The sequence below is a fragment of the Uloborus diversus genome, chromosome 9 (genome assembly GCF_026930045.1).
Source record: "Uloborus diversus isolate 005 chromosome 9, Udiv.v.3.1, whole genome shotgun sequence".
Taxonomy (NCBI): Eukaryota; Metazoa; Arthropoda; class Arachnida; order Araneae; family Uloboridae; genus Uloborus; species Uloborus diversus.
In genome coordinates this window covers 28,050,919-28,195,097 of record NC_072739.1, presented here as the reverse complement: position 1 = coordinate 28,195,097, position 144,179 = coordinate 28,050,919, and the positions used below count along the sequence as shown (strand labels likewise).

Sequence of the window (144,179 nt, the reverse complement as noted above, 5' to 3'; positions counted from 1 at the left end):
ACAAATCGCCAGAACAATGAATTTCATTAACGGTTGCCTTAAAACAATAATTCTAGACTGAACTGCACAGCGCGTAACGCGCCAAGTGACCACGCTACCGGAACCCAGTCCTTTTGCGAGTGAAGCGGATTTTTTTTTTTTGGCAATAATAAATGTTTCGCTAAACAAACAAAAATGTATATGATCATATTAACAGTAGCTTTCAAATCTGTATACATTAAGAGCTGCGTTTCCCGGCTTTGCCCCGTCTACCTTTAGAATAAAAATTGTGTCGAGTGACATGTATTCAACAATCAGATTTAAATAAAAGAAAAACTACGCAAAATTACCCTTCCAAACATTGACGACAGATATTAAAATACTTTTAAGAAATTAAAATGCGAAAGATGGATTTTGAAAGCGTAACCATGGAAACATGAAATAAAATAAGTTTAAGATAATAAATGCAAACTGAGGAAATAAACAATGGGTTTAAATAGCGTATCCGTGGAAATAAAATAGCTGACAACCTGAATCAAAATGACATACTTCGAAATTGATTTTAAAACGCTTGTAATTTTTTTTTTCCTTTGGAGAAAAAAGGTTATTTTTTCGACCATCGGTCGAGATATTTCTGGAGTAAAAAATGTCGCTTATTTCAATGGTATCAAAAAGAAAACTGTGGGACAATTCCTTCACTTTTTATTGATAGATTTAATGAAGAAAGTAGTGCCTAAATTTCAGCTAAGCCTAAAAAAGTTCGAGCTATAAACGCAATTTACTCCCGTCGTAATGAAGTTAGAGCATCGAAACAAATTGCGTAGAACGCGGAAAATTCTACCCTTTTCAACGATATATAATATTAATATGCGAGAGTAATTTTTCACCCCTTTAATAGCCAATAATAGGCAATTTACGTGAAATTTGGGCCTAAATTGGAATAAAAAAAATAACTTTTTATCGGATTCTTTTCGAATTATAGCCTATGTTACTCAGTGAGAAGGCACTTTTCATACAGTGAAAGAATTTTTCAAATAGGTGCAGTGTGGTTCCGGAGATTACCTCGAACATATAAACACACAAAAATTTGTCCTCTCTCTTTATAATATTAGTATAGATTTCATTTAAATTCTTATAAAATTTAATTGAGTTAACTTAGCATGAGCTGTTCAGTTTTTTTGACCACTGTTTAATATTAAAGTAGGCACTTTTAATTTGAATTTAAATTGTTTCATTACTAATAATTTTATGAATATACAAAGAAGAAATTATATCCCCCCAGCTTTTAAGTTCTATCCTGGTGTACATGGAAGACCCAAAGTGATGAACATGTCTGAATTTAATCTATGTAACTTATATAGTAACCTTAATGATTTGCTCCTTTTCTTAATTTGTTTACATTCAAAATTTCTATTTTATCATTTTTTCCTTTGGATTTTTTCCCATCCAATTTATCTGCGTCTGAAATATTTTAGAAATAACATTTTCAGGTTTTTCTTAGCTTTAAACTTTTTATTACAATGATTGTATCATCTTTGAAGGACATCATATCGTAAACTACAGAAATAAATTAGTATATTTTGTCTTTTGTATTTATTAGTATATTTTGTCTTTTGTATTTATTAGTATATTTTGTCTTTTGTATTTATTAGTATATTTTGTCTTCAGAATGGGTTCTTGAGAAAGTGATTAATAAATTTGACTACTTAAGGAGTGGTCACTGTCTGGGGATAAAGTTGTGTTGTAGAAGGCTTTTATAGTATTTTTTTTTTGCCTGGGGGGAGGGGGGCTGACTTACAATTATATCAATATATCTTATTCGTATAATCATTTTATAATCTCATTTCCAATTCTTCATGAATTTCAGTGTACTAGCAAAACAAAACCTTTATGTTCTTCCTTCTCAAAATAAATTGCAAGTAAGTTTGCCAGAGTCACCTTAATTCTTTATCTGTTTGGTTAGTTGGTTGGTTTATTTGATTTTCATGGCGCAAGAGCCCTTGAGGGCTATACTACGTCAAACGATTTTTTATTATATACTATTTATGTTTCATTTAAGAATAAGTCAAAAAAGTAAAAGTAAGCATATTTTGAAGTAAAAAGAAGTGGAACCTTCGCTTGTTCACCTTGACTCAAATCGTCTAAATATTTGGCAAAGAATTACAAAATCGGTTCAGACCATCTGGAAGAAATGGAGCAAATCTTATTCAAAGTCTCCAGCAAAGCGGCAAATGGGCGACTGATAAAGAAAATATAAAAAGAGGAGACATGGTTTTAGTACGAGAAGACAATCTTCCACCCTGTAAATGAATGCTAGGACGTGTAGTAGAGATTTACCCTGGCTAAAATAATATAGTTAGGGTAGTAGACCTAAAAACCTGTAAGGGTATTTTTAAAAGATTAATTTCAAGATTAAGTGTTCTAACAATGGAAAGTTAAAAGGAAAGAGAGTTCCTTCCTATAAAATTGAATTATGTCATTTATCTGAAACTATGTGTAAAATGTTTGAAAATTTATTTAAAACTATTTTCCTTTTTGATATATTTCTCTGTTTGAAATGTTTACATTTTGCATATACTGTTAACTGCATTTAATATGTTTTAGGCAGTGAATTTTTATTTTATGAGAGTATAATTAAGGTAAACAAAAAAGGATGTTTGTTATTTTTATTGTTGTAAGTTCTCACGTGAACATCGCAAGGCCGGGCGGGATGTTTGCGCATGCGCGAGCTTGCCTGTCGGCCGTATACGAGTCAGTTGGAAACGAGACGCCTGAATGAGAAGGCATACCATACCAGACACGGGCATATAATGTTTCTTTCGTGAAGCCCACATTCCGTTATATTTCTTTAATGTATATAGTGTAAATGTCATTAAAAAGGCTAGTGATTTGTGAGAAAGTTATTTAGTCTTTCTTCCGAATGCCTAATACAGTCCACTACTTAAAATAGGCGACAAGAGGTCTTCCCCCTGATCCAAATATTCTTCTTAATAATCAACCAATAGCTGTAAAAGATCAAAGAAAATTCCTTAGCCTCACATTTGATAAAAAACTTAAATTTATATCGCATATACAAGAGCTGAGGAAAAAGTGTTTATTGAAATTAAATATCCTTAAAGTCTTAGCGAACTTCCAACGATTGATTTCAATAATCCCAACGCAATAGAACCAATTAAACCATGGTGTGTATTAATTGCTCCTACAATAAAAGACATCGATTGCTCCTACAATAAAAGACATCGATAAGACTCCTCGATACGAGACGAGACCTCGATAGACCTCCACAAAGAAACTACCTTCAATACAGTTGACCAACAAATTTTTCATGACATTAAAAGCAAATACTCGGAATATAAAGACATTTTTACTGACGAATCAAAAGCAAACGATCACGTCGGCTTTTCGTCAATACTTGATGGTCACGTTGCGGCAAAAAAATTAAACCCATCTTGCTCGGTATTTACTTCAGAAATAATACCCATATTTATATCTCTTCAATCAATAGCCCAATATAGCTACAAAAAATGGGTGATATACTCAAAAAGTTCGGTGGAAGCAATCATTTACTACAATAATAACAGCCACCCTATAGTCATTCAGTCATATCATATATACAAAACTCTTGTGCAAAATCATTTTCTTGTTCTTTTCTGTTGGATCCCTGGTCGTGTGGGAATTGTAGACAATGAAGCAGCCGATTCAGCTGCCAGAGCCGCAAGTATCCTGGTTGATGATACGGTCCCTTTTGATGGCATTAAAAACGCTATTTCTGAATGTCTTAACACGCAATTACAGCGGACCTGGAATCTTCAAACACAAAATAAATTGCATTCGATCCAGCCCTCAGCTAAAGGTTTCAAATCTTGTCAACTTACCAGGAGAAAACAAGTTTTATTAGCTCGACTTCGCATTGGTCATACAAGGTTCACTCATAAATAGCTTATATCGTGAACCAGTTCCAACATGCATTACTCATAATACAAATCAGACAGTGTTTTACATTATATGTAACTGCCTAAATTTTAATCAAATACGTTTAAAATACTTTAATAATTTTAACCCATCTTTGAAGGAGTTGCTGAGGGACCCACCCCATCGCAATTTGTACTCTTTCCTCTAGGAGATTAGATTCTCCTTTTTAATTTAGTGTTTGTCTCATCATTATGTGATTCCATCCTTTCCTGATTTTTCAAGACATTGTTTCATTCTCTTTGACTACTATTTATTTAAATGTTTTAATACTAATACTTAAAGTAATATTTTGTTTACTTCAAAACATGCTTACTTTTACTTTTTTGACTTCATTCTTAAATGAAAAATAAGTAGTATATATATAAAAAATCGTTTGGTGGGTAATCTTAAGGGCTCTCGCGCCATAAAAATTTAATAAACCAACCAAACAAAACCGCAAGCCCCCCCTCCCCACCAACAACACCACAATAAGGTATATGACGAGAAGGACAACGCTGACAAAGGCTGTTTGCTTTACAAACTCACTCCAAATCAAACCTTAAAACTTAAAGGAGAAAAATGTGTTGACAGAAAACATTCAAACATACGGATGACCATTTTTGTATGCGCCAACATGACTGTTCTAAAAGGCGAAAGTTAACATTTATCGGCAAATCGCGAAAACCAAGGTGTTTCAAGAATGTGAAGAAATTCCCAGTCGTTAACAAGTCAAACACGTTTAACAGTCGTCGTCGTTTGTCGTAAATGTCCTTTACCAGTCGTTTACGAGTCTTGGATGACTTCAGATTTGTTTCAGGAATACCTTCATCAGCGGGATAATGAACTGGCTCAAGGAAAAAGAATAATTGTTGCGCTAATAGACAACTTCTCAGCACATATTGAACCAAGGAACTTGCAATCAATTAAAGTAGTCTTTTTCTTTCCTAACACAACTTCAGTAATGCAGTCGATGGACCAGGGAGTAATCCATAGCCTAAAGTGACATTACCGAAAGCAGCTCATTTTGCGCATCTTGGAATGCTATGATAAAAACAAGGATTGTAACATTTCCCTTCTTGATGCCGTTGTTTTAGTTGATAAATCTTGGAGGGCGGTATTCGACTGTTAGAAATTACTTTTGTTATGCTAAACTTACGAAAACATAACAGGAGGAAGATGAGGACCGTGATGATGATGAAAACCTTCCCATTTCTAAGTGGCTGGAAAAGCACAGAGTGCAAGCTTTTTCAGAAAGTGAAATTGAACCCTACGAATGCTGCGATGACGATGTTGGCTAGGGAAAATAATAAAGATATTGCATCAATCAGAAGCGAAAACAACAACTAAACTGTGGATTCTTCTGAAGTTGGAAGCGGAAACAGAGGAAAATCCAGCACCTTCAATTTCGGATGCAAAAGCGGCAGTTTATCTTTTGATTTTATTTTTTTTTAATTTGGTAATGAAAACATTGATAAACATATCAGTAATCCAACGTTATTAAGCACAAAACTTGCAAATGATTGCAGACACGTGTTTCGGTGTTACAAGGAACACCTTTTTCAATGCAAAGAAGTGTGAGCTTTTGGATGAAAAGTCATCCGAGAAAAGCAACACGGTGGAACAGGAGGTAGTATAAATATCAAAAAATAGAAATTAAACAAAACAAAAAAGATAAAATGACACATGGAGACAAAATCTGTTCACATGGAGACAAAATCCTTCACTCTGTTTTTTCTGCATTTCTCCATTTGATACATTGCTTCCATACATAGTTTTTCCCGCTGGTAAATTTATTGCTAATTTATTCAGAGTGGTTTCATTTTTGGACTTTTTGCATTGTTTATGGGTTTTCTCTTAAAATTTATTTACTTAACGGTTTTTTCCTGATGGAATTATATAATAAATTTTGTCTCCATGTGTCATTTTATCTTTTTTGTTTCGTTTAATTTCTATTTTTTGATATTTATACTACCTCCTGTTCCACCGTGTTGCTTTTCTCGGATGACTTTTCATCCAAAAGCTCACACTTCTTTGCATTGAGAAAGGTGTTCCTTGTAACACCGAAACACGTGTCTGCAATCATTTGCAAGTTTTGTGCTTAATAACGTTGGATTACTGACATTTTAATTTTTCAGCACAAAGGTATTTATTCTTTATATATTACAGATTCTTTTGAAATAGTTGAAAATATATATATTGGAAAATGACAACTGGAGCATACTTTTTACGTGACAAAAGTTACAAAGCAATTAGGCTCTTATTTCTAGAGAAATCCTTAAAAAGATGAATTTTTGAAAGTGTCCCAATACTTTTAGTCATATAGTGCATTACAACACTATTTGTGTATATTTACTTGCATTTTGAATAATATCATTGGATTTTTTTTCTCTTTGAGACCAAAACTATACCATTTATTTTTTAGAATCACTTCCATAACAGTACAGCATTATATGCCATAAGGTGGCTTGCTCCCGGGGCGGCAAAGTATCATCTACTCCAGTAAGTCGGACGTCTTCGCGTATTCAATTCTATTAACTGAAATGTTTACACCGAGACAAAAACCATTACTAGGTAAGATTTAATTAAAATCCTTTGTATTTCTTAGATAAAGTTTTGTGTGAAACAAGGCTTTTTTTTTCTTAAATACAGGCATGACTGACGAAGAAGTGCATCGTCATGTTGCAAACGGCTACGGCATGACAAGACCAGAACTTTGTCCACCATAATTGTATCACATCATAAACATATGATGGGCGCGCAGTCCAGAGGAAAGACCCTCATTTAAAGACTTGGTACATTATTTTTCCGATTTTAAGACTTCCCCTGTCTAAATGGTGGAAAGCGACCACAATGTCAATATAGGATTTTTTTTTTTTTTTTTTCGATTTATATGGAAAAGTTTTTTGCTCTTTTCTGTGCTGATCTCCTGTGTTTTAATTACTTTTTTTAGTGTCTTAAAAATAAAATTATTTTTTGGTATCTCAAACTTTGGTTATGTCGAACATTTTTCTTGGTCTCAAGTACTTTAAGAGGTCAATAGTCGACCATTGACCTAAGATTTTTCCGTTAAAAAAAAAACAAAAAACAAAAAACCCTGATACATATAAAATAGTAACAATAAAATATTTCATCATAAATACATTTTGGCAACATTTTCGTCCTTGAATAATCGTAATACAAAAAGACAACAGGCTCAAGGCATAGCTTGGTTGATTCTAAATTGCGCCTATATTCAACAAAGACTAAGTGCCTTGTGGAAGGGAAACCTCAATTTGTATACCATACTACATGGGTCCTGGAGAATTACCTTCAAAGCTTCGGAGATGAAGTCAGACGGGTTGTCGAACACATCAATGAGACGGGTGACTTACCGATTACGGACAAACATGCCACGTTATGTTTCAAAGAGTGCGAATTAACCAGAAAGGGAAGACTGTATACAAAACAAACAGCAGCAGTAAGAATTTTTCAGACTACTTGTGAAAATGTGAAGGGCATCATGCCGTACATATCTTATCAATCCATGTCACTCAAAGGGTTTGGAACTTGATCATAAACTTAATTCTTTGGCTCGGTTGATCAACTATACCCGGAAAAATCACCGAATAATCCACATTAGTTTGGATTCCAAGAAATGGTGCCAAATGTTTCGGTATGAAGATACTGCCCCTCTCTTTAAATGCTTTGATGAGATATTCGGATTAAACTGTCAGTATGAATTCACACACCGTTTATATGAGACTATGCTAATCAGTTACGCCTTAAACTACAAACCATGCTACATGGACGGTTTTGATGAACCAGTAACTGGTAAGACTGGTCACAAATTTAATAAAGGGGGCTTTGAAGGACTCAGACAAAAGGGCTGGACTGTTTACACTATCTGCGCTATTCTTCTCCATGCTTGGCGGAACAATTACAACATAACTCTCTTAGGTCAAGGTGACAACCAGGTTGTGTGCCTAGAAGTGCCACTGTCAAGTAGGGAAAACATGACCAGATTTGTACTGGAGTACATGTCTTTGTCTGCATACATGGAAAGTATAGGTCTCCCGTTGAAACCACAGGAAACATATTATTCTAGTCAATTATTGGTCTACGGAAAGAGCTATTATTATGAGAGAGTGGAAGTAGCGAGTGCATTGGAAAGAGTAAGAGGTTTGATGTCTGAGGCAAATCATAGTATTCCTACACTAGGATTGGAAGTAGCAACTGTAAGCACATCAGGGGAAGGGTTAGCGAAGTGTTGTCATAGCCCAATACCTGGTCTTGTGTTGTCTTATACCAACACCTTATGGTACCTAAACAGGACAACTAACCTAGGACTTGACAACATTGAGAAGGCCGCTGCTACAATGCATTATGGCCGGGTGATGGGAGGTCTGCCTATATCAACAGGGATCAACTTCTTCTTCCGGGGTCACGAGGACAAGGTGTCTTATTATCTGAGCTTATACAGATACTTGTATGAGAATGAACCAGCTGTTTGGGCAGAACTCAAACTACTATTGACATTCTGCAAATTGCCAGATCCCAAGCCCCTGAACCTGATAGTAGACCCTCATGCTTTGAATATAGAGACCATATGTCCCCTGGTTGGGTCACTGCATGAGAAGCTGAAAGAGACGATTAGATTTGACACAATTAATCCTGACCTAAGTGGTTTGACCGAACTTCCCTTGATGCCGAAGAATTCTTAAATAATTTATTGTTAATGAATCCTCTCTACCCGAAAATGGCGTCTGAGGTATACAGAGTGTTCCCTTTTGGCATATGTAGACAGATGGTCGGCCGTTTTTACAGGACAAATACTATTGTAAGAATTTCCTCCTCCGAATCACTGCTGATGACTTAAGAGCTATCAGATCTTCAGAAGTGGATAGGTTCAATAAGAAAAGTACTGGGGACAAGAGGTGTCATGACTACTATATTGTACAAGTAGTTGAGTCACAACAATGCAGCTATCAGGCAGCTAAACTGATTAGACAATACAATGATTCAGAGATCTTAAAGGTGTTACAGTTCCATGTCCTAATGAGCAATCGGAACTTGTACCAGCCTGTTTTCCATTACCTAAGGAAGGAGGTATTATGCTAAGATTGAGCGATGACATTGAATTATTAACTTGTGAGTTTTGGAAAAAAAAAAACAGGTACTTTAAGGCCTTACTTAGGATCTGGAACAAAAGAGAAGGTAATGAAAAATTACCTCTCATGACTTCCGCAAAGAGTTGACAGAACAACTCAGGCGCAATCTAGAGTTACTAGCCTGGGCCAGTTACTACAGATCCCAAGGGTTGATCGAACAGTTAAAGGAACTGTTAACGATCCTCTTACAGTCTGTTAATGTATCCAAGGACATGTCTCGATTTAACCAGTAGTTGAACTCTACGAGACTGATATTTACTCAGGTTGTCTGGAACACAGACTGTCATCTTTATTCACCAGTCACGCGATACTGTATAATACATTATCAACTTTGTCTACTCATTTCCAATACAACACATCCTCACTGGATTAATTCTTCAGGGCTAATTCGTATACCAAGCTATATTTTTAAGTTTTTCTTCCATTGTTGCTTTGCACCACTCTGTGGGGGTTGTTCATCCGGCTCTAAATTTACTGAAATTCCGAAGCCTCGGTTGCACAGAAGAAATCAGACAAGTTGAAATCACATACCCTGTTTACAAACTTGTCAATCTGGTGAGTCTTCCCCAGACTTTTATGACTCGAGTAGATATATTTTAAGAGGTAGGGAACATGGAGAGGACTATGTCGGGCGAGAGGGCATTGAAATGTGTATCGCATGTGATGGGCACTGAATTTGCCAAAGCAACCCTGTCAAGCGGCATCAAACTAGGGCTATTAACCAATATAGAAATGTCTGTGACGACTCAAGGAGCTAATTCTGCTTATCTGCCAATTCCCTTTTTATTGAAGATAGACTTTGTCGAATTCATGGTAAGCTACGTCTGGACAGTAGGTCAAGTACTGAGTGACACGTTAGAAACAACAAGGAAACTAATTGTAGACAGAATACCACTGCCTCTACCTTTGTGTGAGGCTCTCATATCCAGTGACGAAGTGGGGAGGTTTTGTCGGACACTTAGGGTAATACTGACAAGTGATGCTGCTTCATCAAATAGTCGATTATTAGGGGCACAGATCAACAAGTGGATAAGAATCAGAGGCATCCACATCGCAAAGAATCATAAACCGCTGATACATGAAAGGACTCCTATTAGAGTTTTCGAGTCGTTACTGATGGAAAACTACCGATTGGCTTCTAGGCTGGTTAAAACAAAGGAGGAATACCAGACACTTGTTAGATCACTTCGAACCAAAGCACTAGAAGGGGGGATAATGTCAACGATCCGCTCCAGCCCGATCTGTAGACATGTACTAACTCCCGAACTGATCGGTGACAATATCGAATTAGCATATAGAATGTTAAGGGAGACAGACGAGTTGTTAGAATATTCATACATTGACCAACACAACTTGTTAACATTGTTCTCGGACCACCCACAGTGTGTAACAAGCAGTCCGGGCACAAGACATGTGGGGTCTATGTCTGATTTGATAGGATCTTTTCTTCCATCTACTGTAAGTTTGCTTGACGTAACAGTGGCCAGTGCAGTTAACCATTACATTGTTATCGGGAACAAGACATGTGGTCTTCTGCCCGAACCAGTTTCCAGAATGCCGCCAACCAAGGATCACAATCAGTCCGTCATAATGTGTTTTAACGATGTTCACGGTAGTGATTTGTCTGTACTTGGACACATATATAATACACCCGTGCTATGTCATCATGCTAGGTTGGCTGACATACGGTTCGATCAATCAATCCCATTTTTATGCGTGTGCCCCAGCTTCCATATTGTAGGAAAGGTGTCTCAAATCTAGGCTGGTTGGTACAGAGGCTATCTTCAATCATGAAGGAGATCTTTCATCAACTGCGTACTGGGACGCAATCACGGACACCCTCTCACCAAGTAGTTCAGGTTCTAGGTTGTACGAGAACATTGAGAGCGAGTTCGAGGCACTGACTGAGATGTCATCATTTTTTGAAAATTTATTCGTCACTCAAGGATTCAATCAGTTTAACAACGACAGGATGCTGTTCGTGGGCATATCACTACAGCTCGTAGCTGGGAATAAAGATGAGTTTGTGACGTGTCAACGAGAGTCAATATTAGACAAAGAAGTTCACTTTATATTGCCTTATTGCGAAACTTACCCCTATTCTAGGTTCATACTGTACGTTACCAACAAGAGGTACCTAAGCCCCCACTCGACTTGTTCAAGACATGGTTTGACAATTTGTACACAAGATTAGAAGTGGATAACAATTGCCCGAGCCGGTTGTTCTGTTATTATACATAGAGAAAAGATTCAAACAGATTTTAGACCATTACACACTGTGTCCACCCCCAGATTGCATCTCGTATCTTACAACCTTAGACTTGTATTTCGAAACTAAGTCCCATCAACGTGTGTAATCTGAGAATCGGAATCATTTATGATCATCTCCCAGAATGCAGCCATGAAGAATTGAGCAAAGTTAAACATCCCCTTGTCAAACTGCACACACTATCCCAGAACAGAGCGCTCCACTTGGGAGAGCTACTGAACCAAGCATTCTTGATGACCCTAGCAATCAAGTGGAAGACGATGACTGTTTTAGAAGTGATAACCAGAATCCAGCTAAGTGATGCCTTTTGTGTCGATTTCGGTACAGGAGTGAGGTTTAAATCAACATCGCGCTTCCATTCTTTCCCCAGAATTTTTTTGGACGGCATTTTGGTTTCTGTGGAGGACTAGCAAGATTTATAAATGTGATGCGTGTCCACGAGCCGTCCGCAGGAGGGTCGGAACAAGGGGTGTGAGAACTCCACTTTATACAGACATCTATAAGGTGGTCAACCTCCTGTTGGAGGATGAGAATTTGTAGTGCTGCTTCCATTGTTCGAGTGCTGATGATGTCCTGTGGGCTTCTTGGCCCGAACCTTTTGACTTAAAAAACCTCGAAGGCGAATCGTGGTCATGCAGGGTGGGAGGACTGCCAGGATTGCATTATTTTCTAGAAATCAAGTTTCGTTTTTTTTGCGGAGCGTAAAAAAAGAGAAACAGCGCGAACGCAGTTCCAGCTACCAAAAATTACGCACCCCAAGCAACCGCAATTTGCGGATGTAGCGCGAGTCAACCCTCCGAAGTGCAATGAAGGGCCTCTGCTCGGGGGAGCATCCTCGTTGATCAAGGCGTCCCCAGTGCCAGGGGAAGGGGTGCTTTTTGATGCAAAGGAAGCTCATAATACGTTTTAAATCTGTTTCTTTTTAATTGAGGATTTAAATCTTTGCGAATCAAATAAGATTGCGAAGCAATCTTCGGAGGTTGGTGAGCAGTAGCGAGCGGGAGCAGAACCCCTAGTTTAATTACTCTAGACCACAAGTGATAATTAATTCTTAAAAAATTGAAAAAAAAAAGGCAAATGATGAAATGGAAAAAATTCCTACAGTTTCAAGAATAGGACAACGTGCAGTCTCAGATAACAATAGGCTAGATCTAGGTTATAATGAGGTGGACCATAGTTGTACCCATTGAGAAGGAATACTAATGGAGGGAGCCATAGCAAATGTCTCAGTGAAATAAGCTTGAGACCCAATGTTTCCCAGGTCAGGTGACTTGTTTGGCTGGGAAGTTGTCGCGTTTCGGCACGCAATCGCTCTTTTGGCATTAAATATTTTTCAGACGACGCAACGGCGCTTATTATGAAGTCGGGGCTACAAATCAGAGGCTCCAACTCCTTTACTGCATAGTAATAAATAAATAAATATATAACGGATACAAATACAGGCCTATCAATATCATTCAAATTCCCTCTCCCCACTTCTTTCCGGATTTTAAAATGTAATGTAATTGCATTTTTCATGTATTTTGATGTTTATTCCCTAAAATGACGGGCATGTACAAATAGTTTAAAGTGCTCTGTTATAGACTGGAAATTTATGGATTCATATGTTTTGAAATGATTTCATACGCAGGCATACTAGTATTTAAATTGAAGCATAAAAATAGCAAATCTTTATTCTTGCGCATCTGCTGTTCACAGGAGCTTGGCGAGAAGATACTCGCCAACAAAGCAACTGTACACAAAATGCTTAAGAGCCGTTAAAATAATTACTAGTTAAGTAAAAAGTGTTTTTATGGAACTAAAATGTTATTTGCACTCAAGATATACAATGTTTTATAACTTTTATCGATAAAACAAGTACAAAAATTTAAAAATTATAGGCAACTGTGGAATATGTACTTGTTGATTGCATATAAATGTTATTATTTCTTTATTTAGAAGTAAAAAACATTCGTACATGCTAGGGAAAAGTTACTGGACCTGATGGTGTGGCTTTTTCCTCACAATTTACAATGCTAGAATACTGCACTATTACTATAAATCTAATTTTTCCCTTCTACAGTTAAAGGTTGTGATCATGCATGGCTTCTGCTAATGAAAACTTCTTCAGCTGTCAACTCGCGGTCAACTCGAAATTGCTCCCCAGGTCACATGATACTGTATCTACCATTGCTAAAGTCCTCAAATTTCTAAATCAAAGATGTACATGGAATTTTCATCAAAAAAGTGGCCCATACTTCGACCATTTTACGGTAACTAACGTTTTAAAGCACAAAAATTATTTAAATCTAGATTACTTTATAGGTTGAAAAGAAGGGCTTTTACAGAGGCTATTAACACCTTTTGCGACCAGATTTGTGAAGTCTGCACTAAACGTTATCAAAAACAGGTCAGCAAGTTGAATGTTAACGCTATTACAGCTTTATATTTACCAATTGAAATTATATATATATATATCTGCATGCAGCAGTTGCAAGGCTCATTTAAGTTCAAATGAAAATGTCCCATTATCCAAATCATATTGGAACAATCCACACCCAATTCCAGAAGTAATCTTTATCCCAAGTTGAGTTACGTTTAATTTAGTGCTTTATTCCATTTGTAAAAGTTTTCGAGGCCAAGTGGTATTGTTTGCACAAAATATTTTCGAAGTAACTGAAAAACTTCTATTACCAAGATTATCTAGCAAAGCTGGAATATTTGTCATTACTGAGCGGCTGGAAAACCTTAATGTCACGCGACCATTTTCAATAGCAACAAAAAGAAGTATATGACGCATTACGTTGGTTAGTTACAAACAATCCCCTTTACAAGACTGTCACTATCAATAATGAAATTGAATGCAATGATCAAGATATAAGGATAGAACTTGCATTACAGAATACTGGGAGCCGCTGACGAAGCATCACGCGATAGTAAAAACTACATTGCAATCAACGAAGCATCAAGAATTTTGCTTGTTTTTTTTCATCAAGACCAGGAAGACGCGTTCTCGTCTGGGTTTGCAGGCTCACAATGCTACGGCGCTAGCAAACAATATAACAGCTTGCATTCTGCTCCCCGAAAATTGGTCAACGAAGACACGGAAATTAAATATGATAGAAGGCGATGAAATGTACGAATGTATCAGACTTAAAAGGGAGCTCTTACGGGATTTTTAACTGATAATGGACTTTTACAGGTGCGAAACTTTAAAGATGTGACTTCATCATGTTCAGTAACAGATTTCATATAAATTTTAATGAAGAACCAAGCCTATTCGGTTGTATTAAAGATGCAGTGAATCCAACAAACTTTGGACTTACTCTTCAACAAGCTTTTGTAGAGCTTTTCACAAAGAATAAGGCAGGATTGATAGTAACAAAAGGAAAAAAAAAATAGGAGTAATGTATTACAACAATAAATATTACTTTACTGATTCTCATTCTTGGGGTCCTAATGGTGCGAAGGCAAATGATAGGGAAAGAGCTTGTATAACTAAATATGATGTTGATTAGAGTTCGTGCGGATTTGTAAGCGTACCACGAGTAGCAAAAATGTTCAGTTTACGCTTGATTACATCGATATTGAACATTAGGGAACTCACAATTGAAAAATTAACATTGAATAACTTTGAGTACGCAGAGTCCCGTTATATGCATTCGGTCATTGCTGATCAGTTTAAGCAAATGTACACTTTTGCACCACTAACCTTGAAGCCTTAAATGGATCTTATTTAAGAAACTTTTTGAAAGTAGACAAATGCTCTTTTAGGCTGTTATCCCAAACATCAGTATTTAATGAAAAGTTACAATTTTTAATGGTTTGGTTCAGTATTGAAATAACACCTTAAAACTTGCTATTTACATTTCAAATTTTTAAACTTAGTTTCTTATTTTAAACTACAATAATGTTAACAGTTAAGATTTAGGATAGAGTGAGACAAAGCGATTTTTAACCATTTACGGTAAATGGTTCAGATACCCATGAATCAGCTACAATTAACTGGGTGGATTCTGGGATATGAATATTTCTGCTTCTGTTTGCCATCAAATAATCGTTATTTTTCCGATTTCAGGTAAGCAATGCTTATTTTTTGACTCTTGCATGCAACGATTTATAACATTTTATTTCATGAATAAAAATCATTATGAATTTATTTTATGAAAGGAGTGTCTGCGATGAGGAGGTCCCGGGTTCGAATCCCGGCTCGGGCATGGATGTATTATCTCTCTCCTGTCCTTGTCCTTTCTTCGTGTGAATGTCCTGTTATGATGTGAATGGATGCCTACCCTATAAACGGGTTCTTATGGCATGTGTGTAATGTGGAAGTCGGACTTCACACCAAATTACGGTGCAGTTGGAAAAGTGAAGCAGCGCACCCCAGCTGGCCCACAAAAAAAAATCAACCATTTGATCAACCTACGTAGATAATTATCATTCAGAACTAGTGACTGCAATACTGATATACCGATACCGGTATTTGGAGCAATTTTGCAATTTCGAAATACCGGTATTGCTGAGGTAAAATACCGGTATTTTTGGTCCGGTATTTTTGGTATTAGCTGAAAATAATAGTTTCAATTAACGAATATCAATTCAATTCAGGGGTTCCAGAAAATGAAGATCAGGACCTGGAGGGAGAATTCGAAGACGCAGTAGCGAAGAAGCTGCGTAGTGCACAAGTTGGAAATTTATTACCCACAGTAACAGCCATAGACGAAGTAGATTTAGCTCTGGTTCACAACGAAACTATCATAGAAGGGGAAGGTTTTACCAAAGAACTGCAATTGATTAAAACGATCAATATTCAATTTAACTTATTAAATATCTAATAATTTTAAATGTACATTTCTTTTTCCACCGATTTTTGTGCTCTTCTGTGCACCAAGTTTTTATTTTTTACATTTCCTGATCACTCACTTTCCCTTTTGCTAAAGTTAATTTCGAGTGTAATTTTGAACGCATTTGTTTTATGTCTTATAAACAATTCATTCTACTTAATGATTTCTCATTTGATTATTTGTCACAACTATCCTTTTGGGAAAAAACTTTTTCTTGTTAGCAGAACAAATGGTAATTTGTTGTCACCAGCATTGGTTTGTTGTCCTGTCTCACTATTTGGCTTTATACTTGGCAATATAATATTTAGAAAACGAATAAGAGAAACTAACAAGATCAGATTTAGTCAAGCTTACTGCAAATTTCAAACCAAAGAGCTAATAAAAAGCAAACACAATCCTCTCCTGCTCAAGAGAAAATGATGTTAAGATTGGAATATTTAGTACATTTAATATCGTCTCTCGGAAAGACAGTACACCAAGCTATAAACTAAAAAATAATAACACGCACAATACAAAAGTGTTTATCAAAAAATAACACGCAAAAGACCGAATAACTTGAAGATGAAGGACCTCTAGACAATTAGAGGAGGTATAATATGCATTGTTAACAGTACCATCCACCTGCGTGAATTCAGAAGGAGTATATTTTCACTTGTAGCTTGTAGGAAAGTTGAGCACTAAAATGAGTTTCAGGCTTAGAGTTTATTCAATAGATGCACGTTTTTTTGCTATTATTGATCTTTTGCTATGAAATTTGTTACTTCATTTTAAATTTGTACACAATACGTTTGCATAAATAATACAATTTTCATACGAATTTAGGAAATATGGCAACGAAATGTTTGGAAGCATCTTTTGAAAAATTTCACATACTGGTGTTCCGGTATCACGTTTTAGAAACACCGAATACCGGTATTGCATTTCCTATTCAGAACATTTAGTGCAGGCATAAAACAAACTCCTTAAAATGTTGAAAAAGAAAAAAAGTCAGAGCGGGGTACAGTCGTAGTTGGGGCAGGATGAGACTGTCCCACTATGCCTCGCTCTAATACCAGACTCGAAAAGGGCGTTTTTTATTTTGTTTTACGATCTAAGAGTTTTAAACTAGCAGTTTATTTACTCTAAATCAATCTTTTATCAAAAATGCGTAACAGCCCACATTCGGCGAAAATAGGGACATTTTCTGACGATTTAATGAGTAATTTTTTTGACACCTCATATGAAATAGACATAATATGGAAATAAAACTGAAACAAAAGAGCCCTCGTACTTAGCAGTGAGTGTTCTCTTGGGTTTTTAGAGTTTTAGAGGTAATCCAAATGCAGAAGAGAGAAAAGGTTAAGTATTGAAGAAAGAGCATAAATAGGAAAAAAGAATCGTTGCAATAGAAAAAATGTTCAAACTATGTAGGCTAATATGACATAACTGAAGAGGAAGAAGATATTAAATGGGGATGGGGTACCTTATAATTTGAATAAGATCGTGTTGACATGTGCGAAAATCTACCTTCTGAATTAGAAGATAGATAGCAAGCTTCTTGATAGGTTCTTACAGAACTTGACATCAAACTAATATCTTTATGTTGGAAATGTTTTAAAGGCAGCTCTGATATCAGAAGAGACTTGTGCATTTGTTTTTTTTTTTTTTTTTTTTTTTCGCTATAGTAAAATCATTTTGAATGCTTTAAATCTCATTTACCCTCGCATTAATATGAGAATAACTCTAACATTGAAATATGGCAGCAATTTAAGAAATTTTGCAGTTATCACATAAGTTGCTTATTTTTGTTTACTTTCATGTCCAGTACTTTTTCTTTTTAGCAGTTTGGGAAATGAAAACATAGTCTACAAGATAAACCAACATTAGATTAGTCACAAAAAATAAATTGGAACATACAGAGGTTTAAGCACAAAATTATAATACAAGTGCATGCTACCTGTGGGTTATGTCCTAGAAAATAAGGCACAATTCTTCATTAGCTAAATCTTGAAACAAATTTCTGTACAAAGTTTTATTTTGACGCCAGATAAAAAATAGTCTGCAGACTTTCTCACGAATCGGTGATGCCCATTGCTGTTTCTGCTTTCTTTTCCTTTTCTTTTTTTAAAATTTTAATTTTTTTTTTTTTTCCACTTTGAATCAAGCTCCTATTAAAAAGAACTCCCCTGCTAGTTATATTTTTCACAATAAACCTAAATTATCCCAAAAGGAAGGTGGCTGTTTAAGGTCTCGACAATGAAAATTTATACTAACAATGTATATTTTTGTATAAATATTTTAAAAATGAATTTTAATTCATATGTAACATTCATGGGCACACTATGTTTAAATAAATTCCCATCAAGTAAGAAAAAGTAAGTATTTTATAACACATTTACAAAGAAATCTTCCAAACTAATATAGCTAGTTAAGTCTGTAAAACTTTTTGAAATTTACTATTTAAGTTTTTTTTCCCTTACTTTCTTTGTAATGGAGCTGCGTTAGAGGCACTAACTTTTGCAGACCAAGTGCGATCCCCCGATGAAGCAATAACTTTCATAAAGCACCACCATCGGCAGATGCCATTACCACCAGAATTTTGAAGGCAAGTTCCCCTACCAGATGGAAAAACATGCGCTCTCTTCGATGTGAAACCGCACAAGGAATTTAATTTTGCAAAGAGCACTTTAAACCAAACAAGTACTCAATTGATCTTTTACATGCAGAATAACCATACAACAAGAACGCTGTCAATTTTTTGCATCTTGAAAATCCAAACTGGAGCCAGAATGAAACTTGCGCATAAGAGTCCAGCGTCTAACCACTAGACTACTCTGCCCGCATATATAATATTTTAAATCAATTGTTTTATATATAAATTTAAATTAAAATAACAGCTAAAATACTTCCGTTATAATTTTTAAAGAAATATTAAAACATTTAATTATGGAAGGAAAAAATTCTCCTGTAATATTATCAGCCCAAGTGGGGCCGAATGGTGCATCAATATCAGACTACTCAAATATTGGAATTCTTTAATATACTACAGATGTTAAGACAATTTATAAGCAAAGTGTGGGTGAAAATGCCCCACACATGACCATGATGGAATGAGTCGGCACTCATTGACGAAAAAGTAACAAACATAAAATAAGCTTTGCAAATCCTCTACTGCTAATATTGTGCATGGAATTCCAATTGAAACGGACGAATTAGAATTTTTCACAATGTGCACTACTATATATTTTGGCTATTGATTCTGATGTTAGAAGTTTAGATTTCTTTTTGTAGGGTGTCTGACGTAAAAATTAAGCACGCCAGACACCAAGATTTTTAAAATTAATATCTTGTTCTGTCTAGATTTTTTCTGATTAAAAAAAAGGGGAGGGGGGAGCCAATAATTACATTTCTTTATACTGTAGTCATTAAAAATGTCTTCATTTATAGTTATTCTTGTAGAGGACAGGAAAAACTTCCGTCACTGTAAACAATGTAGTGAAGCCTTGCTAATGCGTTTATGAGTTATGAGAAGCAAAAAAAAAAAAGAACTTTATCTTTTAATTTCTAATTTCATGAATATTTTAATGCAACAAAAATACGAATAAGACATCAGGAGATAAAAAGGTCCCGACATATTTAGTGCTTTCACAATGTAAATAAATATACATATATGTTTTTATACTTCGGTCTTATGTTTTTAATCTAATAGTACAACCTTCACATAAATTGTTAAATGATTATCATAATAATATTCGACATCAACAAATTATTTGTCCGCTACACTTCTCCCATAAAATGTTTTTTTCAAAACCATAAAACATGAGATTAATTAATTATCAACTGGTCCAATTTGGTTAATATTTCCTTCTAGAAGCATCAAACATAAAAGGAAACATTTTCTTCATTTCAAACATCTCAAAACGCGGCAATTTTACAGCAGAACAAAATCCAATCGGCACATTGGGCACACAGCCAGAAGCCACAATATTTAGACTCCGCGACCCAAACTACTCCAGGGATCAGCAGTACAAAACAACATTCCTTTAGAAAGCAGCCCGCCAAAACAACCATCAAGTCCTCAAGGAGGCAAAATCAATCAGCCTCAAAAAAAAAAAAAAAAAAAACAGCGAGCCCGGAGCACAAGCCTAACACCCACTCAACATCCAAGGGATGACAGCTTCTGCGCACTTACATTGACTTGTTACATTCACTTTATTATTTCATCTCGTATATAATCTTGATATACTGATTTTCATCCCATACATGGATTTCCGAAGAAATCTCCCAAATTTTTTCAATTATTTCTGACAGCTTAGATCATACTAAGCTCGCAGCGCAAGAATTTGTAAGTTACCTTTTGGAATATCTGAAAGGCAAATACTCAAGCATTAAAAGTACACAAGATTTTTCAGATAGACCCAGCTCACAACTTATGCAGAGATACAAGAAATTCAATGTGCAATTAACTCGGAATTCCTATGCAATGTCCCATGGGGAAAGGGGTTGTAGATGGCAAAGCTGGACAATGAAACGAACTGTATGGCGTAATGCAAAAAGCTAGAAGTGAAATGAAAGAAAGGAGGGCTCAACCGAGCCAAGCTCTGAGACTGAAGGTCTATTGTACTAGGGGTGCCCCACTCCCAAGAGAAAGGTCACACCTCCCACCCCTAAATATTGCAAAGATCATCCAAAAGCAAGAACCTCCCCCGAAAGTGAAAAATACCCCTGAAAACATCCCCCTAAAAATTTTAATGATGCAGTCTGTGCCATGACCCCCCCCCCCCCCCAGTGGTAATCCCTGATTGTACTAGAAAAGCTGGAAAGGAGTTTATCAATACATGAGTGGCTTTTTCATTAATCAGATATTTTGAGAAAGTACTTATCAGCAGAAAAGATCACGTATGATTCAGCAACTTTGCACCAATATTGGGAGAAAATCATCCTAGTATTCATTTTGTGCACTGCATAAAAGCAATTTCATCGAATGAAATTGCTACACTTCCTTAAAAATACTTAAGTTGACAGCTATTCTATTTAAAGAAAAGTTATCAGACAGTGATGCATAGAATGAATTTAAAAATATGGAATTACACATTTTAAAGTACACGACTCCATTGTGGTTAATTATGACCCGTACATTACCCAGGATATATCACACATGAAGAGATTAAAGTCTCTGAGATGCAAAGAGCTGAAGGGCCCTTTAAATGGCTAAAAGATAAACGTAAAATCTTCTACACAAAAGAAAATATTTTAAACAAAATTTCCCCCCAATTGGAGAAAGATGGAAAATTAATATTTATGAAAATATTAGATATGTAACGGTGTAAATATCAAAATACCTCATTTGTTGACATAAACGTATTACTCGAGGTTTAAAGCAAAAATCAAAATAATTAAAATTGGTTTTTTACTTTTGTTTACGTGCGACACCATGCTAATTTTTTACCTTTTACGTCCGAAACCAAGTTTTCACGTCCAACTCCAATACCTTAGTCTATGCTTTGACATATTAGCTACAAAATTCAACAAAATATTTATGGGTTATTAATCTTTCATCAATGTTCTTTGGCCTAAACGTAGTTAAAATGTTGCAGAGTAAGCAATTAACCTGTAGCTTAGATTTTAGTTTTCCTAGCCTCATTTTACATCTACATTATACTCATAAACAGCACGAATAAGAAAACATCGCAAGAACATTGTTTTCCATGTTAGGAAGAACATCGAAAAAAAAAACAAAATATGCTATCATTCAGAACTAGTGACTGCAATACTGATATACCGATGCCGGTATTTGGAGCTATTTTGCAATTTCGAAATACCGGTATTGCTGAGGTAAAATACCGGTATTTTTGGTATTAGCTGAAAATAAAAGTTTCAATTAACGAATATCAATTCAATTCAGGGGTTCCAGAAAATGAAGATCAGGACCTGGAGGGAGAATTCGAAGACGCAGTAGCGAAGAAGCTGCGTAGTGCACAAGCTGGAAATTTATTACCCACAGTAACAGCCGTAGACCAAGTAGATTTAGCTCTGGTTCACAACGAAACTATCATAGAAGAGGAAGAAGAATCGGATATATCTGATGACGAAGAGGAAGGATTTACCAAAGCAGAACTGCAATTGATTAAAACGATCAATATTCAATTTAACTAATTAAATATCTAATAATTTTAAATGTACATTTCTTTTTCCATGTTACAAATCCAAAGCCAATCTAATGATGTAAAAATTTGGCTTCAAAAGCACAACTAATAGAATTAAATTAAACATAGTAGTGGAAAGATCACTAAATGATGAGATGAACCGATTTTTGTGCTCTTCTGTGCACCATGTTTTTATTTTTTACATTTCCCTGATCACTCACTTTCCCTTTTGCAAAAGTTAATTTCGAGTGTAATTTTGAACGCATTTGTTTTATGTCTTATAAACAATTCATTCTACTTAATCATTTCTCATTTGATTATTTGTCACAACTATCCTTTTGGGAAAATTTTTTTTCTTGTTAGCAGAACAAATGGTATTTTGTTGTCACCAGCATTGGTTTGTTGTCCTGTCTCACTATTTGGCTTTATACTTGGCAATATAATATTTCTGTGCTCAGATGGCAAAATGATATAAGTCACATTTCCTAAAAAATTGAGTTTTTCGCATCCAGGAGTCTTATTTGTTTACGTTTAGAAGGTGGCAAAATGGCATAAGTTTTTCTCTTTTAGTTTACGAGCAAACAACCATGGTAAATTGTAATAAGTCAAAGGCCACAGAATTGCATGCTGGCAAAATGTTGTTTACAATTTGCCGTCTCGAAGAGTCAGTTTGACTCTTTGAATCTGCAGATGGCAAGATGTTATATTTTGAGTTATGACATTTTGCCGTCTTCCACGTTTCAGGAGCAGTCCTATCGGAAAAGACGGCAAAACATTTTCATACTGATGACGTAAGGTCCACGTGTTTTTTCGCGCCATTCTTCTCCCCTGTTGATTTAACTCCGATTAGAGGCATATTGGTCACGTGATCGAGCTGTACAAACACATGTTTTTAGATCCAAATTAAACCTCTAGTCATTGCTATCAACAAGTTGTTTCTGATATTTTTTTAATTTGTTTCACTTTCAAATTATTTTGTATTTTGTGATGTGGTTGTGTGATAGATGCAAATCGAAGTTTCTACTTCGTTCGTTACTTTTATTGCATAAAAGCAAAGATTGTTTAAGAACTGAGGAAACTACAAATAAACTACCAACATCTATTAATAATTTGGCAATGCAAGATGATGTAGCTGTTCATGACGAGGTAAGTGGTCACTCACATTTGTATTTGGCATTTATTTTCGATAAGTAAATATCTTGAGGCTTTAACAATTTGACTGCAGCTGACGACATGTTGTCGGTTTCGGGAGTTGTTCCTAGCGGCGGGCCCCGACACATTGTCGTCAGGTTAAATGGGTGGGGATTGTCCCAGCCTTCCCCGTTTTTTGTTGTCTTTTTACGTTTATTTTACACAAAAGTTATTTTTAATGAATTTGTTTTTAATTAGTCGTTAATAATAATTGCTAATGACAAATATCTGTTTAAAAAGTAACTAAATGGATTTAAAAAAGTTTATTTTATTGGAAAAATATTATTTCAAACTGAACTGGAATATCTAATTCCAAATTGTTATAGCTTACGAAATATAAATTAAAAATCAATTATAAATTACTGATTATTAATTCAATCAATCAGTGATTGTGAACGATCATCATAAAAATAAATAAGGAATCATAAAAAAAATGTTTACACTAGTGAATTACATTATTAGACTAGGTCCGGGAAGTATGCTTCCCAGTGCGGTTGACGACAACGTGTCATTCAGCGTTTTTTTTTTTTTTTTTTGTGGAAAACAAATGAAAAGGTGATTCAATTTATATTATACAGTTGAAGTAATGTAAAACTAAACTAATTAGCAAAAAAAAAAGTTTCCGCTCGACTGAGAAATTTTGTTGAAAATTTCCGCAGTCAACGTGCTAAAGAAATCAAGCTTAATATTGTAAGTTTAAGTAATAGGTATTAAAATTATGATGAAATCGTAATATTTATTATTATTTTCTTCTTCATTCGAGCCGAGATGTACGGTTAAGATGGAGGTAATAGCACTGATTTTTCCTTTATGTTTCTAGGACCCGTTTCACGTGAGTGATGATGAAGATGCAGACCCCTCTTACGATCCTTTTGTTGATGTAAATGATAACAAAGGTAAATACGAATCAGATTCTACTGGTTCTGAGGGTGATGTTGGACTAGAACCAGAATTTTCTGGTAAAGCTGACAAAGATAATCATATTGAAGGTATAAAATAAGTATATGAAGTAGTTTACTTTCAATATCTTTTTTAAAAAATATTGATTAAAAAAAATAATAAAAACAAATCAATTAAAATTTTCCCAACAACTCTAATACCGTTTTTCCTCTTGTTTAGGGGACGAAAATTCTGATGATTATAATTACAACAACGATGATCTGAGGACATCCACGAACTCTCACTGCTTAGTACCAGCCAATGAAGCTGAAGGGCTACCTGAAGCCATACCAAGAAGAAAACGACAAAAAGGGGTGATAAGTAGAGAGGAAGAAATGAAAAAGAAGGAACAAGGCTTGTCATACAGGAATCGGAAAGGTACGCTAATACCCGCAAAATTTTTTTCTCCTAGAGCAGAGTGCTGCAAACTCAAGAAATGTAATGAGAAATGTCCACCTGAAGCCCAGAAAGAGCTCAATGCCCAGTTTAAATTAAAATCGAAGTTTGCTAAACATGAAATTCTTTGTGGTAGGATTTCAGTTTCAAAGAAAGCTGTCGAAAGGAAAAGAGGAGGGAATAAGAACAGACAGATTTCTGTATCCTATTCAGTTATATGGAGCTCCAAAAAAATCGAAGTATGTAAAGATTTTTTTTGTAATGTCCACGGGATCACACCACGTCAGGTCGACACTCTTAGAGTAAAACTCAAAAATAGTTCAACTGGCATGGTGGTCAGTGACCGCAGAGGTCAGCATACGCCTACAAATAAATTGACAGAGGAACGAGATGAAATAAGACGTTTTATCCATTCGTACCCAAGAAACGTTGGCCATTATTCCAGAAGAGAGACATCTGAAAAGATTTACCTTCCCAGTCACCTTACAATAAAAAAATGCACGAAGAATACAAAACATCGTGTTTACAGGTTAATAGTGATGCTAAGGTGGCTTGTTATAATGTCTTCAGAAGTGTTTTCAAAACCACTGGTTTAAAGTTTAAGCAACCATACATAGATACATGTAAGAAATGTGATGAATTCAAAGCTAAGAAAAAATTTTGTACCAATCTAGAGGAACGAGAACGTTTGTCCTTGCTTCATGATGAACATATTGCTCAGGCTGAAATGGGATATGAAAGTAAGAGGAAGGATAAGGAGTTAGCTACTAACAATCCAGGTGAAAGAGTATTAGTATTCGACTTGCAGCAAGTGCTTCCAACACCATATCTGTCTACCAACATTGCTTACTACAAAAGGTTATTATCTACCTACAATCTCACAGTGCGTGACTGCTCACATGTTCAAGAAACACACTGTTTCATGTGGCACGAGGCGATTGGAGGTCGTGGATCAGATCAAATTGCTTCCTGTGTGTTCAGAAAAATCACGATGTTGCACGACAATATATCTCATGTAACAACATACTCCGACACATGTGGTGGCCAAAATAGAAACATTCACATGGCCATAATGTTCAGTTTTGTAATCCTAAAGAAACCTTCAATCTCTGTGATTGATCAAAAATTTCTATTACCTGGCCACACAAGATTGGAGTGTGATAGTGACCATGCCAGGATTGAAAGGGCAAAGAAACAAGCAGAGCACGCAGCCATAATGACTCCAAGGGACTGGTACTCCTTCGTACGACTAGTATCCAGTAAATAGAGTAGACGAAAAGAAGGAAAAAGTTTTCATGTGACTCCCATGGCCAACTCGGATTTTCTCGCTTTCTCCAAACTTTTGGAAAAAGAGGGGGTTTTGGTAAAAAGAACTATTAATTTAAACGGGGAAAAGGTGGAGTGGATGAAGATAAAATGGTTGCGCTATGAATCAACTTTTGGGGTTATTAAATATAAATACACAATGGACGATGCATCGGAATTTCAGGTTGTAGATTTCAGGAGACAAAAAAGAGGAAGGCCACTGTCATTAGATTCAATCACCATCCCGCTCTCTTATGCTGGACCACTGCCAATTAACCCTTTGAAAAAGAACGACTTATTGTCAATTCTTTCACTGGTAGATGAAGACTGCCACGATTTTTATAAAAACCTGCGAACTAGTGATGATGCTGCAGAATTTGACGAGGTTGAAGACATTGTAACGGCAGAAAATGAAACCATGTAAAATTGCATTTATTGTTATCTTAATTTGATCAATAAAACATTAAATTTAATAAGTGTGGATTCTATAACCCTTCTATAACATTATACAATACCATGTAGATACTGGGAAAATTGAGAAAACAGGAGGTGGCAACAAGTGGTAAGTCAGGAAACCCCTGGGAAACAGCTGTTATTAATTAGGTTACAGCAATATTTTCTATGTGCACTGACTATAAGTATTACCCAACTATCTTGCATAAATATTGGTAATACGTTTACTTATGTAAAACATTTTCCTGATTTTTCATGACATCTTGAATTTAAAAATTGACGTCCCGTAAAATTTAAAAAAAGTGACTTATAACATTTTGTCATCTGAGCACAGATTTAGAAAACGAATAAGAGAAATTAACAAGATCAGATTTAGTCAAGCTTACTGCAAATTTCAAACCAAAGAGCTAATAAAAAGCAAACACAATCCTCTCCTGCTCAAGAGAAAATGATGTTAAGATTGGAATATTTAGTACATTTAGTTGGTTGGTTGGTTTGATTTTTATGGCGCAAGAGCCCTTGAGGGCTATACTGCGCCAAACGATATTTTATTATATGCTATTTATTTTTCTTTAAAGAATAAGGTAAATAAAAGCATATTTTGAAGAGGAAAGAATAAAACTTCAAGTGCTAGTGTTAAAAAGTGCAGCCGATAAAAACATTTAAACATTTTGAAGATAAAGACAAAATGGGCAAAACAATATCTTGAAAAACAAAGGAAGGACGAAATCACATAATGTCGAGACAACCACTAAATTAAAAAGGAGAATCCAATCTCCTGGAGGAAGGAGTATAAATTGCGATGGGGCGGCTCCCCCAGCAACTCCTTCAAAGATGGGTTAAAATTATTAAAATATTTATAACGATTAGATTAAAATTTGGGATTATAGATTAAAATTTGGGCAGTTGCATAAAATGTGCAACACTGTCTGATTTACATCACATGTAATGCATGTTGGAGCTGGTTCATGACATAAGAGATATCTATGAGTAAATCTGGTATGTCCAATGCGAAGTCGAGCTAATAAGACTTGTTCTCTCCTGGTGATATTTAATGATTTAAAACCTCTAGTGGAGGGCTGGATCGAATGCAATTTATTTTGGATTTCTGAATTCCACGTCCCCTGCCAATACGTGTTGAGGCTTACAACGACGGCGTTTTTGATGTCATCGAAAGGGGCACTATTATCGACCAGGATACTTGCAGCTCTGGCAGCTGAGTCGGCTGCCTCATTGCCTGCAATGCCTACATGACCAGGGATCCAACAAAAAAGAACACGAAAATTATTTTGCATAAGGTTTTTGTATAAAAGATATGACTGGATGACTATAGGATGGCTGTTATTATTGCAATGAGTGATGGCTTCCACTGAACTCTTTGAGTCAGTGAATATCACCCACTTTCTATGAACAGATTGGGCTATTGATTCTAGAGATGAAAATATAGCTTTTATTTCTGCAGTAAATACAGAGCAAGATGTGTTTAATTTTTCTGCCGTAACTTGATCATTAATAATTGTGGAAAAGCCGACGTGATCGTTTGCTTTTGATCCGTCAGTGAAAATGTGTTTATAACCAGAATACTTGCTTTTGATCTCATGAAACACTTGTTGATAAACTGTATTAGCGGTAGTTTGTTTTGGGAATTTTGAGAAATCATTGATTATAGAAGGTATGACTTCGCACCATGGTTCAATTAGTTTTGTTGTGTTAACGGTTTTGAAATCCGATAGCTGCAGGTCTGAGAGTACCCGACGCATTCGGATCCCAAATGTTGGGGTCATCGAAGGCCGGTGTAGAAATAAAGCAACATTAGATGGATTGAAAATGTGGAGATGTAGTGGGTGATTGGTGCAGGGTTTTATTTTGAAGTAAAAATTTAAAGAAAGTTTGAGGCGTCTATTGTTTAGAGATTGTTCGTGTGCAAGGATATGAAGACTGTTGATAGGCGAAGTTCGAAACGCTCCTGTGCAGATGCGCAGTGCCTGATTATGTATTGGATCCAAACTTTTCAGATAGGTTTTTGCAGCAGAGCCATAAATTTGACATCCATAATCAAGTTTTGAGCGTATCAGAGCCCTGTATATTCTTAACAGAGACTCTGTATCAGCACCCCAAGAAGTGTTCGCTAAGACTTTAAGGATATTTAATTTTAATGAACATTTCTTTTTTAACTCTTGTATATGCGGTATAAATTTTAGTTTATTATCAAGGGTGAGACCAAGGAATTTTCCTTGATCTTTTACAGCTATTGGTTGATTATTGAGGAGAAGATTCGGATCAGGGTGAAGCCCTCTTTTACGGCAGAAGTGGATACAGAATGTTTTTTGAGCAGAGAAAGTGAACCTATTTTCTTCTGCCCATTGGGTTACTTTATTGATTGCAATTTGAAGTTGTCTTTCAATGATACTCATGCTCGTTGATGAGAAAGAAATTTGAAAATCATCCACGAACATGGTACCTTTTACAGCGGGAGGCAATTGGTCAATTAAGCTATTGATTGCTATAATGAATAGAGTTACGCTTAGTACACTTCCCTGGGGTACTCCTTCTTCTTGAATGAAGGTATCCGACAGAACAGACTTGACGCGTACACGAAAAGAGCGATGTTTCAGAAAATTGGAGAGAAAGATGGGTAAATTACCTCGCAACCCATACTCATGAAGGGTTTTGAGGATCCCATACCTCCAGGTACGGTCGTATGCTTTTTCAATATCGAAAAATACGCTCACAAGATGTTTTCGTTTAACAAATGCTTCTCTTACTGATGTTTCGAGAAGCATTAGATTGTCGATTGTGCATCTGCAACGCCTAAACCCACTTTGATATGAGGATATGAGATGGTGTGACTCCAGAATGTGCATCAGTCTGGCGTTTACCATCCGTTCCATGACTTTACATAGGCAACTAGTGAGAGCTATAGGTCTATAGCTCTCAGGTTTATCAGATTGTTTGTTTGGTTTAAGTATAGGGATAACTATTGCTTGACTCCAGGATTTTGGGAATCTATGTTCAGAATAAATTCTGTTAAGAAGCTGCAGAATATTTTCTAATGAAGACCTGCTTAGATTTTTTAACATGCTATTGTGAATTTGATCTGGACCAGGTGATGAGTTTCTTGATTTTTGTAAGGCAGTATTTAGTTCATGAATGGTGAATTTTGTGTTGTATGAATTAAAAATGTTTGAATTAAAATCTAGAACTTTTTGTTCTTTGCGTGATTTGATGGTTAAAAATTTTGAGCAATAGTTATTTGCACTGGAGACTTCTGCCAGATAAGTCCCCATGCAGTCAGCCACCTCTTTGTAATCGGATAAAATACGACCATTATTCTCCAGAATGGGTGCACAAGATGTATTGTAGTTGCCAACGATTTTTTTTATTTTACCCCATATGGTCTTTGATGGGGTGGACGTCGTGATTGTGCTGACATAGGTCTGCCACGAGTCCCGCTGGCTCTTCTGTCGAATCCTTTGAGCTTCAGCACGAGCTCGTTTAAGTGCCACGAGATTTTGTGTGGTTGGATAACGACGAAACGTGCTCCATGCCTTTTCTTGTTTCTTATGGGCCTCCTGACAATCATGGTTCCACCAAGGCTTAGGAAACTTGATCCTGCCTTTAGTGGTTTTTGGTATAGCAGCGTTAGCTGCGTTTAAGATGATGTCGGTTACTCGCTTTACCGCTACATCGATATCAATATCAGTCACGTCTTCTGATTTAATTTCTGCCAACTGGGTAAATGCTGTCCAATCAGCTCGATCAATGCGAAGTCGAGCTTGGTGATGCTGCTGAAAGCTGCAGCGTCCAGTATAAGTTATTTTGATTGGAAAGTGGCCACTGGTGTAGAGACCACCCTGCACCTGGAAATCCCAAAGTGGCAGAAAGGAAGGTGAGGATATTACAAGATCGATGGCATGGTAGGTTTGTGTAGGAAGGTGGAAATAGGTATTTTCACCGTCGTTAAGAACACATAGATCATTGTCTTCAATCAAGTTTTCAATAATTAAACCTCTGCTGTTGGAGGCTGGGCTTCCCCAGAGAGGATTATGGCCATTAAAATCCCCCAAGAGGACAAATGGGGGAGGAAGTTGATCTACAAGTGTTTGCAATTCCACGCCTCTCAAATCGTAAGAAGGTGGAATATATATAGAACAGATTGTAAACAGCGAGTGAAGGTGAACGCGCGCAGCTACTGCTTGCAGGGATGTGTTGATATTGAGCTGGCTGGATGCATAATCATTAGCGATTAGCAATGCCACTCCTCCACAACGACGGTCACCTGACAAGCAGTCCTTGCGGTATATGTCAAAACCTTTCAACCTCGGTCTATCAGCAGGGGACAGAAATGTTTCTTGCAGACAAAATATGGCCGGTTGGTGGTATTCGACAAGATCTTTTATGTCAGTGACATTATGCGAGTAACTCTGACAATTCCAAGAGAGAATGCTCAGGGCCATGGAGAAAAAAGGAAGGACAAACGGCCACAAAGAGAGGGAGCAGCTCATGAGGGAGGATGGTCCGTCCACCCTTCATCGTCGGATGGCGGAAGATCTTCAAAGTCAACATCCTCGTCCACCTCCTGGGGAGGAGGTTGTTGGAGTGTTTCTATGTGTGATTTGGACAATTTTACTTTCTTGCTAGAAAGCAAAAAGTCCTCCTTTCTAAAGTTATAAAATTTTGGGGGCCTCTGTCTAGAGGCTACCCCGATTTTTGTGCGCGTTTGTAAAAGTTTCTTTTTTTCAATTAGTTTTTTCGAGTTCTGACTGGATGGTTTGTTTTGATTAACAATAACAGATACATTATCTGTTTTTTTTATTTGCTGTTGATTTTGATTAGTTTTCTGAAAAGAAGATTTGGGGCTATTATTTTGTTTATTTGATTTGGTTGTGTTTACAGTTATAGCATTAGGTGAGTTCGGTATTTTATTGCTGTTTACTTTGTTTACTGGAGGTTCAGTTTGTGTGCTTATGGAGTTGAATACTTTTTTTACAGCAGCAGAATATGAAAGTCCAGTTGTAGGTGTACGAGATTGGACAATTTTTCTCGCGTCTGGATATGATATTTTTTGAATGGTTTTGATGACCTGTACTTCTTTTTCGGTTAGCCATTTAGGGCACTTTCTAGAGTATGATGGGTGGTCTCCTTTGCAGTTGACGCATTTAAATTCCTTTGAGCATTCATTGCTGTCGTGGCCGGGCTCAGCACATCTGGCACAGGTTCCTGTACCACGGCATGACAGCTTGGAATGTCCAAAACGCTGGCAATTAAAACATCGTAGTGGATTTGGGATGTAAGGTCTAACTGGACAAGAGAGATAACCAGCTTTGACACGTGAAGGGAGGATAGGCGTATTAAAAGTCAGAATGATGTGCTTCGTATTCTGCATTTCGCCGTTGCGTTTGATAGTTATCCTCTTCACTCCACTTACGTGTTGATCTTGCATTTCCTCTAGAATTTCCTTCTCTGATGTAAATAGAAGGTCCGGCTCCGAAATGATTCCCCGAGAAAAGTTTAATGTTGAGTGTGCTGAAACTGTACAAAGGTATGGGCCTAGTTGTTTGATTGCAAGAATAGGATGAACTTGTTTAGGATGCTTTATTTCGACTAATAATTCGCCTGTACGTAATTTTTTAACCGATTGGAACTCACCGATGAGATTTATTAAAGCTTTATTAATTAAGAATGGGGAGACAGCAGTAAATGTTAGGTTTTCATTTCTTTTGATTATAAAAAATTTTGCAGAACTGAACGAGTCTTTCTGACGCTCCCCACAAGGGGGAGAAGTGTTCTTTGAGTTTTCATCCATAAACGAACCAGAGAACTAGGGGGAAAAGATTGGGTCTAGCCCCTGTGTAGCCCCCCACACAGAGGTAAGGCTGCGTACGACAGGGTTCGCCTGCTATCCCTGAAGTCTCCCGTTTGAGGCACCGACTACCCCCGGTACCACGCAGCCATCGGCACGGTTGACACGCCTTGGCTTAGGGGTTTTCGTCCGCATTTGGTAAGTGTGATGAGGGAAGGAAGGGAGAAAAATCCCCTCCCGCCGATATTCTGTTTGAGCAACTGGGGGTTCACGACTCCTCCCAAGAGCTCGCCCCGAACTCACCACACCGCAAGCCCCCCCACCACGACAAGGTAAACGGACACGGGGGGGGGTAGTAGTACATTTAGTATCGTCTCTCGAAAAGACAGTACACCACGCTATAAACTAAAAAATACGCACAATACAAAATTTTTTATCAAAAAATAACACGCAAAAGACCGAATAACTTGAAGATAAAGGACCTCTAGACAATTAGAGGACTTATAATACGCATTGTTAACAGTACCATCCACCTGCGTGAATTCAGAAGGAGTATATTTTCACTTGTAGGCCCAGTAGCAGAAACTTTCTATCCAGTCTGCGACACCATTTTGGACAGTTGAAAATAATCTGCAGCATTATTAACAGTTTTATTTTGAGTTTTCATAAAATACACAAGTAAAGGTCAAGCCTCAGAAATTTTCCAACTGGTCAGTGGTCGTTAGACCTGAAAAACGTAGTGGCCACCACTGTCGCCGAGTTTTAAAGTATAAAAAAAGGGGGGGGGGGGCAGTTTTTTCACAGCTTTCATAAAAACAAATAGAACTCTGCGCACTATGAAAAGCAATTATTCAATACATATTTATTTAAGTGTGGAAAATTTAAGTTAAAATAGGTTTCTTATTTTTTTTAAATGAATAAATAAATTAATGAGAAGTTGCAGGAAACTGCATTTTAAATGAATGTTTTAGTTTATAGCAAAGCTTCCATAGCAAATATAATTCCTCGGGTAATAATTCATTTTTTTAATGAAAATCATTTTAAAAGAAACATGATTTACTGTACATTTTATGTAATCTTCATTTGATGTTCATTGAGGTAAACATCAAATTCTGTTTTTGTAATCTTAGGCAAGTAATAGTCTCGTCTATTTCCATCTTGCGAATGACCAAATATGGCGTCTGCGCGAAAAAGGCGTGATTCTAATTAGATTTTTGAATTTGTTACATAAAAATAGAAATAAATTCAAAATACTTAGAAAACTACAATTTAGATGAAATAGTTTTTAGCACTTTAGCTTCTAAAGCAATGAAGGTAAGATATTATTCTAAGTAGAGACGTACCGAGTACTCGGTAACTACTCGGTACTCGGCCAATTTGTCGAGTACTCGGTACTCGGCCAAATTCTGATCAGATACTCGGCCAATACCGAGTAGTTGCAAAAAATTGAATATTGTCCAAGGCAGATACTAAAATTTATAGAAAAAAGAGCACGCATTATATTCTGCAATCATTTACACAATTAAAACTTATAAGTCAAATTTTAAATTTTGAGAATAATGAAGTTTAATGCTTCAATCGAATAAATCTTTATTTTAATGTCCCCAAAGTTGATAAAACTTATTTATGTAAAATTATGCAAAAAAAAAGTCTAGAAAATATGGAATTTTTATATTAAAAATGGATTTTTGTTACAAACAAAAATTAGTTATTAAAAATTATGAAAATACCTTTGCTTAAAAAATAAAACAACATTAAAAGCACAGTGCAGGAACACTGCAGACACGTGTTTTGGCATTACAAGGAATTCCTTTTTCAATGCACCACATGGGAGCTTGTGGATTTAAAGGCATCCGACAAAAGTCGGATTTTTTTGTCGAATGTCTTTACATTCTTTAGCTCACATGTTATGCACTGAAAAAGGCGTTCTTTGTGGGGGGGGGGGGGGGGCAGAAACACATGTCTGCAGTGTTCCTGCACATTTGTTGTATTAAAATTATTTATGTTTGGCGGACTAAAACTATAACTGATTGGCATAAATTTGTTTTAATTCCAACTTGATTAATCATACCTTTTATTTATTTATTTTTGATTTTAAAAATAATTTTTTTGTAAAATTGTTGACACAAATAAAATTGTTTATATAATGCGTAAATTGAATTTCAGCAGGAATTTAGTTTTAAAAACTATTATATGGACAAGGAGGTCTATACTACTATTCCAATAAGTTCATAATTCATCACATGTGTGTTGGTGGTTCTTCATAAAACATAATTGGTACTTGGTAACTCGGCCGAGTAGTGAAAGGCCGAGTACTCGGTAACTCGGTACTCGGCCGAGTAGTAAAAGGCCGAGTACTCGGTACTCGGCCAAAGTGCTACTCGGTACGTCTCTAATTCTAAGACAAAACTTTGCACTTTATAAGAGAAGAGTTAAAAATTATCCGAAAAAATGGCACATTTTGCATTATTTTCAACAGTTTGCATTGCAATAAACATCCAATTCCGTTTATGAAAACGTAGGCACTTAAAGTATCTTGCGTACCAACACCTTGGGGAATGACCAAACATGGCGACTACGCCGAAAATTAAGATATAAATTTTTGAATTTGTTGCGAAAAAATAATTCAAAAATAAAAATCCTCATGGGGTTACATTTTAGTTGAAAAGCTTTCAGCACTTTTGCGTCCAAAGCAATGAAGATAAGGTGAAATTTTAAATATAAAACTTCTCAAGAAAATTACTTTAAAAAATAAAAGAAAACGATTTGCAGCACATTTTAAGTTATTTTCATCAGTTTGCATAAAACATCCAATTCTGCTTTGTTTTTGAAAACTTAGCACTTAAGCATCTTATCTACTTCGATCTTGTGAATGACCAAATATGGCGACTATGTTTCTAGCTGAAATGCTGAAAGCATCCATCGCTTTTCCGGCCAAAAAACGATCTCTAAACGATCTTTGCAAAGATGTTTTTTTTTAATGTCTTTTATTTATTTTTCTTTCTTTTTGTTCTTTTATAAAATTGTCTGCAGGTCGCTGAAAAATCTGCGACGCACGTCTCGCAGTTTCTGCTACCGGGCTTGTAGGAAAGTTGAGCACTAAAATGAATTCCAGGTTTAGAGTTTATTCAATAGATGCACGTTTTTTTTGCTATTATTCATCTTTTGCTATGAAATTTGTTACTTCATTTTCAATTTGTACACAATACGTTTGCATAAATAATACAATTTTCATACGAATTTAGGAAATATGGCAACGAAACGAAATGTTTGGAAGCATCTTTTGAAAAACTTCACATACTGGCGTTCCGGTATCACGTTTTAAAAACACCGAATACCGGTATTGAATTTTTGGTCCGGTATTGCATTTCCTATTCAGAACATTTAGTGCAGGCATAAAACAAACTCCTTAAAATGTTGAAAAAGAAAAAAAGTCAGAGCGGGGTACAGTCGTAGTTGGGGCAGGATGAGACTGTCCCACTATGCCTCGCTCTAATACCAGACTCGAAAAGGGCGTTTTTTATTTTGTTTTACGATCTAAGAGTTTTAAACTAGCAGTTTATTTACTCTAAATCAATCTTTTGTCAAAAATGCGTAACAGCCCACATTCGGCGAAAATAGGGACATTTTCTGACGATTTAATGAGTAATTTTTTTGACATCTCATATGAAATAGACATAATATGGAAATAAAACTGAAACAAAAGAGCCCTCGTACTTAGCAGTGAGTGTTTTCTTGGGTTTTTAGAGTTTTAGAGGTAATCCAAATGCAGAAGAGAGAAAAGGTTAAGTATTGAAGAAAGAGCATAAATAGGAAAAAAGAATCGTTGCAATAGAAAAAATGTTCAAACTATGTAGGCTAATATGACATAACTGAAGAGGAAGAAGATATTAAATGGGGATGGGGTACCTTATAATTTGAATAAGATCGTGTTGACATGTGCGAAAATCTACCTTCTGAATTAGAAGATAGATAGCAAGCTTCTTGATAGGTTCTTACAGAACTTGACATCAAACTAATATCTTTATGTTGGAAATGTTTTAAAGGCAGCTCTGATATCAGAGGAGACTTGTGCATTTGTTTTTTTTTTTTTTTTTTTCGCTATGGTAAAATCATTTTGAATGCTTTAAATCTCATTTACCTTCGCATTACTATAAGTGTAAGGACATGAGAATAACTCAAACATTGAAATATGGCAGCAATTTAAGAAATTTTGCAGCTATCACATAAGTTGCTTATTTTTGCTTACTTTCATGTCCAGTACTTTTTCTTTTTAGCAGTTTGGGAAATGAAAACATAGTCTACAAGATAAACCAACATTAGATTAGTCACAAAAAATAAATTGGAACATACAGAGGTTTAAGCACAAAATTCTAATACAAGTGCATGCTACCTGTGGGTTATGTCCTAGAAAATAAGGCACAATTCTTCATTAGCTAAATCTTGAAACAAATTTCTGTACAAAGTTTTAGTTTTTGATGCCAGATAAAAAAATAGTCTGCAGACTTTCTCACGAATCTGTGACGCCCATTGCTGTTTCTGCTTTCTTTTCCTTTCCTTTTTTTTAAATTTTAATTTTTTTTTTCCACTTTGAATCAAGCTCCTATTAAAAAGAACTCCCCTGTTAGTTATATTTTTCACAATAAACCTAAATTATCCCAAAAGGAAGGTGGCTGTTTAAGGTCTTGGCAATGAAAATTTATACTAACAATGTATATTTTTGTATAAATATTTTAAAAATGAGTTTTAATTCATATGTAACATTCATGGGCACACCATGTTTAAATAAATTCCCATCAAGTAAGAAAAAGTAAGTATTTTATAATTTATAACACATTTACAAAGAAATCTTCCAAACTAATATAGCTAGTTAAGTCTGTAAAACTTTTTGAAATTTACTATTTAAGTTTTTTTTCCTTACTTTTTTTGTAATGGAGCTGCGTTAGAGGCATTAACTTTTGCAGACCAAGTGCGATCCCCCGATGAAGCAATAACTTTCATGAAGCACCACCATCGGCAGATGCCATTACCACCAGAATTTTGAAGGCAAGTTCCCCTACCAGATGGAGAAACATGCGCTCTCTTCGATGTGAAACTGCACAAGGAATTTAATTTTGCAAAGAGCACTTTAAACCAAACGAGCACTCAATTGATCTTTTACATGCAGAATAACCATACAACAAGAACGCTGTCAATTTTTTGCATCTTGAAAATCCAAACTGGAGCCAGAATGGAACTTGCGCATAAGAGTCCAGCGTCTAACCACTAGACTACTCTGTCCGCATATGTAATATTTTAAATCAATTGTTTTATATATATATATATATAAATTTAAATTAAAATAACCGCTAAAATACTTCCGTTATAATTTTTAAAGAAATATTAAAACATTTAATTATGGAAGGAAAAAATTCTCCTGTAATATTATCAGCCCAAGTGGGGCCCGAATGATGCATCAATGTCAGACTACTTAAATATTGGAATTCTTTAATATACTACAGATGTTAAGACAATTTATAAGCAAAGTGTGGGTGCAAATGCCCCACACATGACCATGATGGAATGAGTCGGCACTCATTGACGAAAAAGTAACAAACATGAAAGTAAGCTTTGCAAATCCTCTACTGCTAATATTGTGCATGGAATTCCAATTGAAACGGACGAATTAGAATTTTTCACGATGTGCACTACTATATATTTTGGCTATTAATTCTGATGTTAGAAGTTTAGATTTCTTTTTGTAGGGTGTCTGACGTAAAAATTAAGCACGCCAGACACCAAGATTTTTAAAATTAATATCTTGTTCTGTCTAGATTTTTTCCGATTAAAAAAAAGGGGAGGGGGGAAACAATAATTACATTTCTTTATACTGTAGTCATTAAAAATGTCTTTATTTATAGTTATTCTTGTAGAGGACAGGAAAAACTTCCGTCACTGTAAACAATGTAGTGAAGCCTTGCTAATGCGTTTATGAGAAGCAAAAAAAAAAAAAGAACTTTATCTTTTAATTTCTAATTTCATGAATATTTTAATGCAACAAAAATACGAATAAAACATCAGGAGATAAAAAGGTCCCGACATATTTAGTGCTTTCACAATGTAAATAAATATACATATATGTTTTTATACTTCGGTCTTATGTTTTTAATCTAATAGTACAACCTTCAGATAAATTGTTAAATGATTATCATAATAATATTCGTCATCAACAAATTATTTGCCTGCTACAATTTTCCCATAAAATGTTTTTTTTTCAAAACCATAAAACATGAGATCAATTAATCATCAACTGGTCCAATTTGGTTAATATTTCCTTCTAGAAGAATGAAACATAAAAGGAAACATTATTTTCTTCATTTCAAACATCTCAAAACGCGGCAATTTTACAGCAGAACAAAATCCAATCGGCACATTGGGCACACAGCCAGAAGCCACAATATTTAGACTCCGCGACCCAAACTACTCCAGGGATCAGCAGTACAAAACAACATTCTTTTAGAAAGCAGCCCGCCAAAACAACCATCAAGTCCTCAAGGAGGCAAAATCAATCAGAATCAAAAAAAAAAAAAAAAACAGCGAGGCTGCAGCACAAGCCTAACACCCACTCAACATCCAAGGGATGACAGCTTCTGTACACTTACATTGACTTGTTACATTCACTTTATTATTTCATCTCGTATATAATCTTGATATACTGATTTTCATCCCATACATGGATTTCCGAAGAAATCTCACAAAATTTTTCAATTATTTCTGACAGCTTAGATCATACTAAGCTCGCAGCGCATGAATTTGTAAGTTACCTTTTGGAATATCTGAAAGGCAAATACTCAAGCTTTAAAAATACACAAGATTTTTCAGATAGACCCAGCTCACAACTTATGCAGAGATACAAGAAATTCAATGTGCAACTAACTTGGAATTCCTATGCAATGTCCCATGGGGAAAGGGGTTGTAGATGGCAAAGCTGGACAATGAAACGAACTGTATGGCGTAATGCAAAAAGCAGAAGTGAAATGAAAGAAAGGAGGGCTCAACCGAGCCAAGCTCTGCGACTGAAAGTCTATTGTACTAGGGGTGCCCCCCTCCCAAGAGAAAGGTCACACCTCCCACCCCTAAATATTGCAAAGATCACCCAAAAGCAAGAACCTCCCCCGAAAGTGAAAAATACCCCTGAAAACATCCCCCTAAAAATTTTAATGGTGCAGTCTGTGCCATGACCCCCCCCCCCAGTGGTAATCCCTGATTGTACTAGAAAAGCTGGAAAGGAGTTTATCAATACATGAGTGGCTTTTTCATTAATCAGATATTTTGAGAAAGTACTTATCAGCAGAAAAGATCACGTATGATTCAGCAACTTAGCACCAATATTGGGAGAAAATCATCCTAGTATTCATTTTGTGCACTGCATAAAAGCAATTTCATCGAATGAAATTGCTACACTTCTTCCTTAAAAATACTTAAGTTAACAGCTATTCTATTTAAAGAAAAGTTATCAGACATTGATGCATAGAATGAATTTAAAAATATGGAATTACACATTTTAAAGTACACGAATTCGTTGTGGTTAACTATGACCCGTACATTACCCAGGATGTATCACACATGAAGAGATTAAAGTCTCTGAGATGCAAAGAGCTGAAGGGCCCTTTAAATGGCTAAAAGAGGAACGTAAAATCTTCTACAGAAAAGAAAATATTTTTTAAAAAATTTCCACCCAATTGGAGAAAGATGGAAAATTAATATTTATGAAAATATTAGATATGTAACGGTGTAAATATCAAAATATCTCATTTGTTGACATAAACGTATTACTCGAGGTTTAAAGCAAAAACCAAAATAATTAAAATTGGTTTTTTACTTTTGTTTACGTCCGACACCATGCTAATTTTTTACCTTTTACGTCCGGAACCAAGTTTTCACGCTCAACTCCAATACCTTAGTCCATGCTTTGACATATTAGCTACAAAATTCAACAAAATATTTATGGGTTATTAATCTTTCATCAATGTTCTTTGGCCAAAACGTAGTTAAAATGTTGCAGAGTAAGCAATTAACCTGTAGCTTAGATTTTAGTTTTCCCAGCCTCATTTTACATCTACATCATACTCATAAACATCACGAATAAGAAAACATCGCAAGAACATTGTTTTCCATGTTAGGAAGAACATCGAAAAAAAAAAACAAACAATGCTATTTTCTGCTCAGGAAAACAATTCAACAAAAACCACAAGACGCACCACAACGGAATCAAACAAAGAAATATCAGAGGAAAAAAAACATACATCTAAAGAATAAGAAAATATATAAGCGAAACAAAAGACATTGTATTATGATATGAAAGTTTTGAATTTGGAACAAATTACTAATCCGCGTGTAATGAACCGGCGAAAGGCGAAAATACAAACCTTGTCAGCTGCAAGCCTTAAGAACTACTCGCGCAACCTACCAACTGTTTACGTGCACACCGGCGCTTTCCAACCTTTTTTGACCCGCGAAACGGCAAGAGCGTTTGAAAAAAATTAGAGGACCGGTTTACCGGTGATATTTTTTTTTCATCGTTTCTTATCTTTCTTTCCTTCTTTTTTGTAAGGAAAAAACCTCTTGCATTGTGCATTGTTAAAATATGTGGATTTTTTTGCGAACTGGTGAGGTTTTTTAACAAATGTTGCGTTCGACAACCTCAACCGGTCTACCGGTGACTAATCGCGGCGTTCTATGATCTACCGGTTACTGCAATTTAAGCTATTGATTGGTTAAAGTAAGAAAAACAACGTTAAAAAAAAGCACAAATTTGCCAGCCCTTCTCGTTGGTTTCGATTCGACAACCACTGAATGCGTGCAAAAATATTTTGCGAATGAGTTTTTTTTCCCCGGGGAAAAATCATAAGAAAAGTACAAAAATTAGTCACAAAATTCAAGTGAAGCGTTTTTTTCCCACCTGTGGTGTTCCCCCCCCTTTTTTTAATCTATTTATTTATTTAATTATTATTATTATTTTTAACATGGAGTGGCAAAAAGCTCTGAGGATCGGTTAACTTTTTCTGCGGATCGGTGCTGGTCCGCCAGACCACCGGTTGAGAAACGCTGTCAGCGTTTCTCAACCGGCAAGAGCTTTTTAAAAAAAAAACCTAAAGGATCGGTGAGGGTTTTTTTTTTTTTTTTTTGAGCAATCACGATTGCTTATTGCTTTCATTTGACTGTTTTGATGTCCTTTGTTGCGTCAATATCCTACACTTACACGCATGCACACAAGCACGTACACGCACACACACACAAACATATATGCACAACACACACATACACAAACACATTCACAAACTCAAACACATACACACACGCATACATACAGACACCTACACATACATACAGATACCTACAAATACACACACAACTACCCACACACTCATGCCTAGACACAGACACAAACACATATGCCTAGACACAGACACAAGCACATATGCCTACACCCATACACATTACTCCCCACACACAAACACTCATACACACAACTACCTACACACTCAAACCTGCACACAGACACAAACACACATGCCTATACGCACATACACATACCCCTACACACAAACACACATACCCCCCCCACACACACACTCACATAAACACACACGCCTACATACGTAACACACTAGTGATAGCGAAAAACATAATTTGAATTCAAGAGGACAAAATTCAAATTAATTTTTTTTTCTTTCCTTCTTACTTTCATTTCCTTTCTTTTATTTTCCATTTTCTATTTTCGCAATGAATAGATAAATAAACACATGAAACCCGTGAGTTTTCCCCCACTAATCTTTTTTTGAGCAATCACGATTGCTTATCGCTTTCATATTTGACTGTTTTGATGTGCTATCATTTTATTTCCCCCGCTAGCACCCTCTGCAACATCACCGTCGACCGGCTCCTCACGATGCTGCTCCTATAGCGAAAGCCGCCGTCCCCTGGTTGCGTCAATATCCTACTCTTACACGCATACATACACGCACGTACACACACACACAAATATACACACACAACTACACACATACACACAAACGTATACATACAGACACCTACACGTACACATACACACAACTACCCACACACTCATGCCTGCACACAGATACAAACACATATGCCTACGACTTTTTGAGGTGTAACAACGTTATGTGTGATGTTAATAAAGTTTGATTGATTTTAAAATTAACATGTGTAGGCTTATGTGTGTACGTAGACCTGTGTGTATGCACGTAGGCGTGTGTGTATGTGTGTAAAGGCTTGTGTGTATGAGCGTGCGTGTGTGTGTATGTGTATGTGTGCGTGTGTGTATATGTAGGCACGCGTGCGTGTGTGTGTAGGCTTGTACCTTATAGTTTTGTCATGCCTCGACGAAAACTAACCGATGAAGAACGTGCTATTGCACTACTAACGCGCTAAGATGCTATCGCAATTCGGATTGCGAGAACATCTTCTGAATGCAACTTGCCAGCATTCAAATGAAAAAGGTTCATCGCCAGACGCAGTTATTTTTTTGGGGGGGGGGGGAGGGCTGAGTGGCCGAGCGGTCTGACTGGCTGCTCGACATTGGCACACTTGAGGCAGTGGGTTCGTCTCCCACCCTCGCTCCGGTTGTACTTACTCTTCTTCGTGAAGTAAATTCTTTCATGTGTTGTTTTTATATCAGTAATAAAAATATATACTCCAAAATAAACCTGTGCAATTAAGCACCAAAAGAAAGAACGACGTTTTTCTTTCCTTTTTCTTTTCATTTTTTTTTTTGAAAGATTTTAATCATCATTTCATGTTTTGATGTGTTTAATTTAATTAATTTTTTTTCGGGGAGGGGGGGGGGACTTTCGTCTTTTGGGAAACGTCAAACACTTGTGAAATAGTTTTGCGAGCGACTAAGGGTTTTCACTTTTTTTTTTTTTTACATATAACAATAATAATGAATTTAAAATATTTAAATAACACTTTACTGGTTGTTAAAGAAATGTTACAAAAAAATATCGCACTATAATTTTACATAAGTAATAATCATTGCTGAAAAGCCATAGAAAATTACTAAAAATAATCACAAAACTCACGTAAAGAAGTGATATAGAATTATTATAATATAGTTTTCCTTCTTCTTTTTTTTTTGCAAGATTTTTTTTTTTTTTTTTTTTCAAGTAGATGAGCAAATTTCTTTGAGCCCGGTCAAATTTCACTGCAAACCAGTAGCGGTCCGCTGGACCACCGGTTGAGAAAGTCAAAAACCCACGGTTGACTAAAACTAATTCTTAATACAAAAGTTGTTAAACACATTTAAAATTTCCTACACTGCATAGCACTCAACAATTATAATTAGGCTGATATTATTTTATTCTTTTACCTAACTGATAAAAAATGTATATCAAATTATAAACTGAATTACCGAATACTTTTATTTTTTCTAATGATTTAATTCCTGATATATTTTGCATCCTCCACTATCAGATTCGTTTAAAAAACTCAACACATAGGAGATTTTCACAATTTTCAACTGTCGATTGTAAAGTGTGGTATGAAGAAAAACAAATGATTACAACTTGAAACGAAATTAAAAATAGTCTAATTTCAAAACACTCGATTTCAATTTAATCATTATAAATCCAGTAATAAAGAAACAAATAAATAAATAAAACCTTTAAAAATAATAACACAAATGAGAGACTACAAATAAAAGAAAAAGAATACATAAAACAGTGAATATAAAAGAAACACAATAACGAATGTATAAAGATTCACAAGAGGTAACTTAACAAAATTTATCAGGTCGTGGCAACCTAGCGATTCCGGCACTTACCAATTTAATAAGTTTATCGGGTTTTAATCTCCCGTTAAATTGTGGCAAGTGGGTCACTGAGACCTCCATAATTTCAGCATGGTTTAGAAACGGAGGTAAAATCTCCGGTACCCTGTACCCAAGGTAACTGCTTGCAACCAGCCCCGACCGGCGGATTTGCGAAGATGTGATTCGTGTGTACTCAGTGAGTTTTTGGCCAAGACGGGCTCAGAACTCGCTACTCTCTGACTCCGACTCTAGCTTCCTAACCAACTTACTATGCCACCCACAGCCTAACAAAAAATGCTGCATTAGAAGGTATACATTTTACAAACCGTGTATCATGTTATAATGGGTTACCACATAAGAAAATTCAATTCATTTTATTTCATCAGGGTAATAGTTTTTTTTACAAATATACATTTCACATCTTTATCTTTACTAATAATAAAGCAGTAAGTCTCTCTGTCCGGAGGATGTCTGTAGGATGTCTGTAGGATGTCCGTAGGATGTCTGTGACGCGCATAGCGCTTAAACCGTTCGGCCGATTTTCATGAAATTTGGCACAAAGTTAGCATGTAGCATGAGGGTGTGCACCTCGAAACGATTTTTCGAAAATTCGATGTGGTTCTTTTTTTATTCAAATTTTAAGAAAAAAAACTATCATAAATTACGAAATTATCATAACGTGGAATCGTAACATGGGCACAAGCCAATTGGCGAGATACGAAATTATCATAACGTGGAACTGTAACGTCGGTACAAGCCAATTGGCGAGAAAATTCACCATACATCATTTGTAAATATACAAGCGAACCAAAAGACCTTTAATTTTTCTATTACGGGCGAAGCCGTGCGGGTGCCACTAGTATAAAATAAAAGAAGAAAGAAATTACAAAAAGAAATATATTTCATCCTGTCTATTTGAAAATCCCTGATTGAGTAAATGGGAATAAAGGCTATAACAATAGCCTGACTAGCTCCCACCACTCAGAAAAGAACTTAATTTAAGACCAGTTTATAACATAAGATAGAATTAACAAAAAATAAATGTATAATCATGCAAAGAACACATAAACACAACACAAGTAATGCAATAATAAGTAAGTCTAATTTTATAACGGAACCCAGGTATACTGTTACAAATATGATACTTTACCCTAAATTGACTGCAGTAGAATTGAGTATAAATTTCTTTAGCTTTTCTTAAGCAAATTTCGATTATTAATGGTTTTTAAACAATTGGGTAAGGTGTTCCACAATCTTGGTCCGTAAGAGTTAATGCCATTAAACAATAGATTTGTTTTTGCGTTAATAGGTATAATGTTTTCACGGTTTCTAGCGGGGTGATTATGAACCAATTCACGGATTGTTACTATTTCTAAATTCAAACCATTTATTATTAAATCATGCATAAAAATACCAACATTATATTTATAAATTTGTTCCACGGTCTTCAAAAAGCTTCTATTACTGTTACCCACAATATTATCTCTATTAATTATTCTGTGAAATTAAGTAGTAAAATATTTATTCTATTTAGATTATTTTTAGTTGTTTGGCCGCAAGCAAGAATACCATAATTGAGAACTGAATATATCAAAGAAAAATATAAAATAAACAGAACATCAGCAGGAAGGAAATTAGACACAAAATTAATTAAACCTAAATTACGAGACATCTTTTTTGAGATAAAATCAATGTGATTGATCAAGTTTGATCTGTGAAGATTATCAGTATTCCTCAATTTGGAAATATTCATAAGCTAATTCAGAACCACTGACCTAGTATGCACTTCCGTGGGGCAGAAAGTGATCTTCAACAAAAGAAGAAAGCAGTGGCCATAAAAGAGTGGCGAGGGAATCTATAGTTTGCATGTTTTTCGTCACATTACGGTGAAGTTCAAGTATGTGTTTAACTATGTTTGCGTGCTTTACACCGTTGCTCTCGCCGGACCCGCCATGCCGTAGTGGTCATAACCTATTTTATATGTACAGCCAAAATATGTTATTGTTGTTGTTGTTACTTATGCCACTCGGTGCCGAATAACTTCTGGTCTAGCACCCCCAGAGGTATCGTTTCACTTGGAGGACTTTACGACCACGAGCATATGTAACGTTCCCCAGTCACCCTTAATGAAGACGGTGGATCTTCGACTGGCTAGGATGGAACTAGGGATCCTCTACTCAGAAGTCCGATAGCTTACCGATCAGGCAACCACGGCTTCACAGCCAAAATATAATTTCCGTACGTGTTTTAATTAAACTTTATCTAACCACGAAATGCATGATGTGCATGGCAGATATAATTATTGAAATGTTCAGCATTAAAGTAATATGAATGCTTCACAAAAAAAGATGCGAGAATTATACTAAAGGTTCACTTTCAAGTTTAATTAGGGGCATTCGTTCAAGCAATTATAAGAGGACGAGCAGGGGTGGACTGAGTCCCTCAAGAGGACGCCTTTACCGGGGAAAAAAAAAAGAAAGAAAAAAAGAGAGGGGAAAAAATAATAGTACACAGGTTTACAAGTTTAAAGAAAAGAAAAAAAAACAAAGAGAAGTCGCACAGGTTTTGTGAGCGCAAAAAATAAGGAAGTTGCACCAAAAAATTTAAAAAATAAATAAGTTTTAAAAAATAAATAAATAAAGGTGTTCAGACTTAGGGTGCATCGGTCAGCGTGCCGAATTGCAAGTTCGCACCTGAGAACGAGTACTATGCGCCTTGCCTCTGTTCCATTTAATACCTGCAACAACTTTTTTTTCAGAGAGAGGAAAACACGGGGAAAATTTACAAGTCAAAGAAAGGAAGTTACACCCAGGTCACCAATTGGAATCGAACCGATGACCTTCTGTACCGTATACTGCCAAGCGCGACCACTCGGCCTCTAAATGTACAAAAAGAAAAGTGCGTGAAATTCTGGTGGATGAGGCCTCCGTGCCCCTGTTGCAGAAGCTTCGCTTTGTGTGCCGCAGGTCGTAGGCTCGATTCTCACCGGTGTCCAGAGTGGTTTTTTCCTTCTCTTTGTGTTGTAAATCGTTTCTGTGTTTGTCCGGAGGCAAGGCGCTTTGTTATTCTGTGTGTGTGAGAAGCTGATTAGAATTTAGATTCAAAAAAGTAATAAATAAGTAAATTGAATTCTGGTGGAATACAACGTAAAGTTTCCAGCTTTTCTCCCCAATGGGCTGCAGGAGCGCCGTCAATATAATAAGAATAATTACGTATTTTTACTCAAAACTAAAAAGCTTTTCATTGTTTCAGAAACTACACATGATAAATCCACTTATTTCTGGATATTTAAGCTACTATGCACAACCAAAAGCAAGCTCAGTACACCAGTGTAATTTATTTTTGCTCTTGCTATTCAAGAAACTGGACAGATTCACATGACATGCATCAGAGAACTGCGATCAAAGCGCCTTGCTTCCAAACAAATACACAGGAAATTTTAACATAACAAAGAGAATGAAATAACATCAGTGGCAGAAGTTGGAATCGAGCCCACAGCCTGCGTTAATGCGCTCAAGCAGCTGTCAGAGCAAGCGCTTTCCGCCCCTCGGCCACGAAGTCTCCATCTAATTGATACATTTACATTTGTAACTGCAAGCTCAGGTTTCGATGAAGACTATACGAACCCTGCGTCTCGCATTCCTTTCTTATACCAATTTATCGACACAGAATTCCTATAGGAACGGATTTACTGCAGAAAGAAGGGAAAGTACATTCGGGGCGGACGTGGGAATAGAACCCACCGCCTCTAGTACGAATCAGACACTGACAACTTACTTACTGAGGCTGTATTTATTTAATCTAGGAGCCTCCGTGCTCTATGGTAGAAGCTTCGTCTTTTTAACCGGAAGTCGTAGGTTCGATTCCCGCTGGTGCCCTGAGTGCTATTTCCTTATGTTGTGTCGTAAATCATTCCTATGTGTGTTCGGAGCCAAAGAGCTCTGTACGCAGTCTTTTAATGTATGTGAAGCTATTTAGCTTCTGTATTAATAAATTTTTAAAAATCTAATTCATATCACTAATCCTGCATCATGGTTCTGCAATTACATGGATTTGGGCACCACGATTTCAGAGGCAACAAAATATGGTGAATTTCTTCTTTTCATCCCCTTTTTGGAAATGACTACTCTGAAAATATGCGGATTTTCTGGTGAGAAAGGCATTGAATTTTCCCAGGACCTGAGCATAACCTTAACTTGCTCGAGTCATACCAAACACTTCAACTCCACTCTTAAATTTGCGCACGGCCCGAAATCTATAAAATACCCATCGACACCAGAGCTACTTTCCTTTCCTTTCGTGAGTGCTTGTCCGGGAGAGTGCAACAGGCTCGACACAATGTTCAGTCCACCCATAAGTAACATGGCAAATGACAGCCCGTCCACCAGCAGCGTCGTAAGCGACAGCCCGTCCATGAGCAGCAGGGTTAGCGACTCGCTGAGTAACGATGTGGATTCTCCAGCATCGTCCATCAAGGATCCGCAACTTCTGAGAGATATGTCGGATGGTGAGTTCATTGCAAAAGCGTATGCCGCCGAACTTCTCGAGTGCGGGTTGAAGGAAGAAAGATTTCGAATTGACAGGAAGAAGTTGGAGGACATGCTTCAGACCCAACAAAGTAAGTACACTTTAGTCTGATTCCTTAGGATCATTGTTCTATCTGGAACAGTGGTGCCTAAACTATGGTTTGTGGGCCTCATGCGGCCCACGAAATTGACCTTGGTGGTTCGCTGTTTCGTTCAATATTACAAATTGAAAATCAGGATTAGTCAACTTGTCTAAAATTAAGGCGAATGCTTTTAAATTGGTTCTTGGAAAACAGATGAAATGAATAAAATACGCATTAAGTGCTGATGACAATAGAGGTAGTGATAAACAAAGATATAAGTGGATGTCTTGAAGTTTCAAGTAAATCTCGTTTGAAGTTCAGATCCTAGGTAGGCTATCATTGAAATTGTTTTCTAAACCATGCTGTATAGCAGCACCCACCAGAGCACTAGTATAAGTTTGTGCCCCAGAACAGATTGAAGATTCCCCTATTATTTGTACTGATTATGTCAATTTTAAATTTCGGCAGTTACATTCCTTTGCTTCTCACGGCCTCCATTGTTTTTTTACATTTTTTTTACCTTGTATGTTTTTCTACGTCATTTAAAAAAAAAATTAAAAATTTTGTTGCTCTGCTTAGTGAGAACAGTTTAAATATGAGATGCGGCCCGCACGTAATGAAAAATTGGGTACCACTGATCTTAAAGGAAGTGTGAGTTGTTTTCGGAATGTTCATCTAAGTTAATCTATAACTGGTACTGGTGACGTGAGGGGATTTTACTTTCGTAACGTAAGATGGATTGGTGGGTTGTTTGTTATCCAAACGTTATAGTTACTTTGGAGCAGCTTATGTCATATTTTGATCAAATTTAGTTGAAGCTAGAAATCTGTCTAGAAAGTATACTGTGCAACAACAAATGTGATGCAACGCCCTGAGTAATAGTAATCATATTTGCTTAATTCCTCTAATCTTTGTTTTTTCAATCTGTTTATTTAGAGCTGAAACAGATTTTTTTTAAAATTCGAGTATATTTGGTAATTTCAAATTATATGCATTCCTAATGTAGCATGCGAAAATTTCATAAATTGTTGAAAAATTCGCTTAAAATGTGAAAGTTTGATAAATACAAACAAAAAGAAAGAGTAAAAAGAGCACTTTTCTCAAAAGTGGAGTTTTCGACTTTGTTTTGATTTTTCTTGCTCCTAAGTACAGATATTTCTCAAGCACCAAATAAAATTTAGCAGATTGAAGTCGGAAAATTTCGATGTTTTAATCATAATATAAATTCAACCGAAACTGTACCCCCTTTAGCGACATGCCATTAGTAGTCTTACTTTCATACGCAAAAGGCACAATTCTTTCAGGTTGTAAGATACCCCACGTCATCAGTTCTTACTCTTACTTTTACGCTTTGCGCAAATCGTCGCTGTAATACCAAAGAACAAAATAGGATTTAAATAAATAAATAAAATACACTAAGTATTGGAAAATGAAACGTTATTTATCGTGACATGGTTAAAACTGAAATTAAAACCTTGTAAATACCGTGAAACTTCGTAAATATCCCTAATTGAATTACGAGCGAAGTAAGTTATTTTGTCCATTTCCTGAACACGTACCTTAGCATGGACTACGTAGAGTAATTTTCTGTCAAAAAAACCTTAGTAAAGCAGTGAAAGTTGAAGTTTAAGCATAGTGCTTCACTGTCTGTAAACTATTCTGACTTAAGGAGAATAATCTTTAAGCTGGAAGTAAATTTTTTAGGGCTGTTGCCTAGTTTTCGTTCGTTTTTGTAGGTAGTTCCTTATTTTGCTTTCAAGGAAGCATTTCAAAAATTTTAATTATGGCTGAGAGCGTATTGATAAATTTAGCTTAACTTTGAACTCTTTTTCTCAAGGCAATTGACATTTCTAGCGAAGATTACATTAATAGATTTAAATACAGTGAAACTTCGATAGGTCGGAAGTTGCAGGGAAAGCGGAAAAAAAATTAATATTTATCGCGAATTCGGCTCATTGAAAAAGAGTTCAAATACTAAGTTCAAATGCACTGAAACTCACTAAATTTATACCATGAGTAAAAATGAATAGAAATGAAGGGGGTTATAACTTGACATAATGAACGTGCAGTGGCGTAACTACCGGGGGTGGAGGGGGCGGTCTGCCCCGGGTGTCACCCGTCTAAAGGGAGGGGTGACACCCAAAGTTTAATTGCAAGTTTTTGAAGAATATAATTACTTCAATTCAGAATTTCCCCCAATATTTTAAATTATGTTTACTCTAGCAAACGGAGCACTCTTTTAACCTCGCGACGGCCCTGCACCTAGGCGTCTAGGGCAAGTTATATATAAAGGGTTCGTAATTTGTCTTTTGTGCATTATCCTACTTAGTTTCTATAAGTATGCAGTTTCTGAATATTGTGTGAATTTCATGTTTACATTTTGTTTAGCGTTTGTAGGGGGGGGGGTAACACCAAAAACTACTGCCCCGGTGTAACCCATGCTAGGTACGCCAATGTTAGTTTGTAATATAATTGCTATATAAATTCAAAAGTTTGCATACGTTGGAAGACAAGTTACATTTTTATGCTGAAATATAAGTTTTTACTCACAAAAGCAAAAAATAGATTTAAAAAAATCTGTACACGAGTCGGGAATATTCAGATGGGATTCGTGAAAACTGGTAATAAATCTTACTCTTCCAATATCTTGAATAGATTTTACCCCTTCAAGTTTTCTTGTTTCTTTTTAACACCAGAAACGTTTTCGCTGTTTGCACTAATGCATTACAAAATAACTTCCTCAATTGGGTAATTTGACTTATATTCCGTCAACAATGAAACAAAATCTATAAAATCTGAGTTTGATTGAATGTTTCTTTTGTAAAAAACTCCATTCAATTTGCCAGATTTGATTCGTTTCGTCCCAGACGCCTTTTGATGTCTTTTTTTTTTGCTTATTAGGGGAAAAACTACTTTAACTATTGTAGTTAAGTTAGCAAGGAAAATCTAAGGACTGCCATGAAATAATATTCGGCTTATCAATATTTCGACACTACGAAATTCGGCTCATCGAAAATAAAGAACATTGATTCCCTATTCCGTTAAACGGGAATAAATATTCCCTTCTGCTTGTCTGTTTTCGACTCATCGAAGTTCGACTTACCGAAGTTTCACTAACTTCTTTTGAAGTCAATAATTCTGAGATAAAGTTTACAGAAACAAAATGATGCGATACACGCCTTTGTTCAGGAAGGCAGAGGATTATCCTTTTTAACTATTTTCCCCATGTCCTCAGTCTCTAGCTCAGAGAACATTTTTGTAAGAAAACTGGAGAAGTTTTGAATACTTCTCGAATTAATGGGATAGTTTCCAAAAATTTAGTATTTTTTTCTGAAAGAGCATGCTTTAAAAATAAGATCTGATCATTTTTAAATAATTTGTTTAAGTTTAATATTTAAAAAAAAATTTAAATCGGTGTGCTTTCACTGTTTACGTTTCTGTCGTGTGACATCACAAATGATGAAATGCCATTCAGTGTTGCCACTCACAGAGAAAAATATTTAATTCGCATCTTTACTCACGTGTATTGGCAGCGATATGGTTGATAGCGAGCGTGGAGCGGAATATTTAATTCGCTTCTTGATTATCATAATGTGGAAACGTGGTAGAAAGATACGTCAAATTGCATCATTTGTGGCGTCATAAAGATCACGCCTTGTTTTAAAAATCGGACATTTTAAAAAACTAAAATAACTATTGGGAAAATGAAAGTACTTTCTGGGTTTGTTATTTTTTTTTTTACTCATTCTATCAATTTCAGTGACTAAAAGTTGTAATTTTGATTGAAGGAAACAACCCAAGTATTTTTTTTTTTTGTAGGAAATGTAGTGCACGAAATATTAGACAGCTCCTGGGGTGCTGTGCCACCGCCTAAGGCGACAGATTTTAGGGACGGCAAATTTCAAAATTGAATCATTTCCTTTATATTGTTTAAGTGTTAAGTATGGAGCTGTTTCAGCTTTATAAGATTAGCTGCTTCAGTGCTTTAAAAATAAGTGTACCAGTGTTTGGATATGCAAAACATAGTTCGGAATTAAACTAGAAATTTTATTTTAGGGGAGGCAAATTGCGTGACTTGCCGTGTCTAAAATTAAATTGAATTTCTAGTTTGGATTTAAAATAATTTTGAAAATGTTAATATTTATTTTAATGTCGTAAGATGCGCTACTTTAATGTTAAAAAAAGATTATTTAAAGTGTACCAGTGCTTGGATATGCAAAACTCAGTTTGGAATTTAACTAGAAAGTCATTTTAGTTTGACGAGCAGAAGTTACATGATTTATTTCATTTTTTTCCTGAAAATATTAATATGCTAGAAAATCACCCATCAAATAAAGGCGCCCATATGCAAAATTTCAAGAAGGGGGGGGGGGGGGGGGGAGGGGGGGTTCAGACACTTTGCCATGGTTTAGCAAGATTTTTCCCCCATGGAAACAGATTTCAGTACAGATTAGTTATTAAAATTTAAGATTTTTATGAACATATTCAGTAATGGCTAGAAAAATGATTTGACAGTTTTTCAAGAAAGAGTGAAAGCAATGAAGTTATAATTTCTAAGGGAGGGGGGACTTGAGCCCCCACTGCTCCCCCCCCCCACTATATGGGCGCCCTTGCCGTCATGGTATGACAGGTGAAAATTTCTAAATTTGAACGAAGCAATTGCCAGCTTGGTGATATTTTGATAGTTGAAATTTTTACCGTAATTCCAGTGGATTAACCCTGAATTCCAGAAAATAACTTTCATAGACCACTTTTTCGTGAATTCATTTTCATAAAATGACGGTATTACCTGTAAAACAGTCAAGTTACTGGACCCAGTTCAGCCCTGTCAAAATCAAGCTTTCCCTGCATGTCAAATATCAATTTATCGTGCCGTGGTGCGAGTTTCATTGTGGATGACGTCAGCGTTACTCGGTCATTCGTTATATATATGAGGATGTTTCAGTGCCATAAGATAACCTGCTTTAAGGCTATGAAAGACAATGTAAATTGCGTATCCGGGCTTTGATATGCAGTAAATAGTTCGGAATTAAACTAGAAACTCGATGTAAAACCTGTGCACTGTCAATATGGAAAATTGCGTTGAGAAAGTTTCATGTTTTGATATTTTCAACCCAAAATCAACTATAAAACGTAACCTTAATTTTTTAAGCTTTTGATCGTGTCAACCTCAAATGTAGGTGATGAGCTTACTAAAATCCTTGTAACGATTGTGATTTGTTTACAGTTTATCCAAATAGATCCCACCATTATTTTGAAAAATAGTGGGCTTTTTATTTTAAATTACAAATGGGGGAAGAACTGTTTAAAGTTAAAGGATAACCTGTCTACCGGGAGGATTCGATCCCGAAAAACAGCGTTATTAGGGCAGGGATGTAAGTTATCACACAGCAAGTCTTCAAAAATAAGCAATTATCCAAAATATTAAATTTACTTGGCTTGCCCACTGAGCTCAGAACGGAAAAATCAGATCATAAGAAGCTAAATAGGGGAATGGCGCTTCCTAAGGGAAAACAGAAATAATTAGTCAAATTTACACAATCGGTTTTTTCCCAAAATATAATTTCAAAGCGTCAGGGGACAGTAGCAATAAACCAGTTTGCATAAAAGAATTTAGAACTTTTTACAACTTATTCAAAGTACACCCTAATTTTCGAAAAAAAAAGATATTTTTTAATTTCGAAACCCTTTTTTTTCTTTTTCATTCTTGCATAAAAGGGTTACCTACTAGAAGTAACCATAAACAATGGCCCAGCTAAGTTCCAACTATTTTACCCATAAATAAAAAAATGAAACAAATGCCTTGTTCATGGAAAAAAGTCAATATTTAAAAATCAAAGGAAATTCAGTATCAAAGTAGTAATTTTGTTAATTGTGCAAACAATCAGCTATTTTAATGATTAGTGGGAATATAATATTAAGCTCTCTTAATTACAGTACGGCTTAATTAGTAGTTTCAAATGTATGTTAAAAAATAGTATTTAGTGAGTTTGAGGATAGTACTGGCAATTTATAGTTTTGGTAGAAAGCCTATTATTGGTGTATTTCCCGTCCATCATTTATTTTCACCTCAGAAATAATGACATTGATAAGGTCTGTCACAGAGGTGAGGAATTTGCCATCAATATAGGCTTCATAGATACATTTTTCAGTGAAATTGTTTTCTTCGTTGTTACAATCTGCACTTGTTAAACGTATGAAAACATATTCACTTCTTTTTTTTTTTTACACATTAATTTACATCCCTGAAATTCAAGTTCACGGAGGTGAAAAGTCAGAGTAATCACACGAAGTATTTAAAGCAAAATCCATCTTGTTTTTTGACAAAATCTCAACTTCAACTATGGCTAAAAATGGGGCTCCCTTGCATCATGGAAAATAACATTTGATGTGATCACTGGCCACGAGTTGATGAGGAATGGCATTTTGTGTTTAGGTAACGGAGGTGAGAAATTATTGTGTGACATGACTCCTTGTCCTACTAAAACACAATATTAAAAAATTAAATATCCTTAAGCAATTAGTGTTTCAGATACTCGCGAAAGGAATAATAAAAAAGTATACTTTTAAGTGAATGAGTTATTAAGCAACATAAACTGTCAGTGTGACATGCCACGGAGGTGAGAATTCACATGTTGTGAATCAAAAATGTACTAAAATAAAAATTATCATTAAAAAACTGTTGGCAAGTTTAAATAGATATATTTTTGAAATTAAAAATTATTGTTAAATGAATTAATTGTTCCTTAAAGTTTATACGGTAAAAGCCGTGTGACAGAAAAGTTACTTTTTGAAGAATAACCCTTATATCGTTTTTATTCGTCACTCTTGTATTAGTTCTTCATCACTATTATATTGATTACAGTAGATCCTCATTCTACGCGGGGGTTGCGTTCCACACAAAGGCCGCGAAAATTAAGACAATGTTCGTGTAAAAATAAGGTTTAGGTTCCGTAGATACAAAAATACTTCATTCTAGTGATGACTAATATAATAACATTAATGTGTACTTTCGATTTCTATGCACAACATGCATCAAGAACATAAGATTTAATTTAATGTTTATAAAAAGGAGCTGGCAATGATAGTGTATTGGTAGTCATTAAGAACTTTTCTCTGTAGTTCTTTGCAGAGCATTAACGCATCCATGATCACTAGCGTCATTTCAATGATAGAATCTTCCTTCACTAACAAATCAGAAAGATCATTTCTATTGTCGAATAATGGCTCAAAATTTCCAATGTGAACGTTCTTGGTTGTGTGTCATCGGTATCCTCGGTTGGTTTTGGCCTCCTTTGTCACCCCAAAAAGCTCTTCTTCCAGCGAGTTCTTAACTGTGAGTTTAATAATTTTGGTTCCATAGCTCTTTCCAGAAATAATCTCATAAAATGTCTTCAGTGGCCCAAGCTCGATTATTAGCGCGCCAAAATGCAGTTGATTACGCGTAATCTACAATCTTTAGGAGTTTGGACTTTGAAAAAGGGGAAAATTTTATCTTTACATTGCCGCATCCACGTAAAATAAAATACAGGTGTCGAATCTTAAACCGCGTAAAATAAACCCGCGTAAAACGAGGATCTACTGTGTATGGTTTTTATACAACCAGGCACCAGTTACTTATGCTAACTTTGTGCAAGTTTTGTAGCAAGAGAACATTGAATTTAGATTTCAAATCAGTACTTAGTACTTTTCCTTAGTATTTCTATTTTGGGTTGTCACTTTCCTTGTCGGGGTGCGATATGTAGTTGCGTGGCTTTATACTCCCGTACTCATGCGTTCCACCAGTACGTGAGGTTTTATGCGATTAGCTTTCTACATACTGAGTACAGCGAAATCGGTTCTTTCCCGAATTCTCCGCAAAAAAGAACGGATTTCATTCTACTTATCCTATTAAATTGAAAAAATCATATGGTTGACTCATCGATTTGTGCTAATGTTGATCACTAAGTTGGTGTCATACTCACCAGCCTATGTAAGCGCCATTACCCTTCATCGTCTTGTTGGACTTGAATGCACTCCAATAAGTGTAACAAATCATTAGAAACAAAAGCATGAACGTACAGCTAAACTGATAAATTTGTAATAGCATATAGGCTTAATGAATAAAATAACTTACGAAAGTGTACCCTTTACTGCAAGTTAGATGCGACATAATTCTAGAAGAATATTGCCGGCTATTTATTGACACTAGCACACCTTTCGGACAATGACCATCTCCTTACTATGAATTTACAACGTTAGCTACAATGGTGGTAAAAAAATTTGCATCACTCGCGCCTCAAAGGAGAGGAATATCATCCCGACTGCATTCAACACACAGTCTAGCATCCCGTATCCCAGATGATTTGGGGATGACTTTCTGATCAAGGAGTTGGTAGGCTTCACTTTATGTAAGGAACAGTAAACTCTCAGGTGTATATTAGAGATGAGTTCGGGCTCATTTTTTAGAGCCCGGGCCCGCCCGAGCCCGAAAGTTTGTAACCGAGCCCGCCCGAGCCCGAGTAATATTGTCTCGGACAAAAATCCGAGCCCGAAGGAAACTTTCTTGTATCAAAAACCGAGCCTTCTACAGTCTGACATGATCTCTCTGTGAGTGAAAAATGTTACGTCAAATGTTCTTCATTAAAAGAGAGAAGTTTCTAAATTTTTTTAAAATGTTCCTCTTCAAATGCATTACTGTATGACTTATTGCAAAAGTAATCGCAAAAAACACTATAAATAAGCGTTAATGTATTTTTTTGGAGGGGACGGGGGGGGGGGGGTAAATTTGACATTGATTGAACTGATTTAAATGATCCTTTCATTTTCTCATAGTAGGAAAATGTTTATTTGCTTTGAATTTGTATGGAGATTGGCGATTGAATATCTGTGCTTGAGCCCGAGCCCGCCCGAGCCCGTTTCGGGCTCAGGCTGTCGGGCCCGGGCTGAGCCCGTCTCATCTCTAGTGTATATTGGTATTTTGGAGGAGAAATTGCTTCCTACTATCCGGGATCACTTTACTTCAGTTCCAAACGTAGTTTCCAGGATGATTCTGCTCCGTGCCATAGGGCCAAACTTGTAAGTAACAATTTAAAAACCTTTATCCTGCCATTAGAGTTAAATTGATATGGGGTTTAAGTAGTTTTTTCTTTAAACTCATACGCAGGTTCAGAAATGGAAAAATGAGCATGGGGTCAGCAGTTTGCCTTGGCCCGGAAATAGCCCCGATCTGCGTAAACAATAGGGAAGTTGCAACCTATTAAATGTTCATATTTTGGCTACTGGATATTGTTAATTGACCCTCAAAACTAAAAAATTCTCCATCGCCGAATTTTAAAACACCGTGATTGATTTTTAATGAATTTTTAAAAATCCACGCGCAAAATTGCGCTCTTCTGAAACGTCACGAGCTTACGTCACAGCCGAAGATCCCTTGTTTTCGCTAGGGACACTTTGAGCGCGCTGATATTTTTATTTTTTAGAAATTCAATAATCCTTTTGAACAACACACTATGGAGGCAGGATTCGTTAAAGCACAATCTAAATCTTCCTCAAGTAACACCAATGAGATATTCGAATATTTCCGAGAGGATGAGAGGTTTAATGTTCCAGAAACGCGAGGAGTTAAATGCGAGGAGAAAGCCTTTTATGTTTAGTCTTCGAAGTCGAATGCACGTCCTTCTGTTTCTCCCCTGTCGGAAGAGCGCATGATGTCACTTCCTATGCAATTTGACGTCACAAGCGCTTGAACTTAAAAAATTAATTAAAAAAAAAACTACTTATCGTATCGCAAAATTTTTTTCACCTATTATGTTCATACATGTTACTCTATCGTATAAAAATAAAACTGAAAAATCGAAAACTTCCCTATCATCAGATTCCTGCTGTTAAATGTTTATTTCATAAGTTTTGCAGAATTTCATACATTCATCGTTAATTGGTCGACCAAAACGTCTCACATAATCCATTGTTGTGAAAATGCGAGGGTGATGCAATTTTTATTTTGGCCAGCACTATATATGGCCTATCAACTAGAAATTTTTAAGTTTCTTTTAGATACATTTTAGTTGGCGGGATTAACCGCTATGCGTCATTACCCGAGTTTCTCCTACATGTTTACAAGCAATGACATCCTACGCCCATTTTTTGGTTTGGGAATATTTATGTTCAGTTTTGAAAATAAAGAAAATTAGGGGTAAACTTGAAACAATACGGGGAATGAGTCCTCAAACCTCCTTTGAAATTTATTTTTCAGTTTAGAGGGAAATAGTTCAATAGAGACTAAGTAGATTATAATTACAGCTGTCGGAGATTAATACTTCTAGCGAAAGGGAATTGAAGAAATATAGGTTTCATGATAGAGAGCAGGGAAAAGATTTGGATGTGTAGTCTGCCCTAGAAATACCGTTAATAATTGAACAGGTGTTATATTCTCAACTTAATTCTTTTCAGTAGAAATCTGTTTGAAACTTTTTAAAACAGACATCTCACAATTTGAATGCTGTTGAATTGCCAGCTAAGGAAAACAATGTGTTTAGGGTATCACTAGAAGAGAAGACCGCAGAATTCGAATTTTGGAATGAATCAAAATTATAAGTATATTGCTTTAAATTTCTTAGTTTTTCCTTTTTTTAACAACAATAATAATTGATCAGTATCTTAGATTTATTTAAATCGGAACTGTGAACCTGGTAGCAGAAACAGTGTGGAGCAGCGACATGCGTCATAGGATCTTGAAAAAGTCTGCAGACTATTTTTTAGTTTGGAGAGAAAAACCAGAACTTTCAATAAAGATCTTAACTTTTTGCCAACAAAGGTTTGTACCATATTTTCTGCCATGTAATCCACTCGTAGCAGGCTCTCTAATTGTCATCATATTTTAAAGCATTTCTCTGTGTCGATTTATATTTTGCGATTAATCTAATGTCGATTAATCTAGCAGAAAATTTTCTAAAATTTTAATCTGTGTCGCAGACTGCTGAAAAGTCTCCCTCTAGACTAGTGAGGTTCCTTGACATTGATTCAAGATATAATTAGTATACTAATTTTTGGACCTCAAAATTTAGTAGTTTCCTACGTAGTCAAGAATCACTTCAAATTGTTAAAATATTGATTTCCAAAGTTTAACGATTTCCGTTTGTTGTAAAGCTAGATATACAGCGCTTGAGTTCGGTTGAGTTTTAATCTATACCATTTGTTTCAGATCCTGGCTCGACCGTCGAAAACGCAGAAGTGTTCTTTCAGAGGGTAAGAATATAATTTAAAATAGATTCTCCTTTCGGATACCAGTTTTTTAGTAAAATTAAATTTATTTCATATTAGCATCAAAGTTCAATGTAAATGCTCTGAAATCTCAGATAGCAATGACAAAAGTTTGAAACCTAACTCATTTTGTTTCCAATTGCTCGAAACTTTGACTAAGATAAACTTTAAGCGTCTAAAAGCTGTTTATTATCATAAAAACACACATAAATTTCACTGCTTTAAACGAAGACTGACTTTGAATGGGGTCGTTTCCAACATTAAGTTTTTTCTGAAAGAGCTTGCGGAAGTGGTTTTAACCACAGGATTTGATTATTTTTTAAATAGTTTGACAAAGTTTACTATTTAAAAAAATATTTCAATCGGTGCGCAGACTCAATTTAATTTTTTACCCTTCTGCACACGACATCACAAATGAGCTGCCATTCACTGTTGCCATTAACGCAGAGCACAATATTTAATTCGCGTCTTTACTCATATGTAGTGACAGCGATATTGTTGACAGCAAGCGAATGACTCATACCAAAACCGAGAAGGTCTTGTTACCATTCGGGGGAGAAGTGGAGGAGTTGTCTTCAGTTGTCACTTCTGAATTATCATAACCTGGAAACCCGGTAGACAGCATGCGTAAACATTCAGCGTACTAGTGGAGTACCAAAAAGTGTAGCACCAAAATACATAATTTGCGACGTCATAAAGACCACGCCTTGTTTGAAAAATCGGACATTTTAAAAATTTAATAACGTTGGGAGACAAACTATTTTCCAGGTCCTTTTTTTTTGCTTATTCTATCAACTTCAGTGACTAAAAGTAGAACTTTTGACTGAAGGAAACAACCCCATTGGTATACCGACTTCTAGGGGGGGGGGACTACCTAGGAAACCATAAGGTAGCGTAATAAAGACAAATCTAAGTAGCAGTCAAAGTATAATAAAACATATTTCCGGACGTTTAGTTCAGTTGCCCTCGTGTTCTCGTATAGAAAAAGGGGGTTTTAAAGTCTCCCGTAATCTTAAAAATAAATTCAAGTTTCGGTGGATAATGAAAAGAAATCTTCCACACGTAGATGGATTTCCTGCCACATGCAGACAGTGAAATCTTGCGGTATCTCCAACTTCTCGCAAAGTGTGGGGCTTTCCTTATACTTTCGGCAGACTTATAGGATCCATATTTCAATAAAGGTGACACGAGGCAAATTTAAGAGTCAAAAAATGTTTTACTATGAGCTCTGTTCAATTGCTGCTTATTTAAATCGTTACATTATTCGGTTAGTTTTACAAAATTAGTTGCGATACAGAACATAAAGTCTTGCAAACTAAAAATTGACTTCTAATTGTACCCGAAATATCTACAGAGCACGAACTGTTAAGTCCTTCGTTTTGCAAAATATTTCGCGAGTTTTACAAAATTGCTCATTTTTGCAGGCAGACTTGTAAATACATTGCAACTCTAATTTTAAGTTTCCCAAATCTAAGTTTTCCCCGTATTTTAAGTTTTCTCATTAGGTACTAGCTTTCCGTATACTAATATTACTTAATTCAGATTGTAAATTTGTAACGTATGGAATTTCCCGCATATTAAGTTTTCCCATGAAAAAAGAGAAATGTACTAAATTAAATGTTTTTCCTTTTGTGCTTCTTCAAAGCTATTTGCTTATTTAAACCCCACCAATCACCACCGTACCAACCCTGGTGACCCTAAAAGGATGTGGTGACTGGGGGAACAGAGCAGTTCACGAACGACACACGCTGGAACAATTTTGATATTTACAGAAACCTATATAAAATCATAAACAATAAGAACAAAGTAGATAAGTGAAGAAGCTAAATAAGACTGGATGACCGGTAAATACAATGTAAACGGCAAGTTTGAAAGTTTTCAGGCAGGATATTTTAAGTAGTCTGCTTGAGATACGAGTAGTGACATTACTTTATGGATATTTTTGCGTGTTGTTCAAAGCTAATCCATGCTGTTGAAAGTTAAGAAATGAAAATATTAATACGTTCTATCCTTCTTTCAACATTGCATTGAGGAGCTGACAAATAGAAAAGACTTTTTCTTTCACCCTAAGAAAAGGAAGAAAACTCGCAAAGTATTTCAATCCAAAGAGATATTCACTTTGAACAAAATGACTATTCACTCCAATACATTCACACCGAAAAGCATATTACCACCATCTACGCTGTTCAGTGTTTTAGACGGTATAAGAGTAAATTAAAATGCTGCGAAAATTATGTTTCTGTGTACTTTATACTTTTCGTTTACGACTGCTCTCAATGCATTTTCATTTCAGGTGATGCTGGAAACTTCAACACAGATATCTTGGCCTTCCAAGTTAAAAATAGGAGCAAAATCAAAAAAAGGTCAGCATAGTTTTGTTTTGATATTTGCCCAACTTATGTATGGAAGCAAAATTACGCAAGTGAAATCCCTTTTCTCTGAAAAATATTTTTCAAAAAGATTGTATCCTCAAAGTTTTGCTCCTAGTAATTTCTTGCACTTACAAGTTGCTGGGGAGAAAACATCGCAAGTCTTATTGCGTATAAATTATCTTGTGCATTAAATGCAATTTGAATCTAAACTATGAAATGCGTTGCCCAATTTTACATTCTAAAAATAAGGAATTATAATTGAAAGCATAATTGCAATTAATTGGTAAAGACCCGAAGAAAAAATACTTTCAGTTTTATGAAGTATAGAAACCTGATAAATCATTTTATTTTGCATTTAGAAAGAAGTGTTTAAAAACAGTCAAAGCAGCAAACCCGAAAAAAAGATTACGCACCCTTTAGTGTTAAAATGAACACATTTATTATTACAGGTGTCAACTCTGGTAAAACATGCAGTTAAAGCTTTAATGTGATGACTCCTACACCGAAACTCAGAAAAGACTCCTTACAACTCCAAAACTTGCGTCTACTCAGCAATACTTTTGTTTATTCGAACTTGAATGGTTATGTTTCTGATATATTTATTTCGGATTTAATTTATTTGTACGAAAATGACTTAAACTTAGTAAATATAATTCATGTACAGGTGCTGTAAGCCCATTAACAGTACTGACACACTAAAAATAGAAAATTTATTTTCAAAAATATTTAAAAAATAATTGATTACAGCTATAGGTTACCTTCGGTGCTAAGTGCTTCCATGTATCTGCCAACATTTTGTTCCAATGTCTAGTTTTAACTTCTAATTAGAAGTTTAAAGCTCCATCTTCAAAAATTCTGTTACTCTGCATCAATTCAACGTGTTTCTGGTTTCCTTAGCATGGCAGGGGCTCTTGGTATAGCAACACTGTCTGCTTAAACTAATGTTTTAAACTGTTAAAGCTCTTCTGCTGGTGTTTTATTGCACTTGACTGGTCCATTTCGCAATATTAACAACTCGTGTGAAGGAAACTGGCTTATGAAAGTTTGAAAGGGTTACCGGTGTTTTATAATTGTTTTGGTGGGCAATAGCAATAATAATCCACTTAGTTCAAATGATTTTTGATTGTACCATAAAAATCCTGTTTCAGTTTCAAAGAGTGATGAGATCAAAAACGAAGATGTAAAAATTTCGAAAAATTATTTAACTATAAATTTTAAGTGTGCAACTATGTACTAGAAATGGAACTTATCAGTGGCAACTATTTACATCTAGTACATAAGTGATACATGCCCCTTAGTGTTACTGTCCTTCAAAATAGTATACAGAATTATGTACAGCCGGTTTCCAAAGACGTGGAAGGCTTAAAAATTCATCCAGTTGATAATTGATCGCAATCGAGGCAATAAGAAACAAAGGGATGTAAATAAAAAAAATTAAAAATTTGGAGGTAACCAGTACAAATGGTAGGTAAACCCCTCCTGTTTTTTGGTGCAAGAGATGGTATCAGAAGCCTTCGTAGGTGCAGCTGCATAGCATGATTTAGAAAACTTTTTACTGAAAGCCTGTCTGCGACCAGAACTTTAAACACATTTTGCTCAAAACTTGAAAATGTCCACTCGCATCCCTTTGCTTCTCACTGCCTCAATTGTTGTAAAGTTTGACCACGGAGAGATGACGGATGATCTTGAAGCAAAAACATCATTTGTATCATTTGTAATAGGTTGTTTATTATTATATGGTAATAGAGAGTGGTAATAGATCAGAGAGTGCACCTCTTACTGTTCTGCGCTTACTGGTTGATTCTACCTATTGCAAATGATACAGAATGATCACTTCAAGGTGATCTGTCTCTCCGTGGTCAAGCTTTAGCTCTTATTCTAATGTCTCAATTGGTGCCGTAAACTGCGCAAAATTCTTTAAATCAGTTTTGAACTGAATTCCACGAAGAGGACCCTTAATCTTAATAGTTAAGACAATCATAGTGACATAAGTGATTGACTTAATTCCTATCTATGTAAGAAACACTCAAAGTGGCATTAGCTTCAGAACTGTTCCAGAGATTCTTGCGGCTTCATTCGAACTATTAAAAGAACAAGCGCTGCTGAAATTGTCCTTCGTGGTGCTACACAATTGGCCAATTGTGATCACTCATCAATTGGAGGTCTTAGAACTTCCACATCTATTGTTGTACACTATACTGGGGACTGTACTTAAGGATTATAACTTGGTGACCTGTATCAATTTTGTACGTAATGTAAATAAAGAGTAGTCACTAGTATAGTTCCAACCCTTATGAATTCAATAAAGCATCAAAACTGATCCGGAAAAACAAGTTTACTATAACGTAGAGTGGAAAGTTAAGCCTGGTTAATTAAAAAGAAAAATAGTATATTGCTGAAATAACTTAGTGAAGCGATTGTCTAGTTGCTTACTCTCCAAGAACTTATTGTAACACAACTCATGAGAAACGGGTTTTATTAATTCATTCGAAGTGAATAAAATAGTCTACCCATGGATGATATGGAATTGAAAAACGTCTAGTTAAGAGAAGGCTTTCTATCTCATCGGTGGTCAGACTAATTGTGTGAATTTTACAATTTTGCTTTGTTAGTAGTTCTGCAATTACGGCCTAAATGTCGGTGTGCCTCTTCTCTTTCAACATCATAGTTCTGAAAATGTCTTATTTTGCAGACCCTCATGTCAAGATTGTGGGGAAACCAGAAGCTGTGCAAATGGCTAAAGAGAAAATATTAGAAATACTTGATACAAAGGTGAGTATCTTATATTTCACTAAATTGGGTTCGTCTAGTGCAGTGGTTCTTAACCTGTAGTCCGCGAGCATTTTTCATGTGGAACGCGAATAGTTAGAAACTTTATCTGCATCATTTTTTATAGTTGTGATTAAATTTATTGGATTTATCTCCCTCCTGCATATACTAGAATTATTGTGAAAATATTTCTATGTTATGTGGTAAGCTTAAAAGACTAAGAAACTTTGAATTTCGAAGCCTTCGACTCCCACTTCCAGCTCATTAACCCCTAAATCAATCGAACTCCACCACTTTAATTCCGCAGCCCTGGCAATAGTGCAGGATCAGAGTTTAGCAACTTCAAATCAAAATTTAAATGTAGATTTCAAACAGAACGTTCAGAATTATTGGATTGTACAATGAGCTGTGTACTTCCGATTTATTTTTAAAAAAAAAATCATGCAGCTGATGCATAACATAGCCTTAGTCAACATAATTCGGCACCGGCCCTTTCTTTTGAAGTGAAATATATTAAAATAAAAAGTGGTGAAATACTAACTCATACATTTCAAAGTTACTCTAAATGACTGTACCCTTTGCGTGTAAAAACTGGCTATCCAAAATAAAGTGCTGCATAGTTTATCTACAAAATTAGTAGGGCCAATCGCGAAAGTTAGTCCGCATTTTTTTGACAGTAAGTTGCTTTTCTCAACTTGCATTTACAGAGCTATAATGCGACCTTCATCAGTTGAGCTACGATTTTGACAATTATCTCCTTTTTTGGGGGGTAAAAGCGAAGGGCAATTGAGGCTGACTTGAGTTTGATTATTTTCATAGCATTTTAGTTTTGCAAAAGTATCTTTTCTAATCTGCACCAATAGCACGTTCTTTTATGATGTCCTTAAAAAAATACGCATTGTCAAGGTCATAGATGAACTTGCTAGAGCCAAACTATACCACTACTGAAATGATCGTTCTTCTTTCACAGAAAAATCGCGTGACTTTAAAAATGGACGTCTCTCATTCTGACCATTCCTACATAATTGGCAAAGGTGGCTTCAAGATCCAGCAAGTAATGGAAGAGACCGGATGTCACATCCACTTCCCAGACTCGAATCGGAACAGCACAGCTGAAAAAAGCAATCAGGTAAAGTTGTCATTATAATTTAATCAATTTCTTCAAGCAAAGAAGCTTTTTCTTCAGAAAAATAAGTTCTTAATGTTTTGCAGTATTTCTAACCACAGAACGATAGTATGATAGGGTAGTACTGAAAAAAGGATATTTAGAGAGCGTAGTAAAACATCTTTGTGTTCATGATCTATTAGCTCTTTTGCCCATGAACGGAATAAGGTTTTTGAAATCTGCAGAAATTTCAAAAAACTCCACAAATTTAGCTAGTTTTGATGAGCAATGGAAGAAATCTTGTGCGCGCTTTGCAGATGTAGTACTTATCCTCCTTCCTCCTACATGCAGACAGTGAAATCGTGTGGTGCTTTAACTTCTAGCCAAGTCTTTAAGTGTAGTTCTTAATTTCGGCAGACTTGAAGACCTAGTGATCACGGGTACACAAGGGCAAAAATGTTAACCATAAAAAAAAAGTCGCAGTACGGTCTTTCTGTTGCTATCTCTTAACGTTTTTCATTTTTACACTTTTCGTGTGGTTTCCTATACTCGAATAGAAAATCATGAACAGCACAAAAAATCTCTTTTAATTATGCCTCTTCTCTTTAGGGTAGTGGTTCTTAAACTGGTGTTTGATCGAGTGTAAGGAATTCATTTGGATTTTGAAAATCACCATCTTTGAATATAAACCAAACAGCCCGTTTATCACAACCACAGGCTGCAGTTTCGTTCTTATTAGAACTCATCAGTATGGAATGGTGAACATCCGAACTGGAGGCAGATGTTATCTCATAGAAGCAGAGAGTGCCAACAAACTGGTAGATACATGAGATATACCACCAACTCAGTCATTCCAGCGGAGGACTGCAATTTTGTGCTTATTAGCACTCATCAGCCCGGCTTTGGAAGTGGCTGAGCAAGAGGTGGATAAACCTCTTCAGGAAACCAAGAGTGCCAAACAAACTGGTAGCTAATATAGAATTAGCACTGACCATACGAGTGACCGAAGCAATTGTTCGGTTCAACTCGAAGATTGAAGGCAAGGCAGGTAACTCGTCTGGTCAGTGCTAATTCTATATTAGCTACCAGTTTGTTTGGCACTCTTGGCTTTCTTAAGAGGTTTATCCATCACCAGATCAGTCACTTCCTAAGCCAGGCTGATGAGTACTAATAAGCCCGAAACTGGAGTCCTCGGCTGGAATGACAGTTGATGGTGTATTTCATGTATCTCTGGTCTTCGCCCTGGCTATAGTGTGTACCTTACTGAAACTGGTAGATAAAGTAAATTTATTTAAACTTTATCTCTACTCATTATTCACTATTCCAGAATGAGGAATTCTAATACGAACAAAACTTCAGTCTCTGGATGCAATAACCAGGCTGTCTGGTCTATTGCATGCAGTTCTGGGGGTCTCAGCTCTGGCTTAGGGCAGTAATTTACTACTAAGCACTATGATAAATATTTAAATAAATGAATTGCGACTTGGTGAGGAAAATTTCGAGGGAACTAATTAACAATGCTTCTACTTAAGTTTGACTTCCATTCTTGGTTTTGTTTTTCTGCGCGAATGAAGTGTCGGCAAAAAGCGTCACCGATCGTAACACTACAACCCCTGTGGTGGTTAATGGCCATCCCGCCGTCAGAAGGTAAAGAGCAGTACCCTCACAATTTTGATCTCATTATTTTCATTTTGTTATCTCTTACACTTGAGCTTTGTTGTTTGAGCTTGCTTATTTGGTTTCGGCGAAAATTGGCACGAATAAGAGTCAAACTCGCCCATTTCTGTACTGTTAGTTGAAAAAAACTAGCTTTGGATTCTATACTATCTCTAACTCATTTGTGCAGATAAAGCGCTTTACCTCCCCACGGCAGCATTGAGCATTGTTACAAAGTATTTTTGCGAAAAACCCTTTTCGAATGTTATATATAAAGAGGTGGTATCCCTATTGCAAAAGTAATAGTGGCTTATGACAAGGTAAAGCTGCACATTATTAAAATTGCCTTTTTGTTAAAAGGCAGTGAAAGTCGCACGGATTCTCAGAAAAGTCAGCAAGTGTTTTATTTCTTTTACGGCAGATCATACTTTGTTGGTTTTGTTACTTGAACACGTATTAAATATGCAACTGATGGATCGTTCATGTTGATCGAAAAAATTCATAAGCTTCTGTTTTAAATTTCGAAAAAAGTGAAAACGCTGTAAAAGCATTTAGTTTCTCGAACAGTAAATTTTGCGAAACTGGAAACATGGGATATTTCGCAAATTTTGAGTGAACAGTGCGGCAGTTGAAAAATCTGCCACAACAAAACATTTCGCGAGGCTTAAATTTTCGCAAATAAGATGGGTACGCAAAATTGATTTTTCTCTGCATTAAAAAAAAGTAGTCAGGAAAAAAAATGTGGAATTGACTGTGGCGGGTTTAAGTTTAGAGTACCACATAGCACCTACAGCGTTGACATTTTGTACAAAATTACTTTGGTCCCCAGGAGTTTGCACCTGAGGGTTTTTGTTCTTTAATCGCATAAATTGCCTATTGTAGAGAAGATTTCCCGACACCCTTTAACATTTTATGCAGTTCGAAAGATTTTTCCTGAATCAAATGAAGCTTGTTTCAAAGTTTTCCATTAGAACAGCAGGTATAAGGGTTTATTTTTTTAGCAGAAGTCCCAGGCTTAATTCAATCTCGGAACTGAAGAGCAAAACGTTACTATGGGCCATGAATATGAAAGCGACCTTTCAAACATACAAAACTAGTTTTGCAATGCTTAATAAGCCCCTTAGCACTTATAGCTGTGCACGTTAGTTTTAGAACCCGGGAAAGGAGTGCTCTTCATTCTTCAAGCGCTTTATAATACACTCCCCTCTAAATAAATCAGAGATAACCATTGCGTTTTTGAGCTTCAATTTTGCAATATAGTCAGGGAAGCGCCTTCGAACCTCTTCCTCCGTAACGTTACCAAAGATCGTCTAAAATGTATTTTTAAGACTATTCGACACACTCGGACCTCCTGTTTCTGCGCGATTATTATTTTACTTACGATCAGTTTCATGTTGTCAATACTTAGATTTAGTAATTACTCTAAATCAGAAACTGAAAAACACATTCTCTCTGTATTTAATAGTTTGAAGTAACTCAAGGACTTCCAATTTAACACACTCCCTACTTTTTTGACATCGTGACGGCTGTGATAAATTCTTATAATTTTGTGTCCTATCTTGCATGACCAATTTCTTTGATATTATTTATGCATGCATTTAAATTTTACCACTGTATGCCAAATTTCAGACAGTTTCAAGTGTGACTCAGAAATTTTATTTAGCTATTAACACCCCTAGATAGTAGGTAATGATAATCTATTCTTTAAAAAGGCCATTTTTTCTGCACTGACCTCAGCCGCCCCAAGAAACAAATCCCGGATTCGCCACTGATATGGAGCATGTTCTGTTGGCGTGGAAGGAAGTGGTGTCCTGTTCCTTAAGGGTAAACAGATAGCCATGCGATGCCTGTATATATCGGCAGATCAAGTGCACCCTGCAGTGTTGCATTTTTATCCTGATAGCCACGGAAACGGATACATCATGGACTATAATGAAAGCACTCTTCTCTTCCATCTAGTTTACAAGATCTAAAAAGCTGCGGTGCCAATGCATGGTATTCTGACCGTAAATAGCAGTTATTTGTGCAAAAGGTGGTCCAATAAAATAGTGATCTTAGGTTTCTAATTCACATTGCCCAGTGCATGTATATACAAGAACGGAAATGAGACAAATGGGTATACTTAAGTAATTTGTTTTAAAATTTTATTTAATAGTTATAGGTTCAATATTTCAGTTTATCTGTCAACGTAATTTTACTTATTTTGTATTTATTGATCCAATTTTATTAACAATAAACCAGGATTGTAAAACATGCAGATAATTTTCAACATACAAATGAAAAGCAAAGTTTTAATTTTTTTGTAAATCAAAATATGAGGAAGGCGTCCAGTATATTAGCAATAAATCCATCCTGGATCTAAATTCTAAATATTTGTTCTTAATAATAAAAATCCAATAATTTATTCCAGATTAGTTGATTAACATAAAACAATCTTTAGATCTATTCTTGAAATAAGATTAATATCTGATTACATCAGTTGATTGTAAAATATTAACTTAATCGTAGAGCTTGCCTTTAATATTCTAAGTAATGCTTTATATTACTTATTCTAGTGAAAAATTAGATACATGTGCTTTCCTGGTACTACCAGTGGTGATATGTATTAGTTTAAAAAAACGAAGTTGAAAAATTTAAAGACTAAGTAGTAAAGTATATGGAGAATAATATGATATACACATTTATTGTGCATTAAAATGCTAAAACTCAACACACAAAGCAACCGAAGCTTCGGTATTCGGCCCTTCGGCCAAATTGTGCCTCGTGCAAGCTCTAGTATTGAAGAATATTAAAATTACATATTGTACGCATAAGCGACAATTACTTAAATCTTTTGTGTTGCATCCCGGCAAGGAATGGGACACAACTAAGAAAAAGTCTTAGAAATTTTTTTTTTACGGAATCGTACTTTTAAGCGATTTAGAGTCAAGTACTACAATACGAGCGAAATAATTATGATGTGGTCTTGTGGTTAGTTTTTGTTGTCTAAATAGATAATGCCATTTTAAAAATAAAATTTTTTTTCTACGTAATGAAAGTTCAATGATGTGCGACTACTGCTTATATTTTTACGGCAACACGCACCAGTTAGTAAGCTAACTTTTTTCAAGTTTTGTGGCAAGAAATAGCATGATATGTGACTATATCTGTTGGAAAAACTGTTAAATACGGACGGGAAACTTTGTTTGGATTTAATGCTAAACCAGTCATGTGTACTGCACTTATTTTACTCGTTAGCTATCCCTGTAGTGGCAAACTTATAAAACCTAGTGGCAGCCTCTAGAACCGTGGCACTATACTGTAACTGGAAGTACTGATTCATTGGAAGACTTAATATAATTCTAGTTTTAAAATCTGCAGACTATAAAAATTGTAGGTTAGATTTTTTATCTAAACGGATTGTCTATTTCAGGTTTCAATTGCAGGACAAGCAAATGGTGTCGAGTTGGCACGAGCAAAAATAAGGGTGAGTGCAACTTTACGTTCGTGTTATTAGAAAATATTCTTGTACTTTTAGTACACAATGCCAACAAGTCTCTTATTTTAGTACAGTAGTCCCCAGTGGCGGCTCGTTCCTTAATTTAGTGGGTGGGCCCGCAGTTATGTTTATGGGTCATTCTTCAAAAAGTGTAACTTTTCTGTCATACGGCTTTTACAGTAAAAACTTTAGGGAACAATTCATTTAACGATGATTTTTAATGTCATCAAAAATGTATCTATTTAAACCTGACAACAATCTTTTAATTTTTTTAGAAAATTTTTGGTTCACAACATGTGAATTCTCACCTTCGTGGCGTGTCATACACCTTGTGTGACTGTTTTTGTTGCTTAATAACTTGTTTAATTAAAAGCAGTGATGTTCTCATCAATTTTCCTGAGGGTATACTCCCAGTAATCTATTAAGCACAATTTGTGTAACGTGAAAATATACATAGTATGTCATAATATGAAAATTTATGATTTTTATTTTTTTTTATTTATGAGTAAAATAATTGGAACTTAGCTGGGCCATTGTTTATGGTTATTTCTAGAAGGTAACACTTTCTTGTAAGAATGAAAAAAAAAAAAGAAAACAAAAGGTTTCGAAATTGAAAAATATTTGCGTTCAAAAGTTACGTTTTCTGGAGAATGACCCTTATATGTTTACACAGATAGAATGATGAAAAGAATGGTTGGTAAACTAATGCTGAGGAACATAAAATGATACTTAAATCAGTTAATACAAACTTCAGATAGCCCTACAAAATTATACCACTTGATTTAATACTCCCAAACCTGTTTTTGTGCGGTGGATAAGAACCTCATATAAACAAATTGTTCGTTTTAAAGATAACTTCGTTCATTTTAAAAAACATTTTCTCTGTTTCAAAAATAATTTCGTCAATTCAGTCCCAATCTGATTGAAATTTTCATATATCGCGGGAAAAAAATCACACAAAAAAATTGTACAAAAGACCGCACAAAAACAGGTTTTTGTGTACATAGATTATACAGGGTGTTCCGTTTTTACCAACAAGACCTTCTTTTTTGCAACCGTTTGTCCAAGATGCATACTTCTAATTGCAAAAATGTTCAAAATCTGGTGCAAGGTTAAGGAATTGAAAGTTTGAAGCAAAAATAAGAATGAGTCAAAACATACAAAATTCAATTTTTTATACGGGCCCTAGGTTCTCCAACTTATATTCAGGGAAGTCATCACCATTAAAATGTAATTCCAACACAAAAAGTTTGACATTAGTACGACCAATGTTCACCCAGATATGAAACGCAGCGTTTCGTGACTTACACCACTTCACACTCACTGTCAATAACACCTTTTGAGGGAAAATATAGCAGTTTAAAAAGGCTTAAAATTTTTGTGTGCAAAACTGGTTTTTCAAATTGATTAATGTTTTGTAGTGTTTTCGCGTATCACAGCATAAAATTTGCATTTGTTTTTGAATAGCATTAAAAAACAAATACTTTGTTTTTTAACTTTGACAACCTATCATTCTTCTGAAAGGACGATAAGTTCCTATCTCATTTCTATCTGGTCCCTTAAAACTTTAAATTCGAATATCTCCTTGAGTTTTGGTCGCATAAATGTCAAATTGTTTGTGTTAGTAATATATTTCAATTGAGATTATTTCCCTAAATATAAGTTAGGAGACCTATTGTCAGTATAAAAAGTTATTTTTAGTTTTTGACTCTTTTTTTTTTCGCTTTATACTTTTAGTATCTTAACTCTGCATCTGATTTTGAACATTTCTGCAATTGGAAGTATCCACCTTGAACAAACAGTTGCGAAAATGAAGGTCTTATTGGTTAAAACGGAACACCCTGCATATTTTAAATGAAACACTCTGCTTCCCTTAAGCGATCGAATTGATAATAATATTAACAGCAGTAATAATAATAATATGTTGTAATAAAAATATAAATCTCATCAACTGTGCCATTCCCCACCCTCCAAGAGGGGTGGCACACTGTCAAACATTAAGGAACCAGACTCTCAAAAAGAGAAAGACCCCTTACCACTAAAAACACCCCCGTGAAAAATGGTTTTGCTTGGTGGATTAAATTATTTTCAGGACAGGAATAAAAAGGTATTCAACAATATTTAAAAAAAAATACTTTAATTACAGTATACGCATCTTGACATAACAATTCAAGTAACCTTAAAATTAAAACATGGATAACTGACAAATAGCGTCTAAAAGGTCCGTCTGAACAACAACAAAAATAAGTAAATGAAATAAAAGAAATAAACATAATATTTCTACTGCTGCATTTTTTACTAATCGACTTTCAAATTTAACTTATGTTTTATCATCATTATTAAATAGTAATTTTGAGTAAGAGTGGTTGAAAAATTAATTACGGTCACACATATACCCTTAACAAAATATTTAATCGACTAGTTATAGGCACATTAGCTTGAAAGGATCTTAAATATTTTAATTAATGTCAAAACTATACCCATCCTATATGATAGAAAAAAAAAAGCTAAGGTACGTACCAATAGAATTGCGATCTGATGAAAAACAGTAATGTAATTTCTACCGTGTCTCTCGACATTTTTTGACATGCGGGCCTGCAAAAGCTTTTCAAAAAAATTCACGCGGACTTGCGCTGTTTTCTTGTTAACTTGTAAAAAAAAAAATGTTCGCGAACCGTTAAAAACTAATGAAAAAAAAATACGAACGGTTGAAGTTTTTTCCCCCTTCCTTTTTTACAAAGTAATAATAATAATAAATGAATAAGTAAATATATAAATAAAACTCTATTAAATAACTGCTAGACAAGTATTTAAATGTTAAGACAAGAAGTGACTGTGGTCAAAAAAATGGACACAATTTTTAAAAAAGCTACTGAGAAATCATAGAAAATTATGAAAATTAATCTTAAAACTGACGTAAAAGATAAAGTGTTGGATAATATTATCATTAGGTATTATGGAGTTTGCTTTCTTTTCCTTTTTTTATTTTTTGCGTGAACGACCAAAAAAATCTGAGGATCAGCCTTTTTTTTTTTGCCGGTGCGTCAGACCACCGGGCTGCTCTACTATTCGAAAAGAAAGTCCTTACACAGAAATTTTGAGAATAAGCATCTCTAATTCCAAAAACAAACAAATAACAAAAAATTATGCATGCGTTGTAAAACAAATGTACGGAATCTCATGAAACCGGCAATCTCCATGCCTTATATATATATATAATATATATATATATATATATATATATATATATATATAATATATATATATATATATATAATATATATATATATATATATATATATATATATATATATATATATATATATATATATATATATATATATATATAGTAATACCTGTTGAAGAGGAAAAAATTAAGACACAAAAAAAAAAAAAAAAAAACAGAAGCGGAACGGTATGATAAAAGGTTTTCCCTGACACATGGACAGGGGCAGCCGATTCTCTGCCCTTTTACATGTTATTCTAGTGAGCGACGTTGCTAGACTCTTCTCCGCTGACCTCGACTCTTCCCTACAAACCGCTATAGACAACTACGATTTCGTTTGGGCTCGGCGAATTTTGCCCACCCTTGAGTTGCAATGAATTCCTTCGGGTGTTATCACCCGCCGTTTTTCGCTTTCTGATTCAGTCATTGCGATTGGCTAAGGGCAGAGGCGTGACTCTTAGTTTCGGGGGCAGCTTCACGCGAGCCCGCAGCTCCCAAAACTGTGCACAGTGCTAAAATTAATGGGATTTAAAAACTTTCTGGTTATGTTTAGAGATATGCGGAGAAGGGGGCGGAGGGCTAGATGTTTGAAATCCGTTGTGCGCCTTACTTTTTACTTTTTTTAAACTGAAACACAAAACGATATTTTTGTTAATAATGTATTTTATCAATTACAATTTTTTGGGTGGGCCGGGCCCACCCTGCCCATAGCGACGAGCCGCCCCTGGTAGTCCCTTCAGAAATTTAATTTTAGACCTCAATATACTCATATTCTGGACACATAAATTGGTACTGCACTTCAATGAAGAGCGCCTAGTGGCAGAATAAATAGATCAATCTTCTAATCAGTTGAGCGACTCGGAGCCTAAATTTGCCTCTGATTCCTTACGCAATAGGGTTGCGGAGTCTGAGGGAAAATGACTTCAGCCCTGGCAGAATTGCCGACTCGGTGGGTAAAACAATATTCCTGTTGGAATTTGACTCTGACATCGACTCCTTCACCCCAAACTGTCCGTCTCACACGCCGCAGCCCTATTACTAAAGATGCCTTTAGTTCATAAATAAGTCTCTATGAGAAAAAATACAATTTTAGGGAACTGTTTTTCTAATTCTAGTGATGTTCCAAAGTTTCATCATTCAAATATGTGAATTCTCTAATTAGAAATGCAATCTGATGTCGATAATTCTTATGAACTTCGAGCTCAGTATTACGCGATGAAAATGTTCTCTTTTCAAGCAGAATATTCAAAATTGAAAATTAAATTTAAACCATTCAGAATGAGCTTTGCCGTATTTTTTTCAATCCAGATAATGGTTTAACTGTTACTCCACCTCAAAGCTAAGAACTGATCTACCTTCAGATACTGAAAAGTTTAACCTCTCGACAGGATTTGCTGCCCCTCGTGTTCACGTTCGAGCTTCCAAATGGCAAAACCGTTAATCCCGGTGAGGAATGTTCTCCCGCCATCCAGCACATCCAACAGACGTACAGCTTCAACGTAGCATTCCGCTCCATTGGACCCTTGGGCATGGGTCGCACGCTATTGGAGGTGAGAGGCTGTCAACGACTCCTGTCTCGCTTGCGACAAGGATTGGCACTACTAATGGAATTTCTGACTGGATCCAAAACAGTAAGTGGTTTATAAAGTTTTTAGGTATAGTCAAAATGGGATTTTGACGGTGATACGCTACGCAACCAAAAAGTTAGGTTTATGAATTCTACAGGGTGTCCCACATAAACTGCTGGGGCACCAAAAAGTGGTGGGTCGACAGAGGTGTGGGAGTTAAGGGGTGCTGCCCGAAAGTTTATTTTCCCCCTTTTCGTAAAATTGAGCTATATTTTTGATTTTTCAAATTTGATTACTTATACTCTCTAAAAAATGAATGTGTCGAGAAAATCGGGGTTGATGACCGCTGCCTTTTCCAATTGAAAGTTCCTTTCATACAAAATAACAAGTCCATTTATTTGAGGTTTTTATTTTCGTTAAATAAATCATTCTACCTATATAAAATCATTTAATCTAGTTTTAGTCATGAAGAATGAGGGGGGAAAAAACCACTCCACTGTTGGAAATGAGGGGCAGTTGCCTTCTGTACGAGCCGCATATGGTGTCCCGCAACTCTTTGTACAGGTTGTCGCAACATTACTTACTAATTTTGAAACGCAATAATAAATTTATTTTAAAACGGAATGTTTCTATTTTTTAAGCTATGTACGTACATAGTCTTTTAAACAGATTTTCAACTTCACATCAGGTTGGTAACGTCCATGTCCTGAAAAAGCTTATTTTCTTTTTTTTCATGACCTCTACTAACATAACATTGTATATGTTGGTAATTTTTTCCCGGATGCTGACTTTAAGTCTTGTAGGATCTTTGGACGGTTGTCATACGTGACGGGTTTCAAAAATCCTAACAATGTCTTAAGGGACTACATCAGGGAATGGACTAAGTTCAGGTATCGCTCCTATTGAGCTAAGGCACTTCAGAAAGAGTTTCCTCATGACCGGCAACCTTCATTAATTCCTTTGAAGTTTGAACCCTTCTCATTCTTGTTGGAACCAAATGTCCACTCGGTAAAATTCATTCAATCATTGAAAAAGAGGGACTTTTCAAGTGTTTATGAAATTGGGGCCACTTAATGATTTACAAATCGTTTTTAAAAATTTTTAGATGTGTACCTAAATGTTCTTAAACAAAAAAATTCTGATTTATTTTATTGCGTTTTAAAATTAAGAAATTGATAATGCACCCTGCACAAACTTGTAGGAGGTAGTGATGCAATGACAATTCAAAATCACAAATCATTCTAGGGTTGGATCAGTTCGTTGTTGTAGAGGGCTTTGTGTGAGAATTCGAAGGCACGAATGTGTTCCCTTTGGATAGCAAATGCAGGACAAATGTTTGTTTTAATGCATTCATAGGCTTTTGATAAATACAGGGTGGGGAGCGGGAACTTCCTTTTTTAAAATGAAAAAAAAATGTACATAAAATCTTTTTCCTGTCACACATAATGGGAGAATATATTTAACACTGTTTTGAAAGCAATATCTTGTAAGTGTTGCCCTCCGTTGTCAATGCACTGATTCAGTAGAACTCTGAAGTTTCGGTCAACTCTTTGGAGCATTTGCTGTTTCGGCTCCTATGTGGGTCTTCAGGTCCTCGGGGGACTAAATCAGACGAGCGTGCAATCCAGTTTAAGTCACCATTTCGATCGGGCGGCTGTTAAAAAAAAATAAGCCACAGTAAACGCGCGATGCGGTCTCGTCCAAAGCATTGCAACTGAAAGCATGATGTAACAAAACTTCCCATTCATCTTTCTGTTGAACCTCTTCCCACCTCTCCGTAATGCTCCGCACTTTTTGCGCGTCAAATTCAAAAAAGGAGATTCCCGCGCTCCACTCTATACTACGAATTTATTAAAGTTAAGTTCTTTGACGTAGAAAATCAAACATGCTTCTTTGTAGACTTGTGCTAAACATCGTAAGTTCGAGACTTTAGTACATTGTAAAAAAGAAATTCCGTGTAGCAATTTGTGCGCTTTAGCGACGTTAGTTTTTCTTTTTAAAAGAAACTTTCTAAGCATTCAGTGCCCAAAAGGTAAAATATTTGCACTTTCAAACCCTCTTAGAATTCCCTGTTTGGAATGGAAGTGAGATTCCCGCCCCTGTAATGCTGTCTTTGTCTCCTACATCTCCTGGAAGCTTACTCATAATTCTGGGGCACCCTGTACTTTTATATTGCATAATCTTAGAAATGCTTCTAAAATCACTGAACAAACATTTCAGTATCCCTTTCATATTGTTCAGTGACCTACTGTGCTAAAACCTAATTCAATGTCTTAGATTCCTGTGATGGGATTTATGAAGACTGAAATAGCTGCTCAGCATCACCAATTCGTTATGGGACCTTGCAATGCAAACATTCAGATGATCACCAACAAGACGGGCGCGACCATCACCTTCCCCGATTTCTGCCCGTCACTCTATGGCAGCGACAGCCCGACAGCTCAACCGGCGCCACTCATAGCTGGTCACTCGATTCTAAGAACCAAATCCACGGTTCTTATTCAAGGATCCTTCGACAGTGTTTGTCTGGCTTGGCAAGAATTGTTGGTAAGAAATTTTTGTTATCTATATATATAAATACAACTTAAACAGCACCGCACGTGTACAATCTGTACATACACATACCTGTTATTCCGTAGATGTAAATAATCGGGGCGAAGGGGGTTCCACCCCCTGCGATGGATGACAATTGAGGCAGTGAGAAGCAAAGGGATGTAAGTGAACATTTTCAAGTTTCGAGTAAAATGAGTTTAAAGATAAGGTCCTAGGTAGGCTTGCATTGAAAAGCGTTTCTAAATCATTCTGTGTAGTAGTACCTACCAGAGCTACAAGTACTATCTCTTGCTCCAACACAGAGGTTTTCCTATCATTTGTACTAGTTAAATCCGAATTTTAATTTTGCCACTTACATCCCTTTACTTCTCACTACCTCAATTGATGATTTAATGCTTTACCTCAGGATGTCCTGAGGAGATCGGAAGTTCGGTCCGGAAGGTTTAGAGGGGTGAGATAGCGGATTGACTTCCCTTGCAGGGCCGATCCTAGCAGGTGTGCAGAGTGTGCACCGCACAAGGGCGGCCGAAGCAAGGGGCGGCCGCAGGCTGCATCATGTAGTTCTTATAATAAAGAAAAATTCCTCAAGAATTTCTCACAAGATCACTTATAATAAGTCGAATAAATCTGCTAAATTTTAAATGTTCAATTATCAAATTAAGTGTCGATTTCCCGACAGCATATAGCATAGTTTAAGAAAAGTAGAATGTTTGGGACCAATGTGTTAGTTCATTGTCCATTAATATTTACTCTTTGCACACATGCTTCATTTGGTTGCAAAATTTGTGACAGAACCGGTAATCAGGCATGGATACAGGGGAGGGAAAATGAGGAAAATGGCCCCCTCCTGAAGCATGAAAGGGTGCCTTCTAAAAGGAGCACCGAGGGCGGCCACTAATGTTTACCTCCCAAGCGTTCATAGACCTAAACAATGAAAACATTTTTTATTTATATAAAAAAAAAGCTATACTGATTAGATACTCTGATCATAAGCATTTCAAACAACAAAATCTGTGTTCAATAATCGTGGATGCGTGGGAAGAAAGTAAAAAATTGCCACTCATTTGAGAGTCAAACATATATATGAATGACAAACTAAAATTTTGTAATTTTCCCCCTTTACGGCAATTTTTTCTAATTAAAATCCCGAATGAACTGCCCGGTTTCAGATCAGGTAGGAGGACAGGGCTCTTGCCCCGGGTAGTAAGTTTAAACGAAGATCCAAAATGATGCCATGACCTCCTTGACGAGACTAAAGAAAGTTTAAAATTGCGTTTCTAAGACTATAATTTCGGAACATTTCACTGGTTGAACCACCGAACTTCTAGCACCCAATTAAGTCTCTGATTTACCCCTTCCACCTTAACTTAATCAAATATAGCCTAAAAATATTGGCTTCGAAATCTAAAATGTGTTTTTAGAGGATAGCCTTTCCTAATGTCATCAAAAATTGCTTAATGACATTTTTCGATTTCTTTTTCGAAATTTTTGCGATGGACTTTTTGCTATTACTAGCAAAGACAGTCTCAGTTAGCGTCTTTAGAGAAGCCTCTAATCCCACCCCCTCTCACTTAATTTATTGAAAAACAAACTAAAATTGCGTTTTTCAGACATTAGTTTCAAGAACTTTCGGGGAAGGACCCCGGATCCCGCTTTTCTCCAAACTATTTTTTCCGAACTAATTTCCAAACTAATTTTCTCCAACTATACCTCCAAATTTCGTTTTTAGACGGTTCCGTGGAGCCACAGAACCCTTCCTGCCTAAACTAGCCTGAAATTGACTTCAGTTTCTAAAAACAGTTCGTGAGGGCACACTGAACCCCCGCCCGCTCTTAGTCCCATCGTTATCAAACAATGCCTAAAATACGTTTCTGGGACTTCAATTTCTAAAAAAATTCCGGAGGAGAACTGCTTGGCTTATTTAACTTTTCGCCGCGCTAGTGCATACCCATCAATCGTCGAGGTAAGGTGGACAAAAGTGTATACTAGTTGTATTTTTCAGATATTAATATCGAAAAATATCCGTAAGATCCGCCGATGCTTCCCAGTATCGTTAACGTCACCAAAAATAGTATGAAATTGCGCTTTTAGAAACATCCGTTCATAGTCTCAAAACCCTTCCTTCTAAAAAATAGCCTATAATGTATTTTAGTTCTGAAAAATATTTCGGTTCGGAATATTTTCACGTTTCCCCTATCGTTTTCAAACATAGCCAAAAATGGGTTTTTGAAGCAATAGTGCCAAGAAATCACCGGAGGAAAGCCGCCAGATCCCCTACCATCACCAAAACAGCATAAATTTGCGTTTTGAACTTCAATTTCGAAAACCTTAGACGATTTAATCTCCCTCCCTCTAGCAACGTCAACAAAGGTAACCCAAAATTGCGTGCTTAAAACTTCAGTTTTGGAAAATTTTCGGAAAGAGCGTCGACCCTTCCAACGCTACGGTCACAAAAAAAGGCTTCCGACTGATTTCAATTTGGAAAGAATTTTAGGAAAGAACATCAACATTACTATCTCCTGAAGTCTCGAAAAAGTTCCTAAAATTGCGATATTTGACGTCAATTTCGAAAATTTCTCCATGCACCTTGAGTATACCGGACTCTTTTGTCCTTGCAACCGAACACAACCAAAGATTAACTAAAGCTATTTTTCATACGCCAATTTCGATAATTTTCTCGGAGTAATCCCGCCTTCCCTGATCCCCCCCCCCCCCGACTTTCCTCTGATGTCACCGAAGACAGACTATAAAATGCGTTCTTAAGATTAGTAAATTTTGGTATGTATTAATTTCTTCAAAGATATAAATTGTACCTAAGGAGTTTCTTTTATTATAAAACATTTCTTCCTTTTTATAAGTTCATCATTCTTCCGTTCTTTTTTTTCTAATTAGAACTTGGTATAGAAATTTGAAGAAAGATTTATATGGATGTTAAAGATGAGTCAAAATATGCAAATTACTCTTGAGGGGCGGCACATTAGGTCTTTGCACAAGGGCGGCCGACACCCTAGGATCGGCCGTGTTCCCTTGGATGTTCTACATCCAACAGTACCAGTATTGACGTGGTAGACATTACCAGTGTGGAGGAGATAGGGTTAAAGGCAAAGACACGCACTGGTTTTAATAGTACAAATTGCATAACTTCGTATGCAAATTAAAGAGATCTTGACATCTCTATGAAACTAAAGACGAAACTAAAAGTTAAATACCTCAAATAGAAAGTAAGTGATTTAAAGTAAAACAAGAAATGATTACGAAGAAATATATCATGCAGTCAAGTCTCAATTACTTGAAGCCTTACGAATCTAAATCGAATATTATTATCTCGATTTTTTTCATTAGGCCCCAAACTCTTGAAGGCTACGGAAACTTCACACAACTCGAACTTTTAATGACACGAAACTTTTCGTCGGTCCCTTGAGACTTCAAGCTATCGAGAGCTGATTGAGCATGTATAAGCGCTGTGCCACAGCTAATTCTTCACTGTCAGGATGGAAATGATTGACGACGCAATTACTAACATTAATTTATTACTGTATACATAAGTGTGTATACACTACATTATAAAGAAATCTCTCAATTACCTAATATTGAGGTTCACGGGGGTGGCAATTGAAGAGGTAAGGATTCACTAAGGACAAGAGGCAACGGACCAAGCGAAGACACAGCTTGCCACCATATACATGACATATCATCGCCTCAGAGCAACACTAAGGCATCTAATCCCAAGAATAACACTAAGAATATCCTACTGTTGATCTAAGGCGACGATTTATAGATAAATATATATATTTGTATATATATACACAAAATGAAAATTTACAACTCTTTGTGAGGGGGGTTTTATGCACCCCAAATAGCAAAATTGCACTCAATGTTAATCTTGTTATGCTCAACCACTTTTTATTTGGCTAGGAAGAAAAGGTGTTGGGATTTACAGAGCACTCTTACACAATAAAACAATATTTCAGAAATTAAATCTTTCTGGAGGGTAAGAAAACAGTTGAGGGTTAAAATTGACGCGCAATATCAATCGGACTTATCTCCGAAAAGGGGGGGGGGGGAAACGAGGTAATTTCTGTTTAAAAACAGAGCTGGAAATATTCAAAAGAATGCATACAAAATGAGAGTTAAAACTTCAGTTTTGAAACTCATTGACGTTTTTAGGAGACTAAAAGATAATTCCAAATGTTTTAGATCCTGCTGGGGTGTAAAACACCCTACCTCAAAAGCTACATGTTAATCTCTGAAATATTTAGTTTACATAAGAACAGAATTCCTTCTGAATCCGAAATAACCACGCTCAGCAGTTTTTTCCTTTAACTTTTACGTATTTCCAACCTCATACCTGTTATTTGTTTTTTGTTATTTGTATTTTGAATTAAAATTTCTTTCTGAAATCAAAGTGAAGTATGAAGCCTAAACTTTTCAATTCGCCATTTCTAGAAATGTCTTCCGTTGGTATTGATGTTCAACTTAAAGGAAGGACAGGAACTCGATCCAGGTAACATCTTATTCGCGCTTTAAATTTAAATATATTTTTTCAACAGCAAATTGTTTCAATTTCAACTTCTTTTCAGTAATGATGAATCGATTCATGGAAACGTTCAATATCAACATAATGGTGAGACCGAAAACCAAAGAAAATACTAAGGTAATTGAATTTTAACTTTTGTTCAGATGGGTTTTTCGTAATGAAAATCTTGTCTTCTAAGCCAATGCCATTGTGCATAAGCTAGAAAAATAGTGAACCAACTGTCAAAGTTATTCAAAACTTTACAGAAAGGCAACATGTCTTAAGTTTATTTGATGAAATCGTTAAAGCATTTACTTTATTATATCCGACTTACATTAAAACAAATTTTTTTCACTAAAGTTTTTAAATTCCAAATGGTACGCTAAGAGATACAATGAACATGAGATTTAAAAAGTTTAGTCAAGAACTAAACGAGCCGACTTTCCAGTCTACCCATATCGACTTTCTAGTATCTGATTAATATTCTCAAATAGCTAAAAACACTAATTGTTTCAAACATCTTTTTTTAATATTTTAAGCCAATTTCTAGGAATAAAATACGCCTTGCTCTTTTTAGAATTAGATGCGTAAGAAAAAAATAAACGAACAAATAAAGTAGCAGCCCCTTTAAAACAAAGCATCTAATACACATTTTTTCTGTTGAAAAAATTCTTTAACCGCTTTCAAAAAGAAAAAAGCTAACTAAACTAAATAAATCATATCAAAAGAAAAAAGTTTGTTTTTCCTCTGTTGCCAAAAAATATTTTTTTAAATGAATTTATGTACTTTCCAAAATAAAAAAAGTAAAATGTCAACTTAAAGAAATAATTTTCATTGTCAAAAAAAAAAAAAAAAAACCTTCTGCGCATACCTTTATGTAAAAACATAAGACTTCAAGTTTATCCGCCGAAAACTGAGTGTATAAATTAAAACTTTCGAGTTAAAATAAAAATAAATCATATTAACAAAAATTATCTCGCAGAAAAACCATTGCTGCGGAGTTGGATTGAATCCCATTTTGGGATAAGTCAGATTCGGGAGTCGAAGGTATTTAATTCCGACTCTTAGTTGGAATCGTTCATTTCCCTTAGAGTACGCAGCTCTGCCAATGTGTGCGGAGTTGGACTTATTTTAAGATAAAGGATTCGGAGTCGAATATCCAAGAATCGGCGTCAGTCAATTTTCCTCAGAGTATAAATTTGTGCCAAAACTACGAAAACGAAGAGTCGGAGTCAGACTAATTGTCGGGCACAGGAGTCGGAGTCAGGTGCCCCAAAATTCTCAGTCACAGTCTGGAGTTTGTCAAGAGCTATTTCCAACAAAATTTGTTTGAAGTAATCCGCCTTCAAGTGCGGAATCTACATTGACTTTCAGTTTCCCCGTAGGCGATAATGTTAAGGGATTTGAACTGTTCAACATTGAACGGAAAATTGTTCAAATCAAGGATTTTATAAAATTTTTCATCAAAAAGCAATTTTTCCACGAAGTTTTTTGAAGCAAATTCGCCTCTAAGTTCGGTGAATTTTCCTCGTAGGCGCTAATGTTAAGTTTTTGAACTGTTCAAAATTGAACGAAAAAAAGTTACTATCAAAAAGTGAAATATAGGAATGAGGTGCAATCGCAGAGATCTTTTGAACAAAAAAAAAGTTCGGATCGGACTATTTACTCAAGTTATTAGGGGGGTTGGGACAGACTGACATTTTTACCCATCTCAATACCCTACTTTCCAATTTTTAATTTTTCGATATTTCTTTAATTTTTTTATTTCGGACTTTTTTGTTTCTCGCGGTATTTTGAAGATGCATTAAGCCTTTCATGCTTTTTTCTTCGTTCTCGGAACTTTTACTGGGAAAATAGGCTAAAAATCATAGTGGAGAATCCTCCATATGCAACTTGGGTTTCATCAAATACAGTTCAATTGTTGGACTCCATGAAAATTTTACTCAGAATTAGTATTAAGTGTATATCATAGAATTTTTCAATCTGAAGTATAATCCTCACGTGTTAGCTGTTTATTAATTTCTGACCAGTTAATGCGGTAAATAATAAGAGTTCTAGTGGTTTATTTCTGTTTTTTTTTCTTTTTTTAAATTTGTCTAGAAATAGAGGAACCCGTTCGACTGTAACGTTTAGCCATATAACTTGTAATGTGCTGACGGCACACATTGTATTAGACTTAATTACTTAACGGACTACTGAAGCATGATGTCTGATTGCTAAACTTTTTAGTTCAAATAGCTACCTATATGCAATGATGAGTCATGTTTCGTTCGTATGAATTTTACTTGATTTGAACGTAATAATCTGACTTTCTTTTACCCGTGATATCACTGAAAATAGAATTTCTTATATGGTGATACTAGTGGTACCCCGCACGGCTCTGTCCGTAATAGAAAAATTAGAAGGTCTTTTGGTTCGCCTGTATATTTACAAATGTATGGTGAATTTTCTCGCCAATTGGTTTGTACCCATGCTACGGTTCCACGTTATGATAATTTCGTATTTCGCCAATTGGCTTGTGCTCATGTTACGGTTCCATGTTATAATAATTTCGTAATTTACTCGTCTATCTTAGGATAGTTTTGTTCTTAAAATTGGAATAGAAAAAGAACCACATCGAATTTTCGAAAAATCGCTTCGAGGTGCACACCCCCATGCTACAAACTTTGTGCTAAATTTTAATGAAAATCTGCCGAACGGTCTAGGCGCTATGCGCGTCAGAGATCCAAACATCCTTCCGACATCCAGACACTTTCAGCTTTATTATTAAAGATTGATAAGCATATATCTGAATCTCACTTGTAAGAAAATGCTATGCTTGAGGCCAAAATTAAACTTTTAAACTTACGATTTTCTTTATAGACTTGATGAATTATAATTTAATGTAAACTTGTTCTATCATGTTGCCATGATGTATATTGGATGAATTTCTTCAACTGATCTATACTGATGATTTGTTTTTACTGAGCAACAGAATGTTACCTTCCTCCTTATCAGTAATATAAGGAGTAAATAAAGCTTACAAACTGTCACAAGAAATATTGTGGCGCTTTTAAGCATAAACTAAATTTAAACTTATATTCGCAAATATGCTAAAAATTGGTTTAATTAAAAATGCATGATTAATTGCACAATTTGTTATTGTTTCTGATTTCATGGATGTACATGTGTTGCTCCTAGTTTTGGATTTACGATTTCTTGTTCTCGTAGATTCACCAGTCAACCGCAATTTAATCTAGTTGATAGAACCACGTGACATAGGTGACCAATTAAAAACTGGTTGATAGAACCACGTGAAATTTTCGACCAATTAAAATTAATTATTTTTCACCTGCACGTTATTAGTCTGCCCAAGTAACCGCGTATTAACCAAACGCATTTGATGGAACATCAGCTGGTAACACCGGTTAATAACCACTGACGGGATTAGCTGTCATGTGATCAACCGTTCACGGTTGGTTACCATAGGGTTTTGGGCACGGAATATTCCTGAAACTGCTTGGGTAAAGCACCAAATATACCAGGAATAAAGTACCTAGTAGGGCATAAATGTTACTAATTTCATAAGCAATAAAACTAAGTAGTTTTAAAAATACAATTTACTTTCAAATAAAATTATCGAATTTAAAAGAAATTCTGCAATATTTTGTAGTAAGTTACCGTCCTAAGCCAGGACTAAAGCAGAAATACTTAAAATACACCACCAGCTCAGTAATTCCATCCGAGGACTGCAGTTTCGTGCTTTTTAGCACTCATCAGCCTGGAATAGGAATCACATTAGCTGGAGGCGAAAAATCTCTTAAGGGAGCCAAGAGAGCCAAACAAACTGGTCGCTAATGGTGTGCTAATTCTTACATTAGCTACCAGTTTGTTTGATTATATTCCGGGCTGATGAGTGCTAAAAAGCACGAAACTGCAGTCCTCGGATGGAATAACTGAGCTGGTGGTGTATTTTAAGTAAATTCTGCAATAGTTTACATCTTAATCATAAAGTATTTGAACACAGTGAGGATGGATATTGTCAACGGTTTGGGGGGGGGGGGGTCATGACCCCCATGATCCTTCACTTGTATCCGCCCCGGCTGACTTTGGGCAAAAGTGAGCAGTTTGAGGGCATCCCCTCGAAAGTCTTTTGAAATTTGCACTGAAATGGCATTTCCGGCTGTTTTTAAAACAATTTTTAAAGAAAAGTACTGTTCCTTGAAATTTATTTGAAAATCCAAGGACCAATAAAACTTTTATGCTATGTTTGATTACGTTAGGGGAAGCAAAGGGGTCTGAAAGCTCTCACCGGAGAATCCTCCAGCACTGTTAACCACAACGAACGCACAATGAACAAGCAAAAAAAGAGGTTTGAATGATTTTTGGAAAAACGAACATCCCTGAACATGCTTATTTCAGAGATGCACATGTAGAAACAAGGCATTAAACCTAGGTTTTTTCTTCCAAAGGGCTAATAAGCTTTAAAGAGCCTCCTATATTGGTGAAATTATTCGAGTTAACTAGTGAAAGATTCTGTGTTGCACAAACAACGTATCTATTGAAAAAGGCCGTAGCTTCTAAATTCGAAAGTCTTACGTTGTTAGATCAACTCGAACAGTTTTTACAAGTTAAGTCATGTGAAGAGTTTTGTCAGGGTCGGCCCGCGATGTACTGGACTAACAATTTCGGGTAAATGTAATAAAAGGAAAAAAGAATTGCAAAAGCAAATTAGGGAGTTGGGTTAATTTGTTCCAACTAAGTCCAAAAGTGCATTTTGCTTATTTTTTTTCTTAATTTTTAGTTAAGTGAAATTTTCAAATTTTGTAGTCATAAAGTCGAAAAACAGGCATTTTGTGGGTCGAAACAGAATTTAAAATTTGTAGCTGGGGAACCTAATTAAAATTATCCGTTGTGTGAACAGTTGCGGATTTTAGGGGACCCTAGGGGACACATGCCCCCCCCCCCAAAAAAGGATGAAGTAATTTCACTATTTTATTTAACTTTTTAATCGACCTTTCTTTTGCATTTTTATTACGTAATTAAAAAGAACACAAACACATACAACATATTTTGAATAGAAACATTTTTGTTTGCTAAAGAAATATTTCTGGAGTCAGAGGCCCAGATATGCAGAATACATTTAACTCACTGGTTTCGAATTCAAGGGACCGTATTATCGCGATTCGTCCACTAATTCTTCGATAGAATCAATAATTAGCACTTTTTAATGTGTAGGCGCACATAAGTCATTTTGATCCAGGAACCTATTTACAAAATAGATTTCTTTTTCAACTTATGAAAAATGCAAAATGGAAGAAATCATATGGTAGTTTCTATGAAAAACCGTGATTTTTAATGGAAACGGCATGTAGTACATATCAATATGTTACCTTAACTGTATCATGGCTTTAAGAACAAAACAGCAACTGTTTTGAAATTCTCACAGAAATACTTTCTGAATTTTTCATTAAAACTTACATGTTATAAAGTTATGATTTTCTTTATAAATTTATTTAAAAAAAAAACTAAAGTGATGTATGGTATGGGTTTATTTAATAACTTTTCCCTCGTGTTATAATCATTATGACAATGTTCCTAAGTAAAGCCGCTCATTGTATAGCATCTCGGTTAACAACATTAATAACATTATATTGGGTTTAGTATTTAAGTTTAGTTTTAGGCTTGAAACGTTAAAAATGTTTCCCGTTCGCATTCAAAGATTTTCGTGCATAATATTCATGTACTTAGAAGTAGATTCATTGATCTAAACGAATCCTAAAAATAGTAAAAAACGTGCACATTTAAAACTAAAGTCATTAAAACTTTGTTATGAAACATCGAAGGCGGCGGGAGGAGGGGCTATTCAATTTCCCGTGCTACCTCCAAAAGATTTTTCTGTATCCACCCCTGTGTGTGAACATAGTTTCACACACGAGTTTTTTTCATCCACTATTATACCGAACAACAAAACATTTCCATTGTAAAAGTGTGCGCTTTTTGAGGAAGGGATATTCAATCCTACGAAAATTGTAGAAAGGGTACACAGATATCAAAAGTTTGGGAAACTCTGCAATAAAGTTTTGAATGTAATGATAAACTTTCAAGGAGTTACTAAACTAATCGAAGAACTATTCTTTTTAGTCTGTTTTAGTACGTGGAGCTGAAAAAGATTGCGAGATTCTCTTCCAAGTGCGTAAAGATATCTTAGGGTTGGAAGAAGACGATTGGACTGTTGAGTCGCCTTCCAAGAGTAGCTTCAACGTACCAATTCTTAAATCCTACAGCAGGATGAGGCCACCTATGGAGTCTAGGGAACAAATGCAGCGACAAGGTACATCATTAATTTACGTTTGCTTTAATTTTTCTACGTGTTAAACTGTCCGGAGAGCTGTTGGGAACATTAAATGAAAGTTATAAGTAACCTTGAGCAGTAAGCCTTTACGCATTGGCCTACCGGGCCCAGGCTCTAGGGCCCCAAAGATTTAGGGTTCTCATTTAGTTTTAAAGTTTCGTTTAAAGGTTAAAGTACCACACAAAACGCAATACCAAGAAGGAGTAGTCGGAATGAAACGGAATTTAACACGTGATGTAAAATTGATGTTAAAAGTGATCAGAAATTAAAGCAAAATGATCATTTATTGGAAAAATTCCAAGTGAATGGAGCTTTGCCCGGTCACACACAGCAAAGGTGTCAGACGACTTCCTTTTCCACATTATCACTTTCTCTGGCCTGCGTCATGTCCTTATTTATTTCTAATAGAGTATATCTGGGATCACTGGAGAAGGTTAATTGCATCGCCTATGAGTCTGCTCGAATGAGTGGCGCGTTTACAGTAACTATGGTGAAGAGATGACGTAGGACATCGTTCGAGAATGCTATGCCTCAATCCTCAATTGTATCACAGAGTACATTCATGCTAGAGGTGGCTCAGCAGGGTTCTTAAACCTCCATGCATTTGGGAAATTTTCAGTAATAATCATTTTGCAAGCGCTTTCTAACATCAACGTTGTCGTTACGTGTATAAAATTTAGTTTCATTCGCCTGCAGTGCATAAATTTGTCGAAAAATTCGACGGTTTCAGGACACCTATGGTTTTGGGCGAATGTAGATACCATAAGTTTTCAGTCAGTATCAAATCTCTATATATACGGTCAGTCAATAAATAACGAGGTAGAGGCTATAAAACAGATATTATTCGACATTCTTTAAAAATACTGACCGAAATTGTTTAGACACTTATCCCTCTAAGAAATTAGTCGATTAATTCCGTGCTCATAAATCTTGGTTGCTGCTGAAGCCAATTACGCGCGCACTCATTTATTTCATCACCCGAATGAAATCTGTGTCCCCGAAGAGCCTTCTTGAGTTCCTCAAATATGTGAGATCATATGGGGATAGATCTGGACTATAAGAGGGGTCGCTCAAGGTTTCCCACTTACCTTTCCGCAAAAGTTCCTTTTTTGCATTGTCTGTGTGTGATTCCGGTAAACTTTCACGTGCTGTCATCGCGTTGCACGATAATGCTAGACGACAGCCAATGCAACTGAGTTGCTTTTGCGGAAATTCAAGTCGGAAGGCTTGAACCACCCCCTTCTAGTCCAGATCTATCCCCATATGGACCGACATCTTTGGGGAAACTCAAGAAGGCACGATTTCATTCGGACGATGAAGTAAAGGGGTGCGTGCGTAATTGGCTCCAACAGCAGCAGCTAAAAGATTTTAACGATCACAGAATTATGCCACTAATTTCCCAGAGGGAAAAGTGTTTATAGAATTTCTTTCTGTATTTTTAGTTTGTTTTATAGCCTCTGCTTCGTTTATTGACTGACCCTCATACAGTGGTAACTTTCTTAACGAAATTACTGAAGAATCGAGTCATATCTGTTCTTTTTCCTCCTCAATAGTAACTTCAAACCTGACCACTGCAGAATCTTTGAGCCTCCTTACTAATATCATTCAGCAGAATCCCCAGATTGTTGGTCTTCTGAACAATTTGTCTTTGACTTCTCCTGCTGTCAAGACCGGAGAAGCTGTTCCACCAACGATGCCGAATCCAGTCTATCAGCGCCAAGTTGTGCATAATCCTGGACCACTTAATTACCCGGTGAAAAGTAAGTTCCAAACTGAAGTGTATTTTCAATTTGTTCTACAGAATGCATTCTGGAATGATTAAATCCAGTGTTAGCACTCAACCTTTTGTAGTTTTGAGTTCTCTTGGTACTCTGGATTTCCCAGTGCTTAATGTATTGCCATCAGGTTCCAGAGACTGCAGTTTTGTCCTTGTTGTGGACTCATCCGTCTGGAATAGTCCATAACAGAACTGAAAATTACTGATTTGCAAAGTGCTTAGTTTTCACCATTATATCCATATTCTCAATAGTCTATTTTTTTAATTTGCTAAATTATCGGAATATAATAACTTAAATTACCAATATTTTCTATCGGTGCACAAAATATTTAAATTTCTCAACTGCAAATCGAGTAAAAAATTTGATAAGGGTCTTCAAGTAAATTTTAGTGTTGCAATGCATAAAGCAATTTTTGCAAATGTTTAGCAATGAGCGTTGCAAAAATAGGCCTAAACATCTGAGGCTTAGGCCCGAAATAGATGACCTCTATTTAAGGAGGGGATAGTTTAACATTTTCACGACGGGTGTGCTCCAATACATAATTATAAATAAATTGCATAATTCACTAATGTCATAAAAATGAATTTCATTGACAAATTCATAATATTCAATGTAAGAAGTACTTCTAAAAATTCTTCGACTCCTGAAAGTTTTATTAATGGAGCTGTCCCTTTGCCTCAAGGTCTTATATTTTAGGTACTCGAGTTTCTTCTTGGTTGTATCCCAGGTAGCACACAACATTGAGGCGGTTCAACGAAGCATTTAAAAATGGTTGTCACAAAGTTCAAAACATTTTTTAACAGACTTCGAAAAAGGAAGTTATGAATTCGTCTGCGGCTTTTTATGTATGTTTTTGTATTGCTCCAAGAATACTGGACAGATTTAAAAATTTTTTTTTTTTAGAAGAGTGTACTTTCCAGATTGTGTCATGGTAATTTGGTCTGGATCTAATAAGAGGTCCCGGAGAAATCCAAGAAACATTAAATTTCACACGTTGTGGCTACGTAGTCCAACTTACGTCAACGGGCGGAATATGTCACAGGTCGCGTGCTTTTGCCGTGACCGGTGTATTTTCGGTCTTGAACGATATGTAATTCTCGCGGCATATGGATGAGAAATTTTTGCGAAAAATATTTCAGTTTTTAAATAAGTTTTCAGTTTTTATGGCTTTCGATTCAAGGGGAATGAAATACAGAACACCCCTCCCTTGATTTAATTTATATTCTTTAATAAGATATTGTAACTGGTGTCTGATTTCTGAAGTTTGACCAGTATTCTAGATTTGCTATTTCTCGATGCCACCAGTTTAATTTGAAATTAGCTTTATACTAATTAGTAGGCTTAAAAAAAGGTTCTGAACTCGTTGGATTTGTTTTTTTCTTTGTACAATGTTCCATAAATACTCGAGGCATCTCCACTGATTAGGAAAATTCTTTTTTTGTTTGTAACGGTATACTTCCACGTCGGTCTAATGGTAATGAAGTCCAAGGTAATGGTAATCATTAGAGGGAACGCTTCAAAAATCATACTCATTTAAAGTGATTTGTACTTTATTAACTTTGTACCGTCTCACATAGTAAACCGGTTTTTATTTATTTATTTTTTTTTTGTTTAGATGGATAGGGGTGGTCTAACTTAGGACCCAAATCATTGATTAACCATATTTGTTCTTTAGAAAAAAGTTATGAGTAAAAAACAGTAAATTTCATATTTTCCCTCACAAGCGATTAAATATAAAACCGATTGTTAAAGAAAATGCCATGAAACAAAGGTATGTACTTTCTTTACCCATAGTTAAAGAAAGTACTTTAAAACATTATTAAGAGCACTCATAATGAAAATTTTGAGTATAGAATTCTTTGAAGCAAACATAAAATTCATTCCAGTGGATTTTTTTTAATCTTCATTCTGTAATGGGGTATGTGAAGAAATAGAGTTATCACGAGTTACTTACACGTATTGTTGCGAAACATAAATTGCAATTTACAATGTGGTGTTCACTGGCAACATGAATGCCAGTAACTTTTACCGTAAAATTTCAGGAATTTTTTTAACATTGTACCTTAGGGCCGAATCTAATATCAATAATTTTTGCGGGTCAGTGTACGCACAAAATGGAAAAATATTTTTAAACATTCAAAATAACATTGGCCAATATGGAGAAAGGAAAATAAAAAACTAGAATTGTTTATTATATGATGCTTATTTTAATAAGATCATATATTTTAGAAACCAATTTCTGGATCCAAGTTTGTAGCATTGTCATTTATTGCACTTTTCGATTTGTAACATGTAATAAAACGAGACACACAGTTTTGAGGGCTGGATGTGACCCGCTGGTCGTATGTTAGGCACCACTGCGACCAGCCTAGGGCCACTGTATAGATCTTATACCGGTGTCTTTTTTTTTGGGACTCTGGACTATACATTAAAAGCACACGTCTTTTCAGAAGACGTGGAAAGATGGATTAATCGTCCAGACACGAGTTATGCATTCCCAGCGGGATCCAATACACAGAACTACGTCCAGAGAGATCGACAAACAACAGCGGATGAAGGAGATTCTGGAATATTTATACCGTCACACATTAACAAGTAAGTTGCACATATTTTTACGCACTTTAACCCAGGGATTTTTTAGATTTTGGCTGAAAATATTTATGCTTTTGAATGCAAGTAGTCAATATACAGGGTGTCTCAGTTAAATGCTTCAGAACTCCTAAGATGCACCTTGAAGACTCGAAATCATAAAGCAATTGAGGTGTCGGAAATGCTTTCCCAACTCGAAAAAATTCGATATATGCCGGGAGGATTCCTGAATGCAGAGTTGAATGCGCCGACGATGTAAGGTGTGCCAGTGGAAAAATCTTTGCACACGTTGACCTGTGTATCTTTGCTTTTTACTTCCTCTTACAAAAAAGGACTTATTGTATTAGTGAAAAAATTTTCACTCGGAAATCGACCTTAATATCCATTTTGCTCTCCCCCGAATGAATGATGAGGTTTTTTTAGACTCGACCCTACACGTGCATATATACCCAAGAACGTATAGACGCCCGGAATATCCGTTTTGACGATTCCCGAGTTAATTATGAGTTTTCTCGTGACGTTTGCATGTATGTGCGTATTTATATCGCATAAGTCAAGAACGGTATGTCCTAGAAAGTTGAATTTTGGTGCGTAGACTCCTTGTGGAGTCCAGTTGTGCACCTCCCCTTTTGGTTGTATTCGGATGTTTCAAAAGGAGTCTTTTGCACCTTTTTGGGGGAAATCATTGTTAATTTCGATGCTAACTCAAGTGGAGTTATAATTCGACGGACACTTGGCTATATATCGCCAGTGTTTTGGTCGCCAAGTTTTGTCACCACCTGGTGACAATTTTTTAAAATCTGGTTTCAATTTGGCCACTGTTGGTGATATTTAGAGTTTAATATTGAATCACATTCAAATTGCTAATAACGGGGGAAATAACATTAAATTGGAGTAAAAGGAAGTCATGTGATGCACACATCAGCTCGTTTACATGTATTAAAAATATTTTTCACTTACGGGTTTTTTCTTGGAGCTTCTGTGTACATCCAACTTTCTGGAAAGCATTTCTGACCCCACGTCTTTACTAATAATAAAGCTGAAAGTCTCTCTGTCCGGAGGATGTCTGGATGTCTGTGACGCGCATAGCGCCTAAACCGTTCGGCCGATTTTCATGAAATTTGGCACAAAGTTAGTATGTAGTATGTAGCATGGGGGTGTGCAACTCGAAGCGATTTTTCGAAAATTCGAAGTGTTTCTTTTTCTATTCCAATTTTAAGAAAAAAAATATAAGATGGACGAGTAAACTACGAAATTATCATAACGTGGAACCGTAACATGGGCACAAGCCAATTGGCGAGAAAATTCACCATACATTATTTGTAAATATACAGGCGAACCAAAAGACCTTTTGATTTTTCTATTACGGGCAAAGCCGTGCGGGTATCACTAGTTGCTATATAATTTCGAGTCTTCAGGATGCACCCTACCCCTCTTGAAAGTTCTGAAACGTTTAACTGAGACACCCTGTGGAAAATTTTTTGCAAAAATCATTGTATTTAAAAACTTTCATGTTGCGGGAGGGTCTTAAAAAGTCACACGCGCATCACTTGTAAATTACTCTTAAAGTACAAAATTTTGTTTAAAGGTTGATACTGTGTGTTACGATAAATTGTGGTTCCTTACGCAGGGTGTCAAAATCAAATGTACTGAATTTGGTGTAGTCGCTATATTTAACAGTTTAGAAGCATAAGAAAACTGTAAAACAAGATACCAAATCCCACACTGATTTTAGTTTTAAAATAAAAATCTGTGCTTTTACGTGAGCTCCCTTAGTATCCTTTTCTGGACACAAGTCTCGAGAAAAGTTTTGTTTCACTTTTTAATGCACTTATCCGTAGATGGGACTCTTTCATCAACTGTTCCAAACATATTTTGCATTTATTATGGAGTTTTGTTATGCATCCCAGGGCTAACGTCTTTTCCCTCTCATCTGCTCATAAAAAGTGAGGGTGGGTCAAACGAGAAAAAAAACTGCCGTCGAACTAAAAGAGCTCGGCTGCCACACTTCGTCAAGATTACCCTCAGGGCACTTAAGTTTTCTTTTTAAATCGACTGTTCAAATTCGGTACATTTGAATGGCACCGTGTACACAAATAAGTATTTCGTTGCCTTAGAGCAACAGTAAGACATCTAATCCTAGGAATAACAATAAGATACCCAACTGTTGCTCTGAGGCGACGATATTTGCATGTAGTTTGAAATTCCTGGATTAAAGTGCAAATGTATGATATATCATGCACAAAAGAGATTGAACAAGTGCTAGATTTTGATTTAGTAATATATTCTAAAGCAGGGCGTTTCAAATTGTGGTCCACGTATCCCTTGGAGGTCCACCGATACTTAGGAGATTCGTGACGAGTTCCGGAGGAAAATGGTTAAACGTTAATTGATACTTCAATGATGCGTTTGCATTTCAAAACTAGGATTTTCACCTTTTAAGTTGAACACTACGTTTCAAAATTCGGGGCTAAAATGAAAATTCCTTTCAATAAAAATATCTACCCGATGTATCATAGCAAGCCTTTGACTTTGAAATAACTGAGACGCAATTATAGCTTAAAATAGTACTTTTAATTTGCAAGGAACATCTCAAAAACATACACAACACATCTACGGAAGAACCAAGATACATTTTCGCGCTCACTGACAGTTGCCACTCTTAAGAAGAGTATCTTTATCGGCACTGATGCCACTCTCGACAACTACTACACAACATCTCGAGAAGCAACATGGCAATATTTAACGGTGGTCTGGTCGTTTTCTGCTTTGCCAGCGTGCAGTTTCGTCACGAGAATACGAATATTTGATAGTACGAAACTCTAAAATCTACCTTCCATGAATCTCCTGGGCCAGGTCACCTGGGCAACTAAAAAATTACCTTGACTACAAAATATTTCAGAAACTATATCACACTGAATCGTCCTACTCTAAAAAATAATTTGTCTGGTGCCTGAAATGCTTACCAATCTCCAAAAATGATAATCTTTATCGTTCTCTGCGTACTATTTTTGGCTTCGTCTTGAATAGAAAAAATACCATTTGCTCTTTGGAAAGGCAGATTCTTCCATTTGCCGCAACTCATCGATGCCGATTCGGATGTTTTCCCTAAGCAGCCGCATAAGGCATGAAATAAAAACTTTAATTTTCTGTTGAAACAAACTCCTGTTTGTGAAAATTGCAACACCATGAAGGAAGCATCATAGTTGAATGAAATTTAATACACAGTTGAGTGGTAATGGTACAAATAAATGATTATATATTAAAACCAGACAAACAATAAAAAGAGATTGAAATTAGTATTTTGTGTGGCCACTACGCGCCGCAATAAGAGCTGCTACACGACTCGGCATGGAATGAAACAAAGTTTGAATGTCTGCCTGCGGAAGAGTAGTCAATATCGTTTGAATGCGCAACCAAAGTTTGTCTGTCGAAGCAACAGGACGAGGATCACGAGCGAGACGCCGCCCAACGAAATCACGCACATGTTTAATCGGTGACATATCCGGGGAACATGCAAGCCAAGGAAGCTGTACCTGCTGTGATCAAGTAGGATTTGACAGTCATGTGAACGGGCATTATCCTGCTAGAATACAGCCCCTGGCAATCCTTGCAGGAAAGGAATAGCTTGGAGCTGTAAGACTTCGTTTATATATCGGGTACTGTTCAAATTGCTCACAATTCGTAGCAATTGTGATCGTCCATGATATGCTATGATACCCCAGACCCTAACTCCGGGGGTTCGTCCACTGCGGCGTTCGATAATGCACTCCGGAATGTGCCGTTCACCGGCATAGCGCCTGACACAAATTTGGCCATCATGGTGCCACAAATTAAAGCGGGAATCGTCAGAAAAGACGACCTGCTGCCAATCAGCACGCTAGCTCTTATGCACATTGGCCCATTGTAACCGCAGGTGGCGATGGTTTTGCGTGAGAGGAATCCTGTATAAAGGAATCCTTGCGCGCAGCCTACGCTGCAGCAGACGTCTCCGAATTGAAGCACACAATAAAACACCTGTAGCTGTTGACCACTGTGCTGCCAATCGTCTAGAAGCTGTGCGGTCCGTCAGCGCTAAACGCACCAGGTGTCTGTCATCGCAAACTGACGTCACATTTCGGAGTCCACTCCGGGATTTCCGAGCTGTCCGACCTTCGTCGTCCATCCGCTGCTTCCAAACACGCATGATTGTGCTGCTGTTACGCTGCACACGAGAGGCTACTGCACGATAAGACAATCCAGCTTCACGAAGGCTGACGATTCTGCCCCGTTCAAACAACGGAATTTGCTCAAATTTCGCTTTCTTTCGGAGAGGCATAGTAAAAATTCAGTTAACATTTACTCTAGCATATAATCATACACGCCTCGCTACAGCCGTCTATATTCGGTTTGATCCGACGTTCAGAGGGCGCTGCTCTGCATACGCATGCGCTACCGAGCTGCAATTCTAATAATTTGTATATCATGCCGTACTTTACATTTCCTGCGATTTTCAGCTCATTCGCGTAATTCCTTCGTGGTGTTGCAATTTTCACAAACAGGAGTGTATTATAAATAAAAATGTCAGTAAAAAATAGAAGTAATTGTATACTCGTGTATTGGGTTTTTTTTTTCAAAGAAAATGGGTAGTAGCCCTTGGCTGTTACTATCAGAGCTCTCATCATTTTTTGCATTGAAGGTCTTAGTAAAACTGAAAAGGTAAATCTACTCTCGCGCCCTTTTTCTTCAACGCTTGCTGTGGCATGCAGAACAAATTTTTATTGATACCTGACTGCATATTTACACTTAGCAGCAATATGTAGTTGATAACGAGGTAACAAAATTATTCATTAAAACTAATCACTGTGTGAAAAATCTGTAAAAACCTTATTTTCTGTTCCACTAGTATATTAGGCCAGGAAACTTTGTTGATATTAATGTTACAAAATTCAAAAGATTGAATTGTGCATTGTTAAGGGCAAACTATTTAAATCTTAACTATTTAAGTATATTAACAAGCATCTAAAAATTAACCTATATAAGATACTAATTTCGAACTATTCTAGTCTTTTGTATACTGTTTAAATGGATATTAAAATCTGATTAAATAAATTCCATTTTTTAGATTCATGAACAACGGTTATGAGACAAGAAGCGACTTGAGCAGCCAGCATGAATCGTCAGCATCTTCAACTTCTTCAAACGATACACCTGATTACAAAAATTCGAACGTGTTCCGAAAGTCGACGAGGAATAAAGAGCAGTCCTTTAATTCAAACGTTCATCAGTTGTTGGCAGATTATGGCAACAAAAAAATTACTGCAAATAAAGGTAAGACCTCGTAGAGCACAATATTGAAGGTAAATTTCAATGCCTTTATCTGTCGCTAATCATTTTCCGTAGCTTTTGAGAAATAAGATTGCTTATATTCACTACCAGTGGTACCCGCACGGCTTTGCCCGTATTAGAAATTAAAAAGTTCATTTGGTTTGCCTGTATATTTACAAATAATGGATGATGAATTTATCTCCAATTCGCTATATTCATTTGCTTGCCCGTGCTACGGTTCCACGTTATGATAATTTGGTAATTTACTCGTTCATGTTGTGATAATTTGCTCGGTAAAATTTTCTTAAATTGGAATAGAAAAAGTACAAAATAGAATTTTCGAAAAATTGGTTCGAGGTATACACCCCATGCTACAAACTATTTTTGTACCAAATTTCATGAGAATCGGCCGAACGGTCTAGGCGCTGCTCGTGTCAGATCCTAACGCAGATCCAGAATCCAGACACTTTCAGGTTTACGCCCTGGCTAATGGGCGGTAATTTACTGAATATACTTTCAGGTTTATTATTAGTAAAAATACCGTAGCTAATATTCGTTCCTATTGTTCGCATTTTTATCGGCGAGTGATTAAATTCATTTAAAGTAGAAACATTTTCATTCAACGTTAGTCTATTTACTTTAATTAGAATGCTGGGTTTTCAAATTGTGTGCTTTGTGCAATTCTCCATTATTTCTGAAAAATCAAAATGAGCTGCCAAGGTCCGGCTCCTACATTTCAAAGTAGAGATCTGTTTCTAGATACACCAGGTGAACAAGTATGAATTGCGAATTTCAGGCAACGGATGGCACAAAAAGGTAGTTTATGCTACAAAAATTTGACACTGGGGCATTTTATGTCAAGTGTCAGACGAGTGATAAATTGTAAAAATATGTAAATGTCACGGAATTGTCTTTAAAACGTCGAAATTCATATAGAACAAAGAGTATTTGTGGGAAGCATAGTTTATCGGCTTACTCGCCAGACTTGGCTCCTTTCGATTATCACTTGTTAGCAACAATGGGTAACGCTCTTGCTGAGCAGCGCTTTGGTTCATACGAAAATGAAGAGAAAAAACACTGAATGGCTCGCAGCAAAACGGTAGGAGTTTTTCTAGCATGGCATACACAAATTGCCTGAAAGACGAGCAAATTGAACAAGCGAAGAAGCATACTTCGAATAAAGCCCTTTTTATCATTCTTTCGAACTTAACATGCTTTGTTTTATAAATCAGAATTTCATACTTGTACCAGTAAAATTATGAAACTAAAAGTCGAGAAAACGCCCTATCGATTCAAAATTAAATCTTTCAGACTCAATTTCAAATACGGCAGACCGTCAAAAGTGAACGTCAAAACCTTGAAGCGTCAAAAATCAGAACGCATTCCCATTAAGTTTTAACTACTCTGAAATTGCAAAGAAAACTATATACATTTCTTGAAATAATGAGTGATAAAAGAACTGAAATTATGACCAAGCTCGGAACACAGCCAGAAAGTAATCAAGCGCAACTTTTAGTACTAAAGCAAAAGGAAGACTTAGTAGAAACGAAATTAACTTCAATGTAACATACTATACTGTCATGGTCAGACTCGGGTTTTTGAGGAAGTAGAGCACGAACTTTACTTTTTGCCCTCCCTTCCCTACCTTTGCGTACATCATATTAGAAAATGTTTTTCAAGTTGAAATTTTTGCATCTTGACTCAAATTTACCAGTTTTTAAATACTTTAGCTGGAATTTTTTGACCCCCGAACTTCTATTATCTGGGTCTGTGCCCCGGGTGCCTATATGCCTTAATCTGTGCCTGAAATAGTATTACTAACTGTTATGTACATCTTGTATAACCACTTTTTTGATAAACTGGTCATACTATTTTCCTAAATGGCATTTTTTTTTGTTTTCGAAAACCCGAGCAATTTAAAAGTTCGAACTACCTACGGTCTCAATTAGTTCGGATTTTCGCGTCCTACTGTAATCTGTTCAAATTCAATACTCCATAGCTTAAATATGCTACTTTGCGGTGCTTCAAAGACTACCGAAAGGAAAAAATACTGTTCCACGTTTTTTCATTGTGGTATAATGATCGTATTAAATTAAAAAATTTAAAAAACCCCAACTGAGTCGCAAATATAATTGATTTTGAATGATAAAAGGCTTTTAAAAAGGATTTTCAATTTTCCCTCTTGATTCTACAAGTATTTTATTTGTTAACAAATAGAAACTGGCAACAGATAGAAATTTTAAATCATTGCTTTTAATTTCCTTGTCAACCAACAATGAATTCGGTTACCAATCGCTTGAATAAAAGCTTAGCCGTATTTAAAATCTGCTTTAAAGAAAGTTAGAGTTCGAATTCAAAAAAACATGGAATTTCCAAACACATCAGATGCAGAAAAGAATACTCTGTATTTTGGTACTAAATTAAAATTTTTTTAAATGTTTTCACTCAAAAATCGCAAAAACCTTAGAGGTTTCTAATATATTCGTTAATGTCATCCGAAGACGCAACCTAGCTAAGAACTCTCTTGATCAACTCTCCTTTCGAACAATTTTTTTTTAAAAATCTGCCCACCCGTTTAGGCACAAGAGTGCCACAGACAGATACACATACAGACACGTCAAACTTATAAGCCCCTTCCTTTGTGTGTCGGGGGTTAAAAATATAGGCTTCTGACTGTTCCTGTGATAAATTTCAAAATAATAGAAAAGAAAAACCACAAACACGATGAAAAATCAGTCTTTTACAAAGTTTAAAAGGAGGTAATAAATTGCAGCATTTGTTCGTTTTACCTCTTTCAACCGCCATTAGCCATAGATGGCATCGTTCCCTCTGTTTTACTGGAATTGCGAATAAAGTTTTTGACTACCTGTTTCTGTCTGAATTTCAATAATTTCTTTTAGCCATGCAGCAGCCGATAGGTGACGGCGTGCGCACCCCCACACACATGTGGTCTGGATATGGATTCTCCAAATCGATGCCAGATTTCGCAGCCAGGGCGGCCCAACGACAAGCTCAGAACACTGGATCCATTTCGGAATACCTTGAGGTAATAAGTTCGACTAGCTTCCTTCTAACTTGAAACGAATTTTATGAAATTGAATTTTACGAAATACAGGGCTGTTAACTGAAAGTACCAAAAAAATCAATAGTTGTGACATACAAATGACTAACTTCTCTGCTAACTATAGTAGAATAATAATTCAAAAACCATTGTCAAGCTTAAGAATAGAGCTTTCTATTGATGTAGAACGTGACTTCTACATTGTGGAGTGCCTTATGCCAGGCCAGTGACCTCCTTGACCCCCTCAACATTTCCGATTTTAACGAAATTTTGTGGAAAGGAAAAGCATGACAATATAAGTAATCCTGCCAGTTTCCAGAATTATACTTTAAAAATTTTACGACATACAGAGCTGTTAAAAACTTAAAGTGAGAATTAAACGGAAAGTTGTGATATGCAAGTGACTGTAACTTCTATTCTAATGATAGTAGAATATTTGATCTTAAATATCTAAAAACACTCCCCCTTAAAATTTCTTAAATGTGTTTCGTAGCTCTAACACTGTTCTTCCACTACACCAAAACGTAGGCTGGAACCGGATTACTTATCTTCTCATATGTGTCCCTCACGCCAAATTATGTTAAAATCGGAAGTGGTGAGGTCAAGAAGGTGAATGATCCGAGATGGAATTGCCCTATAGGGTTTATAGAATGGTAGTTCATAAAAGTAAAATTTCTGCCATGCATCTTTCAAAGGGTGCAGGCGATCAAACATTCGACTCTGATCCTTGCAGTGTTTAGTCACCAGAAGATTTTTCGCTCTTGAAAGAGAATTTATTTAATGTAGTTTCAGAAAATGTTTACTTAGATTAGATAGAACTACAGAACTTTTAGTATATTCTTTCTTCCTCATACGATGTGAAAATTCTTGTATTGTTGCACTATTTTTATATTCGTAGTCTAAAAACCGAATTTTAAATAAGTGTTCTCTAATTTAGTTAAACGATAAAGCTTTGGGTGTTGGAGCACAGACTACTAAAGGTTGGAACACGGACTCTGTTGACAAAGGAGATGGCCCTTTAGAACAAGGTAACTTTTTATTTGCAATGTCTTAAATACTTTCTGCTACAAATATTGGGGAACAAATCAGTTCGAGCAAAATTAGAGGAGCTGACAAATTTTGAAAGTATTTTAAATTTAAAGTCCAGGTTCGTGCTCAACTACATAGATGCCTTTGGACTTGTCTGCAAGTCGTGACTAAAATGTAGTTCTTCATAAGAACAACAATCGACATGCAAGAATATTATGTAAGGAATTGCATTTGCTGATGCAAAGGACGAACCCAACAGGTTTCAAAAGCACGCGTGTGAAACGTATTCCTGTAGATCTTTTGAAAGGTTTCGATTTTGATAAGTAAAAACTGATCCAACGTTAAGTTTGCACCTTATCTGTAACCAAGGCCCGACTTTTTGGGTCGTGGGTGAGAAAATATCGGAGCTATCTACGACATTTTGAATTGTAATATTGCACGTGATTTCACTGAAATACGAGATAAAATAACTAAATAGTATAATAGTGTTAATGAACAAAAGAATTTTCGAACTTCATCGATCGATAGCAACATAAATGTTACCGATATGCTCATATTCGATCAAAGAATAATAAACTAAAGCTGATTTTTATGCCATGATTCGGTTGTCCCACTTGCCTCGTTGCATGTGCAGAAATCACAGGCCCGCCTTTAACTCTTCATGTTATCTTATTCGAGCAGTACTCCAATCGAATATTCTCATGAGTATCTAGCTTTATCAAATGACATATTAGAAGTATCACCAAGGTTTGGAGAGTGTACATTGGTAACTGTCGCACCATTTATAGTTTTTGGTGAACTTCTTACCGGTTGTTGTCGTCGTTGTATGGGACAACACAATGAAATACAATAGAACAAAGTTAATTTGAGCCGAAAGCTTGAAGAACGGTTTGGCGACTTCTTCGACCTTGTCAGTGTAGAGTGTATGCTTTGTTCAGGTTAGTTTTGAAGAAGGCCGCTATGGTGGAAAGACAATTGAAAATGCGTTCCGGGTCAAGTTGTTTTCCAGGGTTATGTAGTCAATCTTGGAAGATTCTGAATCTATTAAGTCCTAATCTTCATGCCCTTCAAGTGCCCTGTTCTAAGTCTGGTGATTGTTGTAGTTATGTTTCTGTTGTAGTTTAGTTCAGGTAAAAAGTATTTCTTGATTGAGTTAGTACATTCTCATTTTCGCGACTGCATTTGCGTCAGACGATGTAGTGGATAAGGGAGAAGGATCGATAGTTCTAGCTTTCTTGGCAAGAGAATCTACTTGCTCGTTGCCTTAACATGAGCTGGGATCCATTGTAAGGTACATGATTTCTTTGCGGCAATGGAAGTGTTCGGTTATAGTTTCTATAGTCATTGAATAGTGTTGGAACTGAAAATAGAGAATTTGAATTGTAGAATATTCTCAATGTTTTGTGTTCATATTTAATTACTAACGTTACTTATTTAATGTTTATGCAAATTAACCTTGCTCTATTTTTCTAATGGCTTTACTTTTGGTGTGGCAACAGTTTTATCTAATGTATAAAACTGCCAGTGTTGCAGTAGTCAGGACTTTTTTTTTCCTTTTTCTTCACGCGAGTGTAAACAAACAATACTTTTAATTTGTTTTTAATAAATAGTTTTGTTGAAGTCCAGTGCTGTCTCTTGATGTTTAAATTCAGTAAAATAATGAAGTAAGAATCTACGACATTGAATCAAATGTCCCGTACCTGCAACAAGTTATATATGTGTTTTGATTTAACAAATAGTCTTAGTACATTTGTTTCATTATGAAATACCTGTTCACATTTTACCAATTTTCAATGTGATAATACATTAATGAAGATGCCCCACATTGCAGCCGTATGCACCAAGTTTAATTTTAAATGTCTGTTTAGAGATAATTTAATGTCTTTCTGATTAAAAAATGACTCTTTACTTATCTTAATCATTAACATGTTTTTACATTATTTTTCAGTTCAATCGCCTTTCAGTTTGAGTAATTTCTGGGAAAACATTCCCCAGCAATCGACAATAAACTACAGTTCCATCAAGAATCTGGAACAGCTGTTCAACCTTTTAGACCTTCAGAAATATTACGATGTGTTTCTCCATCACGAGGTAAGATTATTTCTAGAATCTGAACAAATGCTTTAAGGAGAAAGTTGATTGAATGTCCTTCTCACATTGATGTTTGGATATTGTAGTTACAGGACGCATAGTGTGAAAGTTCCGTCGATATGAACACTTAAGGCATAGTGTCAAAACATAAAGATCTTCTCTGTTGCCGTTTATTTGCTCTGAAAAAACTCGAGCAAAACTGCATAAAAGAAATCGGTGAAAACAGTAGGCGAATAATGCAGATTTTTTTTTACCCTTATCAACTGATGCAGTTCTAGGAAAGCTAAGTTTTGTCCATTTGTTCAAAGGGTTATTCTTAATCAAAAAAAAAAAAAAAATCGTAAGTCTCTTGACTCCCCACATTACTGGAAATTGAAGGTCTGACCCATATAAAATATGCTACATGCGCAGTTAGGGAATTCAAGTTAAGTTCTTGCAGTTGTCTGGTGTCAAACAGGTCGCAAACGAACTATTAGTGATTATATGTAATATTCAAAGCTATTTAGCCAAGTTAGAATTTCCCATTTTAATTGGTTTGTAATTTAAATACAAAGTGCAGTTGCTGAATAATTTGAATATTGTCCATGCAAAAGTCTGAAGCTCAGTTCCGTTCTTCGAATGTAAATTTAGGGAATGTTTTTTCTGATAGGATGTAACGCTTAATATGGCATGCATTTTGTTTTTTTAAAAAAGGGATTCAAGTGCAATATACCAGACAGCCCGGGTATCGCATCCAAAGACAGTTTCGTTCTTATTAGAACTCTTCAGTCTGGAATTTGGTTTTTTGCATTAAGTTCTGCCTTAGCCCTGGCTTGTGGGCGGTAACTTACAGCTGAATGATTAAAGTGTCCAGGGATTGTACTTCAAGTGCTGTGCAGCGCACTTAACTGGTGCTCTCCTCACAGTGTTCAGGATTTTAAGCCAATCAATGGCTCCGGGTTTGGGAAATTAAAGGCTGTACTTAATCTTGAAATCCTATGAGGTATTTAGGGTTAAATATCCCAATTTAACTCTAAGAAATTTTGAGTAATTTTTTTGATATAATCAGTGGGGGGGGGGGGGGAGGTATATTCTATTCGGTTCGACAGTTGCTTTTAAAGAATACCAAATTTAAAACGAAAAAATCTTCTAAATTTAAATCTGCAAGTTTCTAATCCTGATTCGGGTTTTCTATTTTTTTAAGTCCGGATTTTATAACGGTCTTACGGCACCGATAGGGAGAAGATTCGGTTATGATTTCAGGTTGCTGTAGTTGATGTACAAGCGTTTAACGAAAATAATCAAATTATTTCCGCTAAAGCATTAATAAAAGGAAAAATCAACTCGTATGATAAGTTTTGTCATTCAGCAATCTGCAAATGCAGCAGCCATAAGCTGCAGGGACAGATACAAGGGACTCTCTACCGGGAATGTTTTGAAAATAAAGTTAAAAAACTAAAATTCAGACATGTTTCTTTGATGTTGGGAGAAGGGAGGTTTGGGTTTGAGACCCTATCCCGGTACAGTTTCGGAATTGAAGTTCAAAACCATTGTGATCAATATTTTTAAATACGTTTACATATTAAAAAAGTAAGTAATAAAGATCAATCGCCTCCCCCTTGAAAAATTTCTGAATCTGTTCTTGATAAACTGTCAACCTGCAAGAGACTATGAACAAATCAAATTAAGCAATTTTTAGCAGTCGACGCAAAATACTAATATAGGAGCTTGAATGGTTAAAACACGCAGGATTACGACAATGTAAGCTAAGAAATCTTTCAAGCAGTTTTGATAAAGCTTTAAAAGTAGGAGTACTGTTGTCATCAGGCATATAAATATAAATTTAATTTACACTACTGTCAATAGTTTAAAAAATCAAACTCTAACTTCTGCCAAGGTTAATCAGTGCTTAAGTGTTCAACGCCGAAGACTGCAAGCCTCAGCGCAAATGCCTTACTTTACGCTACAACTTAGCAAACTTGCTCTTGTGCATTTATTGAGCAGTTTCATCATGATAGATGAATTATAGCCTTGTGACGAAGTTATTTTCTTTTTTCCCACTGTTTTACTGTAAATACGCAAATTTCGAGCAAGTAATTGTATAAAAAACCGGTAGTCACACTTTCAGTTAACAGGAAAATAACTCTTAATTCTTTTATTCAATCAGAGGCAACTAAATCAACTAGACCCAATTTTTGCTTTTCCATTTTTTTTTAAAATAGAATAGTTAGAACGAAATAAAATATACATGGTTTACTTTTCACATTATTATGATCAAAAATAATAGCATAAATCTAAGTAAAAGTACAAAAAAAAAAACTTTCTCAATTCTGCATATGGGTCAAGTGCCCCTATATCTACGGAGTTTTGACCCCACACTTAGGAAAACATGCCCCTCTTAATGAATGTAAGTAATTGAACAAATGTTCACTCTTTTTGTGAAGTGTTACCTTTTTTAAATTAATCTTACTCCACATTAGCAGAGAAGCATAAGACAAATTCAAAACTTAATAAGCTCAAACCTAAACGATATTTCGGGTATTATTTTAGTTATTTATCAAATAAAAACTATTATACCAAAAATGTTTTCTATTTTAATTATTCATTAAGTAAAAAAGAAATCTGGTCTTTTTAATTCACAATATTTATTCGCCTCAGTAAAAGCTAATCAATTGGCCTAAATAACAATATTTAGTTATTCATAAATAAAAAGTTTATTGAAAAACATCGGATTAAACAAAAGGAAATTTTCCTAGTAAACTTGACTTGAAGCTCCATAGGTAGCTTTCTTTTGTTTATCTTAAATTTTTAGCAACTTATATTACAGTTCTATAAAATTACTGCATATCAATAGAGAGCCTAGAAAAATGACTAAAAAATTTATATTTTTAAAATTTCCCTCAAAACTGGAAGTTATAATTTAACTAATTCCAAAATCCTCAAACTTGAATTGAAAGGTGTAGTACCATTTAACGCTGAATTTCTTGAAAACCACTGATAAATCTAAAATGTCATCGCCCTGCAAAATGCTGTTCCGTTATTGATCAACCAATGATATGACTAAAATTCGCCCTAAGTATAACCTTTTCGTGGAAAAATTCACCATGGGTCAAGTCTCCCTATGGGTCGAACCTCCCTAGTTTCTCCTAATTAAACGGAAATATTGAAGCGATTTTCTTAAGTGTGCCATACGGGATGAATAAAATTGTTTAGGATAATATTTATTTCTTTTCAGATTGACTTGATAACCTTTCTAACTCTGACAGATATAGACTTGCAGCAGTTAAATATAAGTTATGGAGCGAGACGTAAAATGCTCACAGCGATAGCAGGTAAGTTCAACAGCAATGTAGATTCAGAAAAAAATGTCAAATTTAAAATCTGCTTTTAGTGTAAACTAGTTAAATTAAGAGCTCTGTGCAATGTACATTGCTATTAGTGTAATGTATCTTCTGGTATTTTAATGAATAAAATGTTCAAGAGTTTTGTGATAACATAATTGCAAGACAATATCTTCTGCACTGTGCGAAATAATTTACTTTGCCTGGTTAATTTTCTCAATCTAATTCAGTGCTCACAAATCTTTGCATTGAAAAAAGCTCCTTGAAACAGCAAAACGTGGCTGCAGTATTTCGCAATTCACTTTTTTTTTTTATTAGCAACTTCCCTTAGCAACTTCAATTTAATTTTTTTAATAGCAGCTTTACTTTTTTTTTTAATTGCAACTTCAATTATTTTTAATAGCTACTTTACTTTCCTTTGATGGCTAGCTACTTCACTTTCCTTTAATGGAACACCACTTCATATAGCGGTTTCATTCAATTACCTCTTTTATTGTATCGCAACTTCACTGGCTTTTTCTATCACGTTAAATGACGCTCGCATTTGTGACGAAATCCCAGCGAGTTCTCACGCGCAGTACGAACGCATTGATGAACAACAATTTTCTGCTTAAAAAAATTCAACGGAATCCATTAAAAGTTTTGATAAAGTACACTTGCATATAGTAATGATATTACCCTAAATTACTAAAGATGTAATGTTTTAATTTCATTATTAAGTTTTAATCTCGTGATGAAATCCGCGATTTCAATGGATAGTTAATTGTCAGTCACAAATGACCGGCGGGACAAACGCGCTAATGATAACTCAATTTAACTATTTCATGTTACAAAATAAATCAACTTTTTGTTAATACACTATTGATCTATGGCGATTTTACCATATAGTGTTGTAGCCTAAAAATGTTAATAAGTTTTTTTCTTTTTTCCAATAGCTATTAGAGACCAGAAAATCGGCGATTGGACTATGAAAAATTTCAGAGCAGCACCTGGAGCCGAACGCAGAGGACTTTACTCGAGATATTCCACAACTTCTCTAACAGATGAAAATGTCTAACTTGTTTATTGAGCTTAAATTCTTAGTGTTCGAATTCGATTCGTTTGTAGTTGAACGGAAGCCAAGGACTGAAAGTTGCTGAGCAACTCCAGATGCTTCCTCTCCTCCGGAAATTCAAAGCCGACTTGATCTCAATGGAATGCACGTTCTGGTCCCTAAAAATTCAGAGTAATATAAAGTCAATACTTGTATGATTCTGCTTCAAATTGCACTCTCCTGGTATTCAAACATTAAATTCAGACTAAATTTTTTACTGCAGTTATTAAGGACTCGACAGTGCTGTTATTGCATGTACATTTTAGATACCATATTTATACTAATATTACTAATGCTTAGTTTTAACTTTTAACACTAATACGTACTGACTTTGCTATAAGTGAATTTTTTTAAATGTGTAATCTAATTTATGAAATTTTGATTAACTCTTAAAATGTTTCTGGTTTAAATTTCAATTTTATTAAGCTTTCTTACTTGACAATGTTTGCGCATTCGCTTTCTTTATTAAAGTCCAACTGGACATTTTCTTGTTTAATGTTTTATGCGTTCTAATTTTTAAAGTTTACTACTCTGAAATATTGCTCTCGCTTCAGAGTTATTTTTTCAAAACCATTTACTTGGCTCAAGACTTGCTCAAGGTAGTCTCTTGATAATTTCAATATTTTCTTATAACTTCGTCGGAGTAATTTTTGCAGTGCAACGGTAGGTCATTTGGAACGAACTTTTCTTTAGAGAAAAAAGATCCTATGAGGCTAAAATATCTTTTACTGCAAAGCAGCTTATTGTATTCCAAAACCGCAACAAATTTTATATTTCGGTATATTTGTACTGTTGCCTGTAATTTGATCTGTTTTATCGTTATTAGCGGATACCAATAAAGTTAATAGACTTGCAAAACTTGTCTCTGAATTTTATTGTCGTTGCGTAAAATAATGACTACGTGTTTTGTCACTTGAAATAAGATTCCATGCCTTTTTTAGTATCTTAAATACATTTGTGAAGGTACTGGAGTAAATATTAATGGTTGATTTGGGTTTTTTGGTACAAGAGCCTAAACAGGTTACACTGCACAAAACAATTGTTAAATAAGGGCGAAAAGAGCCAAAAAAGTGAGTCCTGTTAATAAGGGGCAAAAGACATAGAATTTAGAAAAAAGAGGCCAAAATAAACACAAACTAAGATTTAAATTTTGAACGACGAGCCGAAAGGAATAACTGAGAAACAATTTTGATTAATACAAAAAATGTAAAACAAACAAGGACAAGAACGAACACTAAATCAGACAAAAACCGATCTCCTGAAGGAAGGGGAACAATTTATGATGAGGTGTGTCCCCAAGCAGTTCCTTCAAAGATCGATGAAACCGATTGAAGAATTTGTAACAAATATGATTGAAATTGGGACAATCGGAGAGGATTTGTAACACTGTCTGATTGCCGTTGCATATCGGAACAGATTCGAGGCGAAATCGATGTCTGAGTGAACCTTGTGTAACCAATACGAAGACGGGCTATTACAACTTGTTCTCTTCTGGTGATCTTTGACTTGAAACCATTCGTCGAGTCATCAAAGATCACCGGAAGAGTTATTTCCTCTGAATTTTAAGGGTCTATAAGTACCTTAAAAATAAGTGTGACTTCTTCGATTTTTTCCGAGCAGGGCCAAATCTTGAAATTGCCGCAACTAACCATCTTTCTCGTTTTTAGGTTAAACAAAAATAAGTAAAAGCCACAAACAGCACCGAGGGTAACCATACCACTCCAAAAAATTGCCGCCTGCATGATCACCAGCTTACTTTCCAACCAGATCAACCACTGAGAAATAACGAAAAATATCTGCATAGTTTAATATTTTTTTGTCTCCACACAACTTCATAAATTATAAAACAATGAAACTTTTCAACGTATCTTCGAAGTTACGAATGGTTTTAGGTCATAGATACGTAATATATAGTGCAAAACCGATAGGTGAAATACGTAACCATAAATATATTAGAAATAAAAATTTTAATGGAACCAGGCTCTTCAGTAGCATTTGCATGCATGACACTTTTTCCGCATTACCTTAACGCTTAGCGTTAGGAGTTAGAGGCATGCATAACACGGAACACATTGCTATAGCTGAAAATGCACATTAATAGTTACACACGGTGTCCCATAATGCAATATACAAATTTGGAGATAAGGTAGAGAAAACACTGAACACATTGCTATATCTGTGAATCGACTCTGCGCCCCTTCTGCACAACGATGTTAAGCATGCGCCCCTCCTCCACTATAAATGATCAAGCATTACAAAAATGGAAATAACGAATAACAGCACAAAATAGCAGATAACTGCAAAAGCATGTTTCGAGATTACAAGAAACCCCTTTTTTCAAGGTAAAGTTACTGAGCTTATAGAAAAGACACTTGAAGACTTCTCATAAACTCGCTTATTTTGCATGGAGTAAGGGGTTCCAAACCCCGAAACGTGTCTGCAGTAATCTGCAATTTTGTGCGATTACACGCTGTTTCTTTTACTTTTTATGCACAAAGGTATTTATTAAAGACTACTCCAATCAGAATTCGATACTGTTTAGGATAACTGAAACCAGTTATTTGATTAATATGTACATGTAATAATTTCGCACATAAATTTAGTATTACTATTGCGACTCATACCTTTATTTTGAAAATATTAGGACACATGAAATCGAGGAATCAAAAACTTCAGACAAATTAATTTGAAGTATGAAATAGGTGGATGAAGTTGGCATATGCTAGTTCCTTTCACGAAATCGGTGGGATGCAGCCACTGTTTGTCCTGTGCAAAATTTCGGATATTCAATTGACTGATATAACACTTCAGGCACTTTTCAACGTCCAGATCCTTTATTGGACTTGGGGCATGCCAATGCTGAAAATGCAGATTAATAGTAACACACGGTGTCCCATAATCATCCGGGGGGGGGGGCTAAGGGGCTATAGCCCCCCCTTCAGGTCCGAACTTACACTAGGTAAAATCGAAATTTCAGAGACTTTTTGTACTGCAATACAATTGCGAATTTAAATATGCATTACAGTGAAATGTAACTACTATATATAGTGGCATGTTAATAGAAGGGAGGAGGGAGCTAAGAGACTGTAGCCCTTCCCATTTGGTCAAAACTTAAAACAGATTAAATTGTGATTTGCATTGAAAGGGTGCTTGGAGGAAAAAGTTAGATTTTGCAATAGTTTCTTTTTAAATCTGAGAGTTGTTACTTCCAAGTGAAATCAGCCATTTATATGTTTAACTTCGTTCCCAGGTTAAGGGGGCTATAGCCCTCTTCCCTCCTTGGGGTCAGAAATAACTCGAAACAAAACCGAAATTTCGAAGATTTCAAATACTTCAAAACTTTGGCGAATTTATATATGCATCAGTGGTGGCTCGAGCTTCGAAAAAGGGAGGGGGCCAGATCATGGATGCACTTTCAATTCCCCCCCTCCCCCGGTTTTTGAAAAAAAAATATTTTTCTTTTTTTTTGACATTTAAACTTTCATAAAACAGTTATTTGAGTTAAATAAATAGAATTCAACTCATTTTAAACACAGAATGAGCTACAAAATACTCAAACTATAAAGTAAATCACGAACGATATTAATACTGTCATGTTTATGTCCATGATTGCCGGCAGGGTGGCGCTCTTTTACTCCATTACTTTTAGAAATAAAGTTTAATCAATTAGTTTGGGAAAAGCAACGAAATACATCACGAAAATGATTAATCTCACGTTTGTGGCCACTACGCTTTCCGGCGCTGCAGTACGCCTCCGTTGCAGCACCAGTAAAGGGATGCAAGGGAGCTTTTCAAAATTAATAAATTTTAAAAAGCAACATTTATCTAATATTGTAAAGGTAATATTAGTTTTAATCTTGTAATAACTAATTATTTTGAATGAGTAACATTAATTTTATTTTAAGCAGGACCAAGTTACAAAAGTGCAAAATTATTGTGATCAGAGAAATGTGTGAAAAATTATAAATTAAGTTCAATGAAAATGCATCTCAGTGTTCGCTTTAAAATAAATAAAATAAAAATAAACTAAATTTTAAAAAACAAAGAAAAAGTTCTTAGCGATTTACATGCTGGTGTACCCTCTTGCATATGAATCTGCCGGCACCCATGGGCCAGATTAAAAAAATTTATGCAGACAGAAAAAAAATATATCGAACTCTTTTTATTCTTCAAATTTTTGATAACTTGTCACATTTTCTTTAAAACTACATGAGCAGTAATTTAAAACATGTAATAATTTCTATGTAACATTTGGAAGCTTTCTGCTTTACACATCCAAGTCTAACCTTGATTCTCAAAAAAAATTTAGACTTGATATGCATACCAATTTAGAGCAAATGGTCACTCAAAATCTATGTCGCAATTTTGTCATGTCTGTCACAGCAGGTTTTAACCCAATAAGTTTCAAATATTTTTTATTAGGTGAAAATTTTAGTGTTTATTTCAAGTGAGGTCTATATTCATATCACCCCATGGGGGGGGGGGGGCAAGTTTTTCCTTCTCAATTAACATTTACTACTTGAAAATCAACAAACATTGTAACATTTATAGGCCACCTAATTCAAACCAGGGACAAGATGAACAGATGTACCGTATTATAAGTGACATGTCCAGTAAAGGATCCGTTATCATAATGGGGGATTTCAATTTTCCGGGTATTGATTGGAATAATTTTTATCCTGGTAATGACAAAGAAGAGGAATTTTTAAAAGTAATTGGTGACTGTTTCTTAGATCAAGTTGTAACTCAGGGAACTCGAGAGGAGGCCATTTTGGATCTAGTTTTTTGTAACATAGGTAGTTTTGTTCAAGGGTTGAGTGTAGGGGAGCATATTGGAGATAGTGATCATAACAGCATTAGATTCCGGGTTAAATTTGAAGTGTGCAAAGATGATAATTTTAGGTTTGTGCCCAATTTCAGAAGCACCGATTTTGTTGCACTTAGGCAGAGCTTGAAAGAGGTTTTTTCGTCAGGGTTGGAAAATAACGACGTAGATCAGCAGTGGACGGAATTTAAGGATAAACTTGCTAAAACCGTTGGGGACTATGTTCCATTTAGGAGAAAAGGTGTTAGTACCAAAATTTGGCCCATGTGGTTCTCCAGGAAGACTAAAAAAGCTCTTAATTATAAGCAAGCCACTTTTCGTAAGTTTAAAGAAACTGGTCAGAGTGTGGAGAGGCTCCAGTATGGTAAGGCAAGGCGAAATTTTAAGTATTTGGTACGGATTCAGAAAAGGGAATTGGAGCAAAGGCTGGCAGATGACATTGATGGGAACCCTAAGAGGTTTTTTGCTTACGCTAATTCTGGGAAAGCTCGAAACAGTCAAATTGGGCCTTTGGTTGATGAGTATGGAAATTTAATCCAAAACGATAGGGATATTGCAAATGTTCTAAATAACTTTTTTTCCAGTGTGTTTAACGATAACTGTATCTCAACAGTTGACACTAACAAGACACAAGCGATTATACAGCTTGAGGATTTTGTATTTTCCAGGGAGGAGGTTTTATTTCATTTGAGAAAGATTAAAGCAACTAAAGCTCCGGGACCAGATAATATCTATCCAAAAATTTTAGTTGAATGTGCAGAGGAATTAGTGGATGTTATTTTGAATAGTTTCAATGCTTCTTATAACTCAGGGACGGTGCCAGAGGACTGGAAGCTGGCTAACATAACGCCCCTCTTCAAGAAGGGGTCTAAAGGTATTGCTGGGAATTATAGACCTGTAAGTTTGACTTCGGTGATTTGTAAGATTTTCGAAACTTTGATCAAAATTAAGATCATGATGTTCTTAGAGACTAATAGTCTATTGACTAGTTTGCAGTATGGTTTCAGGAAAGGTAAATCCTGTACTACTAATTTATTGCATTTCTGCGACAAGGTTACCTCAGCTTTAGATAACAAAAATTGTGTGGATATTGTTTATATTGATTTTCAAAAAGCTTTTGACAAGGTACCGCATGTTGCTCTTCTCAACAAGTTAGCTGACATTGGAATAGGAGGAAAAACTTTACTTTGGGTTAGAAATTGGCTTACTGGTAGGAAACAAAGAGTAGATGTGAGAGGAAATCATTCTAATTGGAGTGATGTTTTAAGTGGGGTTCCTCAAGGATCAGTTTTAGGGCCTCTTTTGTTTATTATATTTATGAATGACATCAATGAAAATATTTCTGGAAGCATGAATTGTTTTGCTGACGATGTAAAAGTTATGGGGATTGTCGAAAATGAAGAACAAGTAAAACAGCTGCAAGAGGATTTAGATCATATAACTAAGTGGGCAGATAAATGGGGTATGGCAGTTAATGTAGGGAAATGTCAAGTGCTACACTTAGTTCATGGAAATAAGCGTATGAGATATCGTTTACAGGGTTCAGTCATAAATCAGGCTGAAAATGTTATGGATCTGGGTGTCTTTATAAATCAGGGCTTCAAGTTTAGTCAACAGTGCAGTATTGCTAGTAACAAAGCCAACAAAATGCTTGGGTTCATCAATAGATCTATTTCAAACAAATCTAAGAAAGTTCTTCTGCCTTTATATAGGAGTTTAGTAAGACCTCATTTGGAGTATGCTGTTCAGTTTTGGTCGCCTTATCTGAAGAAAGATATTTTTGTATTGGAAAGGGTTCAAAGAAGGGTAACTAAATTAGTAAGGGGACTCAGATTTAGATTATGATACCAGACTTAATAGGCTTAACATGTATAGCCTGGAGCAAAGGAGAGTCAGAGGGGACATGATTCAGTTATTAAAATTTATCAAAATGAAAGATGTAAATGGATTAAATTTTTGCGGGGAAAGCAGGACAAGGGGTCATTGTTTTAAGCTATTTAAATCTCAGGCTAACTTGGAAATCAGGAAAAACTACTACTTTAGCAGGGTCGTGGGCACTTGGAATAGCTTACCGGAAGAGGCGGTAGTGAGCATGGGAGTGGATAGCTTTAAGAGGGCCATTGATCTTCATTGGGGACTAATTAATTGACTAGGACCAGACTAGCTGGGCCCAGAGCCTGTTGCTGGTCGTCACATTTGTATTTGTATTTGTATAAACAAGTTGTCTCGTGTCATGTCTGTCACAAATGGAATTTACCTTATGCTGTTCAATTTCATGGCAAAATATTTCTTTCAGAAATTAACTCTATAAAGATTCTTCCTGTTAAGATTACTTCTTCAATCTTCATATCGTTTCTTGTTGAGTAATCTTCCTCTTAGCCTGCCATCAAATGAGCATTTATTGATTTTCATATTCTTGGATCATTTTGCTGTTGAATTTACTGTCAAAATTCATGCATCTTAGTTCAAGTATTCTTACTCTTAGCCTGCTTTATAGAGGTACAACAAGTGAATGTTTTATCATCGGTAAAATATTTATTTCCTGATCTCTAAATAGTTGAAACTAATTAGCTGTTTAATTAACTACTTAAAATTATATTCCAGATTTTTAATCTTGAGTTTTACTGCTAAAAATTAACATTCCTTTCAAACAAATATTTAAGTCAAGATTCTTTCTGTTGTGCTACGCTACAACAAAGATGCACAACAAATGACATTATTTTGTTTCAGTATTGTCATTTAGCGTAATTTTCTAAGCTAGTAGTTTAGAGGCGTGACTTCTCTACAAAATGTATTGAACACAAACCCTTTGAAATTCCCTCCCCTTCCCACTTTAAATGTTTGAAATGACAGGCCTGCCTCCAACTCAATGGCTCATTTGGCTTTCAGTACAAAAGCATTCTAGAAATTCTGTATGTTTTGTCAATCGTTCACGATCCTCCTTCGAGCCCATCCTCCTTCATGACGTCATTATTCCTACGGTTAGTTACTGATAACAGTAGGGACTCTGTTTCCATTTCTCTTATCGAAACACTGAGCCTTGGCGTCGAATATAATAAATCGACACTCGAATGTTCGAATAGGCGGCATTGTTTTGAGCTGAATGGCTTATCAAATAGAAATAGAAAAAAATGTGCAATTTTAGTAACTTTTTAAAATAAAGCATGGCAGATTATACATTTATATTCGTTTAGTAGTAAAAGGCCAAAGGGTCCGACCGATTGTGTTTTTCTTCATTTGTCGTTCATTCTTGTATTCGCTGTTGTGAATAGCTTTGATATCCTGATAATCCTTTGCAGTTGTTTCACTATTCACTAAATTGGTATGAATACTTTTTTTGTTCTTGGGGTTTTTTTTTTTGTTTTTCTGCGTTTTCGGGAAGAATATCTGTTGTGTAACGTTGAACATTTAGTTCTTAATGTAATATTTTTTTCACCGTTCAAAGCAAAAAGCATCGTTACCAACCGACTCGAAAAAAAAAAATGTCAGTTTATAAAATGCGTCCTTCCCCCCCCCCCCCCTCCCGTTTTTTCACTATTTTACTGAAAGGTTTCCTGATTTAATTTCCAAAACACATTTTGACCTATTAAAACTGAAAATATGGTATGGGTCATTCCACGTCAAATCAACCACAAAAATGGGATTTTAACACCCACCGTCTCGGAATTTGATAAAACTTGGTATACTTCATCCCTTTATGGTTATAAGCAACCCCCTAATTTTTTTTCTTTTAATATCAATTCGTTTTGATTTTATAGCCTTTTGAAATTCGGCGATTTTGCATTTTTTATCATTTTTGAGACACTCAAACTGAGAAGATGTTGTTTATTAAAAAAATTGTTTCTTGGTAAGTAATGCTATAATCTTTCTGAAAATTTTTGCATAAAATTTAAAGACTTTGAACATGTTGATAAAAAATATCTTAATAGTTTTAGTTTACATAAGAAATTTTTAAAAAATTGGAAAAGTGAAAATTTTAAATTTTTTTTGTCAAAAACAGGTGCTGACATAATTCTGAATTTCAACAAGAGGGTCAGCTTTAAAAATAATAATTTTTTTAAAAAATGATCATGAATATGTATTCTAACTTATCCAATAAAAAACATTAGGGGACTTTGAGGGATTCTGCCCCCCCCCCCCCCCATTCTGAAAAAAAAAAAAGCAGGAAACATCATACAGACAATCTCTTCCATATTCTTAAAAACTGAATTGTCAGCAATTACGACAAAAATTCAAATATACAGTGTGTTGAACATTGGACTCAAATGTAAAAAAAAGTCTAAGCTTCTTTTTCATTTGAAATAACTTAAAATATGGGGTAGTTCCACCCCAAATCTACCGTAAAAATGGGATTTTAACATGTACCACCTCAGATTTTGATGAAACTTGGTATACTTCCTTAATTTGTGGTAAAAAGCAACCCCTTAGTTTTTTTTTCTTTCAATCTCAATGTATTTTGATATTATAGACTTATCAAATTTTTTGATTTTGCATTTTTTGTCATTTTTAAGACATTCAAACTGAACTGTTATTTAATGGGAAAAAATTGTTTCTTAGCAACTAATAAACTTACCTTTTTGGAAATTTTCATAAAAAATGCTTAGATTTTGAATATTTTTATTAAAAATATCATAATAATCTTGGTTTATACTAAGAATTTTTAAAAAATTGGATAAAGAAAAATTTTGATTTTTTTTTTTTTTGGTGAAAAAAGCCATTGTCAAATTTTTAACATCAGGGTCAGTTTTAAAAATCATGTTTAACAATGAAAAATGATCATGAGTATGAGTCCTAACTTCCCCTATGAAAAAAGTTATGGGTCTTTTAGGGATTCTGCCCCCCCCCCCCCCCCTTCAGAAAAAACGAAAGCATCAGAGAAAAGCTCTTCTATGTCTTTGAAAACAGAGTTCCCAACAATTATTTAAAAAAAAAATATATATATATATATAAAGTGTGTTTAATATTGAAGTCAGACATATAAATTTAATATTTAAGCTTTTTTTTTAATTTGAAATAGTTAAAAATTGTTTAAAATATAGACATTCTGAAAATAAGATATCATGAAATTTAAAAGTTACAGACAATAATATCTGCATACAGATTACTGCATTTTAGTTAAGACAACGGAAAACAAAAATTAACTCTTAACACCAATTTATAATCATGCATTTTCTAGCACTTTCAGGATCCCCCCCCTCCCACCTAAACCCTTATGTTTGAGAAAAATTGCTATAGTGGAACTGTATTTTGTAGTAAGTTACCGCCCTAATTCTCCTGGCTTGCTAATTCTGTATTAGCTACCAGTTTGTTTGGCTCTCTTGGCTCCCTTAAGAGATTTTTCGCCTCCAGCTCATGTGATTCCTATTCCGGGCTGATGAGTGCTAAAAAGCACGAAACTGCAGTCCTCTGATGGAATAACTGAGCTGGCGGTGTATTTTAAGTATAGTGGAACTGTTTTTCATTTTAGTGTTACTGCTGTACAGCAACAAATTCATCCTTTTCATTTCTTGAAAATAGTTAACACCCCTTAAAAGTTGATAGCTTGATTGCTTAGTAATAATATGTTCTAAATAAAGCAAATTACCTCCCCCCCTCCCTTCATAGCAAATGAGGAAATAAATTGCATCTCTCATATTCAATGGATTTTTGTATATTTTTTAATGAGAATAAGAAACTAAATTAGTATTTGCAAGGGAAAAAAACAATATTTGTCCGGATCCCCCCCCCCCCCCCAACATAGCTTGCATCTTTTCCTCAACTGCTTTTGGGAGTGTACACTAGTGCAATGCAATTAAGTGCAATAAATAGAATAGAGAAAAGAAATTAATATAAAATGTGCTAATTCAAACTACAACGGAACCTCCATAACTCAACAAACCAAGGAAACATGAAAAAATTTCGACTTAAGTGGACGTCAACTTACTGGGGTTCTAAAATTTTAATTCCTAAAGAGTTTCTGTGTGTACAACTTACTTACTGATGCTTAATATTCACATTATGAAAACTAATTCCAGTAAAGGAATTTTCTATTCTTTTCGTTTTCTTTCTTTGAAAAGTATATAGTAAAATCAATAATATATTTGAATATGTTGTGAAGCATAAATACCTAATTGTTGAAAAGAGATAAAAGCTTCTTGTTAGTCATGTCTGTTAAAGATAAAAAGTCCTGCTCACACTTATTTAGAATACAGGTATAATGGTGCCTTCTTTCTCTACAGTTTGGTATATTTTATCCTATCCTTTTAGAATTGCACTAACAGCACAGAGTGGTTGCGTACTCCCCTGGATAAAAGATAGAATTCTCTAAAAGAGATTTCCTAAAACTCTGAGAAAAAGTTAATATGAAAGAATGTTGGTAGCAAAAATTGAACTAGAATAGCAATTGGGTGTGGACTGATAGGGGGTTCTCGCAAATGTGTGTCAAGCTAGATAGATTTTCAGTCATTGAATTTGGCATTGGGCCAACCCTAAGAAAAATAAATGTCCAGTTATAGGGGTTATCAGTGTGTCCAGTTACTGAAGTTTCACTGTATTTAAACAGGAATATTTAGAGTAGAATGTTTATAAATCATTTGTATAAAATAAAAAGTGACTTTAAACAACATATCGCAATTCAGGGGCGGATACAGAAAAATCTTTTGGAGGGGGCACGGGAAATTGAACTTTTCTGGGCTAATCTGTTTGATAAGCGGAAAACAAATCCATGTTTCAGTTTGATATTGCACTTGATTAATGAAACAAGTTAAAAGCTCTGCGAACTAGAAGTGTCTAGCTTCGAATTTGTCTTTTAGTCTGTTCTTTGCCCAGTTGGTTAAGAGAAATCATTACTGGACAGATATCAAATTTTTACTTGTATTTGGCCTAGATCTGATTACATACAACACAATAATTAGAATGACATACATATTTTCTAATCTTCTTAGTAGGAAAACAGACATAAGGTAGAAGGAATTTAAGAACTATGAGCTGGTATTTATAGGATTTGTGATACTTTGTATTAATTGTCTGGTTATAAATTAGAATTAGATGATTTCTCTTTTAATTTCTATGTTGTCTTAATGCATACTAAACAATAATTTTTAGTATGCATAAATTGTTGTAGGAAAATTTCGAATTTCGCGATAACCTGTTTTTATTGTTTATTATTAATTTATTTAATTAACTACTTTCAATTCAAAAAAATCTTGAGTATTAAAATGTTTAAATTTGGGTTCACACACCAATGTATGTCATTATTCAAATTTTTTTTTGATGCTATTAGTAATTAGCTAAGTTTGTAAGATTGTGATCGATTTTTTTTCTTTTATCAAAATAAGGGGGGCAAGGGGGCAGAATCCCTCAAAGTCCCCTAAAGATTCTCATTTTATATGTTAGCACACATGTTACTGATCATTTAAAAAAATATATAAATTATTTTAATTTAGACCCTCATGCCAAAAAATTAAAATTTTGAAAATCATTTTTTTATTGAAAAAATTTTAAAATTTTCAGTTTGTTAATTTTTTTCAATTGCTGAATATAAATTCAGATCTTTGATATATTTTTTTCTAAAATGCTTGAAGTCTTAATGTATAATGTGAAAATTTTCAAAAACTTTTTATCTTTAGTTGTTGAGAAATAATTTTTTTTGCAAACGGCTGCAGTTAATTCTGAGAGAACTGTGAATGACAACTAAGGCAAAATCTCAAAACTTTGAAGGGTCATAAAATAAAAACAATTTAAAATAGAGAAGAAATACTTTAGGAGGTTACATAGGACTATGAAACATAGAAGTATACAAAGTTTCATTGAAATCTGAGATGGTGGGTGTTGGGGTGTGGTTGAACTGACATGGAATGACCCGTATACGAATTGAAAGTTGTTCGGCCTCGATAAGACCCATTTAAAATTAAGAGATTTTTAAACTATCCAAATTTAGCGTTTGGCGGGAGGGGTGGGACCGGGGGTAATCCTAGCTTTTAAAAGTAACACTATATGTATTTATGAAGAGAAAATTCACATTAAGAGCAACGTAATTTGAATTAGCCTTCCTACGGTGTTCAGGTCTTTTTGACCCATTTCAAATTTGTTTCTTATGTATCTAATGTGTTTTTCGGAATTTTCAAAAATATTTTGTGGCTTTGTTTTTATAGCCATTGTAAATATTACTTTGTGTGCAGTTTTTCAAAAAACTGATAGGTTTTTTCCAGAAATTTTTTTAGCACGGAGTTAATCGACTCATTTTTGGCCCATGTCAAATTTCAGTTTTTAGGAAGATATTGTACCAAAATTTTCACTTTTTCAACAGGGTTCGTTGATTTAAAGCAGCTTGATTAAAATCACGATTTAAATCAATTGATTTTTTAAAAAAAATCATTGATTTAAATCAGTTGATTTGATTCAAGTGGTTTTTTTTAAGTCAAAATCCTTATCAGTTCATTATATTTTTATAAATTCTGCATTTTTAGAATGTGTAGCTCTAAATTTAACTACACTGCACTATACAATCTTAACATCAACAGGCAAAAATCATAGATCCCTCTTGATATGTGTGAAACATTTTCTTTCTTGCAATTACTATTTAAATTTTAATTTCTTGGCTACGGTCTAGTGAGATTACTGGGGTGAACTGAAAGTATTTTCTTCTTGATGTCATGGGTCAACTGAAATCCTTCTCCTGTTTAGTTCCGAAGCATTATCCCCCCCCTCCCCTTATGTGTAAGCCCACGCAGGGACAGTGTATCTATGATACATGAAATGAGGGGTACCCCTTGTGGGACACCATATGTCTATAATTCTGGGACAGTGTGTGTCTATAATACATGAGTGATGCCCCATTTTATGGCGTCCATGGCAATTGCCTCGCTCTCCTCCCCCTCTCACCCATTGACGGCTCTGGCAACACATTCATGTTTGTGTGCTAGTCTTTTGTGCATTTTTAGTGTCCCTAGCTCCATACTAAATGGCGCTAGGGATATTTTGCTGTTCTCACTCTCGTTCGTTTTGGTAACCGAATTGAATAGACTTCTTGCAAGTTTTGTTTTGTTTTCATGGACTGCATACCTTGGTTTTCACGTTTGTGTTTTTACGTATTCGGTTAGAAACTCGTCGAAGTTTAGGATATGACTATCATAGTCTCGGACTTAGTAAAGATGAAATTGAGGAAATGTTGCTTACTTGTGGTATGTTTCAGAAAGCGAACTATTATCCAATGGTGACTCAGACGACGAATGTGACAAATCGACGAGTCGGACGACAAGTCTTGTTAGCAAAGAATGATTAAGTTGAGTGGAATTCAGAGCCACCGGTGTTATGTGAAAGGCATGAAGTAGAAAATATTGTGAACATGACTTCAGGGCCCACAAGATTCAGCATATCAAAAATTGACGCTGAATATTCTGCGCTTCTGTTTTTTTTCTCTAACTTATTTAAATATTGAAGCCCAGTGGCTCAGAAGTAGCGCTTCACGGGGCATGGTCGACTCAGCAGTTCATCCCTTCAGTGGGTCGATAAAATCAATACCGAGCTTGCTTAGGAATTAAACCCTGGGGGTTCCACGTTAGGCTGGCTGCCTAACCGGAACATCTGCCTGGCATCCCAGAACCCTTGGTCAGGAAGACTGAATGGGCACAGTAGGCCTTGGCCCCTATGGGCTATCGTGCCACTGGGTTGGGGGGGGGGGGGGTATAGTTTTGTGGTGCATTGATTGCTAAATTAAAGTTCACAATCACTAACTTTTCAAACAATCTGTAACGCATGTTGAATCCCAATAGGGCTTTAAATCTACAGAAGGCTTGGAGTTTTTTCAATTCTTTTCAGTTTGTTTCAAAAGTGTGATGAATTCAATAGCTATTTATTATAAGTGTTATCTTTTTTTTAGTATTTCTGTGTCTGAAATTTTGCATTTGATTTTAAACACTTTCATAAGACTGACAACAACATTTAAATTTACAGAAACAGAATTAAGTTAATTTGTTTGTTCACAAAGTAACCAAAGAAAACTAACTGAGCAATAAAAAGTACAACTACTTTTAAAATCATTCAGTTTACTTATTTTTTTTCAATATTTAAATAGGGGAAGGTGTTGTACCTTGGGCCACTTTTTTTTTGGAGTTATTTCTTGAGACAAATTTAACCTGTAGATTCAATTTTTTTAATGGGAAAGAACACTAATACATTTAACTTCTTAAAAATATATTTGCTTTGAAGAAAATATTTAAAATAAAGTTGTCAAAAGTAATGAAGTAAGAAAATGCAAAATGGCCCAAGGTACAACATGGTTCTGTACTTTGGGCCACATGGTGTTGTACCTTGGGCCACATTAAAAAAAGTGAATTTAAATGCAAAAAAAGTTTTTTATGTTACACTTTATACAATCAAAATTACATCATTAAATGAAACTATAAACTAATATAACAAATGTTATATTTTTTAAAATCTACCGCAAAAGAAATTTGGCAAAGTTGGCACTCAGACTGTCCAGCTGTAATTGGTGGCGGTAACACTATCTCAATGTCATCAATGTTAATGATATAAAGATCGTCTTTTTCTATGATAAATTTATCTGTATTGCCACAATGCTTGTAAAACTTTACTTCTAAGTCGCCTCCACCTAAATCTTTTATGACTTCTGCTATAAAATGAGAAATTTTCTTCTTTCCTGCAAATCTGGTTAGCACAAAGCTCCCTTCTGTTAAGTCTTTAATAATTTTATTTTGTTTGTATTGAGTAATTTCCTCTTGCGTTGCATCATCCTCACTGGAATCTGCATATGGTATCTCAAAATCACTTTCAGAACTTGATTCTGTTATTTCTTTTGGCGCAATTCTTTTTGATACAGTTTGATGTTTCTTTTGTTCAATTTGTTCTTTCTCAGGAGTGTCTGTTAAAATTCTAGTTTTTCCACGTTTCCTTCCACGAGAAATTGTTTTCCTTGGTCCTGCTTTTGGAAAGGGTCTAATCATTTCAGGAGAGAATGCAACAGGAGATGATAAAATGGATGTTGATGCAAGTGTACTTGATTGAGATCCAGTGGCATCTGTTGCTCTATTGATGGTATAAGGACGATCCGTCACATAAGAAGATAGGAATTCATCCGCTTCAAAAATATTTTCATTAAGGGGATATATTCCTTTACTCTTGAAACCTTTTTCTATATTGCTTTTAGTAAATGCCTTGTTGAAAATTTTTCCAATTAATGCAGCAATATCATAAATTGTTACAGGTTTTCCTGCATTTTCCATTATCCACTCATTAAGAGACACATTGTAATAAGTTTTATAAGGGCCAAATACAGCTCGGTCTAGTGGCTGCAGTTTATGTGAAGTATGGGGTGGCAGAGTGAGGATAACCACCTCATTTTGCTTAGCTAAATTAATAGCTTCAATTGATATTTGCGATTCATGATTGTCAATAATTAGTAGAACAGGATCAGTAATAGAAGCCTTGACAAAATTCACAAAATGTTTGAGATAATCGATGAATAAACGCTCGTTAGACCATCCAGATGACCTCCAATTGAACCTGTTGGTGCACCTCTTATCATATGTTCTTTAAAATGTACACGTGGAAAAATTAGCATTGGAGGGACATGATTTCCGATCGCATTAATTGCTGCAATCATAGTCACATTCACACCACGCTCGCCTGATGTCATGCTCCCAACTTGTTTTTCACCCTTTTCACACATAATTCTAGGAGGAACATGAACATTTGAATTTCCTGTTTCGTCTAAATTATAAATTCTATCTGGTGTGAACTTATACCGTAGCATCACATCTTTAAGATTTTTGAAAAATAAAGAAACTTTTTCTTTATTAAAGCTTGTTGCACGGGAGAGACTTGTAGCTTCAGGTTTTCTAAGTGTTAGTGATGGATGACGTTTCCGTAAACCTCTCAACCACATAATACCAGCAGATTTTCTATTTTCCCAATTTTGAGGCATAATTATGGTATTCATCTTTCCATATTGATATGTTAACTTAAGAACATCTTTTTTGGTTAGTCCATAGTGGAGTTTAGCTGCCTGCTTCACATAATTTACAAGCTCATGTTCTTTATCTCTTGTAAAAACCTTCTTACCATCATTTTGAGCAATATATTCAAATGTTTTTGATTGACCAGATGAATTTTTAAACTTTTTGAAATGTCTATCTAGTGTGGTTCTGGGAACACCAAAGTTCTTTGCAGCTGTTCTTACTTTAGTTCCATTTTCTAAAACATCATTAGCAGCTTGTTTAAGAGCAGCTGCGTCAACTTGTGGTCTAGTGATTCCAGTCTTGCTTCTTGGCATGACTAGAAAAAAAAAAAGATAAAAAATCATGTGTAAAATTTTCTTTAAAAAAAATAAATCACAATAGGATTAAGTTATTCTTTTGATTTAATTATTATGGATTAAGTTATTCTTTGATTATTATTATTACTATAGATAATAAAATAATATAGTGTTATAATCTATCGCCAAATTATACAGCATTAATCTTACACTAGTACTATTTAAATTCTTGTTTAGCTATTTGGCCATTATTACTATATTTTAGGTATTTTTAAAGTAATATTATATTATTTTATTGATAATGTTAAATATTTTTATTTAATTTTTAAATCGGGCTTAACTACAGAGTCCAAGATACAACACAGTTTATGACACAAAACACAGCATAATTAAGTGGCCTAAGGTACAACCACTTGGTTTTTTAGAAGAAAAAATGGCTACTGAGTTTGCAAGTTAAGTTTTAAAAACATAATTACTACAGAAATAAAGATAAAGAGTTATACTTCTTACTTGCTATTTTACTTCATCTGTTTTGTAAAAGCTGTTTTCAACAAAACAAAAAACATAAAGCACAAAAAATTTACTTTAGCATAGGCAAAACTTTCTATTCCAACTTTTGTCAGCATGCACATAAGATATAAGAACAAAACAAAGAATACAATGCCCTCTAGTGTCAAATTGACAAAGTGGGATGGGTTTTGGCCTGCCATTTGTTGTCTGAAAAGAGAAATGCATGCTGGCCCAAGGTACAACATGGCCCAAGATACAACACCTTCCCCTACATATATTAAAACTATAAATTTGATTCATTCGGAAGTGGACAAAGTAATAACGGGTGGATTGTGTACTATATTACAATGTGATGAGCGAAAAAGTAATCAGTCCTCAGAAATCTAAAGCAGTAGTGTAACATTTTTATTTTGATCCTTAGATATTTGTAAAGAATTTTTAAATGTTTTGATAATACAATGATTTTTATATCATTTTAGCTTTTCACTTACTTAGTTCCAAATAGCTTTCCTGCGTTCCCTCTTTCGAGCAAAATCCTAGATAACAGAGCTGTAATCAATATTTGCGGCAACTTGAGATTTTATACATGAGATTGCGAATATTCAGTTTGTCATCACTCATGGCACTTCTTGGATAATTTTCTATCTTTTTAAGCAGAAGAAATTTCTTTTCACCAGAGCAGTTAGTAATTGGAATCGGGAAAACCAATCTGTAACATAATGCCAATATTCGGATACACATTTTGAAGAGAAAGGATTCTCATGTAATTTAAAGTGCCTGTCAATGAGTTATCTTTAAAGTTTTGAACTGTTGCTACACAGTGTGCTTGAAAGTGACAACATTCGTCAATAAGGTAATCTGCTAAATTATTAGGGTGCTTGATGAGATTTTGAGTTTTGGTCTTCAAAGCACTTTCTTGTAAATTTCCTATGCATTTTAGGATTTCGCAAAGAACATTGAACTGTTCTTGGCATACAGTGTTAGCCTTGTATCTTTTTTTAAAATTCATTTACAAATTGGTCCATGATAACTAGGAAGGTATTAATAATAAAAATTCCCCTTTTGGCTGTGCAACCTCAAATTCGCCGTCATTTTCTGTAGAAAATAATTCAAGGTTCTTTCTGCTGGCCTTTGTACACAACAAATAGTGGCCAGTATATTCCTTTGTGGAAACACGAAATAGAACTGTATACATTGATTTCCCACAATCGGCGGATTGTAAATACGCTGTGCATTTTTTTTTTTCAAAAATACTTTGGATGACCTAGAATCAGTTGACAAACCTGCTTCATCTAGTTTAAAATTAATCAGGCTCATTTATCAAATCATTTTCTATTAGTAATTTTTCATAATGATTAAAAAAAAAAACCTGTTTCGTCATTCAATGCTCTGGGCTTTGTCAAAATCTCTGCTTTTCTTTCCTCAAGCTCATGTTTCAATCTTTTTTCAAACCCTCGAATCCTTTCAATACCAGGTTTTCCATTGGGAAACTGTTTTTGAGTGCTTTTGTTTTCAGTTAAGTAACTTTCAACTAAATTTAAAACATCTTTTCTGTCGAATGGAAAACCACACTTGCCCAAAAATTGCTAACCTACAACTATGCACTTTTCTTCTTCAGTAGTCAAGAAACATTTCCTTCCTGGTCCTGCATGCGAGAGTTTTGTTTAATCTCTCATCTTCTTACAGTTGGCTCTGGAACTAAATGTTTTTTTTGAAGCAGTGAAGATCCTTTTTCAACTTCTAACAAAGCATTTTGCAGGTCATCTTGAGTGTACTTTGGACCATCAGTTTTTTCACATAATGTCCAGGTGTTGTCAAACTGTAATAAAAAAGATAAAATGTATTATCTGCAATAAAACATAAACATCTAAATAAATTACCAATATTTTCCTAACTAAAATATTGAAAAAAAAAAAAAAAATAAATAAATAAATAAAAAATAATTAAAAGTTAATTAAAACTTAATAATTATGTTTATACTTGGTGTAAAATAAGGGTCATTCCATGTTAAATCAACGAGCTTCACAACTTCATCATTATGGATTCCAACAAATTTCACAGGATTGATTATATATCGCTCATGGGCTGCAGTAGTGGAATAACTCAGAAAACAGTGGTTTTGAATTAAGAACAAAGTGTAAATATGAAAATACATTATTTTCAGCAGCAATACTAGCGCAACTCATAATTTAGTATTACGCCGTAAGATGGCACAAGTAAAATGCATTTCTCATGCAATTTCCTTAGCAATGAAAACTTTAAACGCTCTTATCTAAACGATTTTTTCAAAACACGATTTTTTTGAGTTGTGCCGCTATTGCAGCCCATGAGCTATATGTATAAAATGATACAGAAAAGTTTTTTTTTTTTCAGATTTTTAAGTTGCCCGTTTTTTTTGTGTAGGGTTCTAAAAAGAGGGACAAAAATGCAATAAACGAGGTTTTAGTTATTACAAAAAGTTAATTTTCTCAGCTTCTATAAGAGTTAGGGAGCTCATTTTGGTTTTATTACAAAGCTTTTGAAATGGGCTTTTATAGGATGTGCCACATGTTAAGGTTTGTGGTCATTAATATTTAAAGATCACGAAAAATATAATTTGACCTCGAATATTTCAAAAAGTTACCTTTTAAAAATCTGGATTAAAAAAAAATACTCATGCACTGTATACGTGGAAAAAAAATTTCATAATGGGATTGCAATGGGATCATAGTAAAACAAAATAGTGAACATATATCTACTGATTTCTTAAATGCAAATTGTAACGTTTCCAAAAATATTTACAGGACGCAAGTTATTTTTACAACTTCTGGTTAGCATTGTCCATTTCTTCCTTCGACAAGTTATAAATTCTTCCTGTGAGATTTATGATGGGATCAACTTTTGATATTACATCATCTACAGGTACATTCAGAATATCCTCTATGTCTGGATAGTAAAAAGAAGGTGAAGGTCCATATGGGTGCGAGAATTTTATCTTAAGCGTTTGATTTTCTTCATCAGAGTCTAAAACACAACCTAACCACCAATGTCCATCAAACCTGCAGATTAAAAACCCGACCATTTCTGCGAATTCAATATTATACCGAGCAGCTCGTACGTATTCTATTCTTGATTTTTTTTTTTTTTTGAAAATGAAAATATTTTGACTTCCATGTGATTTCATGTTCAGCGGAATGAAAGAATGGAGTTTCTGAGTACTTGGTCTTCTTCTTGCAGTCATTTAACCTGCTTTTCAAAGTCTCTTCTTTATGTTCTTCTGTTGTACTATACTGAAAATGTATTGTTTTAATAAGATCTTTTGCGCATTCGTACAGCTGTCGAGGAGTCATAATTTGGTTCATTCATGCTTTTTTGCCGTGAGATGTTGCAAAAAAGTGCCATTGTGCCTTGATACCAAAGTCTGACTCATGATAGGAGAGATTCGGAAAATTACATTGATTTATATACTGAGAAGTAGCACCATCATAGTAATAAATTAAGTTTGATTTTGCGGTGTAATGAGATTGCATGAAAGAAATTAAATGGATTTTGAAGATGGACCCCTGTTGTGTCATGTACAAGTCAATCAGAAATCATTACTAGAGATGTATTCATTACTGTTTTTGTGGAAACATCCTGAAAATAAATGGTGAAGGGGTGAACTGTAGCTTGTGAGCATTGTTCCAATGGAAACCTTGAGCAGCATCCTGGAGGATAAAAGAATAATTCTCTGCAAAGTCGTAGATTACAAGTTATTCTATTTCTTTTAGCATTTGTTTTAGATGGGTGAGATAGCTAGAGTGTTACTTGCAAGAAATGAATCATGAGTCAAATGAGTTGAAATGAGCCTCCTTTCTTGAGTCTCTCCTTTTTTTAAAATCTTGTATCCACTGTTTATATGACGTTTTTAATGCAGTTGAACTCAAAAGCTTCTTTGACTCTTTACAACCCAGAACAATTTATACAATTTCCAAAGTAACAAGCTTCAGTAGGTAGGATTTTCACACACTGCGTATTTCATAATCCCTTTGTAAGAGGTCATTGGTTTATTACCTTTCATCAGTTCTTAAATTCTGCATTGACTAATCATCAGTTTTGCATTTTGGTGTGTTGTACACACACTGTGAGTTCCATTTGACCTTCAAGAAGTAATTCGGCCTGGGTTCACAAAACGTTGAAAATCCTATTTTCAGCAGAGGGTATTTTTGTTTAAAACTTTTCTTGGAGATATTTCTTCTCACCTAACATTTTTTCTTTTCCGAAGAGGTAATTCACTTAAAGCTATCAAACTTTTGTTCATAGCATTCAAAGCTTCATCTTTTTGTGTGGTACATAAAGAGGGCTTTTATTCTGGAGGCTATGACTTTTGCGACGTTTCTATTTAAAAAAAAAAATCAAAAATGTAAACATGTCGGCAGCCCTGCAGAAGTAAGTAACATACCCCTTAGCCGAACATATTACATACAGATACTTTGATCCTAACATTGGAAGAGGGAAGTACAATTTGTTGTACAATCAAAGCAAAAGTTTAAGTTCTCTTACCTTATTAATAAAAGACTTCTTCTGTCGATTCATTAAAATGCTTGGGCAGTTCAAGAACCAGTAACAGAAGTTCATTAGGGCTATAGATGTCCATGTCTGTCTCAGCCATGAATGCTTTTACTTCCTTCCCACTGTTCGATCGAAAAAAGGACAGCAACGTATTCTGCAATACGTCAGTCAATTTGATGTCAGTAAGAAGGCGAAAGTGGGCTTCAGTGCCCCTTTCAGTAAACAGGATTGGCCAATCCTTCATCAGTTCTTCCATAACTGTATTGCTGTTTATTGCTGTCCTCTGCAGATAATAAGTTTCCTGCAGGAGTTGAATAGCTTGATCTGCTTCATTAATGATGCTTAATCTCTGCAGAATCCTCTTTTTGGTGATAAAGTCATCTACAAATGCATCCTCTGGCCAAAGAGGCTCGAATACTGCGCACCCATAACTTAATTTACACTATTTTTTTCTTTTATGGGTAAGGAATCTTGACAGCTGCTTGGTTTTCGTCGTACATTTTCGACTCTTGTGTATAATCTGTACGCAAAATTGTCTTATCGAGTTTTGAGCGTAATGGCATTGAACTTGACTAGCATTTATCTGCTGGCATTGCAGAACTGGGGGGGGGGGGTCATCTTAACCCCCCTTTCCAAGGTTTTTTTCCTGCTTTTTGGGTAGCAGATAGATGCCAACTCGCAAGAAATCACATCATCAGCTTCTAATTCATTCTTGGAAGCTGTAATAAGTAGGCGTGGGGCAGAAATCGTCAGCAGACCTAGTGTGATCTCCTGATACTGCATCCGTCTTTCATGTGCCACCATTAAGGCGCGGATGTCAATGGCCCGGACAATTTGGACGCCCAGTTTCCACCAGAAGAAACTAATGTATAGTTGAGGATTGTATTTTCAAATCCCAACAGAGTGGTGAAATAAGTTAGGAGAGAAAAATTTGTCTTCTTCCTATATTGTGTTGTATGTTCATCACTTTGAAAGCATTAGCACAAAAAAATGAATATCTTTCTTAACATTTTCGAGACATTTTAAATTCTACCATGATAATGACCTAATTCATAGGTGGAAGCTAGGAAGGTTACAACCATGTGGATTTTTTCCATGAGAAGGATATTAACAGAAAATTTTTAAGTCATATAATTGGTTCAGATCACACAACAGTATTTTGCGCCATTGTAGGACTATTGTTGTTTTTAAGAAATTCAGTGTAAAATGATACTGCATTTTTCAAGTAAAGTTTGAAGTTTTTGAAACTTGTTTAATTTTAGCCTTCAGTTTTCAGTGAAATAAATCGTTAAAGTATACATGTTTTAGACACTTCTTGCTATATATTGATACTAGCTGTACCCGCGTTGCGATGACCGTGCTAAAACATTCTGCAGCCAGCTTGAAGTGCAAAGAAGTGCTTTGGATGCTAAAAACATACAATATATGTTAATAGATTTTAGTTTCTAAAAATTGATAAAAACTGAATCTCGACCTCAAATTGGAGAAAAAACTTTTCTCTTTTTAGTATTTTATGTTTTGCGTAATTATTCTGGATATTTTTCCAAAAAAGTAAGTAAAGTATTATGATAAAAATCTCGAAACTTGGTAGTGTCTTATTATTTTTTTCACTGAATATATGTCAAACACTATAAACCGTTTAAAAATAAAATCAAGTTCTGTTGTTTATGGCATCTCACCAGTTAAAGGTGAAAAAGAATGTGTTTAACTAGTCTAATTTTTGTTCATTAATTGAAATTATTTTCTATTAATAGGTCACTCCTAATTAGAAGGCTCATTAGTGCTTCAGTGATACACTGCAACCTAGTTCCATCGAAACTTAATAAAAATATTTATGGAACAGTAAAGAAAAGTGGCTTCTTTTCCCTCTTGGTTTGATTGTATCAACTTTTTGTTTTGTAGTGCGATATTGATTCATTCCTGATACACCGAATCCCATATGAATGCTAATCAAACTTAGCCAAAATTTTTTCTAGGTTTATTTTATCATATGTCATTATGGAATCTTACAAGCTTGGTATAGATATATCACGCCATAACGGAGACATAGATTGGGTACAACTCACCCCTGATAAGAGTGGTATCAGTTTTATCATACATAAAGCTACAGAGGGTAGTACTTATCAGGATCCTAAGTTCGTTCAAAATTGGCAGGCTGCGTCCGCAGCAGGATTTCAGTGTGGAGGCTACCATTTTTTAAGGTTTGGTACTAGTGAACCTGAAGCACAGATGGAGAACTTCTTGGCTCAACTAAATAAAGTTGGTGAAATAACGACCAACAATATTATAGCATTAGATGTAGAGAAGGAAGAGGGTACCGCTGACATAGTGACTAATACATTACAAAATTGTGTTCATTACCTTAAAAACAGAAACATCACACCATACATATACACGACTCAAAGCTTCTGGAATAAATATGTGCCTAATACTCCTGAAATAATCAAGGCATGTCCTCTGTGGATTGCTAGGTGGAGGGATAAAGAGCCTTCACCAAGTGAACTACCATCTGGTTGGAAAGAATGGAAAATATGGCAGTATTCCAGCACAGGACGTTGCGTAGGTATTAAAGGAGATGTAGACTTGAATCGCATGATCATAAATGATTAGGAATTTTCACTGCGATAATTTGAAATACCGTAGGCAAAGCTAAACTATAGATAAAAATCATATTTTATGCCATGCATTTTTCTATTTTATGTGTTGTGAGTAATAAAGGTTATATTATCTCCTTTTAGATTGTTTCCTTGCTGATAAGTTAATGAACCTAGCAATTAAACAACAAAATATAAGGAAGTACGAGGTTGAATCAAACATGGGGTTAAATAACAGTTCCTTCAAAAAATCAGTCATAAAAACAATGCATAAAATATGATTCTGAAGCGAGGAAAAAAATTTGATTCTCACACCCCTGCAATAAGGCTTACTTATTAAAAGTATCGCACACTACAGAAAGTCCATTTACAGTGGCAACAATAATATAAAAATAAAACAAATTATACTATTAAATTTTAAAACATAAAGACTTAAAGATGTAAAATGACAAGTTAAAAATATCTAAATCACGACAATGAATGCTAAAAAAGTTCGTAAAATTTAAAAAGACGAAAATTATTAACATAGTTCCGTCTGGTAATTTTTTTTTTAAAAGGGAATAACTCCTAAGAGTCCTACTTCGGACAGCAAGTTGTATCGAATTAACGATATTTGAGCAGTCAATTAAATAATGTAGAACCTTATAGAGAAAAAGAAGAAACAATAGTTCACTGCGTGATTTAAGAGTGGGAACATTATAAATATTTCATACATGAGAGGTAAGAATAAGATAAAAAATCTTGATTATTAGTGCTGTGACATAAGTAATAAACAAATTTGGATTGAATCTGCTCAAGAGTTTTAGCTTTATTATTGTAGTAGAGATCCCAAATAAAGACTGCAGTACTCAGGTTTGGAGCGCACAAGACAAAAATAAAGAGCTTTAAGTGCTTGCTCATTAGAAAAATCTTTAGTCTTATCGTTGTTTTTCCGAGTGAAAACTCCTTAGCATAGATGCTATTTCTAAACAAAGTTCTCAGCCAAAACTAAATATTTTGAGTAAGTAGGATTTTAAAATGATAAACTGAAAAAAAAAAAAAAAAAAACTTTGTTTCTGCTTCCTGAAAAAGGGTTTCAATGACTGTTCTCACTTCACCTTTAATTTTGCGGTAGCGATTTGCCATTCTGGCACTGTAAGCATCACATAGTAGTTTATTTTCGCCTTTGGGGAAGCTGTTATACCAGTAATTGATCTTGGTAGCTTTCTTGCAACTTGGGTTTCGTTGGTAATCTATCTAAAACAGGCTTGTGCACTGTTATGGCAAAAGCGGATCATATTGAAAAGTGATGTTAATGCATCACAGTTGACTTTTTGATCAGTTTACAAGTGATTTTACAATCTACTTATTTGCCGAATTATTCACCAGTATATAACTGTTTTTATTTAGACTTGACACAGGGAATCTTGCGTTATTACATAGACTTAAGACCCTTCCAAAATGCACGAAAACATTGATATTTTTTTTGTTTTCGATTTGAATTCGTATATTGAAGGGTCTGGAATGATGACGGTATAAGAATTCTGATGTAAATTCATGTATATCTTCAGGTTTGTCTCGCTATATTATGATACAAATGTCTAAGTTAATTTTGTGAACACATTGAGTGGCATATGCTCTGTCTTTCATAAGTATGACTCTGTCTTTCCTTCCCTCATATTTTACCGCAGAAAAATTGAACCCATCTTACTCAATATTTATCTTAGAAATAAAAGCTATATTTACATCTCTACAATCAATAGCCCAATCCAACCACAAGAAGTGGGTGACATGCACTGACTCAGTGTAAGTTTAGTGGAGGCTATCACTCACTGCAACAACAATAGCCATCCTTTGGTAATCGAATCATATTCATTACACAATCGTTTCAAAGAGTTTTTTTTTGAAATTCTCTTTTGTTGGATCCTGGGACAGGTCGACTTCGGAGGCAATGAGGCAGCTGTTAAGGCTGCAAGTGTCTGTGTCGATGATCTTGTTCCTTTCGACGACATTAAAAATTCTGTTTTATATTGCCTTGACAGCTATTGGCAGAGAGCCTGGAATAGAGAAACGCAAAATAAACTTCACTCTATCCAGCCGTCAACGAAAGTTTTCAAGTCATTAAAGATCACCAGAAGAAAAGAAGTTCCAGCCCAACTTCATACTGGTCATGCCAGATATACTCATGAACATCTTTTCTCCCGAGAACAAGCTGCAATATGTAACACATGTAATGTCAATCAGACAGTGTTGCATATCCTTCGTAATTGTCCAAATTTCAATCATGCATGTTTGTTTTAAATTCTTCAATAATTTTAATCCATCTTCGAAGCAGGATACACCTTATCCTAAATTGTTCCCCTACCTTGAAGAGATTGGATTTTTGTCTCTTATTTAGTATTTGTCCTTGTCTTCGTCTTGTCTTTTTGCTATTGCAACCGATTTTATATAACTCGAAATTATTCTTTAAAATTACTTCATTTGGCTTGTTACTGAAAATTTAAAACTTGGTTTATGTGCCTTTTTTCGGCTAATTTTTCGAAATTCTAGGAGTTTTGTGAGCTTTTCTCTTTGAGCAATTTCTCCTCTTCGGCAGCTTTTTCAAATAAAAACAATCGTTTGGCGCAGTATAGCCTACTAAAGCTCTTGTGCCCAAAACTCCAATCTAACCAACCATAGTGCCTCATCGGTGGTTTCGTCAGCTAAAATGCTAAAAAAGCGACGCTATTTCACTTCAATTCATTTTGGGATTTTTTAATCAAAACTAGAAATTATACTTTTATAAGTGATCTCGGAGACAGCATCACCTGTGTCAATGCGAAACTTCAATTATGAACTAAAGTGTCCTTTACTTGCACTGTTAATGTGGAGCCATCATTCTTCCGTTAGGTTCCCATCATCTCGGTGACCTCGCAATGGAACATTTTGCTTGCCTCTTAATATAATCGTTGTTATCATGGTTTTTAAAAGCAAACGATATTCTTCAGTTCTCCTTTGAACTTCGGTATTCATTTTCACGCCAATCGATTCTTCTGGATGTTCAAGTGTCCTGATCAAGTCTGCTAAATTGATGATTGCTAGTTTGGGTTATTCATTGGAAGCATGTCCTCGAAGACATTCTTTGCCTTTTAAGTATTTCTGAAGTGGATTCAGTCCGAAACTACCAAGTGTTATCTTGCTTTTTCCAAGATGCATGCATTCTTGCTATGTTCCAAATAGAACGCATGTTTTGCAATAGGCTCCGTTATGCTTAACACGCTCATCCAAGAAAATTCAGTTAGCCACGACCGTTGAAATAGTCTTTTACTTCCTGGTTGCATAACGATCGGAAATTAATATGTCGTTGGAGGTACCGATATATTTTTCAGAATACGGTATTTTAATTCTTCATTCATTTTTTCAACTTTAACAAAATTTCTTATGTCATATTCTTCAGGTTCTATTTCTATACCTGTTAAAGTCTGCTTACATTTGGTTGCGTTTGTATTTCCACCATTCTCTTAAGTTTGCTCCATAGATTTATGGTGTTGCACTGTTAATTTTTCGTAATGCTACACATATGCGATTTTTCAGTGCTTGCAGGTTTGTAGGCAATTCGGGTGTAAAAAAACTTGAAATGTTTATTTTAATATATCATTTATAGTGGTAAGTGTAATAGTTCATAAAATATAACATATTAAAACAAGAATTTTATTTTAAGCTAACCCTGTATTTTGATACTTCAGTTATTAAATTTAATCTCAAAGTATGTTTCATCTCAATCTTACATAGGAAACAAAGAATCATTTTCCTCAATACAGGTATCAACCATATAGTCAATCATGTCAAGCTCTTTCCCTGTGTTGGTCACACTTTCAGCTATTAAGAGAAATGCTTCACTTATCTCATCTGGAGGAACAAGGGACAGTGCTGCTATTCGCCTAATCCATCGACGCACTTCAACATTATTTCTGTACTGGTGCGCTAGTCCCAATCTTTGAACCTGAAAAACAATAACCAAAATGTGAAGTGCAGCCAATCATCTTGTTGAAATTTGGTTATTCTGTCAAATCTGTCAAACTCGAATTTCCCGGGACAGAAGAAAAATTTGAGGTATGGAGGTTTCAAGATACAGAGGTTGGTTTTGATGAGAAATAAAAAAAATAAACCATTGGAACAAATACGTGAAATACACCGCCAGCTCAGTCATTCCAGCCGAGGGCTGCAGTTTCGTGCTTATAGCATTCATCAGCCTGGCTTAGGAAGTGACTGAGCTGAAGGTGGAAAACCTCTTAAGGAAGCCAAGAGTGCCAAACAAATTGTTAGCTAATATAGAATTAGCACTGACCAGACGAGTGACCGAAGCAATGGTTCGTTTCAACTCGAAGATTGAAGGCAAGGCATGGTATTTTCAGTAAGTTACCGCCTTCGGTTCACATCATCGGTAGATGTTTTCTTCTTAAAAGAATTAACATAAGTTATTTTACTCGTAATTAAATAGTTACTAGTTTGCCTATATTAAAAAAAAAAGTTATAATGTGATTTTAGGTTAGAAGGGAAGAGGCAAGCAGCTATGGTATTTCGGTGGTGGTATATCGGGCCCAATAAAGAAGAAGTTTTGAAGCTTTTGGAAAAATTACTAAATATTAAAGGTATCTCAATTCGATTACCGCAAAGGTAACATTTTAAATCGCACCTAGAAACCACAATAATTATGTTTTCCTACAATAACTTACGCAAGCATAGGGGGATTAAGGCGGCTACATTTTTATAAATCCCTTTATAATCGTGTTCTTGATCTTTTCCACCAAGAGTTTTTCTTCTCTACTTACTAGAAAAATTAAATATTTTTGTTTTTATATAGACTTTTGAAATAAAGTGAAGTCTGATGTGCAGTCAGATATGAATATTTGTCGTTGACGATTACCAGTATGCTCAACATTTAGGAGAAATTTTTCAACTTCAGTCGAAGCAGCTTTCCCAGAAGTAATATTAAACAACTTGTCTGTAGATGTATCTGGGAAAAATATTAATTTAGCAACTAAAAGGATTTTTTAATTTTCGAGTTGCTTGGAGCTCTTTTTAAAATTATGCGACTGTTACTCCGCGATGATGTCCTGACTTCTGTCAAACTCCAAGCCCTCCAAAACATGTTATTACATGGAGGAACAAAGTAATGTTTTTTCTATGGTGCCCAGAGTTAGAGAACTGATTTTAGATAGGTTTGGAGCTCTGAAGCGAAATATGAACTAATTTTTTCTCTAGCAGCTCTACTTTTCCAGATAAGTGCTTCTGTTTTGCCCCCATTTTGAGCGCTTCAGCAGCAGATTTGTAGGCTTAGACAAATTTTGCAAAACAACTATCATTGGATATTCTAAGTTTCAGAAACTTCTGACAATTCAGTAACTTAGTCATTCTTTGGTAATCTTTTATATGACATTGCTCACCATTGAGAACACCCACATAACAGTTTGAATTGGATAATCACAATGTAAAACATAACTAAACTGAAACTAACACTAAAATAATCTTTTACAAAAATATCTAATGAATTTTTTAGTAAAAAGCAAAATAAGTGTATAAGGAGCTTGTAAAAACACACCAATGCTATAGTTTATAACATGATATAATCATTCACTGGCTAATTAAAAATAAACAAAACCGGATTGTGATTAATGTATGATCTGAGTCTGGGAGACGTAATTTTCGTTGCATTCTCGTGTTGTTTATTTGTTATGTTTTCAAAATGTTTATTTGTTATTCCTTCATAAATTGTAACTGTTATTGTTGCACATTCCATTTTATGAATTTGAGAACACGTTTTTGTTCTTCCCTGTTTTGTTAGCAATGAGTTAGAAATTTATCATGTTTTAACCTGCTCATTCCATATAATATATTGCTTCCTTTTAAGAGAGCTCAGTTCATGTAGTCTACCTCCTTTACTAAAAATTAAGATTTTGTACATTAATGTGAATTATTTTAGTTTTGTGTTACATCTTGATCATCAATATAAACTCGAGTGCGATAGGCAAGATTATCAAAGAGTATGTTCATTTAATTGATAAGTATGCATTTGTACAATGCTCATTAAAAGTAAACAATGTAGAACATAAATATTTGTTTCATTCTTCTCTGACGTTGGATTACTGATTTTTTGAGCATCTGATATATTGAGTACAATAAATTTTTGCATTATATGATCATTTCTTGCCGTGAAAAAGCTTGCCATGGCGATGTTTTTGCCCTCTAGTGGCCTATTTTTCAAACCATTTAGGTTTGAAACCATTTAGGTACTTAAAGTCGCTTCATCAGAGATTGCCATTGCGTTTGTATGCCTCAGATAATTTAAGCAAAAGGGAGCGAAATTTGAATCAAATTCTAAATCAGAAGAGAACAAATTGGTAGTATTTGAATGGAAAATGATGAAGAGGTAAGGTCAATCAGAACAGGTGGCACAAGCCGACCAGGAAAGAGACTTTTCTTAAATAAGATGAAATCCAAAAGGAAAGCTGGGCAACAATTACGTGGCTAGACAATGTTAAAAAGAGGTCAAAGCGATTAGTGCAGGAAGAGAGAGAACAATGATGTCTTTAACAGGGTAAGATGGCAAAAACTTCTTGAGATGGCCATGGCCTGTCGAAGGAGATTTGGAAGGAAGATAACTTTTAAAAAAGTTCTAAACAGCTGAAGACTTGTTTGTGGGCAGAGTAATTGGAGAACATCTTCAAGAGGATGCTAGTTACTCATTGAGGGTTGATATGATGAGAGCAAGCTGTTTATTTTTTTTACTATATGAAAGAGCAGATGAATTCATTCCCCTATTTAATTTTTTCTTAGCTTCTTTTTCTTTATTATAAATTGTCTATGCTGCTTGATATATTTATTGGCAGGAGTTTTAAATGTTTCGTTGCAAACTGGAAAATAGGATGCTTGGCTGCCTGATGCAAAAGTATGATCAAGATATGAATTAATATTGTTGATGTTATCTGTTACATATTTTAATGCGTTCGCAGAATCAACTCCTTGCAATCTTTGCTGTAGGGCCAATAATTTATTTATTACTCTGACTTTCCTGCTTTCAGCAGTTTGGGTGGAATTTTGCTGCAATGTTGGAACACTTGCCTCTCGCTCGAGCGAGGAGCAATGTCTTCATTTATTATTGTGTCACTTTAATGAGAAGTTCGGGGAAGTTTTGTAGAAGTTGGGTTGTTGTTTTGGTAGAATAAATGAAGACGCTTGCAGATTACGAACCGGATGGAGAAGTCGACACATGAGCATGAGAGAGAATGAATGAAAAAGTTAGTCATCACATCTATGGAGCATGGACACATTTCATAAAAATTTGTTTGATTCTGCAGATTTTGAGATGATAAACTTATTTTCCACTTCAAAGATGCTATATTCATTTCCCATTTTCAAACTGGTTTTGTGGCTTTGACTTATAAGTGACACTTCAGCAGTCAGCTTGCCTCTTTCAAGATTAATAATTAGGCTCAGAAGTTTTTTTCTACAGCATTGAGAACAATGGTGATAGTTTTATCTAATCGCTTGTGTACTGTTTTTCCTGCCTCTTCATATTTCAACTGCCGATGCCATCTTTCTAATTTCATATTGGTGTTGACTCCCAGTCCAGACGGATAATATAAGCCCATTTCTCTGCTCTTGTAGCGTAAGTTTGGATAAAATAAGTGATAAAGTCTCTCTCTGTATCTTGATATTTTAGTATAAATTCCCCCAGTTTTCTTTCAAAGGTAGTTACGTCAACTTCGGTTTGTAAGACTTTCAATTCTAGTTTAATGCTTTCATTGTTTTCTTTATTTTTGTGTTTATGTTTGTAAAACCCAATTTTTATTTACATACCAACTACATAGTAAATGCTGGGCTCCTTCTTGAAATGTCATCTGCCATGCATTACAGTAAGAATTTGTGTCATCAGTCATAATAATTTTAGTTGATAAAGATGGGATGCGTTCTTTTATTGCTGAGAAAAAAAAGAATGAATGCATCAGCAGCCGTTCTTGAGGAAAATAATATGGCAACAGGCAAGCCCTCGTGATTTTTTCGTGCACCATCAACGTTGTTAAATGAAAATTGTATTGATTTGTTCCATGGGTTGAATCAAGCATTACACATGTGCTCTCGTATAATTCTAAGATTTTAGCTTGGGCATCATACATTATTCCTATTTTTAATTCATCAGGACCCAGAGCAGGAAAGTCAAATTTTCACCAATTGGTTTATATATTATGACAGGGTTATCAATATCATTTTGCATTTTTTTATTCATAATATCCACGTGAAAATCATCTTCATACAGGCCAATACTTTGTATTTTAAAGTCCGGAGATATGTTGTATAAATGTTGCCTAGGCTACGATAGTGAGGCCAAATCGTTTTGTATGGGAATAGTTTTGCCTTGTATGGTCTAGTATTCGAGAAAGTGAAACACCTTGATTTATCGATGAAACCAAGAAGGTTCTTTCTGTTGGAAATCCTAAAATAAGGATGCAGAGGCAGTGGGCTTGGAATGCAGAACATATTTATTTAACAGAACACGGACATCACACAAACAGATACATTGCTAGACTGCAACTTGGTACTACTGAACATTCACTACGCTACAGCGTATTTAATCAAGAGATGATGTCACATGCGAGTCAATCACGGTTATAGGAACAGTCCATATTAATTAGGATAGATGGGGTTTAACATTGCAGATCAACACTTTCCTCCTTAGAAAGGGGTATTTTCTTCACTTCTATGGCATTACCAACGTGAACAGACTGATATTGTACTTTATTACACAAGCATCCCCAACCACTTGAGTTGAAGTGTTCATGACAGCTGGGCAAGTGAAACCAGTTTTTATTGATCCGGATGCTTTCATGTAGCGCGCTCTTTTAACTTTTTCATCGGGATTTCCACTTTGATGTTAGTCATAATACTTCATTTTTATTCCGGATTCCTTGCTAACCGAAGTATTTCGAGAGATGAAAGATGATATGCTCTCCGTTTCAGTATTTAATTTCCGTTGCAAGACTTCTTCACTGTAAAAGGTTTCATTAATGAAATTTAATTTAATGTCACGAACATTTTGCGCATGTTCTTGCAGTTGAGCAATTGTACGAAATGTGTGCTCACACATCCCACATATTTGATTTCCTACGATCGGTAAATCGTCCCCAGGATGAAATTTTCTATTGTGGGAATACAAGTTTTTCCTCGCACCAAAGGTAATATTACATTTCTTATATTTTATTTCCGAGAAATCTTGCTCAGAAGATTCCCTTTCCGCAATAATTTCAGTTGGGTTTGACCCTGAAAAGGGCCGTTTATTTTGAGATATCAAAGACATTATCGTCAGAGAAGAGAAAAGCACTTTGTTGACAACGCGTAGCGAGGTAAGACAAGGAATGCCACGGAAATATAAATTGTGTGTTCGAGGCGCCTGGGGACTCCGCCTCTTATCCTCAGGTGTGCTGTAAGTGGTTGATTTTCCCACTAGGGGAGAAGTGTCCTGATTGGTCGCAGAAATGTTGCGAGTTGAGCCAGAGGAGTCACAGCTCCAAATATAACAATCAACACCGTCATAACCTGGGGCTTTACAGTACTGTGCAA

At 35.4% G+C, this 144,179-nt stretch overlaps 2 protein-coding genes and 1 non-coding gene across 3 annotated transcripts; 2 read left to right on the top strand and 1 right to left on the bottom strand.

Annotated features, from left to right (window-relative positions):
• Positions 1-12,056: 12,056 nt before the first annotated feature.
• Positions 12,057-12,217, bottom strand: LOC129230796 (U1 spliceosomal RNA). The gene has a single exon (XR_008581197.1). It is a non-coding gene; the product is annotated as a U1 spliceosomal RNA (small nuclear RNA).
• Positions 12,218-48,558: 36,341 nt separating this feature from the next.
• LOC129230122 (protein bicaudal C homolog 1-like) lies at positions 48,559-110,735 on the top strand. The gene is made up of 19 exons (XM_054864527.1): positions 48,559-48,814; positions 59,988-60,031; positions 62,340-62,409; positions 65,111-65,190; positions 66,158-66,316; positions 71,361-71,414; positions 76,041-76,283; positions 78,498-78,767; positions 83,220-83,277; positions 83,354-83,427; positions 89,413-89,602; positions 91,177-91,383; positions 93,852-93,996; positions 99,095-99,300; positions 102,198-102,343; positions 103,296-103,386; positions 105,336-105,478; positions 108,693-108,789; positions 109,734-110,735. The coding sequence occupies exons 1-19, from the start codon at positions 48,559-48,561 to the stop codon at positions 109,853-109,855; spliced, it is 2,655 nt and encodes an 884-aa protein (XP_054720502.1). The 3' UTR covers positions 109,856-110,735.
• A 7,080-nt stretch (positions 110,736-117,815) lies between these two features.
• On the top strand, positions 117,816-134,726 carry LOC129229996 (lysozyme M1-like). Its single transcript, XM_054864381.1, has 2 exons — positions 117,816-118,038; positions 133,764-134,726. The coding sequence occupies exon 2, from the start codon at positions 134,008-134,010 to the stop codon at positions 134,617-134,619; it is 612 nt and encodes a 203-aa protein (XP_054720356.1). The 5' UTR covers positions 117,816-118,038; positions 133,764-134,007; the 3' UTR covers positions 134,620-134,726.
• The last annotated feature ends 9,453 nt before the right edge of the window (positions 134,727-144,179 follow it).

Bases quoted from the DNA above. Each gene is read 5' to 3' on its own strand.
- LOC129230122 (XM_054864527.1), top strand. From the start codon at position 48,559: ATGGCAAATGACAGCCCGTCCACCAGCAGCGTCGTAAGCGACAGCCCG. The intron at 48,815-59,987 runs GTAAGTACACTT...CATTTGTTTCAG, and splicing joins CATGCTTCAGACCCAACAAA to ATCCTGGCTCGACCGTCGAA. The intron at 89,603-91,176 runs GTACATCATTAA...CCTCCTCAATAG, and splicing joins GGAACAAATGCAGCGACAAG to TAACTTCAAACCTGACCACT.
- LOC129229996 (XM_054864381.1), top strand. From the start codon at position 134,008: ATGGAATCTTACAAGCTTGGTATAGATATATCACGCCATAACGGAGAC.